At 39.4% G+C, this 135000-nt stretch overlaps 1 long non-coding RNA gene and 1 pseudogene across 1 annotated transcript; both read left to right on the forward strand.

Moving 5' to 3' along the window:
• The first annotated feature begins 1330 nt into the window (after positions 1-1330).
• Positions 1331-30894, forward strand: LOC136841724 (uncharacterized). The gene is made up of 4 exons (XR_010854072.1): positions 1331-1634; positions 11144-11198; positions 12225-12329; positions 30713-30894. It is a non-coding gene; the product is annotated as an uncharacterized lncRNA (long non-coding RNA).
• An 18409-nt stretch (positions 30895-49303) lies between these two features.
• LOC136841958 (conserved oligomeric Golgi complex subunit 5-like) lies at positions 49304-92842 on the forward strand (annotated as a pseudogene).
• Positions 92843-135000: the final 42158 nt, after the last annotated feature.

Here is a 135000-nt window from a genome sequence, read left to right on the forward strand (position 1 = left end):
CTTTACCTTTACAATTCTACCCCCTTCAGCACTTCTTATGGCACATATAGCCTACTTCACAAACAGCACTAGCCATTTTTCTTTCAATTTCATTCAACATCCACACTTCACTTCCACAGAGAATCATTATATCAGTTAACCCTTAACACATTCCTATCTTGGTTCCAGTAAACATTCAAATCTCTTTCCAATCTTTTGCATCACCTATTCTGTGACTCTGCTGTCTGCTCACCCTACCATTAATTACTATTATTTCTACCAAATACAACCGGTACAGTATCATATGCAAATGTCACCCATTCTGCACTCCTTCTATGACTTTTTTTTTAATCCCATAACTTATCATCTTCATCTAATTTACTGACTTCTCGTATCACTCTATTCATAAATATGTTAAACCTTCATAAAGATAATATAATACACCCTTGTCTTAGATCCTCTTTTACATTGGACCAGCCACTGTCCTATCTAATATTCTAACACCTGCTTCACCCTCCTCATAAGAACTTGCGTTGCCTTTAAAAACTCATCATTAATAGCATATATCCTCAACACACTCCACATCGCATGTCTGTTAGTTCCATCATCAGATTTTTTTTCAAAGCCCATGAATGCTATCCAAAGCTTTTTTTCCTTTAGTTTTAAAACTTCTCTGATAACTGTCTCATAAACAAAACAAAAAACCCCGTGCTTTTTCCGTCAATCTGCTCCGCCCTCATCATAAGAAATTGTGTTGCCTTAAACAATTTATCATTAATAACGTACAGCCTCAACATACTCGCATCGCATGTCTATCAGTTCCATCATCAGTTTTTTTCCAAAACCCATGAATGCCATGCATAGCTTCTCCCCTTTTATTAGTTTTAAAACTTCTCTTGTAACACTTTCATAAAAAAAAAAAGCCACGGTGTTCTTCCCATCAATCCATCGTTCTTATTTTTTCCAATGAAAATTCCACCAAAAGCCTTCCCTGGTATATGAAGTAGTGTTATGCCCCTCTAGTGGTATCTATCACCTTTACCTTTTTCTAGAGGAACAGTTATGCCTCTCTCCAATTCCTGTGTTAATTCGAGACGTTTAATTCCACCACTGTACTGCATCATCTTATATATAACCATCATTACCTCCTGTAGTCTTTGCGCACTCCAACTTCGCATTGGTGCTCATTCCGTCCTCAACAGTCACTTCCGGCATTTTCAGTCTCACTTTAACGTCAATAGCTCTTCTTTCTAGCCTCCAAAATATTCGTTCCATCGACCAGGAATTATAATAATTTTAGACAGCATCTCTTCATTCGCATCTTTTATTTTGAGATCTATTTATTGGCCAACCTTTCTCTCCGCATTCACGACCCTGTGGAACAACTAAATCTCCCTGCGTCCTCGCTCAACTTCTCTTTCTCTGTTTTTAATTTCATGATCATTTATCTCGCTAGTAATGTTTGATTTCCCCTCGCTAAACACACTTTCCCATATTACAGTCTCAGGCGATTTGAGTATGGATAACGTGTTTCCTTAACTCTGTAAACATTCTCCTTCTGGTACAATGTTTACAAAAGTCAACTTCCGTAATAGAGACATCCGACTCCCTCGGTTTCATCTGTCAACTTCTTGCGGCAACAGCCAATTTCAGATGTAGGTAATGATGTCAGTGTCTATATTGTGTGTGATTATGCCTTTACACATGTGCTGTTTCATATGGTCGAATATCATAGCTGCAGAATATTCAGGTATAGGTTTAGAGGTGTGGAACAAGAGTCAGAGGCTACAGGCTTAGTCTTGGAGTGTGTTGCCACGTCATTGGCCCTTGTCCCGTATCTTAGCTTGCAATGTATTTATTCGATAAATTTCAGAACTCGTAAACCATTATTGTATTTTTTACCCGAAAATATTATTTCCCCGAAAATATTATTTCCCCCCGTTTTATTTGTTATTTGAACATTACGCTCTTCATTTTTGGTGGCAGGTAACTTAAGCAACTACACCTAACCTAACTTGACGTAAGGTAGCCTATGAAGTCCTTATCCAAGTGCTTGATATTAGTTTGGGTAGAACTATATAGTAGCTCCGCGGCGCCGACGGCACTATAACTAACGTGAATTTTCTACGGTTTTTGGTTGCTAATTATGGATTTACCTTTAATTTTTGGCGTTTGGTGTAATTAACCTGTAATTAACCCCTGAAGTCCATCCAACAAGGGGTTTCCATACGCGATCTTCACATTTCACACATCCCGTCCGCAATTGCAATGACTTGTTAACGTGCACGGTACATCTAAACACGTTTCTATTTGAATGGTTTAAAGTGTAGAAAAAACCAGTTTCCCAGCAAGTGCCAATAAGTAACATCCTTGTATTTTCACTCATTTTGTGTTTTTCCCCATCCAAAGACCTGCTTTCTGAGGCTACTTTGGCCCCCTGACTTGTGGGATATATCCTAAGGACATTCCATTTAAAAACAAATGGCCGACAACAAACAAATGATGTTTTCAAGTCCAATGTGCAGTGTCAAATAATTAGCCTGCCTAGGCCATTATAGGTACACCCTTATAAGGCAAGACCTATGTGTAGAAAAACCAGAGGGAATTCAAGGTAAAAACAGGTTAGCACAGAACCAACATAGCCTAAACTTAGGTAAGCTGCACATGGGCAGTGTAGTACTAACAAGCCTTCAAACTTAGGTAAGTAATAACAACATCCTTGTATTTTCCAACATCATTCTGCACATGCATTTTTCCCCAAACTTAGGTAAGCCAAAGACCTAGCCTTTCTGCACATGGCTACTAGCCTTGATAAGCTGCACATGGGTAATGTAGAACCAACATAGCATTCAAACTTATAGGTACCAACATAGCCTTCAAACTTAGGTAAGCCACACAAGACCCAACATAGCCTTCAAACTTAGGTAAGCTGCACATGGGCAGTTTATAACCAACATAGCCTTCAAACTTAGATAAGCTGCACATGGGTAATGTAGAACCAACATAGCATTCAAACTTAAGTAAGCTGCACATGTGCAATGTAGAACCAACATAGCCTTCAAACTTAGGTAAGCCACACATGGGCAATGTAGAACCAACATAGCCTTCAAACTTAGGTAAGCCGCACATGGGCAGTGTAGAACCAACATAGCCTTCAAACTTAGGTAGAATGGGCAGTGTAAACCAACGTAGCCTTCAAACTTAGGTAAGCCGCACATGGGCAGTGTAGAACCAACATAGCCTTCAAACTTAGGTAAGCTGCACATGGGCAGTGTAGAACCAACATAGCCTTCAAACTTAGGTAAGAACCACACAAACTTAGGTAAGCTGCTTATGTGGAACCAACATAGCCTTCAAACATAGGTAAGCCACACATGGGCAGTGTAGAACCAACATAGCCTTCAGACTTAGGTAAACTGCTCATGGGCAGTGTAGAACCAACATAGCCTTCAAACTTAGGTAAGCTGCACATGGGCAATGTAGAACCAACATAGCCTTCAAACTTAGGTAAGCCACACATGGGCAGTGTAGAACTAACATAGCCTGCAAACTCAGGTAAACAGTACATGGGCAGTGTAGAACTAACATAGCCGTCATACTTATGTAAGTAGTACATGAGCAGGGTAGGACTAGCATAGCCTTCATACTTTGGTAAACAGTACATTGGCAGGGTAGGATCATGACCCTATGGGTAATTGTGGGACAAATTAAGTGGTAAGAACATGACTGCTCATGATTTGCATCCATAATTTTTGGTCAAGTGATTTGTTTTTGTGTTTTCCCCTATCTGTACTGTGTGTGCATTGTTAAGTTAATCACAGTGGAAAATGGGTTTTGGATGGAAAAAAGCATGGAAAGTAGTCTAAATGCCAATAGCAAGGACAAAATATGCTCAAAACACACGAGAACCAGAAGAATATGCAGTATGCTTCATGTTATCAATGATATAGAAAATTTATGCAACATAGAAAGTGGATAAAATGACATATAACCTGGAAGGGAACTAATGTAATATAGGAAATAATGTAATATATAATCTCGTGCAAGGTGCACAGTTGTCTCTTATTTGTTAGTTAGTTCACTACCCCCACTTCAAATAGTTGCTTTTCATGGATGCATGCCATTTGCTGCTATATGTATAGACTTTTCTCATATTAGAGCCGATGCTAAAAGAGCAGCCTAGTAACCTTTTGTTAATCATGAAAATATCTTTTTAAGCAATTTCGAGATTAAGAATTTTTTGTCAAAACAAACTTTCAGCATGAGAATCTGCAGCTAGAAATTAACACTTTCTTCTTTGGAATTACAAACCTTTGCTGGATCAGTTGTTGAACTTGGTAATGAGGTTGTTAACTGGTGGAAAAGGGGTTGACCATGGGAATACCCCTTGCCTTCCATCAGTAGCCTACTCTTTTCTTTGTTTTCTGGTTAGTGCAGATGTCATGATTAGACTGTCTTCCCTAAGTGATTGTTGAAAGCTAGGATGAGTAGCCTGCTACCCTGTTTGCTTGCTTGTTTGTCTGCGTTTTGTATTTTCTTCTCTTTTTTTTGAGTGGAGAAGAAACATGGGCAACACTATTGCAAGGGGCATGGGCATCCTTGTGGGCACTTTGTGTTCCATGTACCAGTTGATCACCTAATTATTGTTTCTTTTGTAAAGGTAGAGGGAAGTCTTGTACATATGCTTCCCCTTGTAAGGAGTGCGCTGATTGGGCTTTGCCACTGTGGGAGAAGTTTGGCAGGCAGAGGGAGAAGGACAAGAAGTATCTGCTGGCTTCCTTTGGGGAATATACCTTCGATGATGCCATCAGAGCCTTCCAGTTCTTTTCTCCTGCCTTCCTCCATCCTTATCCCACTCCCTAGGATGACGCATCTGGTGGCAGAAGTGCTCCTTCAACAAGTGCCTTGCCTTCCATCTCATCTGACTTTGATGTAACAGGTACCTGTAAGATGTTGTCATTGTACCTGCTGAAATATGACCCCTGCTAATTATTCCAGATAGTACATCTTTTGCAGCCTTCCTTGCTGACATGGCCGATGAGAAAAAGACTTGATAACTGAGCTTTTTTCACCTGCAGTGTCTGCTGATGCTGTGTCTACAACTGTCCCGACTTCTTTATGTGCTGCAAAAGAGGAGATCTCCTATCCCAGTACTGTTGACCCCCTGTTTATTCATAGTTCAGCATTCACGGCTTCAGTTATTCGCGGATTTTTCTGTGGAACATATATCCACATTATTTGTGGAAAACTTGCCTATTCACAGATTTTTTCAAAGAGCAGTTACTGTATTTTCATATTATTTTCATGACTAAGTTTTTTAGGATGATAATTTAAGGTATATTTGGTGTTTTAAATATTAAAATAGGCAGTTATAAGCATTTTAGAGGAGGTATTTGGTGTTTGAACTATTAAAATAGGCAGTTATAAGCTTTTTGAGAAGGGGTTTTAGTATTTGCGGGTGAATGTGGTATGTACCTCCTGCAGATACCAGGGGACAACTGTAGTTCTGTCAGTAGCTGATCTTCCAGTGTAGTCTTTGGTTCTGGCCATGACCAGCCCTTCAGTGTGTAAGGTGAGTAAGACATGTGAGGAGAAAGGTAAGGTGTGTTTGGTGCTCTTCATTGTCATCTTGTTCATTGTTGTGGAGCCTGTTGTCATTCTTGTCCTTATCCCCAGGCTCTCTTCCACCATGTAGTTGGAAGAAGGGGAAGTCTGGGGCCTTGCTTAAGATGTCCAGGTGGACAACTTATACACACTCTTATCCTTCTTGAGGAGAGCATGGGCGACAGACTCCAGCATGTGATTGTGCCTTTGACAGGGCTGACCCTTCTGTGCCTGCCCACTTAGACACGAGGACTGCTCCAACCTTGTCCTTCTGTGAACTCTTTAAGTTCACACCTGGACAAGTCTGTTCATCTCACTTGCTCTGCTTCAGTGACAAACACCTTGAAGTCAGTCTCCATGACTTCTCTCCAGGATGTCTTGCTGTTCAACTTATGGTTGAACAAGTTGTCAGACTTTTTCCTTAACATTTATCTTATCTCATATTGAGTGATCAATCTTTAGGAGGTTGCTGGTGTTAGGCAACAGGGCCCTTACCTTCATGTCTCACAAGAGTGCCAACCAGTTGACAAACTTTAGTACAGCACTTCAAAAGAGAGGCATGATTGCTTCTCTCTTCTCTAGGCAGGTTTCTCATGAGAGTATCCTCTTGCTGAGGAACAGTTCAGTGTTGGGCTCATTGCTACTCTTTCTGAAGAATAGTGTGAAGATGGCAGTTGAGACTCCCTCAACAGCCTCATGATGTTCAAACCTTTGGGTGCAAAGTCAGCTGCAGCTAAACCAGCAGGTTCCGCAAAGCCTTTAATGTTTGGTGTAATGAAGTCTGCTCTTCCAAGTCCAGCAAAGTAGCCCAGCCATCTTCCTTTGATAAAGGGCAGGGAGTCATCCCGAGCCATTTCGTTCACCTCCAGTAGCCAGGAAGGGAAGAAAGGGGAAGGAGAAGGGAAGGGGTTGATGAGGATATTGATCCCCTTGCTCTGCTATCACAAGTAGGGGATTGCCAGTCTTGCCACTGGGCCATGTGGCAGGAGCAAGGAGCTGAACTTAGGGTTGTATCAGTCCTTTGTTATCAGTACAGGCTTTCAGAGACATTCATCCTCCTCTCTTGGATACATCAGACATGTTCCAATTTTACACAAATCACAGACATCTGTGGCCCTGTCGGCTGAGGTGAAATTGATGATAGAGAAATGTTCTGTGGAAGTCATAGAGTGTCAGTCTCCAGGGTCTCAGCCTTGTGGAGAAGGCCACTGAAGGATGGAGACTGGTGAGTTATCTCTCACCCTTTAACAAATATGTTACATACTTGGTTCAAGATGGAGACAGTGCAGCCAGTGCTGGAGTCCATCAAACTTTGTGCTTTCGATAGATCCTGAAGGATGGGTCTTTCAAGTATTCATCCATCAGAGCTCTTGGGAGTACCTCTGCTTGGTCTGCTGCAGCGCAAGTGTACTCCAGCCTAAAGGTGTTATGCTTTAGGCAAGCAACAGCCCCTTGGGTGTTTACCTGGGTGTTCACCATGGTCTCAGCTTGGGCCCATTTGAAAGGTATTCTCTTGTTGTGTTACTTAGATGATTGGTTAGTTCTGCCATCTTGGAGGGCTGCTCCTTCAGGACAGAGATTGCCCTCTTGCTTTTTGTCAAGATTTTGGTGTTGTGATCGATTAGGGACAGTTCCATCTCATTCCCAAGCAGCAGGCAAAGTACCTGGGTATGCTTATTGACTTGGCAGCAATTAGATTCTACCTGGTACAATATCAAGGGAACAAGCTCAGGGAGGTAGTGGTGCATTTCCTGTCCTGGCAGGAGCAACCAGCTTAGTTTTGGCTGGTGGTAGTAGGTCATCTGTCATCTGTGGAGAAACTTGTGCCCTCATGGGGGAGTCTGGAGATAAAGGAGGACTTAGTGTGGTGGCTGGACAAGAGAAACCTCGTAAAGGATGTTCTCTTGGAGTCCCTATGTCTGGAAAGGTTTGTGTTCTCAGACACATCAAAGGAGAGGTTGGGCACAATTCTGAGAGGAGAGTTCATTTCAGGTGTGTAGCCAAAGGATTCACTTGTCTGCACATCTACATTCTAGAGATGTGGGCAGTGTTGGAAGCATTTCAAGAGCAGTTGATAGGTCACTCAGTTGTGTTGATGATAGACAGTATGACTGTTGAAGCCTATGTCAACTTATGTCACTCAGTTGTGTTAATGATTGACAATATGACTAGGTCAACAAGCAGGGGAAGATTGGACTCTGTCAGTTAGCATTGCAGATGCACTAGAGGGTGGTTTGCCAAGCTGTCTAGTTTACTTTCTGAGGAGGCAGAACATTTTGGCAGATAAACTTGAGAATATTATAGAACGGTTGTTTCATTTATGTAGGTCTCCCATGATCGATTTTCTGTGACCAGGTTAAAAAGAAAGCTTCCAGTTTTCTGTTTTGCAGTTCCAAATTCTTGGGCAGTAATGGAAGGTGCATTCCAATATCCCTGAGACAACCTGGACAAAATATGCATTCCTGCTGCTCAGCTTCTTCGTAGGGTGATCAACCAAGTGTTTGTCACCCCAGGTCTTCAGATGACTTTGGTGGCTGCTTGTTGGCCACAGGCTGAGTGGTATCTCAAACTGTTGACTGCTGGTGAAGCACAGACAGAGCTACCCCCATGGCCCACCCACCAATGCCCATTGCATTTTTGCAGGTACCATCAGGCAGTTCACTCCCTGCACCTTCACACTTCAAGGCTATCCTGCATGAGATAGGCTTTTCTCACAGGGCTGTGAGGGAAATGTCAGGTTCATCATTCATCAGCAAGCAAGTATGAAGGAAGGTGGGCCATATTCTGCAAGGTGTCATAGAAGGGGTATCCCTGTGGTCAGTGTGTCTGTTCAGCAGATCACAAGACTTCCTCATCTACCTTCACTGAGATAAGCTTCTTTTAGTGTCTATAGTGAAAGGCTATCAGATAGCCTTATTGCAGGTTTTTAGGCTGAAACAGCTGGACCTTTCCACCTTGGTGGAGTTTTCTATGCTAATGAGAAGTTTTAAGCATTATTGTTCTCAGAAACTCTGGCCCCTGGATGTGTCCCTTGTTCTGCTCAGCCTCACCAGGTTAACTTTCAAGCATCTGTTGTGTGCTGTGGACAGAGACCTTATGCTTAGTATCGTGTTACTCTTAACTTTGGCCTTATTGAAACAGTTTGGGGGAGTTAGTACATGGCCTGTCTTATCATGTTTAGCATTCGGAAAGATTGGGATCTCTTTGCTCTTTCTCTCCAGACTTTGTGGTGAAAACTCAGAACCATTCTGTTCCAGACAGAGATTCAAAAGAGTTTCTAGATCCCCTCCCACTGAGACTTACTTGTGGCAACCCAGATGATATTCGCTGTTAGGTATTATTTGAAAAGGTTCTACTCCCAGAGGCTGGAGTGTGGAAGACTTTTCATTAATACAGGCAGGTGCAAGATGGGGGTGTCTTGGAACACTTTCTTGCTTCATCAGGTGATTAAACTGGTCTAAGCCTCCTGTGAGGAGGATGTCGGTCCCCCTTCTCTCTCAAATGGTCATAAAGTCAGAGGCGTGGGTCCATCCTTCACTTTTAGGAAAAATCTTTTGATTTTCCAGGTAATGAGGGCTGGTTTTCAGGCATAGACAGACGACCGTACTGCATTCTGCCTGAGGGATGTTGCCCACATGTCTCTGGATATCTTCACCTTAGGACCTATGGTGTGCCTAACAAGTTGTGTAGGTATCACAGCTTTGTTTCAAACAAGAACAGTATCTCATCTGAGTACCTAAAGCCTAGTATAGGTCTGGAGGTGTGATTCTGGAGTGACTGGCTTCTCCTCCATCCTTATGCCTGTGTATGAGCAGCATCTAGGCCCAAGTACATGCTGGAGTCAGACAAGATACAGGTGAGTTCACTTTAGACATCCTATCCTGGTCCTTTACACTAGTATGTTTCATTTCAACAGGATGGGGGGTGCATGGAAGAACTTATTTTTGAACCCATTACTTGGTAATAGCCTTCCAGCATAAAGTCTCAAATAGGAAATGTTATGGGTTTCCATAAATTTTCCCTTACACAAGCACCCTCCCATATTTCCTGTATTGCAGGATACTTGGGCCAAGGTCTATATATTGCCCATATTGCAGGGTACTTGGGCCAAGGTCCTACTACTCTGATCAAAAATTTCACCAGACCGCTAGGAGGTTACTGGAGTCATGACATCCCCTGCTTGCAAGGTAGCTGGGGAACATGGCAGTTTTGTGTTGGTTCTCAACTCTAGTCATTTGTAAGGACTAACCCCTCTCCTAACAGGTACATCTCCAGTATAAAAGGAGAAGGTTTGAATCCTTATGGAAATAAATAAAAAATTTTTAAAGCAATTTGTATTTTTCCTAGGTGTACATGTAATGATGTGGTATATTAATAATTTTTATATGGATATGTTTAAAACTGACTGTATAACATGATAAGCTTTGTCTTACAAAGTTGAAAAAAAACCATACTTGGTTACCAGTGTGTGTGGAGTTTGTGTGAAATAGTGTGAGTGAGAGATGGGTGAGAGGAATTCATAGGGAGACTCTGCCTCAACAGGCACTCCATTTTTAAATTTTTGTAATAAACTAGAAATGGACAAGATGTGTCTCATTTGATATACCACCCCATATATACAGACCAGAGTTTTTTAAACCCACCTCAGTCGCCTGCTTAATCCATGTGACTGAAGGGAAAATGAGTACAGTAGTGACAGTTTTTGAGTGAGGGATAATCCTTCACTCACCACCCATCTCCACTAGTTAAGTTCCTTGTTAACAAGTTTCAGTGACTAATTTCAAGCTTGCATTGACAGATTCCTCTGGTTTATATGTCTAGGAAAAATAATAACTTTTAATAGTCATCATTTTTCCTAAGTACAGTATACGAATCAGAGCCTTTTTATATAATTAAAACCCACCTCAACCACCTTACTCTGTCTCCGCAGCCAAAAGAAAAGTGAGTAGTGATGGAAGGTGAGGGGTATTCCTCCACTGACCCCCATCTCCACCAGTTATTGTCTTGTTACCAAGTGTAACAACCACTCCAGCAGGCTCTGGTTTGTATACCTAGGAAAGTACAAATTACTTTCGAAATTGGGTATATAAAGTTTGTGAGTAAAGGTTTGTGTTTTATTTATCATCAGAGTTCCTTATCTACATGCAGTTTATATCAACATGAACAATGTTAACATGAAGTTTGTTGTTTGTGTGGATGCTTTCCAGTTGAAAATCAGAGTAACCTAGATGTAGTTAATTGCTATTCTGTAAGTTGAGGTAAGATTTAGAGTTTTGTCTTTTTGCTCATGAGCTCCGTCTTGTTTGTTACTTCTTGTTTATCTTTTTTTTTTTCTTATAGCTTATTTAAGAAGACTGTATATTTTTTATACATTGTTCACTGAGTGTTTCTTTATTATTTAAGAGACCTGAATTATAGTTATAACAGCCTGATTTGCTGATAAATAGAGAAGGACATTAATCATTTATTCTGCTATAATCTGTATGTAATGTAGGTTTTGATGTTATTCGTATCTTGTGAAAATACTCTTGTCATTAGATAAGATTAATTTATTTTACAGGTGCCACCATAGTTCAGGATGACTTCCACTGTTTTTGATGAATTTTGTGCTGATGGTATGTATTATAAAGCATTTTGATATTTTCTGTAACCTTATAGATGGAAATTAAAGTTACATCACCTTGACAAATGGTATCATAGATATGACAATTACCCAAGATAACTGTGGTATTGAGTCTGGTCAGAATGTCTGGCTACCCCTAGAATGTGATTGAATCTTCCATAGGTGAGCCATTATCCTGAACCTTTTCTTGCTTTTTCCCACTTTTAACCAGACTACTGAACTACTTCAATTGGATTTCCTGGATTAACAAACCATGATGTTAATTTTTCTGACAGATTTCTCTTCATAAGTTGTTTGACCATTCTTGTTGTCTGTGTTCCTACTTTACAAAGACTTTATTGATTTGTCAGTCTCTTATACTTTGTATTGCTCCATTCTTTACTTTAGTTGCTCACCATGAAAAATTTAAGTCTTGCTTTAAGTACCCCAGTGCATTTTTGAGAACAGAATTTTTTTTACAATTGTCGGCTCCTTGGTTTTAGGTGTAAGGTATTGTCTGTCAAGGTAATTAGCAAATTTGTATGAATCACTGAACATTTCATGTGTGATGGCTTCACTTAGAACAAACATAGGTAAGTTTCAAGGAAGATAGATTACAAGTATCTTTTAGGTAATGATGATTATACAAGAAGTTGTTGGAAGATACAGAAATCTCTAATTCTTAAGATTTTGATTATGATAGGAGTTGACCATCCATTCGTGCTGACTAAGTATAAACAAACTACTTGAAGTACTTTTGAAGATTTCTGCCTTTATATAGTTTTGGTGCCATATGTATAGGCTGACCAATGCCAAGGTTGAAGTTTTTCATATGAACCTGTAGATTAATAAAAAAAGTTTATAGACAAGAAAACATCACTGACAGTTGTAAGGTTTATATATGAAATATTTTGAATGATTTTGGTAAAATGGAGACAAATTATTGTGAAATCAAATTTTGTAGATAGAGTAAACGAGAGTAAACAGTTATTCAAGACCATTTTATTTTTTATTTGCAATTGATTGTTCATCATTTCAGGCACATATGCCCCATTTTTGGATGATAATTTCGATGTGCAAGATCATGTCAGCAAGCTTGTCCAGGGTGTTATAATTGCTGAGGAGCTGAACAAACTTAATTTGGGTGAGTTTTCAAGATTGTTTATAGCTTTTTACTATCAGTATTTCATATTTGTTTCCAAATTAAAGTTGTGGATGGCTCCACAATGTTTTGTTTTTTAAGTACATAGATTAAGAAATGTATCCTTCAGATTTTGAGTGTGTATCTAGCAGTATTTATTGGGGATGAACTTTACTTACTTACTGTTAAATTAGCTTAAATCTTCTCCGCTGATAGGCGAGTTGGCATTCAAACAAAAAAGATCTCTTGGCTGACCCAGAAGACTGTGTAGTTCACCTATTTCTCCACCAGGTGCATTTGAACGTTTTAAGCTCTAGTCAGAATTCTCCTTACCGCCATTGCGCATAGGTGATTGTTGGTATTCTGTGACATTTGGCTGTTTTGCACCTGTTTACGGTATTGTAATTTCATTTTCCTAGGATGTCTTGTACCAGAAGCAAATCCAATAACGTCAGGCTGTGTAGGAATGATTTTTGTGTAAGCAGGATGTTGAAATTTGAAGTAGATCAACATTTGGTTTGTACTGGCTGTAGGGGTACGGAGTGTGATCTCGAAACTAGATGTGAGGAATGTGCGGATTGGTCTGAGGACTTTATGCTTAAATATGCCAGATATTGGAAAGAAGGGAAGCTGATAGATTGCAAAACCAATTAGTTAAATGTTCCTTCATCTGTAGCTATTCCTGCTCAGGCTAGGCTTTTTGATAGTGCTAGTATTGAGACTCCCTTTGTAGCTCTACCTTCTGTTCCCCTTTCGGTTCAGGAAAAGTGCATCAAGAAGTTAGAACAGGACGTTAACATTATTTTAAGTTCTATTACAAGTTTAACTGAGTTTGTGACAGGGAACCACTCCGAATATCCGCATAGTGTGTTCTTTTTCACGTTCCCCTGGTAGAAATAAGGTGTTTGTGCCCTTGCCTGTTCATGGCCCGAGCCTTGTACTACCCTGCGATAGTGGGACTTTGCAAAAGAGTCAGCTACCAGGGAACAGGTTCGGTTCTTGGGGCGACAGGGTTCTGTGCTCTCCAATACCTACTTCTCCCTTTTCACAGTCTTATTGACTATACAGTATTTAGAATTAATATAATATATACTTATTAATATCCTTCTCAAGGCGATCATTTTCGCGTTCCCTCTCTGTTTTTCAGACTCATCTCGTATATTGCGTTAGCTGAAAGATCGTTTTGGTGAACGTTAATCTTTCCTATATATGTGACTTCTGCCATCATCGGCACCTAGTGTGAGGTTGTTAGCACCTTTAGGACTAATTATATGGGCATAGACAGTTTTCTTAAAAATAATGTGTCTGTAGCGAATTTTACTTATTCTGTTATGTTGACTCAGTCAATTGTTTAACCAATCTCTCATCTTTTGCTCATTCTAAGTCCTTGTTTGCTAGCCTATTTCTCTTCTCTATCAAAATGCACTTGTTCGTTCTTTGCATGCTTTTTCTTCAGCTATCGACAAATCTCTTACTTCTGTCCGATTAATGTTTCTCTTTCTAAATCTACCATGGTTACAGTATCTTCTGTTGTTTCCAAGCTAGATATTATTCTAGCTACATAGCTTTCAAAGGATGTGTCATATGGGAATGCTCTCAAGTATGACTCGCTTTCAGGTGAGGTGGGAAAGTCGTTGTAACTCCTCTTCCCGCCGCCTCCCAACATTTCCAGTGTCCTTTGGCACCTCATTTTCTTTCATTTAGCTGACTCGTGTGGACTCGGCTGAGTTGCTTCAGACTTTCTCCATTTCATCGAGTCGTGGATGCGAGGCAGCACTCGGCCGCTGCTGCCTCCTGTCACCAACTATCTCCTCCTGTTGCCCTCTGATTGGCATTTGCTGGAGCATTGTGCTTTGGTGCATCCTCATTTAGTTGAGGAAGGAGACCACATAGAGAATAGGTCTTGCTTGTCTTCGAGTATTTTGGCGCCCTTTAAGTATTTGGAGAGTAGAATCCAAGCTTTTTCCTTCAATTAGAGCGTGTTTCCTTACTTTTTTCATACTTGGGTGCATAAAGCTCCCTTTAGGTCTGCCGGGGTTGTTTACTGTTTTTCTATAAAGTTGCGGAGTCCTCCTCTTGGGATACAGCCGCTTAATCAGCGGTTAAACAGTCTTCAGTAGAAGATACAGTTTTCTTTTCTCTTTCCTGTGAAAAGATGAACTCAATACTGATAAGTGCTTTGGACATGCTGAAACAGTCTGCTTAGATTGTTGAAGTTTTCATCTTTTATTGAACTTTTGCTCAGTATTCTGCCTCTAATCTGTCAGCTTAGAGAGGTTGAGCTGCCAACTTAGTGCATTTTTGGCACCAGCTTAGTGTGTTTTTGGTGTCAGCCTAGAGAGTTTATGGAGCCACCTTTAAGGGTTTTTGGCGCCATCAGGAGTTTAGCAAAGAAGAGCGTTAGTTTTTAAGTCATTTCTGATACTGCAGGCTAGTGTTCTCATGCCTATACTAACTTGGTTTGGAAGAAGCGAGAACACTTATGCTCCTATGTGTAGTAAAGGCTTATGTGGCACAGGTGAAGGCAGTAAGGGAGGATATGTTGATACAGATCTTGTTTTATACCTTTTGGGGATAAGTTTAGCCCTCAGCTTCTGGTAGATGGCCAGTTGCAAGCCTGCTGGTATGCTTGGAGAGACTTCTGTATAAAAGGCGATGATTTGTATTTCTGTAGGAACAAATTTTTAAGTAATATGTGTGTCACTACAGGAATACAAGCCATCAATGGGAGTGTCCCTCATTACGAACTGGAAAGGTCATTGAACTTGGTAACAAGGTAGTTAACTAGTGGTTATGGGGATGAGTGAGGGAATACACCTCACACCAGTACTAACTACTTTTCTTTGGCCATCAGACAGTGAGGACATGTTTCACTGCTCTCCTCCTGTGTGCTCAGTGGATTGGTTGAGGAGCTTGCCACCCTTGTTTCTTTGCAGTTGCATTACTTTATTTGTACCAATTACTTGTTGATATTATATAGCAACACCTTAGTTTTGTTTTTCTTTAATTATGAAGAATAAACATGACCAGCACCAGTGTGAGGGACTTTGGCAGCCAACAGTTCTCATCTGTCTTCTTCAGTGAGAGGTGCATCTGGTTTTGGATGAGATTGGGAACAAGCAAGGAAGCCAAAGACTGGTGTGACCATCTTGGCCAAGAATGGTCAGCTATTACAGAACTGGAGAAAGTCTATGGATTTTATGAACCATATTTCACTAACTCTCCCGAGTGCAAGGAGAATTTAGTGACCTCTTGTCCTTCTTTGCTTATGAGCATTGACTCCTTCCCCTTGCCTTTCTGGTTAAGCACATTTGAGTCAACGTCGCCTTCTCTATTTCAGTGTACATACAGTTGTCAGAATCAGTGGATGTTTTGTTGCTGGTGGTGTATGACTGACCTCTGTTTACAGTATGTACTTCAAGTTCTGGGAGGATTGGTTTGTATGCAGTCATGTTATGCATAGACCAGCATGGTCTCTTCCAAGATTGTGCCTTCTATCGCTCTCTCAGGCGACCTTCTATTAGCCTACATTTTCCTTGAAGATCAAGTCACTGTCAGACTTTTGTTGGTGTGTACATAGGCTTTATCCTGTGGTGGCATACAGGATGTTTGTGCTATGATTCTAGTTTCAACTGGTCAGATGGGAGTACACTTATGGATTTTTTTACCACAATTTAGATAGGTTACATGTTAAGTGAAATCATTATCATGAGAAAATATATAGGTTGGTGAACCATGATTTTGAGAGGCTACATCTCCATAATCTTATTTTAGCAATCGTCATTGACTTTGCTATGCTTGTACTTTCACTCCCTAGGAAGTACTCATGGCTTATTGATACATTAGCCTTTTTGTGGGAAGTCCAGCTCTTGCCTTAGGGTAATTTATACTTTTGGAGGGCCTTAACTTGTTTCAATAGCCCTGCAACAGTATTGATGAATAGATTATCGGGCTCTCAGTTGAGCCAGATGATCTTGAAGTAACCACCTCCATTCTGTCAGGAACTTTATTGAATGGGGTGTTTGAAGGTTCACCCAGGAGGCAAAGAAGATGTTCTGATTGCTATAGTTGCATTCTGCTTGTGGTGTATTGGATCAGAGTAACTTTTTGATCTGCAGATAGGGGAGTTTCTGTTATCCAGCAATCAAGCAGACAACTTTCTTACAACCATGCAGGATGCCTAAGTGGCATCAGTTATGGCTCCTTCCATAACAGAAATGACAATTACAGTCTTTTGGTTCTTGCATGAAGGGGAAGTCAGATGTAAACCAGGGAAGGAAGGGATCATAGATTTTATTTTCATTTCATCCTCTCTTCTTTACTTAGGAGGAGGGAGAAACCTCAGATCAGTGTCAGACTCCTAGGGATCCCTTTCAGGGGTAACATGCAGGCAGCGGTGGACAAGGAAGCAGGATCCCACATTCTCTGTTCCACCATTTGGTATATTCTCAACCTTTAGTGGCAATGAAGTGATCAGTAGCCAAACCTCTGGGTGTGGTTAGGCTTCCAGGTTCTTTTGTTGGGAAAAAGCCAACTTCCATAAAACCAGAATAGCATCCCAGCCTTTTTTCCTTCAGGAAGGAAGTGGAACTTTCCCAGCCCTTCCTTTTTCCCCCAGTTGTGGCTTGCTAGAAGTGAAAGGGACAAGAATGGAAGGGGAAGGTTACTATATAACTGTAACATAATTGTTACTGCTGCATTTAGAGAGTTGTTTGTCTTGCCTTTGGCAATAATATGGGGACGGAATGGAGTCTTGGATACTTCAGGTCTCCAGGGTGAACACCATAGTCTTAGTCAGACTACTGCCCTAACCTTTCTCAGACACCAATCCTGTCTTACCTTCCCTGCAAATTATATTGCCCGCTGTTGTTGAAGGTATCCCCATAAAAAATTTTGGGTTTGTATATCTAGGAAAAGTGGAAATTATCTTGAAAATTTGCAAATTTGCCATGAGATCCAGTATATGAAAATAGATTCCCAAAACTGTATTATTCCTACAGGGATGCAAACCATCACCTTTATGCAGTAGTGGTCCTCAGTTTAAATTCAAATCAGTTGAAACTTTTTAACAAGGTAGATAACTGGTGGTAGGTGGGTGAGTGGGGGAAAGCCTCCACTCACCTGTTGTCGCCAAGCACTTTTTCTTTGGCTGCCATCACGTGAGGATAGCTTGCTGAGCTCCCACCAATTGCTATCTTGAAACTTTTTACTGCTTTCTGCTTGTATGGTGATTTTCTTCTGTGAATCACGGATGTACCTCCAGTCCTGATCTTCCATGCAAGGAGTTTTTGGGTTTGCTCCCTTTGCAATGGAAAAGGTTTTGGAAGAAGAGGAAGGCTAAAAAGTGTTTGCTGATGTTGTAGGGAGGAAATACTCCCCCTTGATGCTGTTGAATCTTTTCAGTTCCTTCTTCTCTGCTCCTTCCTCAAACCTCTCCCTGCTCCTTCATGCATACCCTGCTAGCCTGGTCTGAGAGGGTTATATGTGGGAGGGTGGGTGTTTAATACACACTTTTCTAAAAGTCAGTTGTGCATACTGGGGTGTGGCCCCAATGGATGTGCGTGCCTTGCCACCTCTTACCTCCCCCTGTAGGAGGTTAATGCTGTCAGTGCACCTCATGCGGTGCACTGTAGGCATTACTTAGGTTCTCTGCAGCGTCCCTTCACCCCCTAGCTGCAACCCCTCTCATTCCTTTCACTGTACCTCCATCCATATTCTTTTTCTTCCATCTTACTTTTCACCTAGTGCAGCTGCGAGGTTTTCCTCCTTTTACACCTTGAAAACCTTCTTTACTCTCAATTTCCCTCTCAGTGCTGAATAACTCCATAAGTCCCAGCACTTGGCCTTTGGCCTAAATTTTGTATTCCAATCCTACCTTCTACCTTTGCTAAGTCAGCTTCTCCAGGAATGGTGACTTTGATCTTGTGGAAGATTTAGCATTCCCTCAGTATTCCAGGGAACCCGTCTTTTGTTCATTTCTAGACCATTTAGCTTTGTTCAAGACTTCAGGATCTTTATCCACTGTTGCTGCACCCTTTGCATCAACAACTGTTTGTGCTCCTTCAATTTCTACTATATACCAGTTCTTTTGCATCACTAAAGGAGAGTAAGATTGTGTAAGGGTTAAGATGAAGAAACATTATCTCCTTCTCCTCCATGTCTTCTTTTGTGCCTTTTTCCTCTCGCAAGAAGAAGAAATCCAAGAATCCCTCTAACAAGGGGTCCCAGCGGACTTCAAATGACCGCCTTCCTTCCAGGGTTGGGTGTTCACTCACCTATGGGTGGAATGTCTACTGTAGGTAGGATTGAAACAGGTTTCTGAGTGTGGTTGTGACTGTTTCTTCCATTTACTTCTTGGATAGGAGGACTACCCCAGACTCTTACTCCTGTACTTTTGCCAAGGTATATGGAGTGGAGTCAGCGCAGATTTCTCGTTTAGCACATGCATGGTCTCCTGATCATACAAGTGCAGAGGGAATCACACTTGACAGATTGCCATTGTATGATACCCACGTGTTGTGACAACTTGTGAGTGTATGTTTGTGCAGCGCTTTGTTTGGTTCCAGGTTTGCCTTGCCCCCTTGATATGTGCATTAATGATAATTCTCATGCTTACTGTTCTGTGGCCTACACTAGTTAGGCTTTTTCTGTTCATAGGGGTCTTATGGGAGGAATGACTATAGTTTAGAACCTCTTTCCATTCATGGTTCACCTTTGGCTCTTCTAATCAGCAGCATCAGGAACCATGGAGTCAGTTGCCATGACTTGCCTGATCCTTTCAGGCAGCATTGTGGCTCAACCACTGGGTAAATATGCTTGCTAACTTTGCTATCACAGGTGTCTCACCTGAGAATGAGAAGGCAAAATTCATGAGGTTGCTGGTATTAGGAGTAAAGGCCTGACTTTCGTCTCACAGGACAAATCACAAGAACAGATCTAAGTTTTATCATGATCCCATTGCAGCCACCCTGCTTAGTCCCTAATGCCAAAGAAAGAAGTGCTTGGTGCAGCAAGTGAGGTGGGGAGAGGGATCTTCCCATTATCCTACCTACTACCTGTTGACTACCTTGATACCAACTTTCATTGACTGATTATGGCTTGTGCTGAGGAATTTTGTACTTCTACGTAAAAGGCTCTGTTTTGTATACTTTGAAATGATAAAATATTACTTTAAAATATTTGACTTTTGACAAATGTTTTTTACTTAATATTTTCTAGCATATGTAGAATATATTCATTCTCACCTTGCACTCAGCACTCCCTGCTTTTAGCAAATTTACCTTTTTTTCAGGCTACGCCAAAGTTAGTCCTTTATTATTCCAGGCCTCTTTTTGTATCCTTTAGATTCCTTTTTGTGCACCTTGCAGTATAATCGGCATTTTAAATTACATTTTCATTAAAGAGTACTGGTTCCCAGGAAGATTACTTACTGGAAATCAGACATTTGAGCCTTTGTCAATTATGAATACTTGCATAGGCACTGTTTTTCATTTGAGAGGTCTTTAGATTTAGTAAATCTGATAAATGATAACAGTAACATAATTGGCAAGTTGCTCCTGTTCATATAATAGTACAAGGAATTTTCTTTCTCAAATGTCAGAATTCTAATATTAGTGGAATGTGATTCCAAGCTACATACAAAACTGGTCTAACCACTACAGTGTACAATTTTTGGATTTGGTCATGTTTTGAAGTAATTGGTTGATAAATATGCTAGTGAAGGATCTAGACTGAATCAGTCTGGTAATAATATTTATTGAATTACTGTATATTGCCAGTAATAATCAGGTGCTGTTCTGATTGCATCCTGGAAAATTACAAAAACAAAACAATTGTCAGTGAGCAGTAACCTTTAATGGATGGGAATCTTCATATTAGTATCTGTGACAGGTTGTGGGTGATGGAATGGATGACTCATATGAGTGTTAATATTATGCACCATTTGGTTTGGATGGATTTAGGGGGGAAATGTTCCTGGCACTTCAGTGGTCCATAAATGATGTATGGCAACAATAATAGCTAAGCACAAGAGACATTGATCAGTATGCCTTGGGATTTTCAGAGGGGAATGTACTGCCTCTCTGCAGCTCCAGGACATCTTTTTATTCATTTGCTCATAAACATACCCAGGGATTTCTGTTGGTTTTAGTTCTTATCCTTTATGATAGTATGTCAGCTATAATTGTAATTTTGCAAAGAAATATTAGAAAAAACATGTATACCTCACAAAAAGTTACTGCACCTCCCCATCTCAGTAAATCTCGTAAATATTTTACAACAAATATACTGAGAATTTGTTACTGATTTTAGGTCTTATCTGTTATGATATTATGTGAACTGTAATTATAATTTTACAAAATAAAATAGAATAAATTATTGGAAAAAACATGCATAACTTGTAAAAGAGGCCCCAGACAGGGTTGTAAATAGTCACTTTCAACTTCCCATGGAAGGTAGGGAAAAATTTTTAGAATTTATTTCTTACACCATGTGCATTTGCAGGTCTTCCTCTTTCCATTAATGTTTTTTTTTCTTAAATTGGCCAACCTTAAAGTTTGCCCAGTCTGTGGGTGTGCTTGATATATATTTAGCCCATCCCTTAAGGGTTAACACTCAAGAAGAGTTTTAATCACACCAATGAGTCCTTTGACTTATCCAAGAGAATTTACCATTGAACAAGAGGTAGAAACTGGAACAAGACAATAGTAAAGAAATTGGCCTGATAGGTAGGAGTAAACTGAGCGGAATGGCTTGCTTAAAAATAATGATGCTGGGTTTTGAAATGACACAGTAAAGAACCTTTAAGCACTTCCTTTAGTGTGCTGGGTAAGGCACACTGTAGGCTGTAACCCTCTATGAGGTCCTTAACTCTTTCATGAGCCAGTCAAATCCTGCTTTATCCAAGGGGATTCATAAGGGCTTGAGACTGAGGGTCATCTGTGTTGGTGACTCCATGAGGTTTTTGATGGAGAAAATGGCATAGTAAATGTTTGTTCCCAAACCCCAGCTTTCTGAGAGCCAAATAAGATACAAAAAGTCATGCAACTTGTCAACATGCTATCTGAGGCCTCTCCCAGGGGCATCCAAAGTGGGAAGAGAGTCACTTCCCACTTTGGATGCCCAAGGCAATGAGATGAGAAAAGCAGTGCAAGCTTCCATTAACATGGACAATTCTACCTAGGGAAAGAGGTCCATATGAAGCCTAAAATGTACTGTTAGGCTTCACTGCAGGAACTAAGCAGAGCTCATCTTAGTGAAGGTGGACAAGTGAATCCATCATCTGCTGTGAAATAACCCTAACCATTTATTACATCAATTAAATCGGATGATCCACTCCATGGTTTATGGTAGCTGGGGCTACTTTAGCACATGTGGCTGACAGGGAAGAGTGAGCCAAAGGGAACCTCTGGTTGCCTCAGCCAGAAGAGCTAGCAGATCATGATATAACTTGGCATTGGCCATCAAGGAGCTACCAGGGTTAGCTGAGACCTGGAATGAAAAACATTTGGTTGGTCACCCAGCAAGTCAAACTGATAGGAGGAAAGGCAAAAATATCCAGGTGTTTTAGGGGCTGCTGAAAGGTTGTTTTCAAAGGCAGCCTGGATCACTAGAGTTCACCAAAGCTTGAAAAGCCTTTCCCCATGCAAGAAAGTATTGACCACTGTCCTGATTAACTCAGCATGTGTCAGTTCATAACATGAGGATTGAAAATCTCTGTCCAAATCCTCCAACACTGATTTTGCAGGAAGCTGGATGAGGTTTTTTGCCCTGCATTAACCTTGTGGCACTATCTGTGAGAACCCAACCTTTTAGGCCAGGGTGTTGGGGAGTCTTTAGTACTGGTAGGCACAAGGTGGTGGTGCCCAAAGCACCCTTTCTCTCTGGCTTCATAAAGTGACAAGCATAAAGTGGTCAAGCAGACATATAGTTCATCCTGTGAGGAGGATATTTGTTAAGCCTGTGCTAGAGCTCATGAAGCCTGGGGCACTGGCTGATCCTTAGCCATTAGGAGAACTTTTGAGTTCACAAGTAATGAGGATGGGTGTCTGGCAGACTCTGACTACCTTTACCACATCTTACCCCATAGATGCAGGCTGCAAATCCTTGGACCCCTTTTCTTAGGACAACAGGTGGCTGTGCATGCAGGCAGTGTAGTCTCCAAGCTCCTCTTTACAAAAAAAAAAGTATCTCACAAAAGGTACTCTGATAGCATAAGGTTGGAGGCTGAGTGAGAGAGCAACTGGCTGTCTCTTCCTTCTTCCATCTTCTGCAAAGTTCAAATGTGTTGCTGTATACAACTGAAAATTACTTTGGGATTGCCCCAGGAGCATAACTCCCCATAGGTAAAAAGATGTCAAAGTTGAAGATACACCCTGAGAGGATATGTGTAAATAATCTTTTAAAAATGAATGAATTTAGAATTATCAGAAACTCAGATTATGTGTTTATGTAAAGGGATTCAAAATTTTCCCATCAATAAAGATTGCCATTATCTTAACCAACCTAATCAGTAAAATAGAATACAGTAAACAAATTACACCATAATTTTTCTGAAATGTAATCATTCTGTGAATAAACATGCTATAGCTTAGTAAATCTGAATGATATGAAATATTTGCATCAACTCACAGCCTTTTCTGTTCAACATAGGCAATCAGATTTAAATTCATTGGTAAATATACACCTTTGCAGAAGCAGCATATGATAACCATAGAATTTTTTTCACTCTGGCTGTTTTACAAGCTGCCATTTTTGGATGTATCTATGAAACACTGTGTATGTGTCTTGGGATATTTGTTTTCTGTTCATTTATGTGGAAAATTGAGTCATGGTAAATTTCAAGACCTAGGAAATTATGACTCCATAATTACTACTTCACTTGTTGGTGCTACGATTGCACGCTTAAACAACATGAAAATCTATGTGAAGGTACAGAATATTGATATGTTGTATACAGAAAGTTGCATTGCTGAAATTACAGTTCAGTGGCAATTAAAGGTAGAAATTACAGTAAAATCAGCCTAATTCTGTCATCATATGCTCTTCAGTAGTAACTCCATCATTGTAATTGATTACAGGCAGTTCCGGTTATCAGCGGGGTTCCGTTTCTGGGGGTGTGGTGATAACCAAAATCAATTTTGGTGCTTTTTCTGTGATTTGATTATGATTTTCGTTTATCGGCGCCTCTGTTAGGTATGTATCGCGCCAATACCCAAATATATATTTTTCAACAAAATTGCCAATTTTCGTCGCCGATAAAACCGTTGCAATCCGTTAACAATGCCTGTACACATATTTAAAATGCATATTCATATCTTGTTAAATAATTACATTGCAAATAATTGGCAGCCACTAACTGGTATCAGCCAGTAAGGCAAGGCTTATTAATCAGTACTAACTGCTTGTCAGTTCATCTATACATAAGTTTATGATTGACCCAGATGCTAGCTGCCTTCTAACTTGTGCAACCCTATTTTTAGGGCAGGTCTTGGCTATCCAGAGTTTTCCTTTTAGTGAGACTTCAGATACATCTCATTCTGCATCAGGGCCTATGAATGTTTAATCCTTGTGCTGCATTTTATAGGAAGTTGCAGGAGTCATTGTTCCCCTGCTCACAATTGTGACCAGGGCCATAGCATTTCTGGTTGGTGATTCAACTTCCACTCAGTTGAGAGACTTTTTTTCTTACTTTAGGATAAGTCTCTTATATAAAAGAGTATGGTTTGTATTCCTGTAAGAACAAAGTACAAATTTTGAAAGTATAGTTGTATTTTTCTTAGGCATACAAACCAGAGCCTTTTATCGTGATCCCAGTGTAACCACCCTGCATAATTCTTGATGCTGAAGGAAAAAGTGCTTGGTGATGGCAGGTGAGTGCCAAGTACTATCAGTTAACTATCTTGTTACCAAGTGCCAAGGAATATTGCTGCATAAAAGGCTCTGGTTAGTATACCTAGGAAAAATTCAAATTATGCTACTCAAAAAAATCTGTGATTATTTTGGGTGCTGTCAGCACTCAAAGTAAACAAAAGAATAATGCTTTGTTGACCTGGATGGACTGTCAGTAATCATGTGTTTCTAACCAGGTGGCATAAGATTGTTTGTTCTTGTCAGAATTCTTCTTGCAGTGCACTTGAGCATACATTGTGAATCAGACATAATAATTTTGAATTTTTTCTGGCTGATTTTCACTTGGACGGTATTGTGCTGGTTTTCTGTTTTTGCATTATGTTGTCTTCAGAAAGGAGAGATAGAAACATTAAGCTTTTTTGGAATTAGTTTTGAGTAAACTGAATGTATTTGGTTGTGCATGATGGTCACACTTTGTGTATTACCTGTACGGGTAATGAATGTGATTTTCTCGTCATTGTGAATAATGTAAGGAGTGGTCTGATGAGAGGGTGAATAATTTTGTGAAGTATTGAAGATGCGAGAGGCCAATAGATTACATAGACAATGTGTTGGTCCAACCATAAGCTTACTCAATCTTTTCTTCCTTCTTCTTCTTCTTCTTCTTCTTCTTCTGGTGTTGCTTCTCTTACTCCTCCATTGCCTGATAGGTTTGACTCCTCTTTCACTCCCTCTGCTCCACCTTGTCATGCTCGCTGTGTGGTTCAGAAGAAAAGGGTAGGTAAAGTTAAGGAACATAGTTTTATTTATTTGGGATGATTCTTACCTACTGTTAAAGGTAGCTTATATCTCGGTGCCAATAGGCGAGGATGTATAATTTATCTTTAACAGTAGGTAAGTATCCAAATAATAAATTTTATAATGAAAATTTATACTTTCATCTGTTAGACATTTGACCGGGTATATTATAGGTGAAGATCATGGTTCCCCATGTTGATCAACCTGCGAGAGAGGCGTCAGAGCCTTCATTTGTATGTAGTCTGGCCTTTGGACTTCCCTTTCTCAGTAGGTTTTTCTCTTCTGCCAGGGAACTAAGGCATGTCTCAGGGTGGAGGTCTGTGCCCTTCACCACCTCTCTCTCAACCATCTTCCATCTTGAATTCAATGTGTTCTCAGCTGGATTAATTAGATAGAGTTGAGCACTCACCCCAGCTGACTTACGTGTTATCCTCGTCCGGTGTGTGACAGTGATGTGTGTGACCCAGTGGAGTTATCTTGGGATGATATACAGTATTCCAGTTACTTCAGTAGTTTCTGAGTTACACATCAGTACTTCAGTTGTTCAATTATTTACTTGCCCTGTATTGTCATTTATTCCTGTTTCTGATGTTAACCCTCCCCGTCTTACCCAATTTCCCCACTCTATTCTATTGCTTCGCATTCCTCACCTTTTGACAACTGTACCTATTTGTACTGGCAGCTCTTCCTCTTCCACTGCTTGTAGTGTTGCGCAGACAGGTCCAGCTGTGTCTCAGTTCCGTTCTGATATCATGTAAGAACCCTCTACCTTCTCCCATCCAGCCATCTGGTGCTTACCACTGGCATCCCATGACGTCATTGCTGGTGGTCCTGGGTATGTATCCATCTCTGGCATTTATCGCCCCATTGTCTCGGTCTGTGGATTTATCATTTTCTATTGTCTAGGTTCTTCCTTTAGACGTGGCAGTTTTCAACCCAGATTCGGATGATTCTCATTCTTTTTTATTTTTAGTGATTTATAGGTCACATTTTGCTTTTCCCTCTTCATTATGCCAATGGCGAATCTGTAGATTGGCCCTCTTTTGTATGCTTCTACCTCAGCTCCTGGTAAAAGGAGTAAAAAGTTAAGTCTGTCTGATTCTGTTGAAGCATATTTTTGAGGCAGTCATGAAATCTGTCACTTAAAGCTGGTTCTCAGAATGCCACGGCTTCAGTTTCTAGTTATTCAGTTCAAGACACAAGATTTTTCAAATTGCTTGCCCTATGGAAATGAAGAGATCTCTAATTAGTAAAATGCTTTCACCCAATAGTGAGGAGGAAGAACTTATTATGTTGTTTTTATCATGATAGCTCCTTTACTACGCCAGATAAAAATGATAATGATAATTATTATAATTGTATAAATGCTAGTCCTGAAGGGGCAATGGTTCTTAATGAGGCACTGAAGTACAGTATTAACCTTACCTTGATAGACTTATTTCCAAAGCTAAGGGAGTAATATCTTATACTTTCACAGCTCAGTTTTTTTAAAATAACAGGAACAGTTTTGTTCATATTTATGTTATAAAGTACCTCCAGCTCAGTGGTCAGTTTCTATTTTAGCATATCTCATTATTTTCGCCTTAACCCTGAAGTGTTTAAGGCCAGGATGTCTCAAACCAGGAAAATGGCGAATTCTTAGCACAATCTTTTAATTCTTCCCTCTAGCATGCTTGCAACCTTCTGTGCATGAAAGTTCCACTCAGAATATCAACTCAAACAACCACAAGTTCTTCCACTTTAGTATGGTCTTTCGAGGTGATCAAGGCTCACATTCTAAGCTAAAGACTTGCTAAGGCAACCATAACTAATGTTTTGAACTCTGAGGTCAAGTAGAAGGCTTAAGGCTTTTACAGAGTTTCTGGAGTGTTTACCAAAGTTTCAAGAAGAACCTTGGGTATTGATGGTCGTCAGGGAAGGATACCTTTTACCTTTTATTATTGTGTCCCTTATCTGCATTCCTGATATCCTTCCCTGCCAGTGCTTTTCACAAAGAAAAGCTCTTGAGTTTTGAAGGAGATCAGACGGTTGTTACTCAGGATGATCGAGCCAATTTTATGCTAGTCACAGAGCTTTTACTATAACTTTTTCTTGCTCCAATTCAAAAAGCTCCATGCTTTGGTCTGGACATGGCACCACAATTATTCGCCCATATGTTGATGGCCATATGTTGATGCCATTACAGTAGTGGGTTGAAGTAATCTATTTGGTATCAGAGTTTCCTATGCTTAGGTGACTGATTAGTTCTCATCAGTTCATTTCAGGCAGTTTTGAGGGTGAAGGGTTATCTTCTACACCAAGCCTAAAGGCTGGGCATTTTGATCAATGTCAACAAGCCTATGCCTGTTCTGTCCCAGTCAATTGTTTATCTGGGGACAAAGATTGAGATACTCTTTTAGGGCTTTTCTAACATAGAAATGAATAGACAATTTTCTATCACCATTTAGAGAATTTTGACCCTTAGAAAAGCCTCCAGCCACGAAATGGCTGTGTCTGTTGGGGTACATATTCTCTTTAGAATAGTGTGTCAGCATGGTTCATCTGGGAATGAGACCAGTTCAGCTTTTTAAAGAACTCTCAGGACAGGTCTTGTCTTGCAGACTTTGACTCTACTAGTAGTTCTTTCACATCTTATATGTTGTCTTCGTTGATGGGGAAATTGGTCAAGACTGCTGATGGATCTGCCTCTAGACCTCAAGGGCCCAGACCTCACACTGTCCTCAGACATGTCGGAGGCAGGTTGGGAGCCCTTCTAGGAAACATCGAAATGTCAGGGAGTTGGACTTTAGAGAGCAAGCTGCATATAAACAACCAAAAGCTTTGGCCAGTTTGGAAGAGTCTCATGCAAGCAGAACACCTAGTCAGAGACAAGGCGTTCTTAGTCAACTCCAACAATTCAAGCTCTCTTATATAAAGAGGCAGGAGGCAGGAGGTGAAAAGATCTGTTCAGGCTATCAGAGAGGGGAAAACTCTAGTGGACAGAATCCAGAAACATCATTCTTTTACCTAGTTTGTGCCAGGGAGAAACAGTTATCACAAACCAACTCAGCATGAAAGGGCAAGCTCTTCTGTCAGAATGGTCTCTTCATCCACTGTGTGCTAGATCTTGTGGAACCTTTGGGGACCCCCAAACACTGATCTGTTCATGACTGCCCAAAGCACAAAACCACGCAGTTTGGTGCTCTCCATGCCAGGATCCTCAGGCATGGGTAGTCGATGCTTTTCTTAAAGTGCGGTCAAATCTAAACCTTTATATGCTTTTCTTCCATTTCCTGTTTTGAGAAAAATACTCAACAAGTTGTGAGCTTGGCAGAGTACAAGGATGATTTTGATAGCTGCTTGAAGGCCCAATCAAAACCTCCACCTGCTTTATCTGACTGCATAGAGACTGTCAACTGTCTCTTACAAGCTAGAGGCTTTTCGAGAGCAGCTAGACAATATCAACAACAGTGGTCAGTTTATAGATCTTGGTGCTTATCCAGAGAGATATCCAGCACCTGTACCTCCATAGATAACCTGATTTAGTTCTGGTATCTCAGTTATGTGAAGCAGCTTTCTGTTCTAGTGATCAAAGGATGTCATTCTGTGTTGTCTTTAGTTCTGCGTCACACTAACGTGAATATCGCTTACGATTGAGGTTTGAAGGAGGTTTCCTGATCTTTTGAGCTGGAAACCCCAAACTCTTTCTATTGTGGTTGAGGATGGAATGGATGTAGTCCTTAAGTATTTAACATTACCTCAGTTTGTGCCTTTGGATACTTCTCTTAACAACTTAATGTTAAAGACACTTTTTCTTTTAGTTCTTGCTGTGGCAAAGCTTGTTAGTGAGCTTCAAGCCCTTTCTTATAATGTGGGCTTTGTTCAAGGGGACACTTGTCTCTCTTTTCTTTCACTGTTTAGAGCAAAAATCGATGTCAATGTGAAAGCCCTACCCAGACTTGTGACAATGTTTAATTTACCTGCTTTAGTAGGCAATGAGGATGAGTCATTCTTATGTCCAGTTAAGAGCTCTAAGGTTTACCTTGACAGACTTAAACCTTTAAGAGAAGGAGTTAAGAATTTATTCTGTGGTGAAAGGAGGCCAAATGCTCCTATGTCCAAAAGTGCTATGTCCTTTTTTCTGTGTTTCATAATTAAGTCAGTATACAATGTTTTTGAAAGTAAAGCCTCGTGATGTCCGTGCCTTAAGCATGTCGTTTAAAATCCTTTAAAACCTTTCACTAGTGGTTGTAATGCAGGTCATTGGAGGTGTAACTCTGCTTTTGCCTCACATTATTTGTGAGATGTGAAATTTTTTACGAGAATTGTAAAGCCCTTAGTCCTATTGTTGCAGCAGGGACAATTTTCTCCTGAATCAAATATAAGAGTAACTTTCTTTTGTATCTTATTAGTTGTTAGGAAATTCAGATGTTGAATTTGGGGAGCATGAAAGATAATACAGTGGTGTCTAGGAGTATGCCCTCATATCTGAAGGTAGTTGCTGTATTTAGTTTTGGATTGTTGGTTGTGGGCTTTTGACCCTGGCACAGGAGTTCCTGTCAGCAGTACTTACCAAAGGGATCACATGACAGGTAAGAATATGTAGAAGCTTTTCTCTTTTCAAAAAAAGCATTTTATTTCTCTTGGCTTGGTGTATGTTTTCTGTGGGTGAACTAACCAACCATCCTTTTTCAGTGTTGTAGTCAGCTAACTTTAAACAGTACTTAAGATTTATCCAAAATAATATAAATTTTGTGATAAAATTAATTATTTGGATACTTACCTACTGTTAAAGTGGAAACCCACCTAGTCTCCTTAGTGGGTGGTCATGAAGAATCTTGACAAAACATAAACACTACAATGCCACTTCAGTTTGGAAACAGGTGATGATTGAAAGTCCATCTGGGTCAGCCAAGCATTATTCTTTGTTTATTTTAGTGCCGATAGCACCTAATGGCGCGAAGATGTAAGCTAACTTTAACAGTAGATGTGTATCAAAATAACTAATTTGATCAATATTTTCATTTAAAGAAGTTAAAATGAAATTGACTATGGGAAATTGAGTATTTCATGTGGCTAAAGAAGCTTGATTTTTGTATCTTTAATTTGATTATTTCCTTAGTCATGAAAAACTTATTTTTTCTAACATTAGTCAAGAAAAACTTGTTTTCCTAACATGTATACTTATTGAAGTATTTTTGCTAGAATTAATCATCTTGAGAGATAGATAGATGCCATGTAGGAAACCATTATGAAGATCTGCTCTCTCAGGCCACAGGTGTGGAAACTCTTGAAGATGTTCTTAATACTATGCACTAGAATACAGGTAAGAGCTTTATAGTTCTTAAATATGGTTGCATTATAGAGTAAGTTTAACCTATGCATTAAACTTGCACAGGATTTTTATTAACACAGAGTGGAAGAGTTAATCATTAGTAATCAGTTTCTTCTGTTTTTATGAAAGAATTATACATGCTTCAGAACAAACCATCAGTAATAGAAGACTATGATATTCTCGAGGAATTTTGGTAGTGTAAAATGAAGTTGTGTTGTGATTAATTACTAATATCACATTTTAAGAACAAAGAAGCTGATGTAGATCTTAAGGGCAAAAATAAAGCCATTCATTTTGTGATGTTTGGTCCGTGTACATTACAAATTAGTAATGTAAAATACATCAGTGGGCAGTTTTATTGGGATGCTTTGTATATTTACATGTGTAAGGTATTATCTGTTGTTTATCTTTCTTATATATTCAGACTCTTCTGGCTGGGGTTGAGAGGCTAAGAGTCCGTGTTGTTGATCCATACCAGAGATTAGAGAGGCACACTTTAGTGCTCGGAAGACTTCAAGCAACATGCGAGCTCCTCCGGCGTGTGATTCGTTGCCTCATGCCTCCCAAAAGACTCCAGCAACAGTTATCAGTGAGCCTAAAGATATAACAAAAAGCAGCCATCAGTCTGAGTGAACTAGGTAAATGTAGATTTAGAGTCATTCTTAATTACACTTTCATAACTGGTAAAGACGATGTTGTACCTTTTCACCCATAAGAAGATTCTTTGTACTGTAGTTTCCTTTGAACCATGACCAACATTTCTTTCTCTTTTGGACTTTGTACTCCTTCACTTTACTCACTTCCATTGGCTGTTCATCTTCTTCATCGTTGTCCTGCTTCTTTATCAGAAGCACCCTTATGAGTTTAGATATGAAATTTTTCTCCACTCTCATCTTTACTTTGTGCCTGCATCCCCTTCTGGTCAAGGCTTTCTACTTTCCCATTTTCCTTGATTTTCTGGGTCTTCTTACTCATGTTTATCCTGCTGTTAACCCTTTAACGCTGACTGGACGTATTTTAAATGTCGACAAAAATTGTCTGTCGGGTGCAGTGGACGTAAATACGTTGACTACAAAAATTTTTTTAAAAATATTCACGGAAAAATACTTAAAGGCCTAGTTTGCAAAAAATTTTGAATCACGTGCCTTGAGGATGCTGGGAGTTCACGGATCACGCTGTTGTTTTGTTTACAAGCGTGACCCAGTTACTGCATCTGTAATTTCTTTCTTCTCCCAAAAGAAGCATCAGCTAACTCTGCTGAAAATCTCAAGAAATTGTTTAGTCACTGTCATAATTTTTGCACCATTTTCTATTAGCTGTTACATAAAGTTTTATATATGAAAATGTGTGCAGTTTCATGTAGAATACAACAAAAATAACTCATGGTTGTAGCTTTTATCAATTTTGACATATTTTCATATAAATCACGATAACTGCCAAAATTTCAACCTTCGGTCAACTTTAACTCGATGGAAATGGTAAAAAAACGCAATTATAAGCTAAAACTCTTACATTCTAGTAATATTCAATCATGTACCTTCATTTTGCAACAAACTGGAAGTCTCTAGCACAATATTTCGATGTATGGTGAATTTCTGAAAAAAAAATTTTTCCCTTCGTCTGTGCGTGTGCTAAAACGGCGAACATCTCAGAAATTCTTTAAATCACGTTGTCATAATGTTTGCATCGTTTTACATTAGTCGTTACATAAACTTTATATATGAAAATGTGCGCAATTTCATGTAGAATACAACAGAAGATAGCTCATGGTTGTAGCTTTTATCAGTTTTGAAATATTTTCACATAAATCTTGATAACTGCCAAAATTTCAACCTTCGGTCAACTTGAACTCAACCGAAATGGTAAAAAAATGCAATTATAAGCTAAAACTCTTACATTCTAGTAACATTCAATCATTTACCTTCATTTTGCAATAAATTGAAAGTCTCTAGCACAATATTTCGATTTATGGTGAATTTTTTAAAAAAACATTTTCCTTACGTCCTCGCGATAACTCAGCCGAACATCTCAGAAATTCTTTTGTCACTTTGTCGTAATGTTTGCACCGTTTTTATATTAGTCGTTACATAAACTTTTATATATGAAAATATGCAATTTCATGTACAATACAACAGAAAATAACTCATGGTTGTAGCTTTTATCAGTTTTGAAATATTTTTCATATAAATCACGATAAATAGAAAAAAATTCAACTTTTCGGTCAACAACTTTCGACGAAATGGTCGAAAACTGCAATTGTAGCTAAAACACTTACAGTCTAGTAATATTCAATCAATTAGCTTCATTTTCAACAAATGGAAAGTCTCTAGCACAATATTTGATTTATGGTGAATTTTTTGAAAAAACATTTTTTTACGTCCGCTGCGTGCAATTCATGCATCATTTGTGATAATATTTTCTCTGTGTTGCTTTTGATCTTTTACAATTTGTTATATACCAAAATCATCACAATTTAGTTTACAATACAAAGAAAAAAATAACCGTTAGCTTTAACCGTTTGCTCTGTGCGATTTGTATAAAATTATATATGAAAAATTTTTTTAGCTGTCATATATTTCAATATTTATATATGATAATGATGTTTTTTTCATTTCTGATGGTTGCATACTAAACTTCAGGCAATGACAAAAAAGGAGCAAAAATGAATCTTAATCTTAAAAACTAAGCGTGCTGTGATTTTTAAAAAACTTTTTCGCTTTGGCGCTACTCCCGAGCGCCCGGCATACGGGAGACGTTTTTGTAAATAGAGGGCTCGGCGTTTAAGGGTTAATGAGATTAATAAGATATAATAATATACTGTAATTACAATATTTATGCATTTCTATACTAAGTTATGACAAATTTTAAACAAACAAATTTTTCAAAATTACTATAAAGTGCATAAATGTTGTACAATAAACTTCCATTATATTGGGGATGCATACTGCAGCCCCATGAATAGCGAAAATCCATGAATACTTAAAACCCTATAAAAACATTTAGAACTGCCTATTTTGATAGGTTAAACACAAAAAACCTAAAAAATGCTTATACCTGAGTATTTTAATAGTTTTATCACAAAAAGTGCATTTAATCATGAAAATATGAAAATACAGTAATTAGTGAATATTTCCCAGTGAAAAATACATGAATGGGTGAATTTTCCATGAATGATGTGTGATATCGTCCCACAATTTTGTTGAATAAAATGGCTGCATTTTGCTTATTGATTTTATACTGAGTTTTCTCAATTCTTCTGATAATTCGCTTTTCCATCACATCAATATTAGTCAATAATTATCCAATGTTCATATTTCGATGAATGAAACAGTGTATTTCTTGCAGCTGAAATTCTTTATTGTAAAGCATTCCAGCAGGTTACTGAAACATGGGATGTACATCCGTAGAGTTTCCTGATGGTATTTTCAGTATTATCCTTGGCATTGTCATCGCTATTAATATCACTCTTAACACTTTTAAGATGTAAACAGCTTTATTTAAAAACTATTATAATCCTCAAGAGTTTAAATGAAAATCAGGAGCCTGAAATACCAATTTCAACTGCATTTAACATAAAAATTCAATTTTGATTTCTTAAGAAGCTACATTGGAAATGAGGTAATTGAAAATAAAAAAATTTTTCGGAGAATTTCCGTAGTAAGTCATTAAAGGTAAATTTCTTATGTACAACTGACTGCAACAATTTAGCAACGACTTTTCTTGGAATGTAAAGACTACAAAGATAGTACATTTTTAGAAAGGGAATTCTACTGTCCCTTCATTTAGAACGCCATCAAAATGGCACTCAAATCAATTTTAATTCCTACACATATGTTACTTGCCTACACTCATCGCCAGAGTTATATATATATATATATATATATTGGGGATATATATATATATATTTATATATATATATATATTATATATATATATATATATATATATATATATATATATATATTATATCTTGGGTATACAACGTAGAATTAATATTATATATACATACATACCCTGTACATACACACATATATACTGTATGTATATATATAATATATATATATATATATATATATATATATATATATATATATATATATATATATATATTTATATTCAATATATATATGCTTGAGGCTCATATAACAAGAAAATCTTATTCCAAATATATGTGTTTAATTTTCTTGCTGCGAGGCTATATGGAAGCTGAAAAGGTGCCTTCTGGAATGTATGGTGAACGAATGGAGTAGCTGACAGCCTTGGTGTCCTGAATGAAAAAGTTTTCCTTGGTAGCCAATGATGATAGCATGAGATGAAGGCGAAGTCACAAAAAAGTTACAGAAAGTAAGTTAGAATAATCTCTAGTAGAAAAGGTTGAAAAGGAAAGACCTCTGTCTGTGAGAGTTAAAGTGTTGGGATGTGTATAGTGATTGTTGGGCCAACTTTCCTTTATGGCAATAAAATATGCATGTTGAGCGAGAATGAAAAAAAATGAAAACTTTCGAGATTTCATGTCTGCGTAATATCTGTGGTATGAGGAAATTGATTTTCCAAATTAAGAGAATGGATCGGTGTTTTTTTTTCCCACCTTCCAAAACAACCCTTGGAAGAATGGAAGAACATAAACTGTTGTAGTTTGTATAATTCGGTAATAGTAGAAGGAAGAAGACCCAAGAAAACAGTGTGCACGATAAATGTCATGAGTGTAAGATGTAAACTATCTTTTAGGTCTGTAAAGCGAATGTTCTGAATGCATCATGCAAAAATAGGAACTCCCATTTTTCAGCCATAATATATATATATATATATATATATATATATATATATATATATATATATATATATATATATATATATATATATAATATATATATATATATTGATATATATATATATATATATATATATTTATAAATATATATATATATATATATATATATATATATATATATATATATATATATAAATAAGTTTTATATTATATAATATATATGTGTACATATACATTTATATCTGTTATATAATAATAATAATAATAATAATAATAATAATAATAATAGGATAATAATAATAAACCTAGCTGTTTTAACGAGATCAATGCACTTTAATAGACGAACTTAAATAGGCTGACAGCAAGTTGTAATTTTATGATACTGTTATGGCATATACTTATTATAATAGGTAATACACTGTGTATAATTCAATAATATAATAGTCATATGAAATGGTTACTAGTGTAATTACCAACTCTTTCAATTACATTACATATTAACGAACGTTTCATTGTCATTATACTGTTTTATCTCAGCCTCGAAACTGGACCAAATTCTCTGCCTAAAATAAAACTGAAATACTATGAAAATCAATAATTCAGTTTCCAATATCTAATTGAGAACGAAGTTAAATTATATCGTTAAACAAACCAAAGAAAGTACTAAAACCCATTTGCAAATATTTAACATTTTTTGGTGGATAATTTAATTTCTTCATAGGATAACGGTTGGTGTACTATCAATAAAATTCTGTTAGACAGTACCCTGTTATTGTTTAGTATTCTTACCGAGATATTTAGTCTGACATATTCTAGTAGTAAAACAATATCCAGGTGTTCATCCTTGTAGGTTCCTTTAAATTGCACAGACCTGAGACTGTTCGAGTAACGTGTAGGACTGACAACTGAAAACCTGTTTCACTCTATTTAGAGAGGTCTGTAACGTTTCTAACGCTTTAAAGGTTAACCAATACAGGGAAACCAGAGTACCTATGCTTTTGTGTTGCCACTTTATCTGAAATCAAGCTGCTTTTAGTGACTTAGCATGGGTTTTGCTCGGACAGCGGCTGATGAGATTTCTTTTTGGGATCTGAATCGTTTTTGGTACAGCATGTGGGCGGAAAAGTGCTTGTCAATAAATTCATTGTCGAAATTTGAATCGCTTTTGATACAGCACGTGGACGGAAAAGCGCTTATAATAATTCACTGTCGAGGTCTGAATAACTTTTGATGCAGCGCGGTGGGCGGAAAAGGGCATATAATAACCCAGTTTCGAGATCTGAATAAATTTTGATACAATGATGGCGGAAAAGGCTCAATTTAACTCTGTCGAGCTTTTAATCTGAATAAATTTTAGATTTTCTTAAAAGGCTTTGATAACTCAGTGTCGAGATCTGAATAACTTCTGATGCTTTTGGTTGAAAAGGGCATATAATAACTCAGTGTCTTAGATCTGAATAACTTTTTACAGCATGTTGGCGAAAAGGGCTTATGATAACTTAGTGTCGAGATCTGAATAACTTTTGATGCAGCATGTTGGCGGAAAAGGGCTTCTGATAACTCAGTGTCGAGATCTGAATAACTGTTGATACAGCATGTTGGCGGAAAAGGGCTTATAATAACTCAGTGTCGAGATCTGAATAACTGTTGATGGAGCATGTTGGCGGAAAAATTTATGATAACTCAGTGTCGAGATCTGAATAACTTCTGATGCAGCATGTTGGCGGAAAAGGGCTTATAATAACCCAGTGTCGAGATCTGAAAACTTTTGATACAGCATGTTGGCGGAAAAGGGCTTATGATAACTCAGTGTCGAGATCTGAATAACTTCTGATGCAGCATGTGTTGGCGGAAAAGGGCTTATAAGAACTCCAGTGTCGAGATCTGAATAACTTCTGATGCAGCATGTTGGCGGAAAAGGGCTTATAAGAACTCAGTGTCGAGATCTGAATAACTTTGATGCAGCATGTTGGCGGGAAAAGGGCTTATCATAACTCTGATGCAGCATGTTGGCGAGATCTGAAATAACTACACCGTGATGAGCATGTTGGCGGAAAAGGGCTTATAATAACTCAGTGTCGAGATCGTGAATAACTTCTGATGCAGCATGTTGGCGGAAAAGGGCTTATAATAACTCAGTGTCGAGATCTGAATAACTTCTGATGCAGCATGTTGGCGGAAAAGGGCTTATAATAACTCAGTGTCGAGATCTGAATAACTTTCTGATGCAGCATGTTGGCGGAAAAGGGCTTATAACAACTCAGTGTCGAGATCTGAATAATTTCTGATGCAGCATGTTGGCGGAAAAGGGCTTATAATAACCCAGTGTCGAGATCTGAATAACTTCATGCAAAAGATGATCTTGGCGGAAAAGGGCTTATTAACTCAGAGTGTCGAGATCTGAATAACTTCTGATGCAGCATGTTGGCGGAAAAGGGCCCGAACTCTCAGTGTCGAGATCTGAATAACTTCTGATGCAGCATGTTGGCTGGAAAGGGCTTATAATAACTCAGTGTCGAGATCTGAATAACTTCTGATGCACCATGTTGGCGGAAAAAGGGCTTATAATAACTCAGTGTCGAGATCTGAATAATTTCTGATGCAGCATGTTGGCGGAAAAGGGCTTATAACAACTCAGTGTCGAGATCTGAATAAATTCTGATGCAGCATGTTGGCGGAAAAGGGCTTATAATAACTCAGTGTCGAGATCTTTTTACTTTTGATACAGCATGTTGGCGGAAAAGGGCTTATGATAACTCAGTGTCGAGATCTGAATAACTTCTGATGCAGCATGTTGGCGGAAAAGGGCTTGATAACTCAGTGTCGAGGATCTGAATAACTTTTGATGCAGCATGTTGGCGGGAAAGGGCTTATAAGAACTCAGTGTCGAGATCTGAATAACTTCTGATGCAGCATGTTGGCGGAAAAGGGCTTATAACAACTCAGTGTCGAGATCTGAATAACTTGGATGCAGCATGTTGGCGGAAAAGGGCTTATAACAACTCAGTGTCGAGATCTGAATAACTTTTGATGCAGCATGTTGGCGGAAAAGGGCTTATGATAACTCAGTGTCAAGATCTGAATAACTTCTGATGCAGCATGTTGGCGGGCCAAGGGCTTATGATAACTCAGTGTCGAGATCTGAATAACTTTGATGCAGCATGTTGGCGGAAAAGGGCTTATAACAACTCAGTGTCGAGATCTGAATAACTTCTGATGCAGCATGTTGGCGGAAAAGGGCTTATAACAACTCAGTGTCAAGATCTGAATAACTTCTGATGCAGCATGTTGGCGGAAAAAGGGCTTATAATAACTCAGTGTCGAGATCTGAATAACTTCTGATGCAGCATGTTGGCGGAAAGGGCTTATAATAACTCAGTGTCGAGATCTGAATAACTTCTGATGCAGCATGTTGGCGGAAAAGGGCTTATAATAACTCAGTGTCGAGATCTGAATAACTTCTGATGCAGCATGTTGGCGGAAAAGGGCTTATAACAACTCAGTGTCGAGATCTGAATAACTTCTGATGCAGCATGTTGGCGGAAAAAGGGCTTATAATAACTCAGTGTCGAGATCTGAATAACTTCTGATGCAGCATGTTGGCGGAAAAGGGCTTATAATAACTCAGTGTCGAGATCTGAATAACTTCTGATGCAGCATGTTGGCGGAAAAGGGCTTATAACAACTCAGTGTCGAGATCTGAATAACTTCTGATGCAGCATGTTGGCGGAAAAGGGCTTATAACAACTCAGTGTCGAGATCTGAATAACTTCTGATGCAGCATGTTGGCGGAAAAGGGCTTATAATAACTCAGTGTCGAGATCTGAATAACTTCTGATGCAGCATGTTGGCGGAAAAGGGCTTATGATAACTCAGTGTCGAGATCTGAATAACTTCTGATGCAGCATGTTGGCGGAAAAGGGCTTATGATAACTCAGTGTCGAGATCTGAATAACTTTTGATGCAGCATGTTGGCGGAAAAGGGCTTATAAGAACTCAGTGTCGAGATCTGAATAACTTCTGATGCAGCATGTTGGCGGAAAAGGGCTTATAATAACTCAGTGTCGAGATCTGAATAACTTCTGATGCAGCATGTTGGCGGAAAAGGGCTTATAATAACTCAGTGTCGAGATCTGAATAACTTCTGATGCAGCATGTTGGCGGAAAAGGGCTTATAATAACTCAGTGTCGAGATCTGAATAACTTCTGATGCAGCATGTTGGCGGAAAAGGGCTTATAACAACTCAGTGTCGAGATCTGAATAACTTCTGATGCAGCATGTTGGCGGAAAAGGGCTTATAATAACTCAGTGTCGAGATCTGAATAACTTCTGATGCAGCATGTTGGCGGAAAAGGGCTTATAATAACTCAGTGTCGAGATCTGAATAACTTCTGATGCAGCATGTTGGCGGAAAAGGGCTTATGATAACTCAGTGTCGAGATCTGAATAACTTCTGATGCAGCATGTTGGTGGAAAAGGGCTTATAACAACTCAGTGTCGAGATCTGAATAACTTCTGATGCAGCATGTTGGCGGAAAAGGGCTTATAATAACTCAGTGTCGAGATCTGAATAACTTCTGATGCAGCATGTTGGCGGAAAAGGGCTTATAATAACTCAGTGTCGAGATCTGAATAACTTTTGATACAGCATGTTGGCGGAAAAGGGCTTATGATAACTCAGTGTCGAGATCTGAATAACTTCAAACAGTTCGGACAGAAAAGTGCTTACAATAACAATGGCAGGAGCAATCCGGACCACGTGGTACAGGTGATGCTGGTCACTCACGAACACTGATAACGAGGGTGCTCTGTGATGGCTGTTAACCTTGGTGGCTGAACCAAGGGGCGGCAGCGGAACGAGGACCACACAGCATGGTCTTGGTTCCATTCTCGGTTTCGTAGAGAGAACCCATGGTAACTCGTCTGATACCCAAAGATCATAGCTTCAGGGATCTCACAGCATTTCAAAAATTTTTGGACTAAAAAGCGAAAGCTAGCTTACATAGTTTGACTGACTGTGCAATTTGGGGGGAAGGGGCTATTGCACGGAGTTCACAGGGCCAATAAACTCACCAACATTGGTTAGTTATGAATAATAAATCTGTAAGAATTTAACCAATCATTTATCGGGTTCATGAAGAACTAAACACCAGATAATAAATTAATTAATTATGTTCACAAATCTAGTATGAAAATGTAAAACACTTTACACACAGACAGTGACTGAGAAAACATGAGTAAATAAAACAATACAAAAGCATTTTCAATTCTGATGTAAACAAACAAAAAAGAATGAATAACCTCATAAGCATCCTTTGGGAAAAACTCTCAGGCAAAGAAACAAGTTTATTTTTCATATTTTGATTCAAATTTGAATTTGAAACGCGTGCTTAATAACCATGGAAAATAAATAAATCAAGTAACTTTTACCAAACCTTAATTCCTTCCACCACAAAACATTTTGAGAGAAATAAATGAACTTTTTCCTTTTTCCTCAGCTTCAGATCCTGCACGAGAGAAGCTGACTTGCCTTCAGATCTATTGAAATAACCATCAACTAAAACTCTCAAAGTGACGAATTATAGGTTTACATGGAAAAATTATTTACTAAATTCATTTGAATCTAGCCAATTAGACCGAATTGTAGGAGTGTTATTTGATCTTAAATGCTTGTGGCCTTTGTATTCAATACGAATCAATTTTACAAGGGAATTCTCATTCTTTCGCAACCACAAACGGAATTATATGTACAGTTCAATCTATTTCTGACAGTGTCAAATTTGCTTAAAAGCACATCCTACCCAACGTCAAAATATTCAGTAAACTGAAGTTGTAATTCAAAGAAAAAAAATTAAGTGTACCTTAGTTTAACCAGACCACTGAGCTGATTAACAGCTCTCCTAGGGCTCGCCCGAAGGATTAGATTTTATTTTACGTCGCTAAGAACCAATTGGTTACCTAGCAACGGGGCCTACAGCTTATTGTGGAGTCCGAACCACATTACAACGAGAAATGAATTTCTATCACCGGAAATAAATTCCTCTAATTCTTCATTGGCCGGTCAGAGACTCGAACGTGGGCCAGCAAAGTGCTAGCCGAGAACGGTACCGACCCGTCCAACGAGGAACAAAAAAGACAATAATTTTGACAAGACGATAATAATGATGAACTGTGAGTCGCAGACTTCTCGCTGTTTCATTATTATCATTACCGAAACTGCTACCATGTAGTCATCACCATTATTATTATTATTATTATTATTATTATTATTATTATTATTATTATTAGTAGTAGTAGTAGTAGTAGTAGTAGTAGTAGTAGTAGTAGTACACCATCCATTCCAGGGAAATATTTTCAAATTACAGGCGGGCTGCGTTATCAACAATATTCCCTTGAAACTAATTATTCAGGTCACACTTTGACATTATCAAAAATCCATGAGTAGGTACCGGTTGCACTTACACTCGTTGCTTTCTATGATAGGTCAATAGACTTGTCAGAATAACCATTTTATTTGAAATACTGAATACAATGGCTGACTTGACGTAAAATTTATTAATGTGTCATAAAGACTCATTTCACTGTGCTAAACTGGAATAGCTATCTTGAATTTATGGAGAATTATTCAACATCACTTTACCTTATAATTCAGCGATGATAACCTGTATTGAAATATATTTTCCTTATCCCGAAAAACAGTTTAAAATTACAGCAATTTAATGGTTCTGCCTTCTACTTTACATTACAAAAGAGGAACTGCTAATTACATATTATTCCAGCCACAGAATTGACAGCAACAATGGGCACTAATTAATTATAGGTAAATATTTATAAGTTAGATACAATGTGTTCAAATTGCCCATACCAACAATATCATTATGTCATTTAATTACCTTATATTCTAACTTTACAACATATAGGATCAACGTCGTCTTATTGCTTATAAATCCAGTTTTTAGCATTCACTTCAGCAGTTACCTATAACTGCTTAGTTTAAAAATTCTCCCGTTTTACCCTGACAATGTCTCCGGTAAAAGAACGTCATATATACTGAACAAAGGATTTAAGTTCATACTGACCGACATGGCCCTCATTATTCTTTCACCCGCTTCTGCAACCAGATGACCGACAGCCTCGGCTGGCGCCGAAGGCGATGGCGGTGGTGGTGGGTGATGGCTTGCTGGCTGCTCCCGTCGGCGGCGCTGTCGGCGACGACGGCGGAACAGAAGTTCGCGAACGAGCCATCTCCGCAGACAGCCGTCATCGGTTCGACGGTGGTGCTTCCGTGCAGGATCATCAACAAGGTCGGCGAAGTCCAGTGGACCAGAGATGACTTCGGACTCGGGAACGAACGGGAACTGTACGCGTTTAAGAGATACAGAATGATCGGTTCCGACGAGGAAGGTGGGTAGATTCGACATGCCACGAGTTTCCCCATGTTGCTTGCATGTACTGCTTTCTTCCACTTAACTCAGTCTGTGGCAGTTCAATCGTTGTCCTGTAGACTTACAGCTTCCATTAAAATAAATTGCTTAGCATGTCTGCACAACCGAAAAAATTCTAACACTAGACTTGTGGCAATAAGTATTCTTCACTGCTGCCTATATAAACTAATTAAAATGCATATAGTAATAAAGAGGTGACTATATCTTCCATAAGCATTACTTTGAGCCGACTATCTCCCAAGATTCTGATCTTCACTTATTGTAATGTTTTTATTGTTCCTTTTTACGTTCTTCGTTATATGTTTGCATAGATTTTAGTCTTTCTCTTCTTACCTTGGTTTCTTTCGAGGTGTCCTTCAGATGCATCACTATGGATGATGTGCTATCTTTGTATATTTATTCCTTTAAATATTGATATCTCTCAGAAAGGCGTATAGAGACGAGATCGGTAATTTCTTCACTGGGCGCATCGCGTCACGCCGACTAAAATTTCAACCTTCGTCAATTTTGACTCGACCAAAATGGTCGAAAAACGCAATTGTAAGCTAAAACTCTTACATTCTAGTAATTACAATCATGTACCTTCATTTTTGCAACAAATTGGAAGTCTCTAGCACAATATTTCGATTTATGGTGAATTTTGAAAAAACTTTTTCTTACGCCCGCACAGTAATCTCGCCGAAAATTTCAGAAATTTCTTTGTCATTTTGTCGTAATTTTTGCACTGTTCTATATTAGCCGTTACATAAAGTTTATATGTGAAAATGTGCGCAATTTCATGTAGAATACAACAGAAAATAACTCATGTTGTAGCTTTTATCAGTTTTTGAAATATTTTCATATAAATCATGATAACTGCCAAAATTTCAACCTTCATCAAATTTAACTCGACCGGAAATGGTAAAAAACGCAATTGTAAGCTAAAACTCTTACATTCTAGTAATATTCAATCATTTACCTTCATTTTGCAACCAATTGGAAGTCTAGCACAATATTTCGATTATGGTGAATTTTTGAAAAACTTTTTCCTTACGTCACGCAGAAATTCTTTCGTCACTTTGTCGTAATGTTTGCACTGTTTTATATTAGTCGTTACATAAAGTTTTATATATGGAAATGTGCGCAATTTCATGTAGAATACAACAGAAAATAACTCATGGTTGTAGCTTTTATCAGTTTTGAAATATTTTCATATAAATCACGATAACTGCCAAAATTTCAAGCTTCAGTCAACTTTAACTCGACTGAAATGGTAAAAAAATGCAATTATAAGCTAAAACTCTTACATTCTAGTAATATTCAATCAATTAGCTTCATTTTTGAACAAACTGGAAGTCTCTAGCACAATATTTCGATTTATGGTGAATTTCTGAAAAAAAACTTTTTCCTTCGTCTGCTTGGTAATCGCCAACATCTCAAATTTCTTTCATCATGTTTGTCGTAATGTTTGCATCGTTTTACATTAGTCGTTACATAAACTTTTATATATGAAAATGTGTGCAATTTCATGTAGAATACAACAGAAGATAGCTCATGGTTTAGCTTTTATCAGTTTGAAATATTTTCACATAAATCCACGATAACTGCCAAAATTTCAACCTTTGGTCAATCTTAACTCGACCGAAATGGTCAAAAAACGCAGTGTAAATAAAACTCTTACATTCTAGTAATATTCAATCGTTTACCTTCATTTTGCAATGAATTGAAGTCTCTAGCACAATATTTCGATTTATGGTGAATTTAAAAAAACATTTTCCCTTCGCTCTGCTGATAACGTGGCGAACATCTCAGAATTCTTTCGTCTCGTTGTCGTAATATTTGCACCGTTTTATATTAGTCGTTACATAAAGTTTTATATATGAAAATGTGCGCAATTTCATGTACAATAACAGAAAATAACTCATGGTTGTAGCTTTTATCAGTTTTGAAATATTTCCATATAAATCACGATAAATAGAAAAATTCGACTTTCGTCAACAACTCGACAAATGGTTTAAAAACTACAATTGTAAGCTAAAACACTTACAGTCTCAGTAATATTCAATCAATTACTTCATTTTTCAACAAACGGGAAGTCTCTAGCACAATATTTCGATTTATGGTGAATTTTTGAAAAAACATTTTTACGTCCGAAAGTTACGAATTCATGCATCATTTGTGATAATATTTTCTCTGTGTTGCTTTGATCGTTTTACAATTTATTATATACCAAAATCATTGCAATTTAGTGTACAATACAACTAAAAAAATTAACTCATTAGCTTTAACCGTTGTGCTTACAGCGCGATTTGTATACAATTATATGAGTTTTCACTGTCATATATTCCAATATTTATATATGATAATGATATTTTTTCATTCTGATGGTTGCATACTAAACTTCAGGCAATGACAAAAAAGGAGCAAAAATGAACTCTTAATCGTAAAAACTAAGCGTGCTGTGATTTTAAAAACTTTTTTTCCGGCAGCTAACTCACGAACGCATACGGGGAGACGTTTTTGTAAATAGAGGCTCGGCGTTTAAGGGTTAATTAGTACTTAGTATTATAAGGATCAGTACAAAATTAACAGGTTACAGTGGTATAAAACAAAATCACTCTGGAGTAATTAACTTGACTCAGTCTATACGGGAAACACGGAAGCAAGGGGAGACGCCGCACTCTCCCTTGAAGGACACAGTTCTGACCTATTCTATCATGGTGTTTTCCACTGTTGGACCCCTAGAATTCTTGTTATCTGCAATCTCCACCTCCTTCTAGCCCTATTGGAAGGATTTATCAGCAAGGCCTCCCCTTCAATTAGTTCATTGGAAGGACTGTAGTGGGTGTGATTCAAATCTCTCCTTAGAGGACTTGATTGGAGGTGATCTTAGGAGGGTGTGTGAAAGACCTCTCCTAGAATGTTTGATTGGAGGTGTAGAAGTACATCACTTTGTCCAGCCCCTAATTTCCTGGAATTTCATGAAAATGCCTCCTGTGAAGGCGGGGTTATAGAACCAGCTGCTGTAAGCTTTTGGCTGTGCTGACTCATGATTTGGTTAACTTAATCAAGGCCACTACTACTTCCCACCTTATGACTGTTTTATGTCTTTGTAACACGATACCTGCTTTTGAGTTCATGCAAAATCCTGCCTTGGTCAGCGTATTGGGAATCACGATAATAACAACAGCTTTTAGGCGTTATCACTGTGTTCTCTGCCTCTCTTTTTTTATTCTTACATCTCTCTCTCTCTCTCTCTCTCTCTCTCTCTCTCTCTCTCTCTCTCTCTCTCTCTCTCTCTCTTTTCTACATTTCTCTTTCTCTCTTTTCTTTTCTATCTAATTTCCTTATATATTCTACATCACAACACTATAACCTGCGAATTGTTGGTTCTGGTACTTGACATTATAATTCCTTCTGCTACTTAGAATATTATAATCCTCACTCAGTGTAGCAGCTTTGTCAAGTTTCTTAACCTCTCTCTCTCCCTCTCTTAAATAAGCTCTTATGTGTTCAGGAATTCCTCTCAGATATTGCTCTAGGACTACTAGCTCCTCAAGTTCGTCCATAGACTTAACTTTAGCAGCCTCTGACCATCGTCTGAAACATCTTACTTTATAGGCATAATCCAAGAAAGTTATCTTGTCATCCTTTCTCAAAGATCTGAATCTTTCATTTCAATATTCAGGGGTCATCTGGTAAACTTGTAACACATTGTGTTTCAGTACACTGTTCTCTTTACACTGATCAGCTGACAAGGCTAAAGAGGCACTTCTTCCTTTACCAATGAGAACACTCTGTAACAAGACTGACCATTTATCTTCTGGCCCTCCCTTACCTGCGGCCACTTTTTCAAAGTGATAAAAAAACTCATTTGGGGCTGGTTCTGTAAACTTTGGAATTAACTTCTGCACTCTTACCACATCATATGCAGGGTCTGAATTACCTTTGGTAGGGTTAGATGGTGTTACAGGTAACTTGGAGTGAGCTATTAATTTCTTCTCTCATAGTCTTTCTTCTTCCTTGCTCTCTCTCTTTCCTCTCTTGCTCTTTCTCTTTCTTCTGCTGTTTTTTCTTCTTCTCTTTCTTTCCTTTTTCTTTTCTCTGTCTTCTCTTTCTCTTTCTGCCTGGATTTTCTCTCTTTCAGCCTGCATCTTCAGCTTAATCAAACTTACTTCTCTGTCCTTTTTCTTTTTCTGCTTCCGTATTTATAAATTCTGCCTCAGCTGCATTCAACAATTCTTGTGCTTCTCCTAACTCTTCATCTGTTTTACCAGAGTCCATCAATGCTTGGATTGCAGTACATCTGATTTGTGCCTTAATCATACCACTAGACACATTATCCCAGCAGGCCACTGCTAAAGCAGTCCACTGAGCTTTAGTCAGGCTAGACTCAGATAACCCTTGGATAGATGGAGCTGCTAAATACTTCTGAACATTGAACAGAGCCATTTTCTGTAAGTTACTTAAATAAATAATTCACAATACAATGCAAAAATAATTATGTGGTCATTCACCTGTCGAAAAAATCCCTAACACCACGAGTATAACCTATAAACCAGAGTAATATTTTGTTTTGTTCCCGGGTCTGGGCACCAAATTTTTATTGTCATGATTTGTTCCAAGTCCCTGGTTATTACACAACTAATCACAGAATTAAAAAATTTATCTCACTTCAGCCAGATACCTGAACTCTCATAACAATAAAAATTACGACTGAGTACTCTAAAGGTAACAGTGATCCCTTAAAAAGATTATTAATCATGCGAAAAATCAAAACAAGTGTGAGATATCAACAATTAAACAAGAAATATACTAAAGTAAATGGGCATCATGCCGTCAAACAACTTTTAACTGTTTCCTTGGTCTTAATTCACTTCAGCAAAACTAAAGGAACAAAACATGTTTATCCGCTTTGCCTTATGCATACAATTAATCATATTCACTGGTGGTCCATAAATGAAACACTGTTTGTTAAAACTTTAAATACAAAACTTCCTTTTTGAATTCAAAATTCATAATCAGAATTCACAGTCTGAAAAAATTTACTGTTACTTGAAAACAACACAAAATGTAATTAATTCTTGAGTTAAATTACAAAGGTTAATTTGTCAAGAAAGTAAATCAATCAGGTAAAATTTAAACACTCAAGGAAGTCTCAAGATTTTAAAAAATTTAATAAATGAAAATTAAATCAAGTATGCAATGTTCAATTAATAAGACATACTTAAATTGCTAAGTAAATAGATGTTAAATCACCACTATATAGAATGTGAAAATTAAGAGATTGCAAACACAAGAACACACAAAAATACACAAAAAGATTTACCAAAAACAATTTCCCAAATGCAAAAATCCCTTAATACACCTTATTATACCATGGTAATAATAAGTAAAATTCACTTTACCTTACTCAAGCTTGTGAAAATTCACAAAATTTACTCCAAATGCAGCTGCTTGAGATTCACAAAGCACACTTTTGGCAGGCACCGTTACAAATATATACACTTTGAAGAGAGAGGAGAACCACACGAATGGTCTCTGAAATCAGAATGCACAAAGTTTTAGGATTCCAGCAAGAAGCAAAGCCCCCATAGAATTACATTATTACATTTTGAGAATGAGATACAAGAGAAAATTCTAGAAAAGGAAGATGACGTCACTTCCGGAGCAAAATGTTTTGAGCTGTAATCTTACAAACCATGACGTAATCAGTCGAGACATCCATTTACTCAAAAAGGGTATGTGACTCGAACAGAAAATCATATGGGACGCGATCATCACAATACAAGTAACACTGCTAAATCATTCGTTGTTTCTTGTATGGGACAAAAATCCTACACAACCCTTCTGTTATCCCGACCTGTCAACATGTTATCTTTCGCGATGACAACCAGAGCAAAACAAAGCACTCGTAGAACACACGTTGCTGATATACTACGTTGTTATTAAAAATGTGTTATTAATTCTAAATTACTCTGTTATCTAAATCATTAATTCTTGTGATATCTGACATTACAAAGACATTCATATAAAAAATAATACTAATATACAGAATACACGACAACTTGAACAGTAAATATATCAAAATCATGGAATGATGTGCATATTACAGGACAATATCAGGAATGTATATATTATATATATATTTTATATATACATACATACATACATGCATACGCTCCTCTACTCATGAACTTTTAGTGATGTGAACAGCTGTGATCGTGAATTAAAACTTTACTGTATTGTTATAATTTGCTTAATGTACTGAGTTTTTATAAATCATTCATACTAATAAAATACTTTATATTATACAGTACAGTGCTAGTATTACATTTTAGTATGAAAAACATAAATAGTACTGTACTTATTGACTGCAGATATCAAGTCAGGTTTATAACAAATCAAGATACAAACAGCCATTTGGAATGTAACTAGTTCATAAGTAGAGGAGTGTCTGTATATATATATTAGCCACATGTGTGAAAACTAATCATTTTGCCTCTATATTCAGGCACAGCCATTTTCTCCTCATACAGTATTCCAAGCCATCCCATTTTCTTTTTACAGTAGATAGGAAAACATGAGGAATTCATAAGTAGAGTTAAATACTGCACCTAAATATTTAAGTATGCATTGAAAACAATACCAATTATAATTGCAATCAACAATGATAAAATATTCTCATATTTCATTAAAGGATATGTACAGTACTGTGAGAGAGAGAGAGAGAGAGAGAGAGAGAGAGAGAGAGAGAGAGAGAGAGAGAGAGAGAGAGAGAGAGAGGGGGGTGAACTGAGGTATGTTTATATCAGTAAAATGAATCAGGAAACAGCTGTTTGTGATTTTGAGGGATTTTACTTTAGCAAAGTATGTTTGTCTACCTTTTATACCTGTTTTACTTTTAGGTACAAAGTTAAAAATAATAATTCCATTAATACATTCGTTTCTTTTAGCAACCAAAAAATTATTTTCGTAATTCTTTCAGTAGTAGGCTTAATCAGCTGATTCTGAGAACATAAATATTACAGATGGCTGGATGATAATTTTTTTTATACATATCACAATGATAATAGATCAGTATAATAATACAGTATAAATGTATTCTGTAAGTGAAATAACATTTTATTGATATTTTGCTGTGTTTTGTCATTAAAGGATATGTATACTGAGAGAGAGAGAGAGAGAGAGAGAGAGAGAGTTGGTTGTTGAACTGAGATATGTTTACATTGGTAAGCTGTTTTGTGATTTTGAGCAATTAACATTTTATTGATATTTTGCTGTAAGTTTATTATTAATATTGAAAATTGCAAATAATTTTTTTATAAAAAAATGTATTTAGTCCCGAAAATAACATGAAAATAATTAGTGAATATTTTATATATGCTCTGCTATCATCCTAAAACACTTTAATATTTCAAAGCCACCTGAAAACATTACCTTTAAAAATATTTGGCTTACAGCTATGTGTGTACACTAATCAAGTTCCCCCTATAGTGTATTCAGGCACAGCCATTTTCTCTCATATAGTATTCAAGCCATCCCATTTTCTTTTTCCATTTGATAGGGGAAACATTGGGAATTCCCAAGTAGAGTTAAGTACTGCACTGTACCTAAATATTTAAATATTCATTGAAAAAAATACATTTTAATGATATTTTGTTGTTTACATTATATAATATTAATATTTGAAAATTAGTAAATAATTTTTTATCATAAAAAATGCATTTAGTCAGGAAAATAACATGAAAATATAGTAATTAGTGAATATTGCTCTACAAAAAAAGTCCATGAATTAGTGAATATATATATTTATGATTATTATCTCTTTTGTATGTGATTCATTTATCACACATTACCACAGGTGAAAAATAAGAGACGGGGTGTAGGTCCTGACTGATTTCGACTTTATTTCCAAGCCTTTGGAAATAAAGTTGAAATTTCCAAGCCTTTGGAAATAAAGTTGAACCCGGTCAGGACCTACACTTCCAAGCCATTGGAAATAAAGTTGAAACCGGTCAGGACCTACACCCCGTCTCTTATTTTTCACCTGTGGTAATGTGTGATATATATTTATGTATACCCAGCTCCTCGTACACCAACATAAACATGAAAAGTCCTCTTTCTTTTCGAACTGGTTATCTAAAAAATGTCACGAGAGGGAAACTTGCTTCTAAAATCAAGTTTGTTTTATACTGTACCCAATGTCTCATTCAAAAGCACTCCTCCCCAATCAGTTCACTACTGTATACAGTTCATGAATTACGTTTCTCATACACTTGTTATACTCTCTTATACAAAAGCAATTCTTTAACAGTTTTTTCACTCCAGCATACCCATAGGCTCCAATTCACCAAACTTCAGTCAGACCCATCACACAAGGGGCAGACCTTTTCACAACTATTCCTGTGGAGAAAAGTCCATTATTAGCCAAGGTATGTGAATAATGGCTCAATAAAAATCAAATCAAATTAATGAACATCTTTACAAAATCAACAAACATAGTTACTTTCACAGACATTAACCATCTGTTAACACTACACAGCATGCATTAAGTAATTGAGGAACCTAAGCGTTTTCCTTCAAATGAAATTTCTTTTAATTCTGCCAGCTTTTGTCTTCTTGTTTATTTTGAAGTCACGGAAAGCCGCCTCATATGATACACGTGCCTTACCAGAGCTTAAACTGTCTTCAGTCAAAGATTGTTTTTTTTTTTTTGCGACAGAGTTTGTTACTCAGGTCTCTGTTTAGATTGTTGAATTTTTATCTTTTACTGAACTTTCTCTCTGTATGAAATCTTATCTGTTAGATTAGAAAAGTTGTACTGCCAGCTTAGAGTGTTTGTAGTGCCAGCTTAGAGTTTGTGGCACCAGCTTAGAGAGTTTTGGTCCAAGCTAGAAGTGTTTGTGGCACCTGCAGGATTTTATCAAGGAAGAATGTTCAAGATTTTGACCTGCGTGGTCAAAGCCATTGCTGATGCTACAAGTGAATGTTCTAATCGGTTTTGAAGTGAGAATAGTTAGGCAGCATTCACACCAAGGGAGTTACGGCGAGTTGAGTCACGTCAAGTCACAATAATTCATTTGATGCAATTCATTTTGACAAAATCCTGTTCACACCAAATACGTCAACTTACTCGTCAATAAGTCAAGTCTGTACTTTTTTTTTTTATCTTTATATTGCCACAGTGCCACAATAGGTTTTGTTGAGATTGGGTGTGTATTCTCTTGCTAAAATTAATGCTTTGCTGTGGCTTTATCGTCACAAACGTAAAAATAAACCTTGAAGCTGGGTGAATCATCTGAACAAATGATACACTGCACTAATAATGACAGTTTAGATGATTATTGAGAGAGAGAGAGAGAGAGAGATCCACATCTATTTTTGAGGTGTAAACCATGTAAAAACCTTTAAAATCAGGTTTTTAGTATATTGGACTACCTGGAAAAGTGGAAAACCTACCTAACCAAACAAATTACATAATTATTATAAAATATTGATAATTTTGGCTATTTTGAGTGGCTAAGTTAGGTTAGCTTATAGTTCATTGTAATATATAAGCATAATATATTGTTCAAAGCATAATAAATGGTTCAAAGTGAATAAAACTGTTGTCTTTTACCTGTACATGACATTGCAGCAGCAAGTTCTTTTCATAAACTGAAATGAAGTCACGATAATTAATAGTGGTTGGGGCCCACAGGTATCATAGACAGCAGGGTGCCCCCGAACTAAATTTATTAGTAGTTCGACCAGCATGCAGTAAACCCCACGTATTCACGCTCTCACGATTCGTGGATTCATGTATTCGCGGATTTCTCTGTGGAACGTATCTACCCATTATTCATGGAAAATTCGCCCATTCGCGGTATTTTTCACGGAGAAATATTCACTAATTACTGGGTTTTCTTATCTTTTTTATGACTAAATGCACTTTTTGTGATAAAGCTATTAAAATAATCAGGTATAAGCATTTTTAGAGGGTTTTTCTTGTGTTTAAACTGTCAAAATAGGCAGGTTCTAAGTGTTTTTAGATGGGTTTTAAGTATTTGCAGATTTTAGCTATACGCATCCCCCGCGAATACTGGGGGTTTATTATACTTGCAAATGGCACATGAGACTTATTATGACTGACATCAAAAATAGGTCCAGCTCTGTTTGTGCTTCAAGCAATGTGATGCAATGTGACGTGATGTGACTTGACGCATTCGGTGTGAACGGTTTCTTTCAAAGGCCCATACAGATCAGTGTTAAAACTGGGTTGGCGATTCTTGATACGTCATGAATTATCGTGACTTGACATGACTTGACTCGACACGACTCCCTTGGTGTAAATGCGGCTTTATGCTCCTATCTGTCATAAAAGGTTTCTTCTGCACAGGAAATGGTAGCTATTTTGGTTTCTCTTATGGGTCGTCTTCCAAGCCTAACTCTTTTTAAGGCAATAAGGAAGAATATATTGGTGCAAGTTGTACTTTCTCACAGGTCTTTTATACCTTTTGGGGATGCTTTCAGCCCTCAAGTTCTGTAGGAGGCCTATTGCAGGCCTTCTGGCATGTCTAGAGAGACTTAGGAGCAGAACCTTAAAGTGGTGAAGGTACTGAAGAGAGTTATGACTCCTTTTTGGGTTTCCCCCTCCACTGGCTATTCTCCTGTAGCCATTCATTTGTATCTTCTCCAGCAGGAGTATGTCATTCTTCAGTAGGAGGTTATAAATAGTGTTATCCTTGTTAAGGACTCGCAGGCATAATAAATCATATGTTAAAAGGGGAAGTTTGGAGGTCGCCAGCTAATATTAAGACACTAAGTACTGGCATTAATGTATTTACAAAGTACTTATGTACAGTGATAAACAAAAGGGACACAACGGAAGACAATTGAATTAGTGAATGAACATACAACTTAATTCTTCATTTAAAACCGCTGGTTGCTGGGTTCCGCAGAGGGCTTCATGTGGAGTTGGACAGTTCATGGAGGTTTTTCAGTAAAAATACTCTCGCTCCCTGAAAGGGAAATAACGACAATTAATAATTAGCTAACATGCACCGGATCCCTAATCCACTTAACCATTCAATTATGTTGCATGATTAATTTTACAAGTTATTTATACGTATTAGCAACACGAAGTTGTGTGTACAAACCCCAATACTGTGATTCTAAACAGGTGTAACATTTATAGATAAGGCTTAAACAGTATTGGATGGAGATTAACACATTGTCACAGGGTGCGGGAATTAAGGATAGGAGCAAATGCTGCTGCGTAGTTAGGGCCGTGAGGATAGAATAAAAGGAACAAAGGTTTGGTGGGTAGGATTCTTTCTATACGGATAAAAGGGAAGGATGGGATGTTATCAAGGGGAAGATGGAAGGGTAGGTAAGGATATGAGGGTCTCATACAGACACCTTACCTTGAAGGAGGGGTTTATTCATCTCTCAGATAGAGGAATGGTCGAAGGCATGCCTGCCTTCTGCGAGGTCCAAATCATGAAGAAAGAGACCACCTGCTCCTTTGAACATCTACCCCCCAGATCCTTCAAATGGGGGGGCCCCCCTCTTGTCCCACCGGTCATTGACTTTCAATCCCCTTGCTGTTAGGCCTAGTTTGTTTCCCCTACCTCGCCTTGGGCGGATACGAAGTTGTGATGCTGTGCTTATGGAGACATCTGAAATCGAGAGACCTTGGAGAGTAGGCTGGTATAGGATGGGCGGATAGGTGGTGAGGCTCTGGGGAGGCTCCCCAACACTTGTAGCATTCAAATTTTTCCTTGCTAAAAGTCTCTTGTATGGATAAAAAATGGCTGAATGACCATCACAAGTGTTAGAGAGGAATGGAATGGATCAGGTGTCGGTAATTCATTGGGATTTTACCTCTGACTTTTTCCTAGCGCCATAGGCAACTATAGATTGGTGCCCAGTGTTGGACGTATGGAGACTGAACAACTTTATGCATCTGTCCCCATTTTTTTTGTTTTTTTCCAGCATGGTTTTAGTGACTTTCCAGAAGAACAATTGGATGTTTTGGTGGACATGCAGGAAGCATTTTCCTTATACCGATCTTCAGTCGCACAAGCTCTTTCGATGTGCGCTGTATTTGCACGGAAGGTAATGCTGTTCAAGGCACTTTGTTTCAGTTTGTGTACAGCACCTCAAGTATTCACAAGGAGAGGAATGTGTTGCCCATAGGCAGATGGTCCCATCTTTTAGGAGCAAGAATTTTACTGAGTCGACCAGCTCAATTTGGCCAACTCTGTCGATGGTATTCCAAAGGCCAAGGATCCGTTGCTTCATGTGGCTCAGTCTCTCTGAATTTTGATTTTCTGTAGATTTCCGGAATTCCTCCTCTGTCCATTCTTTGGGCATAAAGGTATAATTTTGCAGTTTGCGGGCTTTTCTTTTGAAAGAAGAGTAAGCACTTCTTGCTTCTTAACAAAGAATTTTAGCCCTAAATGAAGCTTCTTAAATGATAATGGCTTTCTTTGTTGGGAAACATGGCCTCAGTGGAGAATTTGTCAGAGTAACCAGGCACAGTTACAGTGCAGTCCTGGCATAAGAGATTGCAACTGACAGCAAATGTTCACTAAACTTTTAAGTAAATCCAGGACAGTCACTGTTGCCAGATTCTGTAGGAGGGACTCAGAAACTACGAGTTAGCAAGCTTATTCTTAAGCCTACAACCAGGTTTTGTTGTTTTTTCTCTCCATCTTGTAACACAAAATGAAGAGTTATGACAAGTGTTGTGACACTGATGTACAATACACCACAGAATGGTCAGCAGTACACTTAATGAACCTTACATAGATGTTGGGGTGGTTGAAAGACCACTGAAGATTCCTAGTAGATTTATCCCTGAGAGCTTAAACTCTTGGCTAAACAGAAGAGTTTCTACAATGCAAACACCTGGTTAGAAACTGAGTCATAGGGGAAAGACTGCTTCTTTGGCAAAAATGAACAACATAGTATTTATGGACATCTAGTTCATTCTGCGGAAAGACAATGTTTTTGGCGATTGAGGGTTCAGAAAGGACAACCCTGCCTACGGAGTGGTCTTCACACCTGCGAGTCCGACAATCACTGGATTGGAGGAGCACTCAAATGTGGACTTTTTAGCGTGCAAATGAACAGAAATGACCCATCTACAACTACTCCTTTGAGAGCCCTCAGGCTTGTGTGGTGGATGTATTTTTTCAAGTTTGGCCTGATTCAGACTCATATGCCTTCCCCTTTACTCTTCAAGTACAAGTATGCTCATTGACTCCCACAGTAGAGTCCTAGTAGCCTCAGTTGAGATTGAAACATCTAGGACTCGGTATCAGTCTCTCTCTGAATTTAGACATAGTTCTAGAATTTTATCTGCAGATCCTTTTGAGCATCTGGAATGAGTTCCATTGAAGTATTTACGCACTATGAAAACACTTTTTGTTAGCACTATCGGCAGTTAGAAGAGTAAGTTTATTGCTAGTACTCTCCTTCAGGCTGTTGTTAAGGGAATGCTATTTTATCATTTTTACCTTAGAGCTAAGAATGATGTTAAAGATATGTTTTTCCAAGAATTGTAAAAATCCCAAATTTAACCTCGTTGGTGCAGAAAGAAGAGTAAACAATTTTCTGCCCTTTCAGGGCAATTAAAATATACAGTAGCGCACCGAGATAACAGACCGTGGTGTATCGAGCTCCAGATATATTGGTGCAAAATGGAAATATTGATTTGAGGGTTTTCACATCCAGATCAGGCCTAGGGTAATTTAATTAATTTTTATATATTATTTTACTCAAATATTTTCCATGTTTATTGTACAGCTAGGTAAAATTTGCTATTGTTATTATTTTATTAATTTACATTGCTTTGAACTCTAAAAATTTTTAATGCTAAAGCTTTTACTGTCCTGCAGTTTATATATTAATAATACCCGCTTTTATCTTACTTTTTACGGGTACTGTTTGTTTATATAAATATACGCTTTATGGGAAAACAGAAAATGAAACGGACTATGAGAGAAAACAACCATGCTTACATATATATATGGGTAACTTAGTTGACACACTTCTGTAAGATATTAATATTTTAAAATTATAAATCATTGTTATAAGCATTTTACAGTTGTATATACTTACGAGTAACAGTTGTAGGAGGGTAATGTACGATGACTTTGTGTGTTTTGGGATGATGGTTTGGGGTGTATTTTTGTTTGAAATGATATTAAATTGTTTTAGTATGATAATTTATGGTATGTGTTTGTTTGAATTATTAAATTAGGCAGTTATAAGCGTTTTACATTAGTTTAAAGGGTACAGGATATAAATATACCTGTACTTTATAGCAAAAACACGCATTCACGTATATATACAATGATGTTTCGGACTTTCTTTTTATAGCGGTGTAGGCTCAGATGCTTTAATCCGTTATCTCGGTGAGCTACTGCATATAGATAGGTTAAGCCTGGAAGAAGCAAAGTAAACCCTATGTTTTGTGGTTTTAGAAAACCTAGAACGTCTTTGTCAAAGTTTAAGCCTGGAGGAGGTAAAGTTAACCTTTTTTTTGTGGTTTTAGAAATTCTAGAACATCTTTATTAAAGGTTAATCCTGGAGGAAGCGGAGATGACCTCTTGTTTTGTGGTATTAGAAAACAAAATGTCTTTGTTAAAGGTTATGCATGGAAGAGGCAAAGTTAACCTCTTGTTTTGTGGTTTTAGAAGACAAAATGTATTTGTTAAAGGTTATGCATGGAAGAGACAAAGTTAACCTTTTGTTTTGTGGTTTTAGAAAACCTAGAACATCTTTGTCAAAGGTTAATCCTGTAAGAGGCAAAGTTAACCTTTTGTTTTGTGGTTTTAGAAAACCTAGAACATCTTTGTTAAAGAACACGGTGTTCACTGTGATGTATTTGATTAGGCTAGCGCATCACAAACTAGCTTTATACCTTTTACCTTTATTGAAGGTAAACATTCATAATGTAAGAGTGGTGTTGACTTCTAATTGAAAATTTGTTGCTTAATGATGTGATGAATGCAGAGCAGTAATAGTGCAATTCGGTTTTTGTCACTCACTACCCTAAGTATGCAGCATGTGTCTGAAAATGGTAAGGCCCATAGTTCACTACTGGTAGTGGGTAAATTCTTTTCCTGAACCAAAGAAAGAGGAATCTTTTAGGCTCTTTGTTTTAAATCACAGGTTTTTCTATTTTGGAGAGCATGAAGGTATATATATTGTATAGAAGTGTACCTGTATATCATTAAGGTATTTATTTTAGTTGACTGGCAGTTTTGGGGCTTTCGTACCCAGGCATAGGGGTCCCTTCATTCTTGGACATATGAGAACCTTGCTCCCTGAATGGAATCCAACTTCTGGCAGAAAGGATTCCAGATCAGCTAGGAATGTTTTGAGCTTCATGCAAGAAATCTTTAGCTCAATTGAGTGAGTGGATTTTGTGTAGCTGCACTACCCACCATCCTCTTCTCAATGTAGAAATCAGCTTTCTTTAACAGTAGGTAAGATTCACCCCAAATAATATAAAATTTTATTATGAAAATTTATATTATGATGTATTTTGGACGAGTAAGGATTCGTAAATTTCATATTCCATACCATATTAATACTCAGCAGATTACTCAGCAGATGTGTACTGTAGTGTACCATAACGTGATGCATGCGTATATGTATACACACAGACTGAAACATTGATGGAAAGGAAAAGTTCTGATGCAATGTGGCTGGGTGGTTGATAAGTTATTTCATAACCTGTTCACATATTTTCTGTTTGCTGGTATTTCAACTTTAGAAAAGCTAATTTAATATTAAAATCAATGAACAAGAAAAACATAAAACAAAATTTTTTGAAATAATGAAAAAATTACAAGATAGTGAAAGCAGACGAAGGCCTATCCAACCCTCCCCACTTGGCTCTCCATATACCCGACCCCCTACAATACTCAGCCATTCAAAAGCGATAAACAAAATGATGTTTAAGTGACACATGCTTTTAAGCCAATAACATTCGTGAAGGCACTCAAGAAGCCAAATGCCTGCCTACTACCAATGTTTGTTTCTTTGAGTATTGTGACTGGTGTGTTTGCCATTTACATGACAGTTGAGACTAAAATCTCAGGAAATCTACTTATCATTATGTCCTAATTGTGATAGGTTTTAATATTAATCTCAAGCACACTAGCTCTAATCCCCCATAGTTGATTGTAGTTGTTGTACAGTGAAGAATAAATTTTTTCTGGATATTTGTTTAAAATTTTGTACTTTCCTTTCATTAGCAGTTGGACCTGGGAAAGCCATTATGCCTGGACCAGGCCAGTCCGTACAGTTTCGAGCTTCACTTTGGTCAAGCTTGGAGAAACTCATGGATGACATCTATCATGCTTGTGTTCAAACATCACATCTTCATAAGGTGAGGATGTAGAAGTTAATACTGTATTTTGTGTCCTTGGTACTTTTATTGTTTAAACTGAAGGGATTGTCTTCTACTGTTATTACTTGTCTCATATTGATGATCAGTTTTAAACCATGCATCAGTAGTTCCCACATTCGAAGTGAACTTTTTTTTTTCCTTTGTATAGGCATACAGTAATGTAAAGCTATTATCTTGTGTTCAGAGCACTCTTTATATAGACTGTACCTTGCTGCCATTTGTGGTTCTCAGGTTGTAAAGGAGGCTGCCTTACTTCCTAGAGCATCAATGCAGTGTCACTTTTACTCAGTGGAAACCTTAGTAGTAGTACTGTAATGTGCATCAGGTCTGTCATCAAGTCCTCTCATTGTTGAATATGTAAATTAAATAAAAATCCTGTTGGGCCCTTTTGACTTGTTGTTCTAGTCTGTCAGTGGAAGTTCATATCTTTTTCCTGTATACTAAACATTGGTCTAACTGTTATAACTTCCTCTAGTTCTTTTTCTCTCATTTTTACAACTACAGTTCTTCTGAGTATTTATACCACCACCTCTCAAGGTAATGTGTATCCTGCAAGTTGCTACCTGTCATTTCCATTAACTGTACTTTTGACTTCTGATTACAAGGCTATAGCTTGATGGCTAAACAACTGGAATCTGCCAACTCAACTAGTCTTCAAATATAGATTATGTATATGCCTCTTGGAAATGAACAATTTTATTTTATAGCTTTTATTAATGCACCAGCAGGAGTTTGACAGATTGCAAAATAAAAACAGGAACACTTGTTTTCTGTGAATATCCATTTTCTGTCTGTCAACTTCCCCCACCCCCCCACTAGAGGAGCCAACAAGATACAAACACTCATAGCCAGTCAGTCTACTTCTGTTGACAGTTACAACAGGAGGTAGGTAGATGTTAAATGCACTTGGTTCTTTGTTGATGCAGCTGGTTTGTTTTGAATTTTCTTTGATTTTATTTTCAGTGTTGGATCAGTAATAACATGTAAGGTAAGAGTTGCCATAATAGGCTTTGTTCCAGTTTTATTGACCCTCATGAGATGTGTGTGCTGCTGAGGGAAGGATTATGTTTGTAATAATTGATGTGCGTTGTAGTCTAATGAAACTATGCAGAAATTGAATGCAAGCAAAGAGAGCTTGTTAGTCAGTAGAAACAATTAAAGAGAAGAGTAAAGGTCTCGTAAGACTTGTTAAAGGGTTGCATGTTGTTTCGGCTTCTCCTTTTTGTAACTGGATAGGTCTTCTGCTGCTTCGCTTTGGTCTGTTACTCTGGCTAAGTTTCCAATTGATTCAGGGCATTAGATTTGATAAGATTGATGTTCACCTGGTGTTTTTCCCTTGTTTAATTTTAACTGTATTGGATCGGCTTGGTAGGAATGTTGCTTCACTTCCATTGGGTAAAGTTTAAGTGGGTTTTGCTGCTGCCACTTGGTAGTAAGCAATCGGCTAAAGCTGACTCGTAGAGGAAAGTTTCCTTTTGCTTTATAGTATAGCTTTGCTGGTAGCTTATGTAGCTAAGGATGATTTGTGGATCAAGACTAGTATTAAGTTTAGAGAGAAGTCTAGACTTACTTCCACTTTCCTTTGTGTCCCACTTTCGTGTGTGTTGTGGCTTTCTTCAACCAGTGAGATTGTGAGCCTCAATTTTGACCTATGGATCGTCTATGCTTAGCAAAGTTTTGCTCATTTCATTGTGGTGCTGCACCCCAGAATGCTTCTCTCCTGTGTGTTGTTCCCCTTAGGTTTTCACTCCCAGCATGTGGGTTTTCTAGTTGCTGTTCTTTTGTGCCTGTTTGGCTATTGCCTGCATGACCATTGTCTATGTGATTATCACCTGCACAACTATCGCCTGTGTGCCTATCACTTGTGCAACTATTGCCTGCCTAGAGAATTTTGACAAAGCATTCTTGTTTCAGCTTCTTTTTTGGTATGCAGGTAGTTGCCTTATGCAGAGTCTCAGTATCCTGCTTCAGGGATTTCGGCTTCTTTCCCAGTTGCAGAAGTTTCTTCCACAAACAGTTGGTTGCTGTTTTGGTATCCATTCCCCCATGGTCCAGGAACTTAGATCTTTTTGTTGAGCCAACAGGTTTTCAACCAAATCATTGCCTCCCTATTGAGCCGGTTTACCCAGCTTGGAATCACTAGAGCCTGAGGCTCAGTAAGGACTTTTAGATTTTGTCTGAATTGTGCTGAAGATGTTAACACTGATGTAAAGAATGTGTTTGTAGTGTTCGGAAGCCAGAGCTTCCAATGAGGACGAATGTAGTGGCTTTACCTTCCATTAAGGAAGGTAAGGCCACTTGTCATGGCAGCAGTGGCTATAGGATTTAAATTTGGAAAGGACTTATCCTTGGATAAGTTACTGAAGTTACTCAGTGGCATGGTAATTCTGTATTTGCTACGATTTATCATCTTAGTGCAGAGATACAATACAATTTTTACGGAGTATTAGCTCTTCTAGTTTGTACAGGAGATATTATGTCATAAATAGATGAGTAGCCTTTTTCTGCCTACTGCTTTTTAGACCTGGTTGTGGCTTTTGGGAAGCTTGGAGGTACTCAATATTGAGTATAGAAAGTGTACCTTTTTGTATGGAGGGGACCTGTTAGTTATCCATTGTTGACTCTTTGGGGTTTTGGCTTGGTAACCCTACCCCTCCTCCTGCTGTAGGAGTCACCCTCCAAAGAGGCCTCAGGTATTTTCATGATTACGTTCTCATACCTGAGTGACAGTCCTCCCAAGGCAGCAGTATAGCTGATGGATTAAATTCACTGAGTAAACAAACACTTTGTTTTGTACATAATATTGTCTTACTAAGTAGCCATTAAAGGGTTGGCTGATTTCCACTTGGCTCACCTCCTTTTGCAAATGTGGGAATCATCTATATCATGGAGAGGTAAGGTTCATTTTAAAAATATAAATTATTTTAGTATTTATTTTTTTGAATATTTACCTCTCCTTGATACAATTTGCCCTCCTCACCTCCCCACATTCAAAGTGGACAGAAGTAGATTGGCTGGCTATGAGTGTTTGTACCTGTCAGCCCCTTTGAGGGGGCGTGAGGGAAGGTGGATAGAAAAATGAGATTAATAGAAAACCGAGTGTTCTTATTTGCAATCTGCCAATCTTCAGCTGCCACCGAAGTAGAAATTATACTGTATAATGGAAAGGTAAGTATTTAAAAAACAAATACTAAATTAAGTATTTATATTTTGTCTCACTCATACAGTTCTGTATTTCTTGTAATGTTTTACATAATTTTTTTCTTTTCAATATACTTTTCACCACAGGTTCTAGCAAAAAAGCGGGACCCAGTTTCGCATGTCTGTTTTTTGGAGGAAGTTCAGCGTCACAGTAAAAGTGACCTCTTCACCAGGGTTTGGCGAAACATTACCCGTATTCTGACCGAAGAATTTTCCAAGGCTGCTCAAGGTAATAGTATATTTTTAACCTTAACTACTTGCTCCTTATACAGTGGCCTCTGTACTTCATTCTCATAAACTTTGTGTGCTTCATTATTTATCCACAGTACAAACCTTTACTTTTCTGTTTTGGCTGACTCACCTTGTCTTGGTGATCAGTCTCATAAATTATTCACAAGAAATATTGAAACGCTTGGCTGGTGCTACTTGTCAGTTTTGTGGAATCCTCAGGAAAGGAAATAGTGTTGTTCTCACCCTCACATTGTTGCATAAACATTTTTGAGAATGCAGAGTACCTTTTCCACTTGCAAATGAAAATATATGACTTTTTCAGGGAATTGATTAACAAAAGGGTTGACAAATGTAGGTAGATAAATTTTCTGCTAGATTCATCTTCATCTTTTTTACGGACCACAGTGATAGGAATACATTGAAATTTGCACCCAGCATTCAAAGGATAACACAGCAATAAGTTTCAGCCTAGCACAGCATGCAAATATAGATATAACAGCAAAATAATTCAACTTCATCACAGTCCCAGCAGTATTGCATGTCTGATGAATTTTTAGGTATTGTACTCATTGTGGACATATGATAAATATGCTCAGCTGAAGAATGACAAGCACTGCAGCTTTCATTTTCAGTTTGATGTAAGTATAATGAGAGTTTATTAGTAGTATGGCTACATATGAAATTTGCATAATTTTTTTACTAATTTTACTGAAGTGCCTCTCACAAAACCCATCCAATCACACCTTAGCAATTTAGCAAATACTGGAAGTAAACTGGTGTTGCAGGTGAAACAAGCTACTCCTGCCCCTTTTAACTGAGTAAACTGGGCATTTAGGTAAAGTTGAAGTGAAGTAAGACATTTATATTTGTAGACCCTAAGATTGACTGTATTACATCCTTTTATTTTTTCCATGACATTTAAATAATGATACTCTTTTCTAGAATCACCATTCATTAAACAAGCCTTAGAAGTAGATTATCCAAAACTTGTCCGTCTGTATGGTGATTTGTGGAGACGTTGGAAGGCATAAGCACGGAGATGCGTCATTCACCAAATGATATTAATAATTCCCTATTGGAATTAGATAGTTCAGCTCAAGAAAACCTTGCGAATAATGAAGGAAACAGGGAAGAATTTGAGTAAGTGGTCTAAATTTAATTTTATTATTGCATAAATTGTAGATCCATGGGGACAGTAAAATTAATTTTTACTTTACAAACTGTTCCATAAAGTTCGTGTCCAATAGTTTCTACAGAAAATAGTAATCCTTCAATTGTCCGTATTAGTAGAGCCAAGGGCCCATTGGATGATGGAGAAATCCTGAAAATGGAAGTAAAAAAATCTAGGGGTGTTCAAGGACAACTCCGTACACTTCTTCACCTAACCTTGTCAATACCACATAAATATAAACACTGAGTTTCTCATAAACAACAACCATCACACTTTAAACTGAAAACTGTATGTAAAAGGCAATTATTTACCATTTTTCCCAGTATTTGTAACAAAATATACTGCATAAATACACTTTGAAAAAAAAAATGCAACTTTCTTTTTCTCTCATGTAAATGACAGTTCAGTAAGCAGGTAGCCTACGTGTGTTTACCCACAGCCTACCATGGTTTTATGACCTTCTTATCAGTTGTTACCATATTGTAATACCATACGCAAGATACAAAATGTTTACTGTATGTGTGAACTATTGACCTGAGCTAGCCTTGGTGTTATACTCAAAGTGTCCATTTGCCTAAGTCAAATAGGCTAATATAGTTGTATTTAAGGTAAAGGTAATGGTAACTGTTATTTTTTTACAGGAGCCATTTATACAGTATTGTTTTGTTATATCATCAATGTAATATGTAAAAAAAAAAAAAAAAAAATTGTCCGCCATTTGTAATGACCAGTGTTTATGTCCTCAGAATCAGCTGATTGAGCCCACTAGTGAAAAAAATTAGAATAATTTTTAGTTGCTAAAAGAAACAAATATACTAATGGAATTATTTTTATTTTTGTACCCAAGCCCGGTATTTTGGAGGGGATAGGGACCACAACCACTCAAGAACAGCTAAAATCTGTAAATACTTGACACCCCCTCTAAAAACAATAATAACTGCCCATTTTAATAGTTCAAAACACCAAAGACCCCCTCTAAAAATGCTTAAAAGTGCTTATGCCTATTTTAATAGTTTACTGCCTACTTAATAGTTCAAACACCAAATGTACTTTAAACTATCATCCTAAAACACATTAATATAATTTCAAAGTCATCTCACAGCATTTTCTCTTAAAAATATATGGCTTACAGCTATGTTTGAAAACTAATAAGTTATCCCTGTATTCAGGCAGAGAGAGAGAGAGAGAGAGAGAGAGAGAGAGAGAGAGAGAGAGAGAGAGAGAGAGAGAGAGAGAGAGAGAGAGAGAGAGAGAGAGAGAGAGAGAGAGAGAGAGAGAGAGAGAGAGAGAGAGAGAGAGAGAGAGAGAGAGAGAGAGAGAGAGAGAGAGAGAGAGAGAGAGAGAGAGAGCGACTGTTTGCCCAGACCCTTCATGTCAATATTGTCAAAAATGATTGACAGAGGGCCACACCCCTCTCCCACTTATCATCTACCAGAAAAAGACTGGGAGTTCCACAGAATTATGCTAAATTCTAACCTAATTTACTATATTTTCCTAGTTATTGAAATGCAAAAATTGTAATTATAGCATGGAAAACATAAAAAATCTCTCTCTCTCTCTCTCTCTCTCTCTCTCTCTCTCTCTCTCTCTCTCTCCCGTATCTCAGTGGGAGAGAGAAAGAGAGAGAGAAAAAAGTACAACTCACCTTTCTGAATCCTATACACAAAGCATCTGAGCTACAAGCTTTGTGATTGGCTATTTCCAAGCCTTCCAGCCAATAGTGTGTCATCATGGGGAGAGAGAGAGAGAGAGAGAGAGAGAGAGAGAGAGAGAGAGAGAGAGAGAGAGAGAGAGAGAGAGAGATGGGCGTTTGTCCTTCGTTAAATATCAATATTGTGAAGTTATTCATGAATTATTACAGAGAGAGAGAGAGAGAGAGACGGGGTGGTTTGTTCTTATCTTAAGTGTCAAGTGAGAAATTATTTGTGATTATGACAGAAAGAGAATAACTTTGGAAAGAAAGAGAGAGAGAGAGAGAGAGAGACGTTATTCTTACATTACATATCAAAAGATTTATGAGAGAGAGAGAGAGAGAGAGAGAGAGAGAGAGAGAGAGAGAGAGAGAGAGAGAGAGAGAGAGAGAGAGAGAGAGCAACAGTGGGCGACATTTTCTACCCTTTGTGGTCAGTATGTCAATATGTCAAGATAATTGACAATTAGGTTACAACCCCCTTGCTCCATATGATCGGAGAAAAGACTGGGGAATATATTTTACTCTTTTAAAATTTACTCCAGAAATGCAAGTTTTAATTATAGCATGGAAAATATGAAACAGTTAATAACAAGGTCACATTTATTTATAAAGCTACAATATCCAAAACAAATAAACATACATGTTACATATGCATAAAAATCTCTATCTTATCTCAGTGAGAGAGAGAGAGAGAGAGAGAGAGAGAAAAAAATACAACTCATATGACAAAGCAGATATTAGAGTACAAAGAGTGATAAATTACTTCAAAAATTAAACATATCCACTTCTGCAGGTTTCTTGAGGATTTTGCAAATGTCATGTGTCTGTGAAAAAATCGCTTATGCCAATTAGTTAGGTTTTAATGAAAAGTTCACATCTGTGAATTCGTGCAACTCGAAGTGAGTAAGATCGAGTATTATTATGCTGTATTTTCACATTATTTTCATGACTAAATACATATTTTATGATAAATGATTTACTAATTTTCAAATATTAATTTTATTATAAACACAGGAAAATATCAATGAAATGTCTTTTTTTTTCAATGCATATTTAAATATTTATGTATAGTACTTAACTCTATTTGTGAATTCCAGATGTTTTCCCCAATTTACTGTAAAAAGAAAATGAGTAAATGCACGTTTTTTTATAAAACCATTAAAATACTCAGGTATAAGCATTTTTAGATAGGTTTTGAACTATCAAAGTAGGTAGTTAAAAGTGTTTCCAGAGGGGTGTCAAGTATTCGTGGATTTTAGCTATTCATGGGGGTTGTGGTATGCATCCCCACGAATACCAGGGGTTGAATGTACTTGGTGTTTGAACTTTTAAAATAGGGCTTTGTAAGTGTTTTTAGAGGTGGGTAACAACTTAATGCGGATTTTTGCTTTTCGCGGGTGGTTGTGGTCCCTAACCCCCTTGAATAATGGGGGTCAACTGTATATATCCTTAGGGCCTTGGTCCGGGTGTGTTGGATAATGTCAAGTTCTGGATAATGGCAGCCTGGATAATTGAGGGATTAATTTTCAAGTAGGATAAAAGTTGTTCCTGATGGAAACTAAGGAGCTGATGAGACGACCTGAATTTGTGTCAGAGTTCATCATTGTAGATTTAAATTTATAATTGATTGTTAAACATTTTATACTGTACAAGTATATACAAACAGTTAATTTAAGAAATGGAAATACAGTAGATGGCTGTAGAATAAATGGAATTGGTGTTCTGTAAAGTAAAGTAAATTGTAGAATCTAATAGCAAGAGATCAGGTCTGATTTTGGAGGCAATAGTAACATATGACTTTCTGCACATAACATTCTAAGCACTATATTTTAATTAAGGCTGCACTGTATTACTTGTCAAGAAATTTTATTCCTGTAATTGCAAAGATAACTGTAGAAAAACTCATTAGTATATTCAATATTCTTGCAGCTGTCATTAGTGGTATTGTTAAACTAGTTTATCATAATTGTAATACAGTACAATAATGATAATCAGTATGAAAAAAAATATCAACTATAATTTTGTTTGTGTACAGCCCTGAAAAAGCCCTGAGGCACACCCTGATACCCCTTGAGGAAGCATATCTTTCAAGATCACTTTCAAGATTGTTTGACCCTGTCAACCTGATGTTTGCAGCCCAGGATGCACCTCCTGCAAAAGATGAGGTTGATGCTCTCATAAAAACTATCACGAGGTACATTAGACCCTAGTTTATTGTCACTTTTAGGTTTAAATGTAAAAGTGCTGCAATTAGATACATTTAATTGTAATGGAAATACTCCTCCTTTGTATAACATGCACTATAGATATAATTTTATTGAACGAATGTCTCATTTGGGAGTAACAGATAATTCAGCTCAGTAAGATCTATCACGAGGTACATTAAGAACTAGTTTATTGTCACTTTTTGGGTTTAAATGTAAAGGTTCTGCAATTAGCTACATTTTATTTTTATGGAAATACCCGTTTTTATTATGTGTACAGTACTATAGATATAATATATAGCATACAAGAAGTATAGTTTTCCAATAGGAAGACTGTTTAAAAAATATGTAAACAATAAAGTAAATTAGAAATCAAATCATTATGGATACTTATAGTGAGAGTTAATCAAGAAAATGTTATAGGGGTAAGATTACGTTAATTATTTTGCCTGTAAGAAAATTTTGCCCACAGTTTTCCAGTTATGTTTGCATGCCGTATGCATTGTCTTCTGCCACTTGAGGGATGACCCTTCTTGAAACATCATTTTGCATTTCATAAGCTAACAGCTGACAGCAAATCTGGGATATCCCTTATTAGGTTTTGGGGCCTAAGATGTAGGATTCATGTAACTAAGAATTTTTTTTTATTTTGTCGCACATTGGATAATTATTTTTATTTTTAAAAAGAAATATGAGTTTATATCCATTTAGAATATTTTTTTTGCATAACGATACAAATTGTTATAGTAATGATAATTTTTAATTGTTTAGAGTGATTGTTTACATAATCATTTAAGAATATATTGTAATAACAAACTGAATTTTAAGATTACAAAAGCATTTGTACAATTTCAGTGAGTTAAACATATCGGCTGTGGACAAAGCTCTGAGTGAAACTGTAGCTCGTAATGTGGCCAAGACTCTTCAGCTGTTCTGTGTGAAAAGTGAGCAGCTACTTGTTACAGATGGGGAAGCAAGTCAGGTCATAGGTATGTATGCTATTATTCCTGTGCCTTACTTATCTGTCTTAGTAGCAGGATTCCACTTACAAAGTGCCCCACATGGAACATTGTAGATGGTACTAACGGTCCTCTACAGTGTCCATTCACATCATTTACTTTGCTGTCTGCCTTTTCTTTTCATCTGCTCCCTTCAGCCATCCATTTAGCTGTTCAACCTCTGTAACTTTACCTTCTCAAATTTTCAATTCTCATTCAAGTTGATAATGACTTACTTGTCTGGTATTAACTGATATGGCTAAATTATACTTTTTATTATTTTTGTCTCTAAGACTTTTACTCCTTAATTATGGGTAATAAACTTCATCTGTTTGACATTTGCTCTGTTTATTTTAACTTCCTCTTTGAAATTAGCTGCAGTGTCTGTTTTTGAAACATGGTTGCTTTTTATCCGATTTTTAATGTCTTTGTTTTAAAGGAGTGACTGGAAAGTTGTGCTGCATAAATTTTTAATGCCGTTTTGTACTGCAATGGAGCAAGTGACCATCAACATCCATAATTTATTGGATAATAAGCAGTATTTAAATACGTTTATTGCATTTACTTGTTCTTGTAGAATGCAAACATTTTGGCAGGGTACCTGGGTATTTCTGCCATTATGCATATTGGGAAGTAACTGTATTTTTTTTATATTCCTTTTTTACTTCTATATGACTTTCTCCATTGTTCTTTTGGCATGTGCTCTCTCATTTTGTGTGCCTTTGTGGTGGCCATGTGTTGGTTGGTTTGTGTGCATTAATTTGGTTATTAAATTTTAAAAAAGTATTTTTTATTTGTCAGATTTATTTGTTTTGTATGATAAATGAATGAATTACTAATTTTCAAATATTAATATTAATGTAAACACAGCAACATCAATTCATCAAAGAAAATATATAGTGAATTAGTAAGATTTTAGTTCAATAAATTTTTTTCACTCATCTTTTTCCCAGCCATGTCCGAAAGCTCTGGAGCGAGGGGGAAGGGTGTAATCTGTCAAATATATAAAATATCTTGACATATTGACTGCAAAGGGTAGAAAGTGTTGCCCACTCTTGATCAAATATATGTTTTCCCCTCAGGGGTTTCTCTCTCTCTCTCTCTCTCTCCAAAGATGAGAGATAGATAGATAGATAGATAGAAAGAAAGAAAGGACGAGTGGTTGATAGAAGGATATACATAATATATACTGTATTGACATTTTTAATTGTTTAACTGATGTAAGCAACTCAGTTCACCTCTCTCTCTCTCTCTCTCTCTCTCTCTCTCTCTCTCTCTCTCTCTCTCTCTCTCTCTCTCTCTCTCTCTCTCTCTCTCTCTCTCTTATTGGCTGGAAGGGTTACAAGTATATACATATGTATATACTTTGAAATGATATAAATAATGTCATTTCAAAGTTTAACACTACAGTAATAGGATAATAGTTTAAGGTATATTTGATGTAGGATGATACTTTAAGTATACATTTGGTGTTTTAAGTATTCGCGGATTTTAGCTATTTGTGGGTGGCTGTGGTACATATCTCTGGAGAATACAGGGGTCAACTATATAGTTTTTGGAAGATTCGTAAAATGCCATTTATGCTAATGGACCTCATAAGGTGAATCACAAAAATACATGCTTTAACCAAGGACTGACTTTGTGATCTTACAAGAGTGCAGTAGGTGTAATATTCTCAAGAAAGTTTAAAATATCATATTGAGATCCAAACTACTGGTAATGGACAAGATTGTTTTTAGAGTGCACAAAGTTTCAGTGATTGTTTGAAGAAAATTTAATGCAGTGGGTAATATGTTGATTAACAAGACAAAGAGAGTACTAATTAATTGATTTTGAAACATATTGTTTATATTGACCAATTCAAATTATTAAAGGGGTTGTCGTAGGACCGTTGTAAGTTGTAAGTTATTGGGAAATTGTTAGGTTAGTGTAAGTATGATGATCATCTTAAACTAAATGATAGGGAAGGAATATTGATTGTAGGTTTGTTCAGTTATGTATTGCCTGTAGGTATTCAGAGAGTTAACCTGTGCTGACTGTAGAGTTCTGTAGATTTCGTAAATAAATCTTGGCTAATTAGAAATTGTTTGATTTACTCTTCAAGATAGTGTAATTAAATTATTGATTTTTTAATGATCAGTAGATGCACTGATAATTTCTATGTAGAGTACAGTATTCACTTTTTCCCACATGGCTGCTACTTCTATACATGAATAGGCTTTTTAGATCAATGTATAAAACTATTTTTGGCTTCTGCTTCTGGCTTTTCATGACATTTTTCCACCCATTGTTTATTATTGTTTCCCATCACATACTCTTTTCAGGTGTTTGATATTTTGTCCTTGCAATGTGAACTATCTCAAATTGATCTGTAAGTAGCAATTGACAGAGTACAGTACTTATTTTTTCCAATAATACCAAATTTCAAATCTTGGAATAGTGCATTGCTGCCTTTCCTTACCTGATTTTCATTTCTGTTCAAAACAAGTTTTCTACGAATATTAATAATTAGCACCAAGGATATACTAGCAGTATTTGCCCCGTCGTACGGTAGCATGTGTAAACTCAAACGGACTTGACTGTAGGTTATGAAATTTTTTAAAAATTTCCTTTGTCTCTTTATATTTTCCAGGGCCTGCAACCAGTGGGCAAGCCTTGAATGGTGCAGTAGTGAATCAGCTTTTGTATGTTAGAAGTCAAGTGGAGAGGACTGCTTCAGCTACTTTAGCTCATTTACCCCAGCCAGTGACAAATACACTCCTTCAGGTACCTGTATGATTAGGCCTACTGTTATACATTTTCATGTGCTTGTGTTGATTTTTTTTATTGATTTTATTATTTACATGAGATTGTTTATATTGATATTTGTTTGTTTTAAAAAGCTGTGAGTAATTCTTTGTATTCCCCTTAAAGTCCATTACTTTTCTGTTCTTTGCCTTACAATATAAGTGTCTAATTGTGCTTAGAATGTAAAATTTTTTTCTTTGCCAAGATAGGTAAACCTTTTTATGTTCTAGATTCATTAGGGAATCTACATAGGAAAACAAAGTACCCCATCTTCCCCTATGTCAGTGATATGTGTAATGCAATAAATCAGATGAGAATGCCTTCATGGTTTCCCTGTGGTAGCAACCTCTACCAACAAACTCATTTAAAGAGAAAATTCAGGTCTTTTTTGAGACTTGTAATTTTTGCTATAAATAAAGAACTGTTTGCTTTTATTTGAATTAAAAGCCAAGGAACACTTGTATGAATTTCATGAGAAAATATACAACATTTTTCTTCTATAATAGCGTCTCTGTTATGGTGTAATTACTGTCTTATTCCTGCTCCTTTTGACCCATTATTTAAGGTAGAATTCTTGAACTAGCCCCATGAATGTCTAGAAATATTATTTGTTCATTTAGTTACTACTACTACTACTACTACTACTACTACTACTACTACTACTACTACTACTACTACTACTGTCTTATTCCTGCTCCTTTTGGCCTATTATTTAAGGTAGAATTCTTTGAACTAGCCCCATGAACGTCTAGAAATATGATTTGTTCATTTCTACTACTACTACTACTACAAAAGTATGTATATCTCAGTTTAACCAGACCACTGAGCTGATTAACAGCTCTCCTAGGGCTGGCCCGAAGGATTAGACTTATTTTACGTGGCTAAGAACCAATTGGTTACCTAGCAACGGGACCTACAGCTTATTGTGGAATCCGAACCACATTATGACGAGAAATGAATTTCTATCACCAGAAATAAATTCCTCTAATTCTTCACTGGCCGGACGGAGAATCGAACGCTGGGCCAACAGCGTGCTAACCCAGAGCTCTAGCCATCCCTCCAAAGAAGAACTTACTACTACTACTACTACTACTACTACTACTACTACTACTACTACTACTACTACTACTACTACTACTACTACTACAGTAGAGTAATAATAATGTGTGTAATAAAAATCCACAATTAAATAGTAAACTATATTACTATGTAAAATATATACTGTATATTTCTGCATATAAGACAACCTTTAAATCATAAAATTCATCCCTAAAAATTGGGGGTTGTCTTATACTACCATTCTGAAAATCAAACCTTGAATTCCAAGTGATGTTTATCAGTAGGCTAGCCTCGCCCTCGGTGCGATAACCACCTACATACATGAAAAGATTCACATTATGAAATAAACTGGTAATAAAGGTAATAAAACCCCTTTTACCTTATATATTATTGGCATATCTTCATAATAAATTGCCTATTCAAGGAATAATTCCATATCAATGAAATCAACTCTTATCCATGCGAGACCAGCTAACAAGATGCAGCCTAAATATCTATGTGAGACCAGCTGACAAAATGTAGCCTAAATATCAAGTCATGGATGCACTCACAACAACCTTTATCTTTCATAAGCGTAGAGTAATTACGGTAGTAATAACATTTAGAACTACGTAATATTCATTTTTCATTAAAAATTCAAGCAGTTTGTAACTGCTTAGAATAATTCAGTCATGTGAACGATAATCATGTACGATAATTATCATACTTTATCGTGTTGTCAGGGGTTGCTTACGATTGGCTATGAAACGTAAACAAAACAATGTTTTTTTAGGTGACGCGTGTAGGAAAAACATGATATAGAATCGACTTAGTTGCTTCGTTTAGCGTATATACTCATTAACACGCGATCTTGCTCATCATGCGACCCCCAAATTTTCACCCATAAAAAATTATTTCATTTATTTCCTGTATCATGTGAGTTCCTTTTTTGAGAGACCAGATTGCCATGGACTAATCTCTTTTACTACATCTCTTTGTCCCATCTTTTAGTTAAATAAGTTAAAAAGTAAAAGCGAATGATAAAGTATCATTAGTTATACTCATTGAGTAAACAAGTAAAGCTATAAACAACCAAACGAGAAACAACTGTTTTGCTATGAACAGCTGAATCGGATAACAACAGCTGTTTTGCTTGCATTTCAATCATCATATGGTAGTAAACAATTACTGTAGTTATGTTACAAATGACATTAAGTGGAATAGAACTGATATATATTTTACATTATACCCTTATTCACCATGGAGAAAAGATCGCAAGGAAATATACTGCTAAATTTAAGCTGCAAGTTGTAGCTGAATTTGAGAAAACAAACAATGTTCAAACGTTAGTGTTAATGACTATAAATTATTGTGCATTGGCAACATGGATGAATTTCCTAAACTTCAATATGCCATCAAACTGACCATAAATAATAATGGAGAGAAAAGTATTTTAATCAAAGCTACTGGGCACGTAAGAATACATTACTGTTGCTTTAAGGTGTATGGCAAATGGGACGAAACCTACCCCCATGGTTATCTTTAAATGGAAATTGAATTCATGCCGATACAAAAATGCCTGGAAGGTATCGTTGTCCACGTTCACAAAAACCTAAACAATGCATATGGCACATGAGCACTATGTTTGTATTTTATAGTACAATTAGTAATATGCGAATACATACAATATTACTGGATACAGTGAAGTAAAGCATAAATTGTTAAGAGATCCATGGAAAAAATGTTTATTCGTTATGCATGTCTTTTATAATGTGATACTGATATGTGAATAATACATACGTCAATTTTATATTTAGTGTATGATGCGACCCCCTTAAAATTAGCTTCAAAATTAGGTCTTCAAAAGCCTCGTGATGTGCGAGTATATACGGTATTTTGAATTTCTAAGGATACAGTAAGTAAAACAGCATTTGTAAAAGCATCTTTACATAACCAATATTTCATAAGATACCTGTTGTTGCAAAAGCTAGCCTATATACAGATGGTTTTGTAATTTAGCAGTCATCTTATACCACAGATATAAAATAAATTCATGAAAAGTTGTCATAATTTTTTACCTCGTCTTATCTAAAGGTCGTCTTAAACACGAAAATATATGGTAGTTTGCTATATAATCGTGGATTTTTACTACACATTGTTTTTCACGAGATTGTGAATTTCTTAGCAATAATAGTGGTAGTAATACATTGAAAAGAATGGCAGTCTGTATGCTGTTGATCTTACATTGTGCCTTCTCAACTTGGCATATAAGTTTCTTGGTTTTTGCAGGGAAATTACAGAGCAACTGTCCAAATCATTTATTATCCTGATGCTTTTGTAGTCCTTGCTACCATTTAAAAATGATGAGGGCACCAGGGACGTATGTAGAGAATATTTATAAATGTCAGCAGGTTTACAAAGAAGGTGGTAATTTTTGATTGGTTGGCCATATTCAGGGAGCTCTCCTATTGGCTGCGAGTCTGGCTGACCAATTTTGGTGCTGACTGGTTGGCATCAGGGGGCTCTGCTTATGGCTGTACAGTATGGTTGTCTCAGGGGCATGCTTCATTGTTCTCCTGACAGTGGTTGGCAGGAGGATGGTTTTCTGATTGACATTGAGAGTAGGTTTCCACCAAAGAGTGGCCAGGGCCTCCTTGTTGCTGAGGCAGCGGTGGTCCATGTTCGCTGTCAAGGCTTGTGGTATTCCATATGATCTGTTGTTCCCTCATGCAGTGTTGGTATACCGCTCCTTCATGTAGATGGATGGCAATCCTCTTAGAGAGGCGAGTCATTGTCATACCAGTGTAAGAATGGTGGTAGACCACTCCTCTCTTGTACATGAGATATTGCTGACAGAGGGCTGTTCTTCATAAGGTACTAGGCAGTTCTCCGATTTTTATGAGGTTTTCATATGGTGCCCTTTTATCTCAAAGGCCAGATGTCAAGAGTTTCATTGTGACTTGCTTATATTTGGGGCTAGCGATGGGGCCTACGCCCAGTGTCTATGAGGGCAGAGTTATGTCGATCTAAGCAGCGAGATGTGCTGGAAGATGAGAGGCCTCGTCACAACCCTCTCCACCTGGTGACTGCACACCGAGAGAAGTGGTGCCACCCCCCTCCTTCCTTTTTCATGGAGCAGAGTGACAGTGTCTGGCCAGAGGCAGGGATACAGATTGCCCCTCAGTGTTGCAAAAGCCCTGCTTGCAGACAACCCACGTGCCACTCGAGGAGCAGATTCAACCAGGACTGCAGTTCATCTTGCAAAACATCGGGGGCGGTCGGCGTCCAGTGATAGACTTGTCAGCTCTCAGCAAGGTCCTTTTCTAGGGAGATGCTTCAGTTGGTGTTGACCTCCATCAGAGAGGGAGACATCATGGTTTGGTAAATCTGCAGGACACTTACAGTTGACCCCCCCGCTTATTTGTAGTTCGGTATTCGTGGCTTCATTTATTTGTGGATTTTTCTGTGGAATGTATTTTTCAATAAATCACAGAAAATTCGGTAATTTGCAGATTTCTTCATAGAGCAGTATCCAATAATTACTGTATTTTCAGGTTATTTTTGTAACTAAATACATATTTTATGATAAAAAATGATTTACTGATTTGCAAATATTAGTAAGATTAATAAGATTAAATTATGATAATAATAATACTGTACTGTACCTGTAATAATACAGGTAATAATAAGTACTAATTTTCAAATATTAATATTAATAAAATTAAATATTAAGATTAAATAATACAGGCAGTCCCCAGTTAATGGCAGACTCTGTTATCAGCGATCCATTTTACGGCGCTTGTCTAGCGACGAAAATCTGCAATTTTCGGTGCTGAAAATCGCTGATTTCCATTTATCAGTGCCGGTAATTGGGTATTGCTGCCAATACATACCTAACAGAGGCACTGATATCCGGTTATTGATGCCGATAAGCACCGAAAGTCGGTGATTTTCACTTATTGTCACACTGTCGGAATGGAACCCCTGCCGATAACTGGGGACTACCTTATATGCTCAGAAATTATATGTATTGAACTATTAAAGTGATATTGAAATGATATTAAAGTATTAAAGTGTTTTAAGATGATACTTTAAGGTATATTTGGTGTTGAACTACAGTCTCCCCCCAGGATTTGTGGGGGATAGGGACCACAAGTACCTGCAAATAGCTGAAGTCCACGAATACTTGACACCCCTATAAAAATGCTTGTAACTGCCTATTTTATTAGTTCAAACACCAAAAAAACCCTCTAAAAATGCGTATAACTGCCTATTTTAATAGTTTTATCTTAAAAATGTATTTAGTCACGAAAATAATATGAGAAGACAGTAATTAGTGAATATTTCTCTATGAAAATTCTGCGAATAGGCAAATTTTCTGTGAATAATTTGGATGTATGTTCCACAGAAAAATCCACGAATTGGTGAAATCGCGAATCCTGAACTGCGATTAGGTGGGGGTCGACTGTATTAAAATAGTCAATTATAAGCATTTTTAGAGGGGGTCTATGTGTTTGAACTATTACAATAGGCAGTTGTAAGCATTTTTAGAGGGCCTGTCAAGTATTTGCAGATTTTACCTATTTGCAGGGGGTTGTGGTCCCTATCCCCTGTGAATACTGGGGTCGACTGTACCTCTATACAGGTAGTGCTCGAGTTACGATAATTCGACTTACGATAATTCGCTTTTTACGATGGGATTAGCAATTAATATCGATCGACAATATTTTGAAAATACGTATTTTTAAATTTCGCGGCGACTAGCGCGAGGCAACAACGTACATTCAGGCAGCGTCACGATTATGCGATACGTTGGCCCGAGAGGCTGGAATAGGTACATTAATTCAATGAGCTGACCTCACTTGCTCTCGTTGTGTCGGAAGTTAAAATAGGTCAGTTTTCGTTTGCAATTTTTGTGCGTTTGTAAATACAGGTAGTGCACGAGTGACGATAATTCGTCTTACGATAATTCGAGTTTACGATGGAGTTAGCAATTAATACCGGTACGACAATATTTAGAAAATATTTTTAAAATTTTGAGCGGGCACAGGCAACAGCGTACACTACAATTGCCGTAGAATCAGGCAGCAAGAAAGACCAACTTACAATAGACCAACTTCTTTTTCTCCATCTCTTTATTCCATCTTGTAGTTAAAAAGTAAGAGAATAATAAAAGCATTGTTAGTAACCTTATACTCTTGCGAAAATGCGTGCAGCCATAAACAACCAAACGAGACTCTGTTGTTTTGCTAATAACCGAATCGGATAACAACTGTTTTGCTTGTATTTCAACCATCGTGACGGTTAAACAATTATCGTAGTTATGTTAAAAATGACGTTAAGTACTGATATGTTTTTACACTACCCTTATCCGCTTTTGGAGAAAAGATCGCAAAGGAAATATATTGCTGCAGTAAATTTAAGCTGCAAGTTGTAGCTGACGCTGAGAAAAGAATGTTCAAGCTGCTAATGACTATAAATTATCATACATTGGCAACATGGATGAAACTCGACCACAAATAAAATTGGAAAGTATTTTAATCAAAACTACTGGACATGAAAGAACACATATTACTGCTGTTTTCACGATAAAAGATACATACGAAAAGCTCGTGGTATGATGATGTAATCAAGAGAAAATAGCGAACGGAATCTTGATTTTTTTGTTTACACAAAACAAACGGCCAGCCGCCAACGCCATCTACTAACGAAAAAATGGCTAAAATAACTTCACAACGAGACATATTTAAGTTATATTTCGACATAAAACACTTCATATAACGAAAAATACATATGTCCCTTATAAATAAAGTATCTAGAGATTCATTTACGCTAACTAGAAGCAAGAAATGCCCTCTGAACCGAGTTAAATGCATCGAAATAAAGACCGCGTGATCGATTCTGAAACCAAAACATTTGATCGCTATGATCGAATTTATAATGCAAAAGCAGTATAAGAATATTTACGATTGGATACAGTGTAGTAAAGCATAACTTTTTAAAAGATCCATGGAAAAGATGCACATTCGTTATTTTGATGTTTGTATAATACGGCGTGTTATGTGAAAAATAGAATACAGTATAATGTAGGCTAGGCTACCGATATGATATACAAAGTGCAGGCCAGGCCTTGTTTGTTATTCAATTTCTCTTTATACTGACTTATCATGTCAGTCTGCATTGAACCTGCAGAATTAGCTGACACTAATAATTACTATACCATATATGTATAAAGTATACTGTGTAGTGTAGGCTAGGGTACCATATTTGTATAGATGGTACTGATTACCCTAGTGTAGGCTAGGACATATTCGAGTTACGATTTTTTCAACAAACGATGGGTTTTTTGGAACCTAACCCCATCGTAAGTAGGGGAATACCTGTACCCCTCTTGCACAAGGCCTCCAGGAAGTACATACACTTTGTTGCCAAGGGAGTGACCTGCCAGTTCAGGTCTCTCTGTTTTGGCTTAGCGTTGGCACCCCAAGTCTGCACCAGAATCATCTAGCTGTTCTCCTCATGTACACACTCAAAGGGCATGCAACTGAGGCTGTATCTCTACAGCTGGCTAATCCTGTCCTCGTCTCAGGAGGAAGCAGAGAGGGCTGGGGGCACATGATCCTGAGCCTGTTGCCAGACACGGCATAGTAGTCAACCTGCACAAGTTTGAGTTGACCTCCAAGAAGAACATCAAGTACCTGGTGATGAAAATAGACACGGAGATGGCTAGGGCCTTCCCGCCGCAGGAGAGAGAAAACAACCAACTGAACACATCCCACAACTTTCTGTCCAAGACACCCCAACCTTCAAAGAAGTGGCACATCCTCCTGGACCATCTGGTTTCCCTTAAGAAGCTGGTTCTAAGGAGCAGGACACAACTCCAGTGTCTCCAATGGCAGATGAAAGAGACCTGGCAGCAACCGAAGGAGGACTTGTCGTAGCCCATAGAGGTGACCGAGAGAGTAAAGGAAGATCAGACATGGTGGAGGGATCCATTCAACCAGATGTTAAAAGTGCCACTCAGCAAACCTTCCCCAGAGATGCTGGTGTTCTCCCTAAAAGGGGACGCTGCACAACTCAACAGGAAGTGCGTTTCGGGGATGTGGGGTCCTGAGGAGGAGGAGGAGGAGGAGGAGGCATACATCAACTTCCTGGAGATGAAAGCAGCATGGGTGACTCTCCAGTTCTTCCAACACCACCTAGTAGGTCTCTGTGTTGTCATGATGAATGACAACATGACAGTGGTAGGCCTTGTCAGCAAACAAGATTTCCAATATCTTTGGGAAAATATGGATGTGTATGCCTTCCCTCTGTTCAGACAACTGTGAAGGTTACCTAACAGTCTCTACCAGTCCTAGGGCCTTTGGATGACCCTGTTAGTGCTCCTCTGGCCACAGACTGAGTGGTATGCTGACCTTCTGTGCCTTCTGATAGATGTCCTGAGGGAGCTGCCTCAACCACCTAACCTTCTGGTGCAGGAGTGCAGTGGAAGGTGCCATAAAAATGCAGCTGCCCTATGGCTTCATTGTTGGAGGCTTTCCAACAATTCTTTAGAAGGAAGAGCATTTTGAGAGACTTTGCAGCAGCCATCATGGACACCTCAGACCCTCTTCTGTCGAAGTCTTCTTGGGGAAGTGGACAGAGTACTATCGTTGGTGATGTCAGAGGGGTCATGATGCCCTCAAGATGTTGGTGAAGGGGATAGCAGACTTCATGGTCTTTCTCAGGTGAGGTAAGGTCCTTTCAGTGACTGCTATCAAGTGGTAAAGAGCAGCCCTCACACAGGTATTCCAGCTGAGGGATATTAACCTGTTGAGATCCTGGGAACTTTCAGCCTATCATCAGGGCCTTCCAGAAGACGTGTCCCATGAGGGAGGTGCGAGTAACAGAGTGGGACATTACCAAGGTCCTCACAAGCCTGCAGGGAGCCCCTTATGAGTGCTTTGACAGGCCTCAGACAGGGACCTTGCTTTGAAGCCTGTATTCTTCCTGGCACTTGATTCTGCCAAGAGGGTCAGGGAGTTGCATGGCCTCTCATATCGTCACCCACCCCGAAGGTTGGTCTTCCCTGTCACTGCAGTACGTAGTCAAGACCGAGGACCCCTCAGTCAGGGCTATAGATTTCTTGGTCGCACATGGGAGGAACCACTCCCTGCTGGTGCTGGAGGTGGGTGTGTGGAAACAAGCACCAGACCACTACCTCCCTCTACTTGAGGGATTTAGCTGACAAATCTTTTAACACTAACACTTTGGACCCATCACATTGTGCCCCCCCCCTCCCTGAAAGGGGGCCCATCACAGGGGACATGCCATTAGTGCGTTGAGATGTAGTGGTGAGTACAGGACAGGCGTCCTAATGTTACTTTTCATGGCTAGGCCTGTTCCCATGTTGACCTGAAGGCAGTGCCATGAAGTAATTCCCTCATACACTGGGCACGTCCATTGGGGAGTAGCAGGGACAGATAGATCGTCCTCCTGCCTAAGAGTCGGTTTCAATTTATGAAAACGTAGGTTTGTATTCCTGTCAGAACAAGTGGCAAGTTTTTAAAGTAATTTGTATTTTTCCTAGGATACAAACCTATGCTCTCATAAGGTTATTTCACCCATCTCAGCTGCCTCTCCAGTTGTCGATCTATTCCCAGCAAGGGCGTAGGATTGGGCATAGTGACGTATTCATGTGGTGGACTAACTAGGCCTTCTGAGGTCGTGAAGGCACGGGCCAAGGTGATAGGACTTTGCTTTTCAGTCAATGACAGCTGAAGCACGTCTTGTGCAAGAAACTCCCTTTATGAAAGTGTAGGCTTGTATCTCGGGAAAAACACAAATTTCTTTAAAAATGTGTAATTTCTTGTAACTTTTTGCTTTTTCTTCAAGTGGATGGGACTCTGCTGAATGAGTCTGAAGCTTTGACTGTAGTTGGTGTAATTTTTGACTCGCATTTTAGCATTGGGAATCATTTAATGAAAGTGTCGGCGAATGCTGAATGGAAGTTAGATATTATACATAAGGCCTCATATATTTTTTACAGTGATAAAATTTTCACAGCCTCTTTTAGGTTATTTGTCCTTCCTTTACTGGAATACTGTTCTCTGTTGTGGATGTGTGCTTCTGACAGAGATTTATCTGTTTTAGATAGAGTGGTTCTTGGTAGTAGGTTTCTGTTTCCTAACACCAGCTGTTATGACTTTGACCATCGACGGATGGTCTCTTGTTTGTCAGTTTTGCATAAGTTTTATAAGTTATCACAATTGATCCCTAATACTCTTTCCTGCCAAGAGAGACCAGATTTGCTGAACAGCAGCACCATTATGCAGTAAGTATGCCTCGATGTCAAATTTCTCAGTTTCAGAGGTCTTTATTTCTCACACCATTGGACTGTGGAACAGTTTCCTTGAGAATGTTCTGCTATTAGAACCTCAAAAGTTCACGCAAAAATATCATGCATTAATACCCTAAAACAATTCACCTTGTATTTTACTAATTTATTTATATTTTTATCTATTTATTATTTTTTCCTTTTCTAATAACTGATCTCTTCTTTCTGCATACCCCATTTTCTTCTGTAACTTATTTCAGATGAGCGCCATATCCTTTATAAGCTTGAATTTCAAGTCAATGACTCCTGTACATTTGTTCCATATGAAAAGGGTCTATCTTCTGAATAATAATAATAATAGGTCTTATTAAAAAGGATGGCTGTATTATGTGAATTTATCTTATATAGTGTCTTTTCTATCTTCCTTATGATTTGCTTTTCAGGCTCAGCGATGTTAGTCAGCAACTGGCTGATATTCGTGTTGGAAAAGGATAGTGTGCGGAATATGGGAAGTCTTTTATTAAAATATCCAACCAGAAATCGTTCATCTGGATTCAGGTTCTATTTTAGGTACCGTTGACATGTTTCGACCACGTCCAGAGGATGACCAACGAGCTGGTCGAAACATGTCGACGATACCTAAAATAGAACCTGAATTCAGACGAACGATTTCTGGTTGGATATTTTAATAAAAGACTTCCCATATTCCAAAAGACACTATCCTTTTCCAACATGAATATCGGCCAGTTGCTGACTAACATCGCTGAGCCTGAAAAGCGAGTCATAAGGAAGATAGAAAGGACACTATATAAGATAAATTTGCATAATACAGTACAGCCATCCTTTTTAATAAGACCTGTTTAAAAGAGGGTCTACTCCTTTCAAATAATAATAATAATAATAATAATAATAATAATAATAATAATAATAATAATAATAATAATAATAATAATAATAATAATAATAATAATAATAATAATAATAATAATAATTAATAAATGTGTGCATGGCTACATCAGAAGCAACCCGACACAAAGAAGATACAGAAGAAGACTGGTTAACATCTGGAATGAGAGAAGTAACACCCCTCAAACAGAACAGAGGCTGGCAGACCAAGTAAGGAACATAAAGAAAAAGAACTGGCTCTCCACAACAGAAAGAGAGGAACTGAAAAGAGAAATAACACCCAGCAACGAAGGACAAGAAGACGAACTGAGAGACAATGACACAGAAAATGACAGGAATGATGAGCTACCAAACAATGACACACGAGGAAACACCGAAGATGTAACAGAGAGGTTGGAATGGTTGGAAAAGATCAGACAATGGATGGAGCCAGATACAGAAAGAACAAAGATCCCCTCCATGAAAACCTACAACACAAAGAAACTAAGGGAAAAAACAAGTGAAGTTAATGAAACAATGAGACTAATCCACACCACCACTATCACAGAAACAAATAATCTGGCATATGCAGGAGCAAGACTCTTAGTAGAGCTCATGGGGATACAAACACCAGCTTCACCATCACAACCAACCCAACAGAAACCAAAACAGCAACTGCCTTGGAAAAGGCACCTTGAAAAACAAATCGTGGTGATGAGATTTGACTTGAGCAAACTGAAAGAGATGGCAGAAAAGAGGCTAAGAAGCAAGAAAACGAGAGGAACTGAATGAGAAATACAAAGTAAAGGAGAAGGGACTAAACAACACAATAGAATATATAAAACAAGAGGCTTAAAGCCAAGGCACATATGATCCAATGGTACATGAACAGGAATAAAGGATACCAACAGAACAAACTCTTCGGAACCAACCAGAAAAGACTATACAGCCAACTAAGAGGGGAAGACAACCACTAGGAAATTCCTGAAACCGAACCAAGTAAGAGACTCTGGGAACACACATGGAGCAATCCAGTATCATACAACGAACATGCAACATGGCTCCAGGAAATCAAAGCAGAAGAAATGGGGAGAATAAAACAAAGATTCACTGAGATCACAGCAGACACAGTCAGACACCAACTAAAGAAAATGCCCAACTGGAAAGCCCCAGGTCCCGATGAAGTCCATGGATACTGGCTCAAAAACTTGAAGGCCCTACACCCATGAATAGCAGAACAACTCCAGCATTGTATCATAAACCACCATGTGCCCAAATGGGTGACCACAGGGAGAACATCATTAGTACAGAAAGACAAGAACAAGGGAAATATAGCAGGTAACTACAGACCTATCACCTGCCTACCAATAATATGGAAGTTACTAACAGGTATCGTCAGTGAAAGGCTATACAACTACCTAGAGGACACAAATACCATCCCCTGCCAACAGAAAGGCTGGAGAAGGAAGTGTAGGGGCACAAAAGACCAGCTCCTAATAGACAAAATGGTAATGAAGAATAGTAAGAGAAGGAGAACCAACCTAAGCATGGCATGGATTGACTACAAGAAAGTCTTTGACATGATACCGCACACGTGGCTAATAGAATGCCTGAAAATATATGGGGCAGAGGAAAACACCCTCAGGTTCCTTAAAAATACAATGCACAACTGGAATACAGTACTTACAAACTCTGGGATAAGACTAGCAGAGGTTAACATCAGGAGAGGGATCTTTCAAGGCGACTCACTGTCCCCGCTACACTTCTTAGAGCCAAGATTCCCATGACACAAGTACTGCAGAAGATGGATGCTGGGTACCAACTCAAGAAAGGAGGCAACAGAATTAACCATCTGATGTTCATGGATGACATCAAGCTGTATGGTAAGAGCATCAAGGAAATAGATACCCTAATCCAGACTGTAAGGATTATATCTGGGGACATCAGGATGGAGTTTGGAATAGAAAAATGTGCCTTGGTCAACATACAAAAAGGTAAAGTAACAAGGACTGAAGGGATAAAGCTACCAGACAGGAATAGCATCAAACACATAGATGAGACAGGATACAAATACCTGGGAATAATGGAAGGAGAGGATATAAAACACCAAGAGATGAAGGACATGATTAGGAAAGAATATATGCAGAGACTTAAGGTGATACTCAAGTCAAAACCCAACGCTGAAACATGAACGAAAGCCATAAACACATGGGCAGTACCAGTAATAAGATACAGCGCAGGAGTAGTGGAGTGGACGAAGGCTGACCTCTGCAGCATAGACCAGAAAACTAGAAAACACATGACAATACACAAAGCACTACACCCAAGAGCAAATACAGACAGACTATACATAACACGAAAGGAAGCTGGGAGAGGGCTACTAAGCATAGAGGACTGCGTCAGCATCGAGAGCAGAGCACTGGAGCACTGGGACAATATCTGAAAACCAGTGAAGATGAGTGGCTAAGGTGTGCATTGGAAGGAGGACTGATAAAAGTAGATAAAGACCCAGAAATATACAGACAGGAGACTGGAAAACAGAACAGAGGAATGGCACAACAAACCAATGCATGGACAGTACATGATACAGGCAAAAGAGCTGGCCAGTGATGAAACATGGCAATGGCTATAGGGGGGAAAACTCAAGAAGGAAACAGAAGGAATGCTAACAGCGGCACAAGATCAGGCCCTGAGAACCAGATATGTCCAAAGAACAATAGATGGAAATAACATCTCACCTATATGCAGGAAGTGCAATAGGCAAGACGAGACCTTAAGGGTATCGGCGGGGTCAGGGATTAATTTTGAGTGACGGTGTTCAAACTTCTACAGGTGTTACCTCTAGTTTTACTGAAGATGCATACAAAATTTCAGGTGAATTGGATGAAAACTTTTTTAACGAATATTTTTTTTTAAACATAACATTTTTGTGTTTTTTTAAGTACATCTCCTTCATTATTTATCATTCAATTTAAAAACAAAAGTAATAGCAGAAAGTTTAGTTCCTATCAAATAAAACGGCAAACTCAAAAATCTAATATGTGATGTATGCTATTTTAAAAAAATATTTTAAAAAGTGTAATAAAAAATACCATAAAATTATATATTAGATCTTGGTAAAAAATTTTTTTAGAAAAAAAAAAATAAATTTGCCCGATGTGTTCTCTCACTATCTTTGTTCAAATTGCTTTTAGATTTTAAAATCCATTCATAAATAAGGGAGTTTTTGGAATTTGAATGTAGAAAAAGTAAGTTTTGAGAAAATGCAGTTAAAGTTTTACTAACCATGTATTTTGCTTTTAGAAGCATATAAAGTTTCTTGGAAAAACCTACATGGCACTTGTTCCCCCTCTCTTTTATAAGAGATATATTATTCCCTCTAAAAAAATATTTATCACTTAAAGAAAATAGTTTATCATATATTATTTTTGGGGATAATCATAGAATGCCACTCGACTCTTGTGCTGCCAGGTTTTTAGGAGGCTAATGAGCCCCTCCTTCATATCCTCCTTTTGATGTTCTTTGCTTTCTTGAATGCATAGCAGACATTCGTTTCCTGGTCTTCTCTTTCATCTGAAGGCCTTTCAGGCTTTCTCCTGTTATTTTTTTCTCATAATAGGCAGCAATGAACTTGCTGCATAGCTGATATCATGTTCCAATCTTTATGACCGTGCTATCACTCAATTTATTGAGTCCTCAAGCTCACTCCTAAACATAACTTTGTTTGTTGTTGTTACAGATTTTGAAACATATTGTGTATCTTTTTCAAGGCCATAAGACGAAAGACAATCCTCTTCGAACGTGGTTTATGCATTCTTCCTTGAGCACTGGATATGGAGTGCCATAAGGACCAGTGCCCTCATTCAAACTGCATACTCCTTTATATGCTGTCGAATCCCTTCACCAACAAATACTTTATAGTATATGAATTCCCTGTCTAGTGATCTTTGCCACAATGCGAGAGCACCAGCAGCTTCAATATCTCCAGAAGCTACGTCAGGGACAGCAATTACATCTTGAAAATGCTCATTCTCTTCCTCCTCCCTCCTCATCATCAGATAACTTCAAAACAAAGTCGTCGGTGCCATCATCATCATCATCTTGATATAATATTTTGCAAGGGAATAATAGATTTCACTCGAGCGGGCTTCAGTAATAGGAAGTACTTGGCATCTCCTCAGCACACGTAGTTGGTGGCAACTTGTGAGAAGCCATAACATTAGCTGTGTCTATACTTTTAGCTTCAAGATAAGTTTTGATATTGCGAGAGCTTGCTTCCTTCGGTTACTAAACTTCTGTTTTGGCATGTTGGTAATATATATAATACACAATTGACGTCCAAAAGTCCGAGGAAGTGTTGCAATGGATTGAAAATAACAAATACTGTACACGATTACATCAACGAAATATAAGAATTCTCTCTCGACAACTGGCTCGCAGTATTCAATCCTGGGAAGCGTTGCCATCTCTATCAGGAAAACATATTGTACGGCATACGAAAAGAATACGCAATGAAAAGAAATAGAAATACCTGAAGAATGAATGCAAAATGAAATAGTAAAACCACCCCTAACCAGACCTTTAATTCTCTACTTGGGTGTGGCCTTTAAATTGGCCTTTAAACCGTTTAAAAGGCTTCGTATCGATATTATCTTACGTGTGGCAATGGCCGGGACCCAGATCTGTGGAAATATGACGATAACTAATTTTCACGAATTTGAGCCAATATCACCAAAATCGCAGGCCGCCGATACCCTTAAACTACATAGCAAGTGAATGTCCAGCACTTGCACAGAACCAGTACAAAAGGAGGCATGATTCAGTAGCAAAAGCCCTCCACTGGAGTCTGTGCCAGAAACACCAGCTAGCTTGCAGTAATAAGTGGTACGAACACCAACCTGAGGGAGTGATAGGAAACGATCAGGCAAAGATCCTCTGGGACTATGGTATCAGAACAGATAGTGTGATACATGCCAATAGACGAGATGTGACTTTAACAAAGTCAAGAAGAAATTATCACTAATTGATGTCGCAATACCATGGATCTCCAGTATAGATGAGAAAGAAAGAGAGAAAATTGATGGATGAGAAAGAAAGAGAGAAAATTGATAAGTATCAAGACCTGAAAATCGAAATAAGAAGGATATGGATCAAGACCTGAAAATCGAAATAAGAAGGATATGGAATATGCCAGTGGAAATTGTGCCCATAATCATAGGAACACTAGACACGATCCCAAGATCCCTGAAAAGAAATCTGGAAAAACTAGATGCCAAGTAGCTCCAGAACTCATGCAGAAAAGTGTGCTACTAGAAACAGCACACACAGTGAGAAAAGTGATGGACTCCAAAGGAGGCAGGGTGCAACCCAGAGCCCCACACTATAAAAACCACCCAGTTGAATAGGATGACTGTGATAGACAAAAAAATAATAATAATACAGAGCTGGCAACAAGCTAAACCCAATGGTTACTTGCTCTATTGCAAACTGTATAATCCACTGTTTGCCAGTATATACTGTACCACCCACCATAGACATAGCCCTTGCAGGCATAAAGTTAAGTTTAGGTGCTTGTCTGACATTGCAAAATAAGCAACATACTCTTGGCAGCCAACCATGTCTTTTGGGTCGAAGGTTTCAGTGGGAGCTTGCGGGTAGGAGAGTACATCTTCCCAGCAGATCTCGGGCAGAGAGTATTCCCCTCCTTTTCTTAGCAGATTCCATGTCCTGGCCTGTACACCAAGACACTGGAATCCAAGATTTACCCGTTTGACTCTTGTGATGGAGATCAAGAGTCATTCACTAGGAGAATGCCTTCAATAATGGCCATGAAGTGGACCTAGCCACTGAGCTTTCCCTTTTGAACCCAGAACACCCCGGGCCACTACTTTTGATTTTGAATGAAAGGGATCCATTGGAAAAGAATAAGGGCTCTCCTGTGCAATAACTTGATGTTCAGGAGGAACCCAACACGGCTCATCCTCCTCCCACTGAATTTCCTGTTCTTTGAAAGGATTATGGTTTTCATTAGTCTCCCAAGCCTTTGCTGGGCAGTGATGATGCAGCAGCCAAGATCCAGTTTGCCAAGACATTGGTTCCTAATAAGGAGATTCCATCAGAAGCTAGGTTAGAGTTTCAAAATAAGTTGCACAGCATCAAGAAAGCCCTTGATACTGAGCACAACTCTATCAGAGACACTGCTTAGGATTCCAGACAGGAATTCAAGACAGTCTGGGCACTAGATGTTCTCTCCAAGACTTTTTAAGTCCTGCAAAGAGAGACTGGAAACTCTTCAAAAGCCACCCATATGGAGATTGGGTCTCTTGTGGAGAAATTGAGGTCCTGGGGCAGGCTAACAAAAATCCAAGGCCAAAGAGTAGTAGTCTGTCACCTAGATCCCTTTAGAGTCAGAAGACTCACTGGGGTATGACCTTTGTGCTTCTACAATTCCAACTGGTTCTGATACCATGACCAGTTCAGACTATAATCCCTTGATGCTGGGATGATCAGGGACACCAATACTCACCCTTGGTACTTGTAATGATAACTGCTGGCATGTTTCCTCAGTGTGTATCCTTTTGCCAGATGGCAAATACCTCATCAACAAAAGGAAAACAGTGATTGAGGTGGAATATATGGAATTGTGGGACAGAGCTGCTTTCCCAAATGTAGAATGGCACTTGGGCCCTCCTTCAGTATGAATTTAGAAACTGTAAAAGAAGACAGTCATCCTCTTTGCTAGCCATTGAGATAACCCTTTTTCTGGTTTAATGGAAAAATGGTACCTCCACAATCCTGGAGAACCAGCACACCCTTTGGGTGGCACCAACATTCTGCCCGTTCACTTATATAACAGTTAATCATGTGAAGGCAGAATTTAAAAACTTTACAGTTACTGGGAAATGTGAGACAATGGCAAATAACACTGTTTATTTCTGTTATCCCAGTATCTGACAGGTTCTCAAAGTAACAGTAAGTATACCTCAGTTTAACCAGACCACGGAGCTGATTAACAGCTCTCCTAGGGCTGGCCCGAAGGATTAGATTTATTTTGCGTGGCTAAGAACCAATTGGTTACCTAGAAATGGGACCTACAGCATATTGTGGAATCCGAACCACATTATAACGAAAATGAATTTCTATCACCAGAAATAAATTTCTCTAATTCTTCATTGGCCGGTCAGAGAATCAAATGCGGGCCCAGCAGAATGCGAGCAGAGAACGATACCAACCCATCCAACAAGGAACAGGGTCCTCAAAGGAATGGACAACATTTGTCCTTCCTTTTTAGTGGTAAAAGCTCCCACACTGCATGGCTGCCCAGGAATTTGGTGCCCCTAAGGGCAAAACTCAGATGAGACAGCCACTTCTAAGTTCCATGGAAGGCTTCATCTCATTTCTGTCATAGTCTCATTCTCTGTTCTGTAGGTGACTCTGAGGGACCTCCCCAAGTCCTCTAGGACCGCTTTGGGTCAAGTTGCAAACTCCTTTATGTGGACCCTTTGGGGGCACTCTACTATTTCAGAGAATAGTTCCCTAGAGCCCAGAAAGCAATATTGATAGGCTCCAACATGTTGCTCATCCATGTTACCCTGCTGTTACATTCTTCCCTGATATGCAAAAATTTCTTTGAAGACTCTGTTGTACAGATCTCATTGGATGAGCCCATCAACAGAATTGTCTTTTCTAGGTAAGGTGGAACCCTAAGAAGGTATATTCCCAGGAGTTCCACCCCAATTCCCCCAAACCCAAGAAACCTTGGTACAACCTGGGGCTGTATGACCTCCAGTTGCTCCTATGGTATTTCTTTGCATCAGAAGATTGAGCAACAATTTACTTTCAAGAAAGAGACATATTTGCCTATCGAGGGAAAGGAAAAGCAGCTCCCCGAATGCCTTTTAAGGACAATGGAAAAGGTCAAGCTCAGTAGGACTTGCCAGGTTGGGGGTTGACTTCTACAGAATTACTTGGAGTGGAAGCCCTCCCCTTGGGGACTCAGCATCATCTGCAATACGCTGACGTGGCCGCGGTTCCACTCCCCCCCCCACTCCTCAAAGGTGTTTTTTTTTTTCAAACAACCATGCCGCTCTCTGGAGAAATATACAGAAGGCTTTCCTGAAGGGAACCATAGAGAAAGACTTGTTCATTCATCATCAAGCGTCTCTTTAGCATCCCCAAGAAAGACTCCCTTGAATGGAAAATGATCGTCAACCTATCAAAACTGAACAAGAGCGAGTTCAAGAGTTCAAGAAACCACCAGAGAGGAGTGCTTATGAACCCTGTGACTGGTAAACATTAGACTCTAGTCAGGTTTCCTGACTAACTGGGATGAACCCCGCCTCACCCAGTCTTCATTTTGTGTGGCTGGGATCTTGCTGGAATGTGCTTTAAGGCTGGTTGTCTTCTCAGTCAGACTCAGGCCAGAATAAGGAAAAATCTAGTTCAAGTCTCTGGTGAACCTAGTCCTCAAACTACAACTAAAGGACATGATTGGAGTCTGGATTTCAAAAGCCTGACTAATGCTTCATGATAGTCTGCTTGTGAAAAGATATTCCAGCCATGGACCTGGGAGGGTTTTCTAGCTAAACAGGTTGTTTTGACTCCCTCTGTGTGCAGGTAGTTAAACACATGGATGCTTCTCTGACAGGGTGGGGAGGGTTGTCAGGAGCTAGGAGATGGTCATCTGCTGTAAGGAGTGTCACATCATTCTCCTGAAGGGAACCCAAATCTTGTTTATCCTAGACAGCGTGACACAGATGTATCCTATACAGTATATGGTTTTGGCAAGGAAGTGGTATTTGTCATCAGTCCATTTTATGAGGTTGCTCAGCAAGACAAGAGACTCCCTGTCAAGGCAGACAGCATATTTAACCCAATTTATATTGGACAAACCTTCCTCCAAAGTGATTGCTGACTTTGCTTCCACATCTGAAAGTGGACCTGTTTGCTGTACCATCAACTTCCAGTGTGTGTAGGTGCGTTTTTCTGAACTTGGACATTTAGTCAGTAGTAAGAGACATTCATATAGATTGGAACAAATGTAGGCCGGTTTGGTTATTACTTAGTGACCGAAGCTAACCCTTTATTTATTGGTTTGTTTGTGTATCCAAGACATGAAGAGGGAAAGTCATCAACTTATCTCTCTTACTGAGCTGGGACCTTCACACATTGATTTTCTAAATCTCGTCTTCCGTGAAGATTATTCATCTAACATTGCAAGATACCTGTGGCAGAAACTATAGACTTCACCTGTCCTGCAATACCTATCCACATAGCAAAGGTGTTGGGTTACTTCCACTTAGAGAGCCAGGTTGAAATTATGATTCAAACAGTTTTAAATTTTGCTTTATCCACTTGTTGAGGACATGTACCTTAACACTACAACAGTGATAATGTAGAGAGCTGTGTTGTCAGAGCCCTTGGTCCATAGATTTGCCATAGATTCCAGTACAGTACAAAAGTTTTGAGCTTCACCCTCTGGTCCTCTATAGTGCAAAGACCCGCTCCTGTAAGGGGTCCTATTCTCTTGTCCTCCGCTAAGGTTCTTCGGCTCCTAGTCTTATCAGTTCAGTGATCCCAGTACTGTAGAATCACAACCTGTATGCTCCAGGAGTCAGGTTTCTTGACTGCCTTGGTGTCAGGAGACATGATCAGTGAACTTTGCTGTTAGACTGGGACAGTATTTTTCACCCACACCACTAGTCATCTGTTGTCCCTTGGCCCATCATTCCTGGCTAAGAATGAGGACCTTTTGAAGAAGAAGTCCGTACTCTTCTGCAGGAACTCGGTATTACCTATAAAACATTATGCACTGTCAGGTCACTTCAGGTACCTAGATGTCACTGCTACCTTCCCAGATGGTCTTTGTGTACACCCTACCACTAATTCTTTATTAATCCTGAATGGGAATCCGTAATCACTCACATGACTTTACCATATGCTGGTTTTTCATCATTGTTGTTAGAATTTGATTAGGTAGCTGGGCCATTTAGTTACCTGTAAGTTTTTTATGCTCCTTTGAGGATGACCAGCAGCTACGCTATAAAAAAAACAGGGTTTGTTAGGAAAACCTATTTTTGGAAGTCCCAGACTGTCCATTTGCTCTGGTAATATCCTATGGGGTAAAATTCTTTTAAGGAAGCTGATTTCATATGTACAGTACTTTAGTAAGTTCTAGACTAGCTGTATATGGTTGCATGGCTTATTTTCTTTGTATTTTAAGTATGAAAACTGGGTTGAGTTGTCCCTAACTTCTTTTTCTGAATTGTAGGCGTTGCCCACCATAGATGCCTTGATGTCTTCAGCTGTCCAGCCACTGTTTTCATCCATAACAGATGCTGTTGAGGCCATCATTCTTACAATGCATAATGAAGACTTTTCAGGGTAAGAATGCATACATTTTTCTTGAGAATTTAGTAAATTATATAAAATTTGTGTAAGGGCTCGTTTGCTATGTCCTGGATAATTTTACATGTACAAGAATATCTCTCCACCAAAATAAGAGTTAAAATATTAATCTCATGTAATTTCTAAGTACAAGTAATCCTTTAGTTATCAGATTGCCATTACCGAAACTCAACATTATCCAACACCCAGACCAGGGACCAAGGCCCCAAAGATATGTGATAAATATAAATTTCATATAAGTAACTTACCAAGTATTGTAATTACATAGCTAAGGTTTCCACTTGTGCGATTGATTTTATATTTAGTTTTATATTTATTACAAGTTTTTATATATCTGTAATTTTTGGTGTTTTGTATATTATTTCGTTTTATGCAAAAAAGTTTTTCTACATTCCCTTTTAGTTATGTATTAGTACAAAATAAAAAAATATATATATATATATGTGTGTGTATGTGAATGTGTATGTGTATGTGTATATATAACCATATATATATATATATATATATATATATATATATATATATGTATATATATATATATATATATATATATATGTATATATATATATATATATATATATATATATATATATATATATATATATATATATATATATATATATATATATATATATAATATATTTGGAGTATTCTTTGTTAAGCAAAATCTAACATTCTAAGATATTCAATCATTTGCCTTCATTTTGCAACAAGCAACGGGGGAAGTCTCTGTACAATATTTACGATTTATGGTGGTACAGAAAAAACTTTTCCTTCCCTCCGCGCTGCGGTAACTCTGCTGAAATAAAATTTCTTTGAGTCACCTTGTAAGTAATTTTGCACTGTTTTCTATTAGGCCTTACATAAATTGTATATGAAATGTGTACTTTGTTTCATGTAGAATACAACAAAAAATAACTCATGGTTGTAGCTTTTATCAGTTTTGAAATATTTTTCATATAAAATCACAATAAGTGCAAATTTTAAACCTGCAGTCAACTTTATTTCGACAAAATGGTAAAAAATGCAATTATGGCTAAAAATTCTTACATTCTATTAACATTCAACCATTGACCTTCATTTTGCAAGAAAAGAGGAAGTCTCTAGCACAATATTTCGATTTAGAATTGAATTTTTGAAAAAAAATAAAACTTTTTTATGTCCGCATTACGAATTCATGCATCATTTTGTGATAATATTTTCGCTGTGTTGCTTTGATCGTTTAGCAATTTGTTATACCGTAGACCAAAATCATCGCAATTTAATGTACAATACAAAGAAAAAAATAACTCATTAGCTTTAGCATTTTGCTCACAGCCTTGATTTGTATACAATTATATATGAAAATTTTTTCAAGCTGTCATATATTCAATATTTATATATGATAATGATATTTTTAATTTTGATGGTTGTATACTAAACTTTAGGCAATGTCAAAAAATGAGCCAAAAATGAATACCCAATCTTAAAACATAAACATGCTGTGAATTTTTGAAAAAACTTTTTCCTTGGCACTACTCCCGTACCTACGCCCCGACCTCTGGCAGACACTTTTGTAAATAGAGGGCTTGGCGTTTAAAGGGTTAAACAATATTAATATTTGAAAATTAGAACTGTAAATCATTATTTTATCAAAAAATGTACCCTCTAAAAATGCTTATACTAACATCCTGAAACACATTATCATTTTAATACAATTTCAATATTACTTTAATATAATTTTTTACCACCCGTTTCTCTCTCTCTTTGAGTTACGGCGATATTATGTGTTACTTAATCTTATAGTATTATTATTATTATTGTGTATTATTGTATTATTAATTTATGTGAAATTAGTAAATCATTTATCACAAAAAATGTATTCAGTCATGAAAAAGGATTTTGACAAAGGAAAAATCTATTTCTGGAGAGGGGCCCGTGTCACCCGGTGAAAAAGTCCATTCAGCACTTATTTCTAGGTAATTCCGTTGCTAGATACCAGAGAAAGCTAAATGAAATGCTGGAGTTACTACCCCCAGAGCGAGCTCACTAGATGAGTCGTGTATGGAAAGGGGTGAACTACAGAAACACGAACCTTATCCTATAGAGATTCCCAATGTCAAAAGTCCCAATGGAGAGGTGCCGATGCAAGCCCATGCACTACTGGACTGTATACAAGGCAACACTAGCCGCATTCCATGTTAGCACCCACCTCACTAGAATGAAGTTTACCAAGGGAGGAAGAGATGAAAAACAGGGTGGGTCACCGGTGACACGGGCCTCTCCCGAAATGATTTTCCTTTGTCAAAATCCTTTTTTTTCTGGATCTCGAGAGTCCAGTGTCACCTGGTGAATAACAGAAATAAACATCATTCTTATGCTATTAAAAGACTTAAATAGAGACGTTGAAAACTAGGAGAATTCTACTATGAACATTAGTAAAGTCCTCTAAGTTCATGTAATGAAAATAATGTAGTGGTCACTGTATAAGATCATGAGCTTAGAATGAACCTGAATAGGCTTGTATTAAAGAAAATATTTCCTGCCTAATAGCAGACCCAATGACAGTAGCCCCCACTTTTAAAGGAGAAAGATCGACAAAATTGCAGGTCCTGTCTAAAAGCCTGCAAGGAGAAAACTGGACACAGGAAACAGACAAAAGGGAGTACTCCAAGGTGACCACAAAATGAGGACCTTCAATTGTAGATAGAAAGTTAGGGTGAGGAATTCGCAACACTACCCCTGATGAGGGGAAACCAAAATGATTGGTTCCGCCAGACAGGGCAGACAGTACAGGAAAACTAACACTAGAAGCTAAGCTGATTAAAAATTTTTGGGCTTCCCCAACAAGGAAAGGTAAGAACAAGATGATTGTTGGTTACCGAAGCTAACTCGACATTACTCAAAGACCAGGAGCAGATGTCGGGAATGGAGTACTGTTCTTAAACGAACACAGACCTTAGGGATGAAAGTTGAAGCCTGTGAGTCTGGTTCAACAAAACAAAGTTCACCGAGGCCAATGCGGCCGCATCTGCGACCTGTAGCTTCGAAAACTATGTGAAGAGTGCTAGTTGCCCAACTACCAGAACCATACTGCAGTAGAGTAGGATCCTTAACTGATTTCAGGAAAACAGTAATGACAGGCCAACTATCAAGTTTCCTCCTAAACTGTAAGATTCACAAAGACCACAAAGCCAGGACATCAGAGTTTGAGGGGGCTGGCCTTGGGCTGGGTTTATACCAGGCGGACAGCTTGATAGTTTACAATGGCTGAATTAGGTTGCAAACAGACTAACTTCCAGGTCAGGAAAAGGTCACAAGACTACTGAATGAGCTCCGTCTACAAGGACTATTCCGACACCAGAGAGGCTGGATAGGGAAAAGCAGTATTCTTTGGACCCCTACGAGAAGGGTGGTAGACAGAGGCACTTGTGTCTGTTGGTTATGGAGAAGAATGAACCACCAACCTGAATGAAACATAACTCCCGAGTCCAAAACCACTTGTTTCACATGGCCTTTTCTTGCTGTTTTGTTCAGGAACCAGCCTAAAGGGAAACCTCTTGGGGAAAAGTTTCCCAAGGACAGGAAGACTGTCTGCGCCTCCAAAGCGTTGATATGGAACTGCGGGCATTGACCGACTAAGTACCATGTGTACTTCATTGGGCCAAATATCCACCTTACCGCCCAGAGGGGCGCGATTGGAATACTGAGGCCGGAGGAAAGCTGGAGAGGAGACTGACTCCGTTAAGCACTTGATAGTTGTGCAAGGCCGGAGGCCACTATTCAAGCAGAATCAGGAGACAAGTCTGACTCATACCCGATCATAAACTCAGCTTTGACTTCAGAAGGAGAACCGTCACTGAAGCAAACTGGAAGAACAAGACCTTTTCTTGGGCATGGCCCGGTATGTGAGTTGATGTATGATGATGAGGCATACTGCTATCTCTTTCGTTTCACTGGATTCACAACTACAGGCTACCCTCCTGAATCGGGTGAGGATTACTTCCTGGTTATAAACCCAAAGACTCTAGAAAACCGATTATAATGACCGGCACCCTCAGGCAATTCCCGCTGGGTGCCCAAATGAGCCAGAGCAACTGGGCTATGCAGCTAGCATAGCCTTCTAATACCGGAGCTGTTGAACTACGGTATTGTTCAAATGCAGCAAGAGAACTCTGGAGCCGCATTGAGGAGGCATGAACCTGAAGGGGTGCCTGCTGCAGTCTGAATCCCAGAAGGGATGGGGACCTTTCTGCAACCAAGATGTGAAAGAAGGCGTCCGGAAGGTCTATAGAGGTAGTTACGGCTCACGGAGCAGTGGACCGAACCCTACAAGACTGTAAACTTAACCGAGACTTACCGCATTGAATAAGGAAAATAAACGTGACACGCCGGAAAAATTTTCCAGTGGAAAGGGAACTTCGCCAGCAGACTGAAAAAAAGCCTGACAGGCCATTCCGCGAACCCCAGAACTCTGGCGGAGGCTGATTGAACCTGATTGAGACAACAGGTCCAGCTCCACCCGGGCCTGATAACTATACTCTGGGCCCAGGACTGGATTCAGTGGCCCAATGGTACAGCCTCCCACCCATATGAAATACTACAGGGAGGCTTCATTGCCTCCGTGAGCGAAATGCCTTCCCAATTTCTCGGAGAGGGAGTAGGATGCTTCCTGCTCCTATAGTAACTTGAGGGTCAGAGCCTCTGGCCAAATGTCTAGTAATTCTTTCCCTTAGGTTTTAGAGTATGAAGCAAAGAAAACTCCGAGGCTACGTGGGGGCTTAGAGACACGGGGGTGTGCAAGGGCTGATGTGTTGGTTGAACCCGCACACATCGGTGGAAGGCTGGGAGTGAGCTGACGGCTGACTAGGGCAGAGCCTGAAGAGCCTGCACCACCGCCTTACGAGCAGAGGGCTCTTGAACTACATGAACTTCTTGCCGGACTTGGGACGAGTCGGCAAGATCGAACATTCTGCTGCGTGGGGTAGACACCCATGAAACGGAGGCTCTGGGTAACATTAGTAACTTTGAGCGGGCACAACAACGCCCACCTGGAAAGATTATTCTCCAGGTGAAACTGTTCATAAGATTTTTCAGCTCAGGCGGAACAGCAAGCCTGACACCACCCTGTTCAGCTTCGGAAATTGACTCCGGAGCTTGAGAACTTTGTACGCTGAATAAATTAGAAGTAGTCAGGGTTAGAAGATTCTGCAGATATTATCTGTGATATCTGTCTCCCGGAAATGCCTCAGCGATACATTTTCAAAACAAGCCTGTTGGTAAGAGGCTCTGTCGGAGCACAAAGGGGTAGAAACAGGGCTCTCAGAGAGGCGCAGTGAGACACAGCTGGCGTGAACTTGGAATTACTCATACTGCCACTCCGTTAGAGTTCTCCAGCGGAGCGATGTGTCAGCCCTAGCTGAGGGCTCACTTATGGATCCTGCCAGACAGATGCCATGCTCGTTCTGACAGTCTGGCAAAACCCGGATAAGGGGATACCAGACCGGAAGGGAAGAAATGCCCTTCCACCAACCTCCGTGTGCCCACACCCCCGACAGGAGGGTGCCTTCATGCTGGGAAGCATAAAGGGAAGGCGCCAAGATTCCCCAGACTGGAGGGGAAAAGAGGTGGAGGTGTCCGGAACGGAGCAGGACTTAACAGGTGATCCATTGACAATGAGTCTTGAGATTAATCTCTTGGGATTTGGCTCCTGGGAAAGAAGGCATGGACCATGAGGTAGATAGTTAGTTTAATAGGTTGACAACTAATGACCCTCAAATCCAGAGCTCCTTATAAGGGAGACCCATAAAGTTTTCAACAAAGGAGGAGGGTAACGCCTTGCTTTCAGCGGTTGATATCCCTTTCAGAAAGCCGAGGCCAAACTTCGTAGGCTGGCACGGATTAGAGATCGAGACATCTCGAGGAGCCCGGAGGCGGGTCTTCTTGGTTTAAAGGTCTTCATTTTTTTTTTTTTTTTTTTTTTTTTACTGTGTGATTTCACCTTAGGGGCCGGTAGACCAGGAACGTCGAAAGGATGAAGCTAACGAATCTAAAGGAAAAGTTTGCCTCACTAATTTCGAGCTAAAAAGCGGGAAAAGGTTTGCCTCAATTATTCCAGCACCTGCCCATCGCTCCGGGACGATGTTCACAGGTTGAGCGAGACAGAAGGCGCCGCGTCTTGAAAACTCTCTGTAAACAATTAACTTGAAGGCGAAGGATTCACCAGGGCTTTGCGGCGGCCTCAGGAGAGGGAAAAATTAGGACCCCGAACACGGAGGAACAACTATTAATAAGTCATATAAGACGGAGTTTGGCGAAGGAAAAACCGATAGGTGTATATGAAACTTACCAATTTACCGAAAATCTCGCCCGGAAACGGAATTTGGCGGAGGAAATCGATAGGCGTATATGAAACCTACCGATCCACCGAGAATCTCGCCGGAGAAGAGCCCAAACACCCGAATGTATTAATAAGCCACAAGAGCGAAGCAGTAGGTTTATATGAAACCTACCGATTTAACGAGAATCTCGCGGGAGGCGGAGTTTGGCGGAAATCGATAGGCGTATATGTGAAACTGCGATTTATCGCGAGAAGAGCGGACTATTAATAAGCCACATGGCGAACAGCGGAGGTAAAACCGACGGGTATATGAAACTGCAAGTTCATCTGGTAGCCTGCCAGGAGAGCATAGCGTACAGCAATCTGCCGGGTGCCAAACGACTAATAATAAGCCAAATGAGGCGGTGTTTGGCGGAGATAAAACCGACTGATGTAAATAAAACCTACGGATTCATCAAGTAGCCTGCTCAGAGAGAGCATAGCGTACTTTACAACCTTCCGAGCCAAGGAATAAGTCACATGGTGGAGTTTGTGAGCGAAACCGACAGGTATATAAAACCCTGCGGGTTCATCGAGAAGTCTGCTCGGGAGAGCATGGCGTGCTTCATAACCTTCCGTGCCAAACTATAAATCCAAAACAGACTGCGCACGGAATGAGAGCTATGAACTCCGTGATCGCTGGTTTGTTGCAGGATAGCGGGCATTCCTGCACTTGACAAAACCAGCCAAAAGCGCTGTGAGAAAGGGCATGGAGCGGATGCGGGCAGAGTACCGTAACTGGCGACTAGCCTAGTCAGACCAGGAAAAACCCGGAAAACCGGAGAAAGCCGGGCTAACAGGACAAAACTCATGAACATAAAAAGCAAGTCAACGGAACATTCGAAGCGATCATGTTTGAACAAAATGTGGGAAGGTTATGAACTGTTGGAAGTGAAGCGCACTCCGGGCAAAGAGAGGAAAACCCCGGAGGAGGATATCTGAGCAGTGATAGCGGTGGGGGAATAAGCGCGACCGCTAAACACTAAAACGCCGTAGCAGTAAGCAAGGAAGCGCCCAACAAGATAGCGAAACACCGAACAGGTAGTAGCAAAAAGGAGGCGCCCAGTAAATACAAAACGAAAGCGATTGTTGGGTGGAAAACGCTAACTGGCCTCGTATGAATCCCAACAGTGAGGTGCGAACATGTAGGAGCTGCGAAGTAGTCGGCGTAAAGGAAGGGAAGGATAGGCCAGGAGGTTGGTAACCCAAGAAAGTGGCGACCAGGGGTGGGACAGCACTCCCGGGCGCTCAGAGATTCTCATAGATCCCGATGCGCTATGGCTGTGTTGCACGACAGAGCGAGAGAAAAGGAGAGAGGAAAGGGCAAAAGCCTCTACGGCCACGAGCAAAAAGATAAAGTGTGAACAGGAGTGGGAGAGCACTCCCGATCCTCAAGGTCCAGGTGGAGTGCACTCCAGACACACCGAGGACAATCAATCAATGCAAAGAGGAGGATATGGCTACAACATAAAAATAAGGATAAATTGCTCTCAGAAGCCCTTGGAAAGTTAACAAACCTTGAAAACAAACCAGGGAGAGAGAGGCAAAGGATAAAAAGGGAGAAGGGGACTCGTGCCACAAAATAATATATATATAGTCGGTAAAGAAGTGTGAACAGGAGGTGGGAGAGCACTCCGGTCACCATTGATAAGCAACCCAAAGAAGGATTGAACTAGGATAGGCTCGCGAGTAAACCCTCGCTATTCAGCTTAACTTGTAGGAACATTAGCCTGAGTGAAAAGCCGAAACAGGGGAGAGGGGTGGTGTGGGCAATATATCGGCAAAACCAAACAAGGGAAGCGCAGACATAAAACACATGTACAAGGTGAGATCGCAGCATGAAACTCATGCATTGCAGATCGAGATCGTCCTTAACGATTTACCACGAGGGAAAAAGTGTTACAGCCAACCCCTAGGCTAACCTAGCTGAGGCGATGTAAAGGGAAGGAAGCCTAGGGAGGAGGAGTAAAGGCTAAACAATAACTTAAATAATTCATAAAAAAACAAAATTGTCTATAAGGTGCATTAGCAGGAGTTAGGCAGGCCCAACACAACATGGGCGTGAAGGGACAATGACCTCAGTTAAATGAAAGTACCCCAAAATTAACAAATTAAAGCATCCGAGCCTGGTCAAATTAAATGTACCAAGAAATCCCCATGTTCCCATACGCTTTGAGAAGTGAGTCTAAAACAAAGGCAAATAAAGCCAAAATAAGAGCGAATAGGTCCAGAACCACGTAGCCTATAAACAACAAGACAGCACTTGACAGGAAGGGAACACAAATTCACAAAATAAACAAATTATAAAAACAAAGTAAAAACAAAGTAAAGCATTAACAGTACCAATGAAATAAGATCCCCAAGGCTAAAGAGAGTGAGGACAAAAATAAAGCATAATGAGGCCATGATAATAATGAATGGGCTCGAGGAAACTCGTAACCTAAACGCTCAACAACACTTCGTAATGAAGCCACGATAAGCGAATGGGCCCAAGAGGGTAGCTGTAGTAGCCTAGCGCTAAACATCACTCTCGTAATGACCATGATAAAGAATGAATGGGCCCAGTGGGTAGCTCATTAACCTAAATGCTAAACATCACTCTCGTAATAAATATCACTCTCGTAATGAAGCCATGATAAGCGAATGGGCGAGGTAGCTCAGTAACCTAAGCGCTAAACAGCACTTCTCGTAATGAGGGGTACAGAACAAACATAAAATTAATCAAACCACTAAGAAGTTAGGGATCATTAATGGTAAAATATCCCAAATAAAAAGGACCAAAATAAAAAACACAAAACAAACATGCCGACCCAAGACCAAGAGGTCAAGAGGCGGCGTGAGGAGATCGAGGCAGGCGTTATAAATCCTTAATTATTAAACTAAAAGGAAAATAAGAGCCTCAATCGCCTAAAACAATAAACACTGGTATAAGTAATTGAAAAAGAACATGATTACATAAAAATCCAAAATAGAGAGCACAAAATAAGGATCACAGCGATTACGTGTGAGCAGAAAAAAAAACGTGCTAAAATGGAATGCGGCTGATATTGCCTTGTATACAGTCCGCGAGTAGTGCATGGGCTTGCTATGGCACCTCTCTCGTTGGGACTTTGACATTGAGTCTCTATCAGGATAAGGTTCCGTGTTTTGTAGTTCACCCTTTTCCACCTCTACGACTCCATCTGGTGGAGCTCGGCTCTGGGAGTAATAACTCCAGCATTTTCATTTAGCTTTCTCTGTTGTATCTAGCAACGGAATTACCTAGAAATAAGTGCTGAATGGACTTTTCACCGGGTGACACAGGACCCGATCAATAACATCAAAATACATAATCAGTGAATATTTCTCAACAAAAAGTCTGTGAATGTCGCTGAATTTTTCATAAACAACATAGATTATATATGCAGTAAATCTCTCATATTCTGGGGACCATACCACATCCCCACCCACGAATATTTAAAACCCTACAAAAAACACTTAGAAATGGCCTATTTTGATAGTTCAAACACAAAAAACCCTAAAAATACTTATACCTAAAATTTTTTAATAGTTTTACCCAAAAAGTGCATTTAGTCATGAAAATTATATGAAAATAAAGTACAGTAATTAGTGAATATTTCTCAGTGAAAAATACTGCAAATGGGCGAATTTTCCCCGGATAATGTATATATATGTTCCACAGAAAATCCGCGAATAGGTGAGTCCGCAAATGAAGCATAGAATACGAGGTTTACTACTTTATATATTTACAATATATATATATAATATATATACATATATATATATATATCATATATATATTGGTGAATGTTGGCAGTAAGTTTTCCTTTATGCAAATAATAGATTAAATATGACAGCGAAGTTTGCAGTTTATTAGTTTCTTACTAATGTTCTCGATTTTCATATTATCTTCCTCTGTTCTTCAAGGCAACTGATGGAGTAAAGCACCAAAGTTCACATTTGATGGACGTTTTGTGGATTAGGGCGTTTGCGTCTCTTCTAGAGACATCTTCTGCTACAAATGAGTGTTTACAAGAGTTACACATATATATAACATTCTTTCAAGGGAACACTTGTCAAAATATAACTATTCGATGGTTAAAATCCAATATTAAACTTGATTAGCGTTTTGGAATTAACCGGTTAAAACATATAAGGTTTGTTACTAAAGCATTTACAACTGGCCTATTTGACAGTACCAAATTGCTATTTGGAATGTTTGCATACTTAGAAACAACCAGACAGAAAAATAAATGGCTGAAAATAGACGGTCAACAAAGAATCGTCAAAGAGACATTCAAACTGTATATGTAAGAGTAATATAATGAAATTACACACGTACAAAAAAAGTAAAATGTAAATACAAAGTTATCAATATCAGGATAGAACAAGATAAAACATGACAAATATAAAGTTAACTAAAATATTTGCATAGGTCCAATGCTAACTGCAGAATATTTAGTTTAACCATCCGAATAGTTATATTTTTGACCGTGTTCCCTTGAAAGAATATTGTATATATATGTGTGAATTTCCTTGCGGCACTCATTTGTGGCAGAAGATGTCTCTAGAGAAGAGACAGAGCGATCTAACCAATAAAACATCCATCAAAATGGTTTGGTGCTTTACCTCCATCAGTTGCCTGAGAACAGAGGAAGATAATAAGGAAAATCGAGAACATTAGTAAGAAAACTAATAAACTGCAACCGTGTCATGTTGCTGACATTTTGCATATATATATATATATATATATATATATATATATATATATATACCTATATATATATATATATATATATATATATATATATATATATATATATATATATTACATGAATATAGAAGTTTACTATATATACATACATACAATATATATATATATAATATATATATATATATATATATATATATATATATATATATATATATATATATATATATATATATTCTAGAGTTCAGTCCCGTGTCAGCAGGTGAAATTCCATTAGCACAGTACTAGGTATAACATTGCCTAGATATACCAGGAAAGGCTTTCAGGAAGCTGGGAGTTACCTACCCAGTCGGCGTCTTCTAGGAAGACGTGGGGTATAAGGAGAAATTGAGTGAAATACCACTACCACGAAACCACTCGAAAGATCTCTCCCTATCAAAATCCCCGGAACCGAAGCGGTGAGCCGTTACAGCCCCACCCAACACCCGCCAGGACAGCGACACCAGCGCCACCTACCTCATTTACATTTTCTAGCACGTGGTCGCTGTTTCTTTTGTGTTAACAATCTTCATTTATTTGAATTTTCTGCATTCTGTGATGGCGTCGAGCAGCTTTACCATTTCAAAGTTAAGTACCATCTTCTTGTGGGGTTTTGTTCTATTTTTTGGCTGTTACGGTCTCGTATTTTCATAAATATTGAGATCTTATTATGTCATACGGCGTCCCGCCAGCCATGTCGGCCCATGAGGCGACTCCTTCTGTTCTTTTCAGTTGGGTTGTCTCCTCGTCGTTATAGATAGATTTGCCCCCTTGAGTTCCTTTGGTGGTTCCTTGCGGTGGCTCCCTTATGAATTACGTTCAATTGGCCTACGGCCTTTGTGGGAGTGATGCCCGTCTAGTGCCCCCTCCAGTTTGGGTTCCTGTTTATTTTGGTCTTGCTAAGGCTAATTAATTTTTGCTTGAAGATGGTGCTCTCTTTTAGTTTTATTTTATTATTTTATTGGGTGGTTTACCTCTCGATTGTGCTAGCGGCTTGGCCTCAGATCTAACACATGCAGGGTGAAACTCATCTATTGAAACACATTTTAGTTTTTATGTGTGATGGTTGTTTTGTGGAGTAGGCTTGTTTGCTTCCATCCCCTTGCCTTGCCCTGGGTGGGGAGTTCAGGTTGAGGGCTGTTTGCTGTTTCCTCCGGGATGCGTTTTTTAGGTGGGCAAGTGGTATAGTTCTCTTCCTCCATTTGGGGGGAATCGAGTTCTTTGGATGTGTTTCCTCTAGGCTAGTCGCCCCCTTGCCCGCCATTCTCGATCCCGGTTGGTTCTCGAGCACAAAATTTCCTACTCCCTGTTTAACCTCTCCTCCTGCCACTCCTCCCTTTTTCTAGCCTATATTAGGTTAGGTCCATATTGAAACTTCGCCTAGGTAGATCAGACTTGGGTTAGCGTTGCTTCCAGTCGTAGATTACCCTTCAAGATTGCATTGTCTGGGAGGGTATGGTGCAGTTGGCGGGTGATATGTTTCTGATCTCTGTTCCCTTCTGGTAGCCTCCCCTCCTCCCCCTCCTCCTCTCTCCAGCCTTGCTCTACTCGCGCGGGTGGCGCGCTAGATGGCGTTTTCTCCGAGTTCAGGGACTTCTCTCCTGTTGGTTGAGGATTCGCTCCTCCCATATAATCCCTAGCATCGCTGTATTGGGGATTTGGTGGTTAGTTTGCACCAAATGCGATGTTCGAGTCACTATCATTCCTCGTCTCCCGTCGGGTTACGTTGATACGGTAAAATATATTGCTTCAGCCTATGTTATGAACATACGAGCATTTTACCCGTCTTGTTTCTCCGGCGGGGAAGTAAGGGCGGAAGGTTTTTCATTTTATAGAGGAGCGGATCCTTCGTTCTCTTGAGTTTTTACCATCACTTGTTATGTTATTATTTTTGTTATTGTTTTTTAGATAAGTCTGTTTATCTACAGAATTGCTCTCCTTTGTGTATATATTATATATATCAGTGAGTCGGTCCTATGCCAGGGGGCTCACTTGCGTTATTTACTGGCAGCCCTTATGGTTAGTTCCTGAGTCTCTCTTTCCTTCATTCCCGGGTGCTCGAGTCTGGCACTCTTGTTCTTCCACTCTGCAATTTTAGAGCTTATTGGCCCAGTTTATGATAAGGAGTTCTTCTCCGCCCGGAGTATTCGGTTGTAGTTGAGGATTTCCCGGCCTTGCCAGCTTTAGTTTGCTTGGGTGGGAGGTTCCTCTCTTTCTACTTACAGACGCTGTTCGCTGTGAGGCGTGCACCACTCCTCCAACAACCTTACGATCACGTAGTTTGCGGACCGCGCTGGTTGTGCGGTCGATGGATATTCCTGGTTGTCTGGCACCTGATGGTTGTGGTTTGCCGCTCTCTGCACAACTGTCCAGGATAGTCGGTAAATAACAGTCTTTTACTCCGCTTTATGCTCCTCATATTGTATATTGTTTGCCAGTTCCACGGTGGATTTCCGTTCTTAGCTAATTGTTGGTTTTTCTTACGAAGTGATTGAAGCTTCCAGAAGTCTGCCTTAGAATCCCTCCCGGGCCTGGGTGGCTGGGTTTGGCAGGAGCGTTCGATCGGAGAGCCCTACCTCCCTACAGACGCCAGGTTGAGGACTTTGCTCTACCCGGCGCCGCGGGTGGCGACGCGGTGCCTGAAGACCTTGCCACCCCTATCATCCAACAAATCAGGATGAGACCCAGCCACCCCAAGCGCGGATATCCTCTCGCTGAGGTCTCGGAGGATGTAGCGCCATGGATGTAACCTGGAACCGATAGACATGAAACTGAGACCAGGTGGTAAGTGGTGTGAGTAAGTGAGGAGGTTGTTAGGGCAGGGCCCCCTTTGTGTTGACTCCCCTGCTTCATCCATCTCTTCTTTCTGTGCGGGGTTTTTGAGTGTTTGTCATGGGTGATAGAGCTCGTCTGCTATCCCCAAGTTAGTGAAGACTTCATGGAAGGCGAACTACAAGTCCTCGACTTCCAAGAGAGGCATCACGCCCTTCCCCCGTCGAAGGCTAAGGTTTCAGGACCTGCTTGCCTCCGGGAGCAAGTCTGGTTCCTCCAGCAAAGAGGCGTGATAAGGGCTGCAAAACCAAGCCTCCTGCCAACCTGCTTTTCGCAGAGGCCTTTGCAATCAGCTCTATAGCCGGTTTACAGAGGACCTGAATGCGAGATTTAATAAAATCTCGGAGGGTTCAAGCCAGTCATGATAACATACTGGCGGAATGGCTCACCCACCCCCAGCCAGAACACGACATGTTATCGACACTGCGGACCTCCCGCCCGTTCGATGTCGGTAACCCTTGGCGCTTACACTCCGGGCCATCAACACTTGTTATGACTGACATGATGGTCTTGTACGAGGCGGTTGGAGGCCCAGATTTGATCTCCTGCCCCCTTGCAGGCTTAGTGAGCTTACGGAGGAAGCTTGGATTGGTCAGACAAAGGTTCCTAGGAGACTGTCATCGTCCCTAAGGGACCAAGCTCAGTGGCTCTTCTGCGCGCTCTGACGGAGTGGCAGGCGAACAATCACGAAGTTGACTCCTTTCAAAGGGCAGCTTTTACTATGTTAAGCCCTGAGGACAACCTACCCACCCCTTGCTTGGACAAATCGCTCTGGCTCACGGCCCGGCGTGCTTCGATGGTAATCGTTACCACAGCTAAGAGAGACAGACCCTACTTCCTGGTATTCCCGAAGTAAATGAGTTCTGGATAGACGCCCGTCCACTTTGCGGTCGGGAAGCTGGACCCCTTCTGCGCTTCCGCAATTCAGTGAGCAACTCCCAAGCTGCGGAAGCTTTACATTGAAGCGGGTTTGAAGTGCTCGGGTCAAGTTGTTGGTCATGAACTCGTGTACGCACGGAAGCTACTGCGTCTCCTGCTTTCGGACGAACCATTCTTCCAAGTTTTGGCTAAATCGCGCTGGCTGGCTTCCAGTCTGACTTGTTTGAATTTATCATGGCCAGACTGGAATGTAGGGATTCATCTTTGCCCGATCGACTATCGCCTGAGCCTAACAAGCTCGTTAAAAGCTCGATCTGGGGACCCTGCCTCTTCCCTGAAGAGGAGGTCCGCAGCGTTATGGCGAGCTGCGGGCCAACCAGAGTCTTCGTTCTCGCTGGGGCATTTCTGCCTATGGCGTAAGACCCCAGAATCGGCCGGCCCCAATCGAGAGAGCAAACGCTTCAGAGGGCATGGGAGGCTGTCAGGCGTAGTCCAAGCAGTCGATCTCGGCGTGCTGACCTTCTACTTCAAGGCTCACCCCCAACGGTATGTGCTGGTCCAACAGCTGCACCCTCTATGTGGCTTCACCGGCGTACAACCCCACATATGAGGCAGTGATTTCAGGCATATGGGGTTGCAAAGGGGAGGGAAGAGCCAAAGCCCTCAGAGAAACCCAGCACACCCCAAGAGGCCTGGACGTGGTAGAGGGAATAAACCCCTCCCTCCCACTGAGAAGAACTGGGTGGCGGTCGCCTGTTTTGGTTCAGGGACCAATGGACCTTCAGCCCTTGGGCACACAGTATTGTGTCCAAGGACTAGGATGGAGCTTCCGGATCAAAAACCCTCCTCCTCTAACCAGGTTTTACCAGCACCCACATCAATACAAAGTTACGTGACAGAATTGCTCAACAAACGAGCAATAAAAAGTAAGGCACCTAAGTTTCAAAGCGGGTTGTTGCTGTTCCCAAAAAAAAGACTCCGATCAGCAAGTGATCACACCGGATCTGTCGCGTCTAAATCTCTACATAAAATCGACCATTGCATGCTTCTGATGGCTCAAGAATGCAGACTCTGCCGGCGTGGGTCCGTCACCACCTCTATCGATCTTTCAGGCGCTTATTATCACGTCCGGTTGCGCGGAACTTCTCTCCAGTTCCTCGGTTTCAGACTGAGAATCAAGCCTACTCGCCCAGAGGTCATGCCCTTCGGTCTGAACATTACTTAGGATATTCACAAAGCTATGGCGGACAGTAGTACAACAACTCGGTCTCGAGGATATCCCTAGCAGCATATTTGGGCGATTAGATAATTTGGGCACCAACAGTTCAGTGTGTCAAGAAAGCCGTCCATAGTCCAATTTCCTGGAGTACAGCTGGAGTTTTCAACTGAACAGAGAGAAGTCCGCTGACTCCGAGGTCGGTTTCAGTGGTTGGGTCTCCAGTGGATCTGTCATCTCACACGCTGTCTCTTCCGCCTCCCAGAGGAAGAGATAGCATCTCTCCTCAGGAGATTCCTCAAAAATCCATCAACATCCGCCCACGATCCCAAGAAAGGGTCCTTGGATCTCTTCAGTTTGCCTCAGTGACAGACCTGCTATTAAAAGCGAAATTAAAGACATAAACAGAGTGTAGGCGAATTAGAGCCAATGTCAAGCTCAGAGACAAGGTCTCCTCTATTCCTCAAATCTTAGAACGAATTGCGACCTTGGACCTCGGTCAGAGGCCTTGTCCAATACAGTTCGCTTCAATTTCCCCTCCGGCACTAGTTGTTCACACAGGCGGCTTCCCCTAGCGGCTGGAGATATTCACCAAAACAAAAGTAAGGAACGTGGTCTAATGTTTCCAGCAGTTCCATATAAATACCCTGGAAACTATGGCGGTCTTTCTAACTCTGAAAATCCGCCCCCCAACGGATTCATATCAGGTTGGTATTGGATAGCGCAGTGGTGATTCATTGCATCAACAGAGGCGACTCCAAATCAGGCGAGTAAACCAAGTAATGGTTGCTATCTTCTCCCTGGCGAACAAGCACGGCTGGCACCTGTCGGCACCCACCCCTAGCGAGAGTGCGGGCGTGGTGGCGGATTCCTGTCCAGGACTACTCCGTTTGGAGGCGAATTGGTCCCTGGGCGTGGGTCTTTCAAATGGATTTGCCGCCGGGTTCGGGCCTCCAAGTGAATCTGTTACTTAGCGGAGAAAGCAACTGCAGCTCCTGTTATGTGGCTAACCTGGACCCTCGAAATGCATACAGACGCAATGACAGTAGATTGGAACAGTTGGGAGAAGATTTATCTTTTCCCCCAATAAATTTGCTGAAAGTTTTACACAAACTCAGGACATTCAAGGTCAATTAGCCCTAGTAGCCCCTATTGGCCGAAGAGCAATTGGTTCCTCTTCTTCAGGAACTGGGATTCACGGAGTCTTGGTTCCCAAGCCCATTCTGACTCAGACAGGTACAAACCAAGACTGTGTCAACTTCCTCAAAATTCCAGAATGCCTAGTTTGTGGACTATAAATTGTAGCCCAAAAGGAGCGAACATCGACCCTGTCAACACTCTGTTTAGAATCAGATAAAAAGAGATTCTACTCTTGGAACAATATGACTCAGCAGTCAAATTAATACTCCTTCTAAGCATCTGAAGCCAAAATCATGACAGCTAATTTTAGGAGTTTCCTTCTTTAGATCATTGTTTGAGAAAGGCCTTGCTCCGGCCACTATTACCACAGTCAGAGTCAGCATTGAAGTATTTCTTTGCATTTTAAAATCGACCTTACAGATTCCTACTTTTCATCTATCCCCAGAACGGCATCGCTTCGTCTGAGACCAGTATCACGCCCACGGTCTGTTACGTGGTTTTCTCAATGACGTCCTCAAAGTTAGCATCGAGATGGATAACTTTCATTGCTCTTATCAGGATCTGTTAAGGAAGACTTTATTTTGATTAACGGCTTCAGGTGTGCTAGAATCTCAGGCTGTCGGCTCTCGCACAGAGGTGATAATTGTGTAGACTTCCTCCAGTCTGGAGCTCCTTTCCCTGACCCTAGATTTTAGCTAAGAGCGAAGACCCACAGGACAGGTGGTCTCCTTGGAAGGTGGTGCCCTTCCTCAAGACCAGTCTTTATGTCAGTTTATACACTTAAATCTTACCTTTTAAGAACTCCTGTAGAGTAAGTCGGTCCTCTTTTTATCAGGGAGAGAAAGGTGGTACTCTTTCACTAAATGCTATAAGGCAACAAATTCTATATTTCATTAAACAGGCCAACCCAGATTCAGTTTAAGGTTCATGATATTGAGCAGTTGCTACTTCCATTAATTACTTTCATAATATATGGACTTTTGAGTTATCTAAACAAATTTACAGATTTGGAAATCACCTCTAGTGTTTAAAACGCCACTATTTAAAAATCATTTCGACCTTGAAATTTTCTACCATAGCTGTGGGAGTAATCATCTCCCCACCTTAATTAATCATATCCTTATCCTTTCCTTTCCCCCGCCGCCTGCCTCATTTTACTTCTCTGCTTATTCTCCTGGTTGATTATACCTCACTGCCTGGCTCCTCCTTATTGATGTTTCTTGTATCTGTTGATGGAAAAGTGTAATCTGACATGCCATGATTGTTTTTCTTGTAGAATTGCCCTGGACAGTTTTTATTTGTCCATTACCTTCCCCAGATATATATATATATTCTGCTGTATTAATGCTCATTGATTTTTGTCTCTTACGTGTTTAGCCTAAGTTTACGTGTATAGTATTAAGGTTATATTTGCAGTTATTTTATTAAGCTTTTCATGTTTCACCTTGCTTCCCAAGTAATTTAAGGTTTTGGGGCTTCTTCTCCGTCGTGCCAGGACACCCCACGTTTCATAGTATTAAGTTTTTGATGTGACTTAGATTTGTATGCCTTAGTCTTAGTATTCTTGCTACGGAAGAGATTGCTTAATTAAAATTATTTTAGTAAAACTTTGCCTTTTCTTCAGATTACCCCATTTCTTTTTCCTGGTAGTTGCAGCCTTGGCATGATTCTCTATCACGATTTCACCGGCTGACACGGGACTGAACTCAGAAAAGGGATTTTGACAAAGGAAAAATCTATTTCTGAGGAAGGTCCCGTGTCACCCGGTGACCCTCCCTGAATCACCTAGTACTCTCCCCCCCCTCTTGCACATGCCAAGTCTGGGGTTAGTGCTAGCATGGAATGAGGTAGGTGTTGGCTGATGCATCGCCGTCCTGGCGGGTGTTGGGTGTGGGGCTGTGACTCACGCTCGGTTCAGTTTTGATAGGGAGAGATCTTTAGTGGGTTTCGTGGTAGTGGTATTTCACTCACACCCCTCCCCAGCACGGCATTCCTAGAAAGGCGGCTCGACTGAGGAGTAAGTAACCAGCTTTCCTGGCTCTTTTTCTCTGGTATATCTAGCAATGTTATACCTAGAAATTCGTGCTATGTGTGGAATTCTGGTGAAATATGGGACCTTCCTCAGAAATAGATTTTTTCCTTTGTCAAATCCCTTATATATATATATATATATATATATATATATATATATATATATATATATGTGTATATATATATATATATATATATATATATATACTATATATATATATACTATATATACCTATATATATATATATATATATATATATATATATATATATATATATATATATATATATATATACTATATATAAACGAACCTACCCTACATATGAGCAGTTACATTACGAACAGCATTTTGTATCATGATTTGTTAAATGCGTTGGTATTTATCTGTAGTGAATAAATTCCACTGTTGATGTTTACATTAAAATTTTGCTCTGGGCACCAATTCTGTGCCAAATTTTTGCAAAGAGCATGAGGAAGAAGAACCTGTTCCTTTAACCCCTTCCCTGATAATCCTAAAGTAATCTTGTGATTAACTGCCATGTATTCTTCTTATAATCACGAAATATTTGTTCATTACTCTTAAAATATTTCCTAATTATTTCTAACTTCCCATTTTAACTCAGTTCGTGATGAATACCCATTAATCTTTGTAGGAGTCAAATTTGCCTTTGGGACTCACTTAGTTGCAATAAATTCATCCTGTTTGGAGCTGCTACGCAGTCACGTGGTCAGCCTCATGAATCACCACTCAACTTTACAGACCTCTTTCCTTAAAAGACTGCTTTCTGGCACTTTGACAATTTCACTGTAATCAGCAATCACTGAACTATATTTCAGTAAACAACTGACAAAAGCAAATACTATTGCAAATAGTATACCTTTTTAATCACAGAATTCTGAACAGCAAGCTCTGCCTACCAGTCTCCATGACAACAACAAACATCCAAACACACCATATTCAGATTTTGCTTCTCTAAAACTTATTTACACTTTATAACAATATAAAAAATCTTTCAATAAAGGCTATCCTCATCAGAACCTCAAGGTTGATAAAAGGATGACAATTTTCAACATCACATTCTCAGAGGATAATAATCCCTGCTGAATTGCAAGGGAGATGTTCATACCTATTCATGGTTGATATTATACACCATCAACTACAGTAATCAATATAACATATACTTCTGAAGAGGTTATGCAATTATTCTTTCATACTCACATACATAAATATACAAATGTACACATTTTTTTAATCAATAAGAGATCAAGCACACTTACCTCTCTATCACTCTCGGGCAGAAGTGTGAGGTAATCACACTCATTGTCGGCTGATATCATCAGGTCATCCTGCTCCACTGTGACATCTGCAGTTGCTTCTTTGATGGCTCCTGCCATTCCTTCCATATTCAACTGGAAAAGAATGAAAAAATCTAAATATAATTTTTTTTGCATTATAGTGTACTTATACCATCTTCTTCAATAAGCATGGTTAAAAAAGCATTCATTATCTATCTTAAACAGAGCAATCATAAACAGATGGTATTCTATGGTCTATTTCATCCCAACTGTCCACTCACCAGCACTGGTTTTAGGTAGTTGTGGTAATATGCATGTCTGGCTTTTGCATGGCTGAAACCAATGCTTCGATATCACGGGCTTACTGTGATGCAGGTAGAAAAATAGTTCTTCAGTAATACAGTATATCTGAATGCTTATACTGTGTATACAAAGAACCCTTAAACCTTCTTACTTAGATCACAAAAATAGCAAATTTTTAAAGTCATTTGTATGTTTCCTAACAAAACCTGAAGGTCTTTACAAAGGATTTAGCTTGCGAACACAAGCTGGAACACCCATTTAACTTTCAGACAAGGTCATAACCTACCGATGGTAGGGGGGGAAACCCCGCCCACTCATCAGTCTGCACTCCACTTTGCCTTTTGGCCCAGGTACCAGAATGAAGGGTGGCTGAGGTGGGCCATAAATGTAAAGACCTTCAGGTTGTAGGTTAGGAAAAACAAAATTACTTTAGAAATTAATTTTTGTTCCTACACAAATACAAACCTTTGGTCTTTACACAGAGACTTGCCAATTGGAGGGTGGAGTTTCAGTAGGCCTCTGAACCGATTGGTAGTTCTTCCCTGGGAATACCTTCCTGGTGTGAAGAGCGGGGAAGAATCCGGCACCTGTAGCTTGCTGAACCTTATGGGATGTTACAACAGCTAGACTTCTAGACATGAAGTAATGAGTTTGCACCATTATTTCCATAAAGGTTTGGATGTACCCACAGTGTCAGAGACAATAAAACTGTTAATAAAAACAAACGGATTTATTTCATTGTTAGCCCCTCTCTCCCTTGTCTAAAGAGAGGGGGGGAGGACATGCATCTAACAATCTACTAAAAATGAAAGACTGGGTGCTCCTCCTGTCATATACGCTCACCTGCATCACTCATCCACCCAGCATGTGACGTCTTGCTATATGCCTCTCTGCCCTACAAGAGAGAAAGGTAAAAGAGAAAAAGGAGACCAGTTATGGCGGTAGTATGAAAAATGGGTTTGTGTGACTGAATTTTTTGTTTTTTTATTATGTTCGTTTTTTGTGTGGTTGTTAGTGTATGACTGATTATTTATTTTTTTTTTTAATTGCAGTTTGCTGAGTGTGTCAGGTTAGAGTGACTTGCTCCCCTTCAACCCAATGTGTGTAAGGCCTGCTTGTGAAGTTAGGATACTTCCTTAGCAGAAGCTATTTGGCAGTAGTTATCTATTGACGGGTCCTGTGGTGAAAAGTCTGAGTTGGAGTTGTTTTTGGCCTACCTTGTGCAGAAGTTGATGCAGTGGATTTACTTCTGAGGATTAGGGAGCCTGAGGCCAGTAGGCATAATAATCCGAGTGTTTACAGTGGAAGAACTTCCAGGATATAGAGAAAAATTAGACACACACAAAGCTACTTTGTTCCATATTAATTCGCGGTTGATTTAATCATGAACAATAAAATGTAATTTGAGCTCTATTTGCAGTGGTGCATGTACTTCTTTCCATGAAGTTATTGCATTTATGTAAATTTGTAATATTTACATAGAATTTGTTCAGTTTTTGTAGTTTTTTGAGTACAATGTGTTTTTGTTAAAGTAGTAAGAAATGAAGAGGACTTTATGGAAAATGACAAATTGTTGTAGAAATGTCATTATTTTTGTACCAGACTACCAATTTAATGTCTTTGTATATACGTACATTGTTTATTTGATACTGTATGCAGTTGGAGTATTTTTGCTGACTTTTTTTCTGTAGTCTTAAGACTGAGTACAGGACAAGTTTTGATGAATTATAGTGATACGATTAGATAAGTTTCCGTTCTGTAGATTAAGATTTATGAATGACATCAAGGTTCTTTTGACAGTTGTGGGAGGATTGTACATTAAGATTGAAGTTACGAAAAGTTCACAGTGGTAGTACAGTAGTAGTAAGGATAATAAATTAGGGTGGAGTTGTTTGAGGTCTCAGACCACTGTAATACTCAATATTGTTTAAATTGGGTGGGCTATTCTTAGTGGTTATTTCTCAAAATGTGTATCATTTAATACAAAGTTAATATCAGTAGTTTTAGAGTAGGCACTGCAGGAATGAAATTAGGATGAAATGGTAAACAGTAGATATTCTTAAGTTCTTTGTTAACACTGATTGGACTATAATACTGCATGCCTTTTTTGCTTTATTTCTAGAAGTTCTAAAAATATGGAGGGTAACATAGGAATCTCCTATTTTATCGTAATTATAAACTCCTCTTCCAAAATTCGATTATATTCTAAGAGCTCTAAGATACATACAGTACTGAAAATGTTGACACCTTTATTTGTTTAGCATGTTTAGAGTAAATATGAATACAGTATATGACAAATTATTCATGGGTTTCCTATATATTTTAAAATGACAATTTTTATTAAACTGTATTTTCCCATTTAACTATGCAGGAAGCCTGAGGTCCTTTTGCATTGGAATTATCCAGGTGTAGGCTGAAACAGCCATTAAACTCTTGAGCAAGGTGGTTAGGCAGTAACTACTGCCAGGTAGGCGGGAATACCTGCCTACCCGGATGTAAACATTCCAGTTTGCCTTTTGTTCCAGGTTCAGATTGAGGGGTGGCATGAGGCGGGCATAATATGTAATGTAAAGGACCTCAGCTTTGTATAGTTAGGAAAAATACAATTTACTTTCAAAAATTGATTTGTTCCGACACGATATACAAACCGTTGGTCCTTTACATTAGGAGGGAGGAATCTGAGTGAGTCTCCTGAACTGACTGGAGTTCTGCACACCTGGGTTACTCCTCCTGGTCGAAAAAGCAAGGAGTACTGCGTCTCTGATATATTGATCAGAGTGTACGAACTGCAAGATCAAATGTCAGCTGCTGGACCTTTTCACATGAGTGAGGAACATAACTGCTACAAAATGGGTGGAAGAATCCAGAGTCGGAGGTAGTAAGGAAAAGCCCGAAATAAGGTTTCCTTATTGCCAGTCTCTCCTTCCTACCCTTGCTAGAGGAAAGAGCGGAATTGCTTCTATGATTCTAGAAGAAAAATAGAACAGGTGCTCGATTTGTAGTCTTACCGCATCAGTGCCAGATCCAGCAGCTATTGGTTCGAGTCCCTATTCTCCTCCTGAAGGAGGAGAAAGTAGGAGGACGGGGAAGGAGAAGGAAGAGATGCCAGTCACTCTTGGTGTATCTTCTCACTTCCAGAACGACCAACACATGGGAGATGCTGGTCCTCTTGGAAGGAGCCGGGCAGAAAGCACCACTTGTTGAGCAGCCACCAAGGGCCAAGGAAAAAAGGTTCCAAGAGGCCTATGGGTAAGACTACAAGGAGAAGACAGAGTGGGCTGAGACACGTCTTGCTTCCAGACGAAAAACTTCCAGAATGTGAGGGATGGACCATGCCAATGACTTCGTGAGCTCTTGGGTGGAAGGTACTGGTATTGTCGTCGTCAGCTGTTGAGTACCTCCTTCAATCGCTTCACGAAGTCAAGAGGAAGATGTGTCCTTAGACACTTCTTCCTTGGGAGAAGAAGAGAGAGTACTAGCAAAAGCGTTAGCTGACATCCAGGTTGAATGTCGAGCCTTTGGAAGTACCACGAAACCTAACAGGACAAAGTAACGAATGATCTGGATCATCGACACAAGTCATGGAGGAGGGGAACAGAAGGACTCAAACCCGACAATGAGTGCCAATGGATTCAGGTCACCTACAACATCGAGGGTGGGGTATTGATCCCTTCACCAGTTCTTCCATCTTCTATACCAAGGTCGGAGCAAGATGAGAGATGGTCCTAAGAGGGCACATCTCTATCCAACGACTTTCTTGTATGGGCGTGTGCAGAGCACGGGACAGGAACCCTAAACAAGAGTCACGTGCTACCCAGGGAGCAGTTCCCTGGGACAGCAAGACCAAAGAAGCTTCTCACCCGTAGCTAAATCTTGACTGAGGAGAAGAAGGCTACTTCAGATAGAAGACTAAGTCGCAAGGGCCTACATTCTTCACAAATGAAAGGGAGAGAAGCAACCCTCGGCGGAGAAGATGAGGAAGTCTAGGCTTGAAGAACGACTCTGACCCGAGAAGTAGTTCCGTCAACGACACCCACCAGCAAAGACGGATCCAGTCCCTGGGACAGTGTTGCAGAGGACTTCAAGATATCGAAAGCTATCCGTTGCGTGGCAAGAAAGCCTGCTTACAAGGAAAGCTGGAAGATCTCCTGATCCTGAACACACAGGGATGTACTGCCTGAAGAACTGCTTGTGTAGCTGCTACAGGAGGTTGGGTCAAGCAGAACTCTTCTCAATGCCTTGGCTATCAGGTCGGTGAAGTCTTCCAGCATTTGTCTGTAACTTAGGGTGAAGCAACGCTTGTGAACCCGTGGCATAACTGAACAAATACAGAGGGAAAAACGTAGATGTGAATTTTTCCCCCAAAGACAGCATGCCTCACCATCGCGGCGCCTGGGTCTGGTATGAAGGGGCGAGAAAAACTACCGACTTGTTGTGCAGGGAGACAGAAAGATGGTACGGATTTCTCAGTCGAGCAGTCTCTTCATGAATCTTGCGAAGAAAGAGTGAGGCAACGGTTCGTCCCTATCCTCAAACCAGGTAAACTAAGCCTACCAATACATCCCCACCGATGAATGCATCTGGTTAATTGAGATGTGAGTGCACTATAGAACACTCAAGTTCCTGCAAATATCGACAGATGAAACAGGAGGAAAAAACCACTACCTCTTGTTTGTTGACAAATGTCACTACTATGGTTCTGTTGTTCAAGGAAACCACTGAGTGTCGCAAAACTCATCCTGAATTCTCTGACGGCCAAAAGGCTGCCTTGAGCCCAGGACAGTGATGAGAAGGTACTAATCGTCTCTGTCACACACCTTCCAAAACAAAGTGAGGGGAATAATACAGAAGCATATTTAGCAGAGGTTCCTTCAATCAAGCATTAGCCTAACTCTTTCCTCATACTTCGAAGAGGAAAGAAGGAAAGAGGAATGGAAGCAGACTTCCATTCTCCACCATGGGGTAGCTTCTGCATGATGACAGGATTCAGAGCCAATTAGCTCTAGCTGGGCTGGCATTTCCCAAATGGGGAGCACGGGAGAGGAAGCAGGATGGAATTTGATGAAAAATTGCCGGAACCTATGGAAATAGACACTTCTCCTGAAGAATCCATTCCCAGGCCTCGGCAATGTCCTTCTCAACTAGAGACTCGATAAGTATCATTTCATCCACGACATCAGCAGTGAACTTCTTCTTCTGGACAATGCTTCTTTCTCTCTTCCTTCTTCCCTCCACCTATGGAAAGAGGGTGAAGAACCTGATTATGCACGCACTTTCTAGAGGGAGAAGAGGGCTATATGTCCATGGTAATCTTCTTCGAAGCCTGGGACCTCTTAGGAGTTGAGGGGGCTGGCTTGAACTCTAAGGTCAACTCAAGATGACTAAGACCCAAGGTCTTGGCACATCCCAAAGGACAAGGCGGTGCCCTGAGATACGAACATGATTACCCGAGGTATCTGGCAAATCTCTGAAAGAGAAAGGCAGAACCATGTAAAGGTTCGTTCTTAAGGGTCGAGCCAACTGTGTCCGTGCGAAATTTAAAAATATTTCATAAATAATATTGTCGTATCGGTATTAATTGCTTACCCCATTGCATAACCGAATTATCGTAAGGTGAATTATCGTAACTCGAGCATTACCTGAGTATTTTAATAGTTTTATCACAAAAAGTGCATTTACAGTAAACTCCCCGTATTCACATTCTCACAATTCGTGGACTCACGGATTCGCGGATTTCTCTGTGGAATGTATCTACGTATTTACCAGACAATTTGCCCCATTCATGGTGTTTTCACTGAGAAATATTCACTAATTACTGTATTTTATCACTTTCATGACTAAATGCACTTTTTATGATAAAACTATTAAAATACTCAGGTATAAGCATTTTTAGAGGGTTTTTCTTGTGTTTAAACTATCAAAATAGGCAGTTATAAGTGTTTTTAAGGGGGTTTTAAGTATTCGCGGAATTTAGCTATTCGCGGGGGGTGTGGTACGCATCCCCTGCGAATACAGGGGGTTTACTGTAGTCATGAAAATGAGATGAAAATACGAGTATTTAGTGAATATTTCTTGGTGAAAATACTGCGAATGGGCGAATTTTCACTTGAATAATGAGTAGGTACGTTCCAAAGAGAAATCAGCGAGTACGTGAGTCTGCGAATCGTGAGACCGAGAATACGGGGGGTTTCCTGTATTGCTCTGAATGTCTGTGATTCTATAGTCTACTGCTGGGTTCAAACTTAAGTGAGAAAAATACATCTGATACACCTCTTCTGACATTATATTCTTAGGACTTCCTGTACCAAAGAATGTGGCAATAGGTTTCTCTAAATGAGCATATGCGGAAATACTGGTCTATAATTATATTCATTCCCTATATTAACTTTGCTAACCTGCGTAGTTCGCTTAGGTTTGGCGATCCAGTCCTTCCCTCTATTACGAAGGAAGATCCGTTATCCCACTGAAGTGAAAATTTACTCTTGTGTCACCTGACATTGATTGTTCTGGTCGATACCCTATGCTGGCAGTTTGGTTAGTATCTTGATACCTATTTGGGTCTGAATCCCTATTCCCTCTAGCTTGTGGAGACTGACTACGGTCTCCACCTCTGCCTCTTGACTGAGATCTATATCTAGGCGCTGTAGCAGGTCTATTTCTACAACCTCAGAAGTGCTATGCCCTGTTTTTCTTATGGAAAGTGCAGTATAGCTTCTCCTCAGCAGTCAGTCCTGCGTCTCTTCTTCGGCAGTTATAACATGACTGTCGAAAATTCTCCTTGAGAGGTATTACCCTGTGTCTATTTTTGATTTCCAGCTGGTTTCCTGAATCTATTTTGTCCCCTTTCTTCCTGTCCTATGGCGACTAAAGGTCTGTATATGGGGTTCCCTTCGGGATTTCTACCTAGGATTCTCACTACTTCCTCCTCGATCTTGGCTAGGTCATCTGATGTCTTGCATTTTTGGGTCATCCTTCCAATGGCTTCCAATCATTAATGATAATCTAATCATGGTTTTGATATGAGTAACTGACATTTTATCCTCGTCTCGGTCTGTCTCTGTTCATTTAGTGGATGAAGCTAAGTGACCTCATTCACTCATGTTGTCATATACTGTAACTGGAAACTCATTCCTTGGTAGCTTCTTTTGTCTGCCTTATAACAGTGAATTATCCTTGCAAGGCTGACAACAGGATCTGTTTTGCCTACTGTAGAATACACTTTCCCAAACAACTGTTTCAGTTCTTCCCAATTCTTAAGTCTTTGGTATGCCTCAGAATAGACGTATTGTTCTAAGTCTCCCCCTGCTTCCAGATCAAGATAGCTCTTTGCTTCAATGAGTATTTTGCTATCTGTCCCTGTTATGTTTCTTAGGTGTACCCCTACTTGTTCTATCCAGTTTTCTAAGTTACAGGCACCCTGACCTTCTTTCCTTCTGAAAAATTTGGCAATATGGTTAATTGCATGTCTTATGTGTACCTACAGCTGCTGGGTCTGAGCTAGTTGACTGTTTCATTAACAACAGATAACTTCTTTGCTTGTCTTCTGGTAATGACAGTGGGCTCTACTCTCCTAATCTGTGGATACCCTTTCTTGACATCTACTATAGTCCGTTTACCTTTCTAAGATAGCTAGGGTGGGGCGAGTGAGGAATTCCTGCAGTGTCAAACGTCTCATTGTTATGGTTAAAACATTTAAAGGTAACAACAAAAACACAATTGACTTCACATTTTTTCTGTACGAACCTTATTTATCTTCATAAAAACAAAGAGATATGGCATCTTTTTGGCTGTCGCTACCAAACCTCAATTTCACTGACACGTGGTCAGCGAAGGCATTTAAAAGGCCAGCTCGATCAAGAACAAGAACGGTGGTCACCTAAAGCAGCCAGGAGTGTCAATGGGCAGTATGGATGGCCCGAGAGATAGCCAAAGAGGATCAGATCTCTCCACCACCCTTGGAGCGTCTTCACTCTCAGAAACAAGAAAGGGCTATGTAATTAATGGGGGAGGGAAGACAAAAGGGGGAGGGAAAGGGAGGGGAATGGGAAGGGGAATGTGAAAGAGAGGGGGAAGAGCAGGGAAAAAGAGGGGGAGGGGAGTGTGAGGGGAAGACAGAGGGGGAGGGAAGGGGAGGGAAGGTGCATTCCTCTAGATTATTATTATTATTGAAGTAGTTTAACCAGACCACTGAGATGGCTATCAGCTCTCATAGGACTGGCCCCAAGGATTAGAATAAAATTCCAGGTCTAGGCCTGAGGCCTAGCTGTGGGACCGAATAGTTCATTTGGTGTGATGACAAATAAATGAAAACTAAACTAAAAACTGCACAAAGGCACACGCTTCCACACTGAAACACATGCACACAATAAATACATTTATTCACGCACCCATACATCATCATCATCATCCAGGTGCCATATGTCCCAAGGGCGTCAGCAATCTGCGGCTTGCCACTCCTGTTCTGGCCCTCTGCAGCAACTGAGCTACAGGTAATTCTTCCTCCAGTCATTCTCACCAATCCATGAAACCTTGGGGCACTAATGATGTGGTCCTGCCAGAATCTTCTCCTCCTCTTCTTATACTTCTGTGGGTGCTGGTTCATCAAGCCTAAGAATTCTAATTCCTTCTTCAACGACTTCCCTCTCTCTGCCCTTGTACTACGTTGTTGCCTTCCATACTTGATTGATAACTGCTGGTTGAGTTGCTGTGCTGATGTTGTTGGAGTCAGAGGGCCCCACGTTCTTCTTTCAGCAGTCCTTTATCCAGAATGCCAGAGCAGATTCCATCTTCATGATTGTTTTATCCCGCACTGTCGCAACTGTCTTTGCACTACCGAAGTAGCTCATACTCACAGACTTTTGTATCTCCGCCTCTTTCTTCTTTATATACCTCACTGTGCTCTCATTAACATTAAAATGGTGGCCAACCACAGCAAAACTTTTGCCCTCCTTTAACATGTCAAGAACTTTCACTTTCTCCTAGGGATTCACAACAGTCTTCTTTCTTTTAGACTTTGCCAGAAGCCTTAGAAGAAGCGGGGCATTTTTTAGGAGGCATTTTAGGGCTGATTACCGCTGATGAACAAAGATTAAGAAACCAAACACAAAGATGCGCGATTTCACACGGTAAGAAGATGCTGCGGACTACGCACGAACTGAGAAGGATGCCGTGGATGCGGTCTTGGGAATTCCATGTTCCGCGAGTTGGTGCGTAAATGTTCAGCCATCAGCGTCAAGTGAACAGCCAATGGCGCCAAGGAAAATGAGTGGCGCTTTACGGGTGCTGCTTTGCAGATGACAGCCAATAGCGTGTCGAGTATCATTGGTCCTGGTTACACAGCATCCAGCATCTTGAGTTTTTTTATATTTGCGGAGAGGTGGCTTGGATGAAGCACTTTTAAGAAAAACAAATATATGTTATTGAAATTTTGCTGTGTTTACATTAACCCTTTAACGCCGAAGCCCTATTTACAAAAACGTCTCCGTATGCGTGGCATTCGGTGAAGTTAAGCATGAAGCGGAAAAGAAGTTTTCAAAAAATCACATGCATTGCTTTTAAGATTAAGAGTTCATTTTTGGCTCATTTTTTTGTCATTGCCTGAAGTTTAGTATGCAACCATCAGAAATGAAAAAAATATCATTATCATATATAAATATTGGAATATGAAGCAGCGAAAAAAAAAACTCGTATATAATTGTATACAAATCGCTGTAAGCAAAGCGGTTAAAGCTAATGAGTTAATTTTTTCAGTTGTATTGTACACTATAGAATTGAGATGATTTTGGTATATAACAAATTTTAAAACGATCAAGCAACACAGAGAAAATATTATGCAAAATGATGCATGAATTAAGTAATCTTGGCGGGCCGTAAAAAAATGTTTTTCAAAAATTCACCATAAATAAAATACATGCTAGAGACTTCCCGTTTGTTGAAAAATGAAGGTAATTGATTGAATATTACTAGACTGTAAGTTTTTAGCTACAATTGCAGTTTTCGACCATTTTGGTCAGTTAAAGTTGACCGAAAGTCAATTTTTCTATTATAAGTGATTTATATGGAAATATTTCAAAACCGATAAGCTAAAACCATAGTTATTTTTGTTGTACTGTACATGAAATTGCTCACATTTCATATATAAAACTTTATGTAATGACTAATACAAAACGGTGCAAATATTACGACAACGAGATGAAAGAATTTCTGAGATGTTGATGAGTTACCACGCGCGCGAGCGTAAGGAAAATGTTTTTAAAATTCACCATAAATCGAAATATTGTACTAGAGACTTTAATTTATTGCAAAATGAAGTTAAGCGATTGAATATTACTAGAATATAAGGATTTTTTCAACACAATTGCGTTTTTACTAGCTTACAATTGCGTTTTTTACCATTTCGGTCGAGTTAAGGATTGACCGAAGGTTGAAATTTGGCAGTTATGATTTATGTGAAAATATTTCAAAACTGATAGCTATAACCATGAGCTATTTTCTACCTTGTATTCTACATGAAATTGCATTTTCATATATAAAAGTTTATGTGACTAATGTAAAACGATGCAAACATTACGACAACATGGCGAAAGAATTTCTGAGATGTTAGGCCGGGTTACAGTAGCATGAGCGTAGGGAAAAATTTTTTCAGAAATTCACCATAAATCGAAATGTGCTAGAGACTTCCAGTTTGTTGCAAAATGGTACATGATTGAATATTACTAAATGTACCTTCATTTTGCAACAAACTAAGTCTCTAACTGTATTCGATTTATGTAATTTCTGAAAAAAAATTTCACTACATCTGCGCACCTCGGCCAGGCTATCGAAAACTGCTTTTCGTCTGTTGCTCATGTGTTCACATCGTTATAGTCGTTACATCTTTGCTATGTGAAATGTGTGCAATTCATGTGAAATACAATGAAAAACTAGCTCATGGTCAATTTTAGTATTTTCATAAATCTGACAACTCTGCCAAATTTCAACCTTCGTCGCTTAACTCGACCGAAGCGTAAACGCAGTATAGCAAATGCTTGCAATTATGTAAACTGCCATTCTTGCAATAAATTGAAGTCTCAGCACAATATTTCGTTATGTTAATTTTTAAAAAACATTTTCGCAAATAACAGCGACTAATGACCGGTGTGAAAATTCTTTTCAAATCTGGGCCAAATAATATTTGCATTTCTCTTATTCGTACATAGAAGTTTTATATGAAAATGTGTTCCAATTATACATTAACAAAAATGGTTTGCTTTTATGGATTTTGGCCTGTTTCCGCATAAATCGCGATAGCGAAAAAATTCGACTTAGGTCAGCTTTTAGCTCGACGAAATGGTCGCTTCAATTATATTTGATGTATATTCAGTCAATTACGCTGTTTTCAACAAGCGGAAGTCTCTAGCACGTGACTAGACATGTTAGCTGTTTTCGTCGGCTAAATCATCATTTTGTGACTTAATATTTCTGCTGTGTTACTTTTGATAGTTTCAAAAACTATGTATACCAAAATCATCTTTCAGTTGTGTGTAACTGAAAAAAATCTTTGTTTTGCTTGGCGCATTATATACAGTGCTATGCAGTTTTTAGCTTCCAGCTATGCCTGTGATGATATTTTTGATGGTTGCATACTAAGCACTCGAGCATGACAAAAATGACATGAGCTGCTTGTCTTAGCGTGTAATTTTTGAAAGCTTTTCTTTCGCTGTGCCCTGCTCTGAATGCCGCTGATATATAGTAGAACTTAGGCGACAAGGGCAATATTTGCAACAAGCTTCAATAACATATATTTGTTTTTAATAAAGTACTAACCTATCGCAGGCTATAAACTCCAGATGCTGAATTAAGACGAGTATACTCGACGCTATTGGCTGTGTCTGGCGCTCGTTACCATGGCGTCGATGAACTGACTGCTTGGCGTTGATATTGTGCGAACGCTAAATGTTTATGAAATTCTGAGACTCGGTGTGATCACGTGTTGCATAATCGGCGCATCTATGTTCGTTTCTTGTCTTTTGTTCGTCGGCGATGACCCTAATACTCACAAAAATATTGCTAAGGCTTCTGGCAAATTCTGAAAGAAGACTGTGGGAAAGTAGTTCTTGTTTGAAGGAAAAAATTTTGCTGTGTTAACCACCATTTGATGTTAATGGTAGTAAGAAAGAAAGTGGAAGACTACAAAAATGCTTAATGATATGAAACTTCACCGATAGTGCTGGGCACTGATGCGGCAGTCTTGGTTAATCATGAAGATGGTTTCTTTCTGTTACAACGAAGACTGGCGAAACGATGCCCACCGACCAACAGCGTCAACACGGCTGCTCCAACCGGCGGTTATCGGCACAACGTGAAAACAGCGTATTTGATGGAAATGGGAGATCATTCTTGGGCTTCGATGAATCATTTTTTTGAAAGTGCGCAAAGAAGATTTGCATCGTGACGCCTCGGAGTTGAAAATGACTGGAGAAAGAATATTCACTGTCGGTGCTGAAAGGCGATGCTTAAGCCATGATTGCGATCGCGAAGAACCTGGTGATGATGATGATAATGAATAGTGAATAACATTGTGTGCATGTATTCGGTATTGAAGCGTGTGCGATTTTGTTAATTTGGTTTCATTTGTTGTCTCAAATGAATGTCGATCACAGCAGGCCTCAGGCAGACACAGAACTATTCACAATCACTGAGACCATTTCTATGAGCTGATAACCATCTCAGTGTTCTGTTAAACTACTTCAGTAATAATAATAATCTCAGAGGAGCTGCACCTTCCCTCCCTTTCTCACTGCTGTGTTCCCCTCCTCTTTTTCCTAACAACCTAACTCACATTTTCATTCCTTTCCCTCCCCTTTTCTCCCCCATTATTACATGGCCCTTTCTTGTTTCTGGTGAAAAACGATGAGCGTCTGCTCTACCCATTGACTTTTCCACAACTGCTGAAATGTTTCCTGTTCTTGACGCTTGATCGGCAACTAAGCTGACTTAACGTGTCAGTAGTGTGAGGTTTATTGCGTATGCCATATCTTTTGTTTTTAACGAGAAGATAAGTAAAAATTTAGACACGAAAAATGTGAAGTCGAGCAATGTTTTTGTTGTTACAAATGAATAACATTTTCGACTAACAGGCAGAGGCCATGGACGTTGTTTACTACGAGAATTCTCGCACAAGCCCCTGCTATCTTGAAGATGGCAGTTATAGTGAGTCGAAGAGGCTGTCAGTGAAACCCACTGACTCTCCAGAAGACAACAAAAGAAGTGTCTGTTGTTATGGTGATCCCGACAGCTCGAACACTAACAGACACACATAGATTGTAAATTAACCTCTGTTATGAGCCCTCGAAGAAAAAGAGAATCAGAGGTATGACAGAGAGCTGGATCAGAAGAGTACACCTGAAGAAAGGTTTTGAACAGCAAATACTCATTGGCTAGTATCTTGATGCGGAAGCTGAAGACTTAGGTATCGTTGTTCGAGCATACCAAACCTTGAGAAGAACTGAGCTGGTGAGCTGAAAGAATTGTTCACAATGAAGCAAGTAAGTAATTCTGTTATAGGCAGACAGGAATGAGTTGGAACACAGTATATGACAACATGGTAATGAATAACCTTCATCCGCAAATGTTGGTGTTTCGGCGACGGCGAATAAATGTCGGTTACTCGCAAACCATGATGGAATATTGCCGGCTGAAGCCGACGAGACTTGTTGTAAGCATCTGTTTGTATGGGTAGCGGCTGCTATACAGACTGCAGTAAATCGTAAATTACAGGAAGAAAGGGTTCGTAATTCGGGGAAAACCGGCTAATCAAAATGAACCGACCAAATAATACCTCTCGGGAGAAAATTTCGATGGGGAATAAATATTAACAACTGTCGGAAGAAGGCGTTATATCGACTGCTGATTCTGCACTTTTCCGTAAGCGGGCGCGCTGGTGAAGCAGACACAACTTTACAGCGCCTGTTCTCTCAGTCCAGGTGAAGGTGAAGGCCGTGGTCGTCTTACAAGCTTCAAGAAACGCTGGGTGGTGCCAAATAAACCATCAGGTGCAACAGCATCGTTGTCGGGTGACTAAAGTAGGCCTGGTGTGGATCGATGCTCCGCAATAGGAAGGACTGAATAGTAAACTGGCGACTGCACTGAGTGCTAAAGAGCCAATGGGAATGAACCATGATTATGAACCGGCTGTTCGCTGTATGCTCGTTGACTTGTTCTTTAATTTTGAGAAGATACAAAGAAGGGTGTATCAGATGTATTTTTCTCGCGGTTGAACCCAGCAGTAGACTGCGTCACGAACATTCAAACAATAAAGAGCGATCTGCGAACTGCGTACTCACTGACACCAACATGTACCCATTATTAGGAAAATTCGCCCGTGCGGTATTTTCGCCGAAATATTCGCAAATACTGTATTTTCATCTCGTTTCATGACTACAGTAGGCCCCTGTTAGCGGGATGGTACCACACCCAGCGGGCTCTTCAAATACGCAGTCTTTAAGCGCTTATGGCTACTGTTTTGATAATTTTAAGCCTGTTCCTCTATCTTTTATGCCTGGTATTTTTAATGGTTTTGTCGTAAAGGGTGCATTTGGTCGTAGAGTGATAAGAAAAACAGTGGTATTTCGGTGAAGGCTGCACCATGAATAATTCTGCAATGATGAATACAGAGAAAATCGTGGTCGCAGTGTGAAAATGCGGATTCTGCAAATACACTTTAAAATGACAAAATACTCGGGTAATAACGGTTCTGACAATTCACTATACGATGTTTCCGGTGCCATGCAATGAGTGTGGCGCAATGTACGATCGTGTATTGTTATGAAATATTTTAAACCGCGCGGTCTGTTCGACCCTTAAGCGAACGCTTTACATCAGTTCTCGATGATCAGGTAGACCACCAGGCACTAACATGACTCGCTGGACGAGTGACTGCTGCCCCCAGATGTGGTCGTCTTGAGTTGACAACGCAGGGTCAAGCCAGCCCCTAACTCTAAGAATTCGGGCGTGTGTTCAGCCGGGGAGGTGTGCACTTAACTGTGTTCTCTTTCACGCCCTCTTTCCTGAAGTGGAGAAGCGAAAGAGAGAAGAAGAAGTGACGAGGCGTCTGCGATGCCTGAATAATGATATATCGGAAGTCTCTGTGGCTGTGCTTGACTGTGCCGAGCGCAAATTCCCGGGAAGAGAAGTGCTCTCCCCATGGGTCTCAGACAATTCTTTTCATCAAACTTCCATCACACTTTCTCCGTGCTCCCTGGAAAATGCCAGCCCAGCTGTGGTAACTCTGGATGTGTATTGAAGAATGAGTCTGCTTTCCCGACTACCTTTCCTTCTTTCTCTTCGGCGAACCAGGCAATGTGATTGAAGGAACTGCTCAAATATGCTTTATCTTGTTTTGAAGGTGTGTTTTGGTGAAACTACGCTGCTCATCGCTGTCTGAAGTAGACATTATTTGTTTTGTCGGCGAAAATCAGGATCGAGTTTTGTTGCTCGATGTTTCTGGCTGGCGAACCGCTAAACGATGTCAGCAAACTGAAGATGTTTCCTGTTTCATGCGTCGTGTTGCAAGGAACGAGGTGTTCTATGGTACTCAACACATCTCAATTAACCAGATATGCATTCGCGACGAAGTATTGACTTGGCCTCAGAGACTGTGACAGGCGAGAGCGATGCTGCTCTCTTTTCTTCGCGAAGGTGGTGCTGCGACTGAAGAAAAATCGCCGCCTCTGCTCACAAAGTCGTGGTGAACCCGAGGCGCTATATTGAGCATGCTATGTGAGGAAAAGTCGACCATCTCGTTTTCCTGCAGTAGCTGCGGGGACCACAGCTGCCACTGAGACCCAGACAGGCTTTGCCTGGCACAGCAGTGAGAAGGACTGCGACCCAGCACTGTAACCTTTGCGGTTTCATCACAGTGGTCGGGAAGATGTCCGGCTCGCTATGTGCAGCTGCTGCCAGCGTACAGCAGCAACTGGACAGTCTGCAGCACTGTTCTGGTGTGGTTGGCAGGCCTCTTTCGGTCGAGAGTGGACTAGCCTAAACTGAACTCCTCGTCTTCTCCGCCAGAAGTGCTTTCTCTTCCTTTTCGTTTGAAGAATGTCAGGCTGCTGCTGGGACTTAATGCTGTCTGAAGTAGCTGTCTCGGTCAGGCAACTGCGGTCTTTGATAGCTAGCTGTCCCCTTCCCTGAAGCAACTGCGTGACCTTGTTTAGGAGTTCCTGACTCGACAATACTGCCCTTGCTCCCAAGAAGTGGTTGGATGAAGATGACCGCCTCTTGAACTCATCTCATCTTCTCGATGAATGGAAAGAACATTGAAACTCGGGGCAACAGAGTTTGGCTTGTTTTCTCATGTGTGTTAAACCGATCGAATCATTAGACCCTTTCTGTTGAGAGGCTGTGAACTCGAGAACACCGACATTCGAAGACGCGGACTATTAGATCGCGTTTTTGCTATTCTCTCTCTGCTCCCCGGAAGAAGTGATCTGAAACATCTTCTTGGCCGTGAGCGTTTGGCGACGACTAATACGGCTTCCGCGAAGCATAAATCCTACATTCTGAAGTTTTGTTCTGAAGCGCAAACGTGTCTGCCTTACGTCTTACCGCTGGGCCCGCTGAGTGGCCGCGCATTTGTGGCTGCTCAATATGATGCTTTCTTACCGACTTCCTTCAGAAAGGACTATGCGCTCTCCTTCGTCTTGGTTCTGGAGTGAAGGACTACTGGAAGTGTTTACTCTCTCCTTCAGGGCATAGGACATGAACCAATGATTGCTGAGATCTGACACTGACAGATGGGGCACCTGAACTATTTTCTTTCTAAGAATCATGAAACAATTCGTCGGCGGGAGGAGAACGGCAGCAGAAACGCTGTTCGGCTTTCCTTGCCTCCGACTTCGTCGGCCCATTCCGCTCATCTTGTTTGATCTTGCATTAGGCGCTCTGATCATACTTATCGAGGCATGATGCTGGAGGAATGACAGGTATTCGAGCTTTCAATTCTTCCACCTCTGAGGACCAGCGGTTTGGCTATATAAGTCGGAACAAATCAATTTTTGAAAGTAGTATTCTTTTCTATTTTGGTCCTTCCACGACCCACATATTGTCGCGCTGAACAACAGGCTGAAGATATTTATCGGTGAGCAGGTAATTGCTACTGTTGCTCAGGATTAATATTTGTTCCAACACACTAGTAATTCTGAGACCTCAGGTATGAATTGGAAAAATACGGTTACTTTCAAATTGTCGTTTAAATATGAAACCCATGAATGTTGTCATATACTGTATTCATGACACTAGACATGCTAAACGCAAATAAAGGCAATCAACAAACTCTTAAATGTGGTCTAATTTTGGAAGAGAGGACTATGATAAAATAAGGAAGATTCCTGTGTTACCCTCATATTTTTAGAACTTTAATGAAATAAACAAGAGCATGCGTCCTGGTCAATCGTGTTAATGAAGACAGAGTATTCACTGTTTATTTCATCTAATTTCGTTCTGCAGTGCCTACTACAAAGCTACTGATGTAACTTTGTATTTAAATATAATATTTTGAGAAATAGTAATTAAGCCCTTATTTAAACAAATATTGATATTACGATGGTGGACGCTAGTTACCCAAATATCGCTAATGCTACTGCTGCCTTATCGAATTTCAGCTTCAATGTTGGCAATCTTCCTGGCTTTGTCAAAGGGCAGCGGTAATCATTCATAAATGTAATCTGCGAAGGCGACTTATCTGTCGTGTCGCATAATTAAATGAAACTGTCTGTACTCGGTCTTGGAACTGAAAAAGTCGGCAAGCCGCGCATACGGTATCGACTAGACTTCCGGTAACGCAGTATGTATGCAGAAGACGTGGTAGTCGGGCTCTAAGCTATGACACGCACTTCTAACAATTAGTCCTTTTCAGAAATACTTCTTTCATTCGCTATAACTAACACATTGTACTCAAAAAACCTAGCTGAACAATTCATGTAAACATTGCCGAAATTTATAAATACTACAGCAACCTGTGGAAAGAAAACACATGACACTAATAAGGCAAATTAAATGAACCAATCGGCGCAGTGGTCGCGCTCGGCTGGCTTTCTGTCTGGGAGTTGCACCCAGCTTGCAGGTGTGCTGCTGGCCTCGAGCCTGGTGCTCAGTGAAATCACTGCATCAGCTGCACTGCACTGTGAGTAAGCCAGCTGTATCTGCACAGGCTGCCACGGTTGTCGTGAGCAACTGCTCCTGGCGGCTGCAGAAGCTGTCCTAACTCCTGCTACGACGAGTTGAAGAAGGTGTCATACTGACACACTCGGCTAAGCTAGTAAAAAGAGAACATGGTATCGGTCGTACGCAAAAACCACTGCGTGAGCATATAAAACGAAAATTCCGCAAACCACTTTCGCTACTTACGCGCCATAACTGATGTCTTTTTATATTTCTGCGGCGGGAAAGCCCGCTGCTAACAGGCGTCACATGCTGAGTGAATGTGATACGAAACAACTGTGGAGCTTTTATTTTGGCTCAGATGACAGATAACAGCAAGGAGAAGAGGAACTAACAATGAAACAAATCGTTGTTTATTAACAGTTTTGTGTCTACTCTGACACTGTGATACATCCAAACCTTTATGAAATAGTGCTGCTCGTACTTCATGATAGAAGTCTGGCATTGTAACATCCCAGTATGTTGGCAAGCTACAGTGCGGCCCAGCTCTTCAATTCGGAGCATTCCCGAGTGGGAAGAACTACTGTCGGTCCGAAGGTGAAACTCACCTGTGGCAATGCCTCACAGGCTATGACTGTGTAAAATTTAAATGACAAATTTTTTAAAGTAATTTGTGTTTTTCTAACCTGCAACCTGAAGATATTTTGCATTTTGTATTACCTCAGCACCAGCTAAATTCTGACACCTGAAGCAAAACTATTGGTACTTTATCTGTGCTTGATTCTGGCCATCGCAGCAGGCTGCTCAATTTGACCAAGGCTGTACAAATGACACAGAAACTGTGTCTAAGTAAGAAGGTTGAGATAGCTGTATACGGCTATAAGCATTCGGATATCTGTGTACTGAAGAACTACTGCATCTGTAAGCGCCGACGATATCGGAGAGTATTGGTTTTCAACCATCTACCACAACACTAAACCGGTAGCACAGTATAATGAACGGTGAATGAAAACCAGACAAAACCTGTGATCTGTTTGGGCAATCTTTTCTTCATGCTGTACCGAAGAAGACGCTATATGCAAAAAACCTGCTTCAGGTACCTTCTTTCAGTTGGTGGCGAGAATATCAAAGCGGCCTGATGGCTTTGGGGCTGTTTTGATGATATCGGCGACAATAGTGTGAGCCTCACGCTGCCGAAATGATAGAAGGCCAAATATTGATCTCACATTGATGGCACATTATATATGTATTTATGCTGTGTAGTATAACTTCAGCGCTGTTTTGTGTTACTGTAATTGTGATATATGTAACCATGAGTAAATATATCCTCCTGCAATCCTTTAAAGTTATATCCCTGCAATGTGATGTTAAAATATTGTCATCACTTTTATCACCTTTGAGTAAATATTACTGACAATTTTTAACTGGCTTGCCATAATAATATTTTAGAAAGCTTTAAAGCAGTATGTGTGTTTGAATGTTTGATGTTGTCATGAAACTGGCTGAAACAAGCTAACAGGTAAAACCTTACTATTTGCAATAGTATTCTTTTGTCAATTGTTTACTGAAAGCGTTGCTGACCCACGACAGTGGCATCAAAAGTGTAAACTGTCTTTTAAGGAAGAAGATTATAGCAACCAGTGATCGCTCGAGCTGACTTATGTTTGTTGTCCAAGCTGAGACAGTGGCTTAACTAAATGATCCCAAGGCACAAATTTGACTTTCTAGAGTAATGAAGTGACAGTAATGGGAAGTTAAATATTTTAAGAGCATGAACAAATGTTCTCGTGATTATGAAGAAGATACATGGTGTATCACTGCGAGTACTGAAAGTTAAGGGTAGGTTCTTTCATGCTTCTTTGCAAAAATTCTTTGTGAAAATGTGCCAAACAAATTTTTTAATGTAAACATCAACAAGAAACATTCACTTTACATATTAAGCTACCAGCGTGCGAACAAATCATGTTACAAGTAACATTGTAATAACTGTTAATGTCTGTTTTTATATTATATATATATATATATATATATATATATATGTATATATATATATAACATGCTCAACAATATATATATATATAACTAACTGCTATGCTATATATATATATATGTATATATATACATATGTATATGCACATATATGTATGTATATGTAACTGCTGCTATATATATATAATATGCTCATATATACTCAAGAGACACGACAAGGAAAGATGCTAGTCCATTGTCATATTCATTACAGCTGAGCCTCTGCGTGCTAGGCTCTCAGGCGAAACTCGAAGCAAGTTACTACAGTCGGCATTCTGAGGCGTCATTATAAGGAGGGGTGATGAAAACTCTGCACCATGAGGCTCGGCAAAAATCTCTCCCTATCAATCCCATTCCCCACCTTTTCCCTCGAGACACTACCTCATTCATGCTAGCACTACAACTGGAGCTTGGCATTCGGAGGGCGTGACGAGACAACTATCGAAATGAATTTTTCCTTTGTCCAAATCCCCTTTTCTCGACGACAATAAATCATGCCGAACTATTCGGAAAAGAAAATGGAATAAACTAGCAAACCTTATAAAGATATCATCAGCCTTTCATAGAGTTTATTCTTCCACCAATGGCACAATGATAACCGACTCCCAAATGCACAAACCCTACCCTACCCCACCGGGAATGGCACAACATGATTAGAGTGGCCCAAGTGTAAGCTAAACCCACTTGCTAGGACCGAGAGTATTACAAGAATACAATCATCCCTACCTAATCATATTATGGACAAACTGAATAGAATGCCGAGAGTCCTATCCCCAGAATATCTTCTATTTATTAAGTCCAACAAATTTTAGCAAACTTGGAAAATTCCAGAAAAATTAATCCAAAGAAATATATACTCATATATGAGACTCTTCATCTCAAACCCGGAAACAGGTTCCTGGGTTTCAAGAGCCCTTCACCACGTCAAGGTGGTCCAAGTTGAGGGGGTCGAAGGAAAAGTAAATCAAAGCTTTCAGTCGAGTGATAATTACAAAATACCAGTTAGGATTAGTTATAAGCTATGAGAGTTAGCCTAAGGGTAACCTATTTTATAGGTTATATGCCAGTCTTCATTGCTCACTAGAAGGGGCAGACCCCTGAGCTGTCCGTTACGTTGAGGTGACACTATAATGGGTTTGCATGAAAAGCAAATATTTTCTAATATAATAGTTTTTAGCAATAGTCATTTGGCAGTAC

The sequence above is a fragment of the Macrobrachium rosenbergii genome, chromosome 9, assembly GCF_040412425.1.
Source record: "Macrobrachium rosenbergii isolate ZJJX-2024 chromosome 9, ASM4041242v1, whole genome shotgun sequence".
NCBI lineage: Eukaryota > Metazoa > Arthropoda > Malacostraca > Decapoda > Palaemonidae > Macrobrachium > Macrobrachium rosenbergii.